The sequence below is a fragment of the Anastrepha obliqua genome, chromosome 5 (assembly GCF_027943255.1).
Source record: "Anastrepha obliqua isolate idAnaObli1 chromosome 5, idAnaObli1_1.0, whole genome shotgun sequence".
Taxonomy (NCBI): Eukaryota; Metazoa; Arthropoda; class Insecta; order Diptera; family Tephritidae; genus Anastrepha; species Anastrepha obliqua.
The window spans coordinates 48,712,663-48,856,841 of record NC_072896.1 but is presented as its reverse complement, the minus strand read 5'-3'; the positions used below and the strand labels follow the sequence as shown (position 1 = coordinate 48,856,841).

The 144,179-nt window shown below is 38.3% G+C and overlaps 1 protein-coding gene across 1 annotated transcript; it reads left to right on the top strand.

Moving 5' to 3' along the window:
- The first annotated feature begins 32,149 nt into the window (after nt 1-32,149).
- On the top strand, nt 32,150-138,699 carry LOC129248732 (hemicentin-1). Its single transcript, XM_054888349.1, has 10 exons — nt 32,150-32,198; nt 35,665-35,886; nt 43,097-43,215; nt 50,047-50,232; nt 57,818-58,013; nt 62,788-62,919; nt 106,477-106,596; nt 106,788-106,961; nt 121,898-122,200; nt 138,422-138,699. Exons 1-10 carry the CDS (start codon nt 32,150-32,152, stop codon nt 138,697-138,699), a joined length of 1,779 nt encoding a protein of 592 aa, XP_054744324.1.
- The last annotated feature ends 5,480 nt before the right edge of the window (nt 138,700-144,179 follow it).

Here is a 144,179-nt window from a genome sequence, read left to right as displayed (position 1 = left end):
TAGTTAAATGGAGGCGCAAGAGAAGAAAATAACGAAACCAGCATATAAAGATAATAGTTTTCAAAGCGTTGGCGGCAGGGATAAATATTAAAAAAAAAATAACAAAAATAGGTGTTTTATATTCTCGACCAGTGAACAAAGTTAATAGGTAGCATCACGAAAAAAACCCATCTTCCCCAAAAAATTACTATGGAACAGCGTCAAGCCAAGCTTCAAGTTTCTTTACGCACACATACATATATTGTATAATTTATTTATTCGTAATAAGAACTATCCTAATGTATATAACAACAACTTTGATAACGACTTTTGCTGCCACATTTTGAGACGAAAATCATTGAAGGCCAATTGAGGTTGCATTGTTGGTTGGCTCCATGCGTTGTATGCTCACTTTTATCCACACACATAGGCATAACATATAAATATGTATGTGCATGTAAAACCTACCAGCGCATATTTGTTGTTCCAATTTCGTCCGTTTAACTTTTAGCCCCACAAAGGTATTTACATATATGCCAGCACCAATTTTGGTTAGTTATGTAAGTCTCAGTTCATGATTTGTACAGCCATGTCCGTTATTATTTTTCGGCGCTGTAGTTTCCGTCTCTTGCAAGTATTTTGCAGAAGCGTATAAATTCCGTATGTATGCACTTTGTATGTATGTAGCCATTCTAAGGAGGGCAGTTTATTCCGTTTTCACTTTGTACTTCCTGCTGCACTTATTCTTATTCACTTAATTGCTTCACAACTCATTTCCGTTTTGCCTATGCATGCAATTATTTTGCGGAAAACATTAATTGTATTGTCATAAACTGCAAAATGAACTCTCATTATTTAGTACTATTATTATAAGTAAGTAACAAAAAATGTATGTATGTACGTATATGTGTATCGCTATATTTGTACTACAATTTATTTAAGCAGACTATTTTTTTATTCTTGCACTTTACCATAGTAGACCTCGAATACATACGAGGTGTGTTCAAAAAGTATCGCGAATTTTGTGTTTTTTCAAAAGTTATTAATTTATTCATTAATATATATTTTGTCCCCTTCAAAGTAATCCCCATGAGATATTATGCACTTGTGCCAACGTTTTTTCCAATCATCGAAGCACTTCAACAAATCATTTTTTTATTTGTGCAGCTCCTTCTTTGAAGCCGTCTTTATCTCGTCTTCATGGGCCTCTTCAGTTTCGGAAACAAGAAAAAGTCACAGGAGGCCAGATCTTAGGAATACGGTGGCTGTGGCATCCCTAGTGTGTTGTTTTTGGCCAAAAAGTCGCGCACAAGCAACGATGTGTGAGCAGGGGCGTTTTCGTGATGAAAGAGCCAATTTTTGTTCTTCCACAAATCCGGGCGTTTCTGGCTATGCGCAAAGTGCGCATAACTTGCACGTAATATTCCTTATTTACCGTTTTACCCTGTGGCAAGAACTGGTGATGCACAATGCCCCTGCAATCGAAGAAAACGGTAAGCAAAACTTTTACATTCGACCGAACTTGGCGCGCTTTGGGTCGTCGCGGAAAGAGTCCAACATCTCATTAGCAATGTTCATGCGATGCTGCTTTTGGTCGAAATTGAGCAGTTTTGGTACGAATTTTGCGGCGACCCGTCTCATGCCCAAATCAATGATCAATTTTTTCGTCTGTTGTTGAAGTGCTCGGGCGTCCGGTACGCTTTTCGTCGTTCACATCTTCTCAGCCTTCTAAGAACATTTTGTACCACCGATAAACGTTGCTTTGGTCCAAAGTAGCTTCTCCGTATGACACAATCAACATTCGGAATGCATCCGTGCACTTAATTTCGTTTTTCACACAAAATTTAAAACAGGTTCTTTGATCCATCTTTTTGAATAAGTAAAAATCGAAGACGAGCCGAAACACGTGCAAGCAAAGCAGCTGTCAACAATTAACTGAACACTCAAAATGGCCGAACTCGTCGGCATGAGTAAGAGACATGAGTACCAACATATCGCCACAAAAAAATCGAAATTCGAATGTACGTAACCTGCGAAATTCACAATTCCCGACACTTTGAGAACACACCTCGTACATGCATATATTGCATTTATTGGCTCAGGCAAGTCATTTGCAGTTTGAATTGCGATGCTGGTCATCTTCATTAGTGGATGATGGGGCTAACTTATGATTTATTTATAGGAATCGCAGACAGAAGGTAGGTTTAGGTACGGCTGACCAAACCCTTAGAGGTGCCCGATCACCTACCTATAGAATTAAGGTATGTTTGCGATATCTCCGTAATACTGCAAGCAAGAAAAATATGGGTGGAAAATATGGTGTTAGTCGAGCTACGGTATCCCCGACAATGAATGCAGTAGTTAACTGCATAATTGTGCATGCAAATGATTTCATTAAGCTTACACCTACCAATAGTAGCATTGCAGAAGCAATTATTATGGTGCAAGGCGCAAATTATTCACTCTCTCTCAGAAGATTCATAATTTATCAAGGCGAATATATTAAATATGGTATCAGTAAATCAGCTGATTTGTGCTTTTTCTTTCGCCGTGACCATGTATAGTCCGGGAGCCAGGGGTCAGTTTGACCTCATCATTTTATGCCGACTGATATTAATACTGAATGCAGACGCCATCCAATGGATGACGAAACCAACCGTAAGCTGGTACAGTAGCGGTGGGTACGTGTTTGGGATGCGGCGAAACGTATCGAAAAAAAATCCTACCAACTCATTTTATACCGTGTGTTGTTGACATTTAGTAGAATAAAAAAAAATAGTCAGCTCCGCCGTAGAGGGGGGAAAATACGTCAGCTGAACAGGCGAACTTGTAAAATAAATTAAAAAGTAGAACTACTTATGCCGATGGTCAGCTGCGTTTGTAGCGGTGGGAAGACCGTCAGCCGAAGCAAGAATGTATTGTATCATTGCGTTCAGCTGACGTATTTTCCCCCCTCTACGGCGCAGCTGACTATTTTTTTTTATTCAGCCGGTATATAAACCCACCGCGGGTGCGCCAGCTGACGTTCACTTTCGTTATTCATGAAAGCTAAATCACAAATATAGTCAAGAATTTAACGGTATAAAAACGCAGTCCAAAATCGACCCCTGGCTCCCGGACTAGTAGCTGGCAGAACAGAATAAAACAAAGCGAATTCATTCTTTCTTTTCAACTTTGCCAATACTTTATTGTGACAATCAAAAGCCTCTTAGTTTTCAATAGTTCTGTGATGTTGAGTATATTCATTGAAAACGTATGTCTGAATCTGAATGTTCAAGGCACTTATGACATCAAATGAATTTCCACAAGTGCTGCCGTTAGTTTGTTAATTTTGCTCGGGCCTAACACATAGATGGTACTAGTTTTATTGCATCCGCCTTTTTTTTAGTGAGTACTAAGATTAAAAAAAACAGCTGTTAAAATTTCATGATATTCTATTCATTAGTTCAAGAGCTATTGTGCTAAGGGTAGCGCCTCCCTTTATTTCAAAATAATGGATAAAAAAGAAGTTCGTGTTTTCTGCTCTTCACTGCTTCTTGATGGGAAAAAACACCGTTCAAATGAAGCAATGGCTTGAAAAGTGTAGTAGGGACTCCGGTCGATCAGAAACAACAGTAAAACGATGGTTTTCTGAGTTCAAGCGTGGTTGTAGAGACACCGATGATGCACAACGCAGTGGACGTCCAAATGTGGCGGTAACACCAGAAAACATCAAAAAAATCCTAAAAATTATTTTTAATGAGCAAAAAGTGAAGCTTCGTGAATTAACTGACATCATAAAGATATCAATAGTACGTTTTGGCTTTACATTGCATGAGCATTTGACTATGGAAAGATCTATTCAAAGTGGGTGCCGCGTTTGCTCATTGCTTTGTTTCATCAAGACAACGCACCGTGCGTGCAATATCAGAAATGCATGAATTGATCTTCGAGTTGCTCCCACATCCACCGTATTCACCAGATTTGGCACCCAGCGACTCTAGCTATTGGTAGACCTAAAAAATTTGCTCGCCGGTAAGAAATTTCGCTCGAATGAAGAGGTTATCGCTGAAACTGAGGCCTATTTTGCGGCAAAAAATAGTTCGTTCGACAAAAGTGATATTGAATCGTTAGAGCGGCGCTGGAATGATTGCGTTGTTCTTGATGGAAATTACGTTGATGAATAAGCTAATATTGAAAAAAAGTGTTTTCTTTGTTAGGCCAGGGACTTTTCAGCCCATTGCCCATTCAGATGTCATTGAGTCACATTCAACCTTAAGTGGTAGCACTGGAAAAGAGATCCCAAAATTTTTATTTTTTTTTTTTGGATTCACTTCATGAGTATCAGTAAGATCGTGTTCCAACAGGAAAACGTTTGTTGCTCGGTGCTTGCGATGCTCATGCTCTATCAAAGCTTTTTGTGTTCTTGTTCTACTCAACAAAAGCTAACTAATTGCAAGCAATGAAGTTGCCGTGCGTGGATCGGTCGGAAAAGATTACAATATCAAATTACTTGGCAGAATACAAAGATCAGCCTGTGTAATAACGGTTCATGCAATCAGATCATGTCCTAGGGAGGCTGTTGATGCACTGACAAACGTCAACATCTTTCCATCTAAGGAAGAATATAATAAGGGATTATCACTAAACAACTCCGACACTACAGTCCATACAGATGGCTCTGTAATGGATTGTAGATTTCTCATAGACTTAAAATTGAAAAATCTGTGCATCTCCCTAATACCAGCAGTATCTTCCATGCGGACGTACCGGGTATTGGAGAAGCTTGTAGGCTACTAATCGCAGATTTCTCAATCCAGGCTCTGGATTCGGCTACAATAACCTTTAAACTGGTGAAACAAAGTAGGAATAGCCTTACCAACTTGAGTGAATACCATAAGTCACTTTACTCTGGGGCCGGGACATCGGAACATTGAAGAAAACGCAAAAGGACGAAGTGACAAGGGGGGGATCTGCCATGAATGACGTTATTCAAAAATTTTGTATTAACACTACTTGGGTGCAATAAAGAATATATTATATATAATTGGTGGGTACACCCTTTTTGGGTGTTTGGCCGAGCTCCTCCTCGTATTTGTGGTGTGCGCCTTGATGTTGTTCCACAAATGGAGGGGCCTACAGTTTTAAGCCGACTCCGAACGGAGGAGCTTTTTCATGGCAGAAATACACTCAGAGGTTTGCCATTGCCTGCCAAGGGGCGACCGCTATTAGAAAAATGTTTTTCTTAATTTTGGTGTTTTCACCGAGATTCGAACCGACGTTCTCTGTGTGAATTCCAAATGGTAGTCGCGCACCAACCCATTCGGCTACGGCTGCAATAAAGAATACATTTCCTCAAAATATCTCCAAATCGCGAAATGTAAATGAAGAAACAAGACGATATGCAAAATTAGCAGATGGTTATGATCCACCTACTACTTAAAACAAACGTCAACTTTTATAATCATGAAACGACGGGGCGCCTGGAGAATAACGACAGTCATAACCTAACAACACATACTGTCACAGTTGTAAACAACTGGAGAAAAATGAAACGATTTTCAATTTCCACTGTGAATGCCCTGCACAATGGAAGGGGACAATGTCAACCATGGGCAAACCGCTGTTCGAGAGTCTCGAACAACTGTCTGGCCTAGATGTGAACAACCTAATAAGGTTTTTAAGCCCCACAGATTGCATAAAGTCATACTGTAAATAACTGTTAAACAAGTTGGTAACTGGGATGTGGCAGCAAAACCGTGCGAAAGCGCTATTTGGATTCTGGATAAATCACCACTTCAGCAAACCAATCAACTCTGGTGTGGCCACCTAACTTTTGCAACGGTAACTATATTCACTTTTGAATCAGCTATTACAATTTGGGAACCACATAGAAGACGGCTGAGGATGTTAAAAAACATTGCATTAAATAACGTTGCTGCCTATTTGTTATTACAGAACCTTCTTATCCACAGCACATCAACTGCATACAAAAATATGAAAATATTAAAATTTGCAAAATCACTTCGCAATCGCTAAAAAGAAAATTAGCAGTAAATGATGTTTCATGCAGAATCCCCTTTGAATGAATAATAAATAAATATACTTTTTATTTTTTTCTGAATCGAAACCGAACAACTGCAAAATATAATCCTTCACACTAAATCATTTAAAGCCAGTCAATTTCAATTTCGTGATTTAAGAAATATTGAATTTAATAATTTTAATAGCCTCTACTGGTTATTTAAACGGCAGTAAATTAATTTTCTATATTATATTAACATTCACAGCGCCTCAAATTTATTTACGCTTATTAATAGCCGTCGATTTGCTGACACTTGTTTGTTTGTTTGTTTTGTCGCTTAATGATGCCAGTTAACAGATTCAAAGAGCGTTCGCGTGCGCCCAATGATGAAGGCGAGCCGTATCGGCAACAGCAGCAACGGTTGCAAAACATTGTGGCCTACAATAAATCGTGTAGCGACTACATACAGACATACCTACGCACAAACATACATAACGCTCTTGGTTGGCGAAGTGTGTGTGTGTATTGGACTGAGTTGCTTGGCAAAGTATGTAAAAGTTTATTTTTTAATTCTTGTTGTTTTAACATTTTTCCCCAAATTCCTGCCTGTTGGCAAATTTTTTACACATTTCCCAGGCGTTTTTTTTTGTTTGTTGGCGTACTTTTTGTAGTAAAGCTCCTTTGTTAAAATGATTCGGTAATTTGTATGTACAGCAGTGCAAATGTGGTACTATATGGGCGAGTGGTTATAAGTACTAGGAGCATAAAAAGTTTTCGCTTTTAATGTTTTTTTTTTTTATTTTTGTTTGTTCTCTAGTGAAAAGTTATAAAAACATGCGCAAAGTTTTCACATAAAATTTACAGTTTACATTCATAAGCATAATAAATACCTTTTGTATGTAGTTTCGCATGATTGCACACACACGCGTACATATATTTGTGTGTATATGAGCATAAATATACGGCAGCTATTAAGCCTCAGGTTCATCAAAAAGAAATAAGTTAAATTTCGCAAAATTTCTCTGCAAACAAACGGTAATAGTGGTCACTCAGCGTAGGTTTTATGTTCGAATTAAAATCGTAAATAATGATGAATTTATGTACCTGCGTGTGTACTCATTGCGAACATGAAATATTAAATGATAGAAAAAGTTGTTTCCCCCATATTCGACCACACCTCTTTGAACGTTGCGAAACGTTCGAATGACTTTTCAGTCAAAAAAAAAACTTCTTATAAAAACCATCTGCCATTTGCAGCTGGCGTAAAATGGTAGATCCCTCCATTTGTGGAACAACACAAGACACGTAACACAAATTGGAGGCGAAGAGCAGGGCAATTAAATCTGAAATGTGAAAAAAGCAGGTTGCGGAAGCCTCTTGTAAATAGAAATACTTAATATAAGGTAGCGCAAAATCAATCATCCCATCAAAAAATTGTTTGTAATTTATACAAATTTTTTATTTGTTTTTCATTAACGATTCGTATTTATTTTTAGTATATAGATATAAGAGGATAGTAATAAGCAATTTTCATTCGATAATTTAACTTGTTTTAAGAAAAATGTTACTATATAATCGCTACTCGCTCTCCATGAAATCTGCTACTGTTGTGCGTTTTAAACGTCTTAGAGAAGAATTCAGCCGAAGTGACATAATTTTTTAGTCGTTGTTTGTAAGCTATGCCAAATTGCTGCGTTACTTTAGCCACATCCTGGCATGCCAAGATCACGATGAAGGTCGCAATTTCTTATATAGCATGGCGCGTTTACTATGATCCGCATGATTTTGTCTTGCAGACGGCTAGCGCATCCGTAAGTCCAAACCGGTCTTAGTCTTTGTTTGTAAATAAGTAATTTGTTGCAGATCGGTGAGTTGGAGTGTCAATGAGATAATTTATAAGTAGCTTATTTAGTTTCAAGTTAAGCTCTTCTAGTTTTTCATAAGCTTTCCAGCGCAGTTTGGTATCAAGCGTTTTAAATAGCAAGCAGCGTTTTTTAGAGAAAATACTATATCGTACGTGCTGACGTGCTTTTGTTTAGCTTTATTCTTTATTTCTTAGTCCATGTAGCAATAAGATTAACAGCTTTTTGTGTCTTACGTTTTCCATAGTGGTTTCAGTGCAAGTATGCCAGTGTCATCCGCAAATGTTAGTTACTTGCTGATTTGCCGATGAAAGGCTCGTCAGCAGCTTCTATACTTGAATGCTGATGCTTCTGTGGAGCCTCCGCTTTAATGATCGACCAATCGGTAATCAACACTGAGCGGTTGTGAGCCTGGAGGTAAGGAATCAGCTGATTGGCTTCAAACTCCGTGTTTGGTATCCAGATGCGAGCCCTCGGCCTGCGTGATATCTCGCTGGCTGGAATGAGCTTGAACTTCAAGCCCTCCCAGCTGCTCTGAATTTTGCCAATCGTGTTTATCAGGAAATGCAATGAGTACTGGTCATCGCATTTGATTACATGGTAGCCGCGAACCACGGTAGAACCACACGGAAGATGCGAGACAACCGCGCCTCGATCTCCGACCGTTTTTTGAGCACAGGATTGCCGTGGTTGGAAGTTTCGACTACCAAAGCCATTTGAAGATGGTCCCGTGCCACCTCACAGAATTGCTTGATAGGTTCGGACACAACCGCACCCTGATCTGAGATATTGTGTTTCTTTGTTGCCCTCTTGTTTTCGTCTTGTCAGGTATTCGTCCCGCACCTTTTGGCACCTTGCCTTGTCAGCCTCATCTTTGGGTTGAGTTTTACCTTCGGTATCGTTCTTTCGAATCCTGCCTCGATGGTGTTTTATTTACGGGCTTTTTCCCCAAGGATGTTGTCGGTTCATTTATAGTTGTTAGCGTGCTGTGGCCCACAGCTTTACCCTCAACTCATCCTCCGAGGCAAACCCGATCCCCAGTTTCTCGTGGATGACCGATTGCTTGTTCTGTCGCTTAGTATGTTTTTACCGTTGGTCTGTCCTATTCTGTAAATGCATTAGTCTGTCTTCCCGTCACTTAGTCCGTCTGTTTTACGCCGCTATCCGAGTTTCAATTGGTTCTTACGGTCACCTGCCCCGCCCAGGAAGCTCCGCATGTCACCATGTGCGACCTGTCGACCATGGCAGCGCCCCATTCTATGGCAAAGCCACCATTACAACCTGAGGCGATCTGATATCAGGAGGGCTCCGTTAGATGGAATTCTTATTTAGTCCCCCCGCTGCCAAGCACACCCAATAGGCACCAGTCGCATCACACATTGGATTGAGAAGTTTTTTTAACAAAGTTTACGTCTTCGGCTTGTGTGTTTCTCGGGAGATCTACTCTCCTATCTTCCATATCTGGGAGGTATTCCTCTATTTACCACCTGCGGACGCACCCTCTAGGGATGACAGGCTCCCCCTAGGGTAAAAAAGGGGTGACTGCTATTAGAAAAGACAGTGCCTATCATTTGGTGTTTCATGCACGGAGACTTGAACTTGCGCACTTCCGAATAGTAGTCAGGCACCAACCCATTCGACTACGGCGGTCTTAACTCGTTGCGAAAATTGGACGTTTGCTACAATATTGTAATCAGCTCTCCTTTTTACAATTTCCCAAAAATTTTCTATGGGGTTGAGATTTGGGGATTGTGGGGGTAAATCTATTATGTCTACTTTATTCTTCTGAAACCATGATTTTAGGTTCTTTGGCATGCTTCGTCCATTGCCTTGTTGGGATAACCATTGTATTACAAATTAAGTCTTTCACTAAAATTTGCTGTATAAAATTCTGTTGAAACCCTGTTACATGATTCGTCATCTGGTTGATGTTTCTTCGTTCTCAGCGACATCGACAGCTACAGCGGCGATATTCTCGGTCGAACGACCACTCCTATGGCGGTCACGCGCTGCAAGGATTCATATGGTTCTAGTCCGTTCGTGTCGAGTAGCTAAGGGCGGGAATATTTGCCCAGTTGGCGCAACACGATTAGGAAATCGACATCGATATTCACGCTGCGCCAACACCAACGGCCGATTATTGATAAAATAATCGGCACAACTATTTCACGCTCTTGCGGATTATAGCGCTTCATTCCCAGTCTGTTTGTATACACCAGAGTCATATGTGACTTCCAGCACAGTGATTAATTCTGCGCCACCATGTACTCACTGTATGGTATAATATTAATATCTACATATATCAATCGAAAGAGGATATATTCATTTTTTAAAAGAAATTGTCTTTACTCTTCAACTTTGTTCTTTAGCGACAAAAAACTGTTGAAAAACTCTTTAAAAAGAATAGTTGAACTGTCCTCCTATGAAATGAAGCATTCCCAATGGATATTATAGAAACCCAACAGGCCGAGGCTGATGTGAAAAAATCAGGGGTCGAATGGTCTAATATTTAAATATGCTTGTTTGACTGTAATTGCACGGATTACATTACGTTTATAGCCAATATTTACTATTTCATTCACACCGATCCGAAAAGTCACTATTTTAGCAACATACAGACATAATGGGAAGCGATTGGCAAATTACATATAAGTATATAAATGCACATGCATACATACAAAAATATTTATTGTATGGGACCACTGCAACGTTAAATCAGCCACACAGCTTAAATATACAACAGATTAGTACCACATTTATGCTATTTATTTTAGGGAATACAGTAAACAGTATTAAAAACACACATCCTTATGAACATATGAATATCCAGGAGGAAGGAAAAGGGGGGTTGTAAGAGGCAATGTATGAACCATAATATGTAATGTAGTTAAAAACAAAAAAACTGTGGTTGGTGTTATAGGTAGCATCTTCACGTCCGAGGGATGTCTCATCATTTCACGGCCTAACGATGACTCTGCTACTCTTTACTATTAACTTGACTAATAGTTAGTACAAATAGTAATCGCATTGTTATTTATTTATTTACATTCTGTCCAAAAAGTACCGGGAATTATTCAATGAAATACAAGATAATTATTTAATCATCAAAATTTATTTTGTCGCGTTCAAAATAGGCTCCATTCGAAATAATACACATATGCCAACGATTAGTCCAGTCATCAAAGCACCTTTTTAACCCGTTTAAAGAGACCGTCTTCCGTTCCTTCAGCGAATTCTCCTTACTGGCCTCTATCGACTCAAAGTGGCGCCCGCGGAGTGGCAATTTAAGTTTTTGGGAAAAAGAAAAAGTCACAGGGGCTAAATCCGGTAAATACGGTGGTTGCTCGATGATATTTGTCGAGTTTTTGATCAAAAAAGTGTTCACAATATGAGCCTTGTGAAATGGTGCGTTAACATGGTGGAAGATCCATGAGTTTTCTTTCCACAAATTCTCATATTCTCTCTCAAACGTCGCATAACTTCCAAGTAATATTCTTTATTTATCGTAGAACCATTTGGAATAAATTCCGAGTGCACAACACCACGATATTCAAAGGAAACGAGTAGAATGACTTTCACTTTTGACCGACTTTGACGTGGTTTTTTGTTTTTTGGGTTTCGGCCCATGTGAATAGCGCCATTCAACCGCATCAGCCGCCTGTTGACTGGTTTGCATGTCGATGAATTTTTTGAAAGAAATTAAACTCTCTTGGAACGAGTCGAGAAGCCACGCGGCTCTTGCCCAATCGATGGTGTAAAATATTGCGAATTGATTTGTAAGACACGCTAAGGCCACGAGGTATCTCATTCAAACTTAAATGATGGTTTTCCAGCACCATTCCCTTACCTTCGTTGAAGACGTTATTGGGCGACCAGCTGCAAAAGCCTTAAACCACTCGTACAACCTGCTGTCCAATACGCTTAGGTACTCTGTCTTGCCTTCGCTTACCTTAATACCCACTCGCCGGGAATCTTTTTCAAAACAGTAACTAATTTTGCACTAATGTCAACAATGTCGATATCATCAGCGTAAAAAGTATGACACATTTATAGAAAATAGTGCCAAAAATGTAGTTATTAGCGCCGAATAATTTTCTCCATCATTTACTTGAAGAATTCGAATGATAAGGAATGGCTCTTTGCCAATTCTCACTGCGCTGGGGGTGTTTGTAAGGGTCATCCTGCAAAGCCGAATGTACTTTGCGGGAATTCCAAATTCAAGCATGACGACATATACACACACATATACAAATATTAAATGCATGAGCTAAGATAAAATACTAGTGATGTGGCGCAGAGAAAAACACTCGCAATTATTTAACTTTAAATATTGAACGTGGCGGGTACCAAACCCAGCGCACATCCAAATATCTCACATTAGCGAGGAAGTGAAAGGCCTCTTCTGCGTTAAAAAGATTAGGTCAAGAAATACTTGGCCGCACTTAGCGTGTCCAACTAGCGCCAAGACAGATATGAGAGACGCTGGCTTTGTTAAACTCGTCCAAAATGTTTAAGCCATGCCAATCAATAAGAAAATCTCTTAATTCCGTAAAATCAAAAAAGCATTGAAGACTAAGTTTAGTGCAGCAAATCAAACAGGAAAAAACAGAAGGCACTGTGCGACGTTGTGTTATGATGATGCAAAATCCACGAGTTATTTTCCCACAAATACTTTCTTTTTTGGTCAATTCCTTGACGTAAATGTCTCATAACGCCCAACTAAAAGTCCTTATTAACTGTCAGAGCTTCTGGGACAAATTCGGCGTCTACAATACCGTTGTAATCAATAAAATCATGCTCATGGTATCACTGAAAACGACGTACATAGTTTTTAGGTTGGCTCTTTTGGAGCTCTCCACTCACTCGCCTGATTGCTCTCATATTGTAACTTCTGCTCAAATATGAACAAGATGTTATCAATAAAACGGTCCGCGGATGACATATGGCAAAAATAAATTTTTTGTTTTTTGGTAAGACTGTTATAAGCTTACATGGCAATTTCAGCGTGATATATCACATAGTTTGTTTTCTGTGCTACTGTAACCAAGTCAAGCTCGAGTGTGTTCTTCGAATTCTCTTTTATGACTTCAATTGTCTCAAAATATTTTCCACGGAGCAGCAACTTGCAAGAACCATGACTTGTTGTCCCACAATTCCTTCTTTTTAAGGCGAATGTTCTCGCGCAAACGCTTTAAAACGTCTAAATAATATTCAGCGTTAATCGATTTTGCGATTTGTGCGATTTTCAAGCACAATTTCTTTTACTTTTCCGATGTTTTCGTCGTTTACTGATGTTGCTGGACGACGTTCATGAGGTAAGTTTTCAACCGATATACGGCCCTCTTTGAACGATTTGTATCACTGGAAAACACGTGCACGCAATAGAGTAGAGTCCCCATACGTTGTCTGCAACATTTTTAAGGCGTCTGAAGCCAAAATTTTGTTGGAATAACAAAATTTCAAACAAATTCTTTGTTCAACTTGAATTTCCATCGTTAAATTCGAAGAACACCCTCGAGCTTGACTTGTTTACAGTAGCACAGAAAACAAACTATGTGACATATCACGCTGAAATTTGCCATGTAAGCTTATAACAGTCCTACCAAAAAACAAAAAAATTATTTTTGCCATATGTCATCCGCGGACCGTTTTATTGATACCGTCTCGTTCATATTTGCGCAGAAGGTACTTATAAGCCCACGTCACGTCTCCAGTATTAATGCGTTCGATGGGCATTGGTTAGGATTCAGCTTTGTCTTTGGCGATATCGCCGCTATCCTTCTTTTGCATGAAATTCAGGTCCCTTGTGACCAACTTTGTTTCGTTGGTGGAAATTCAAAATTCATTATTAAAACTGTAGAAAATACACTGCAGAGGTAAATTTACTCAAGACGGCGTAACTCTTACAAATATCAAGTATTGCGATACAAGTTTGGTTGAAATGTTAATCATAAACGTCGCAACCCAACCAAAAATAAATCAAATCAATTGACTCGGAGCGTTACCTGGCTGTTTTTCCGGCCACTTTTTGGCGGCTCAAAAATAACCACCTTTTCGAAAGATTTAACATTTTTGCAAATGATGTCGTTCGTCAACCACATTTGACACTTTTGAACTAGACAGTTCCGGCACACAAACATATTCGTACAAGTTTTGGAGCGCGTAGTGGTCAAAATACGGATTTCCATCACTCAAAATCATTTTTTTTTATTTAGTAGAAACATTATTTAAAAACAAAATTGAATGATTAATTTTACGCCACCTAGTATATTAATGTATATCTATTCAAATAGTGCAGAGCTTGGTTTGATTTCGGCTAAAATTTACCTAATTTTGGGCAAACATTTCAACAAGCTTTAAAAAATATTCCGTCTAGCTGTAGCGTTTCTTGGGAATGACGAAGAGCGACTTTAGCAGTAGTTCAAGATTTTGCATGAAGTTTTTAATGCCAACGCAGTTTAATGCATGGCCATTGCCACTTCACACACAGAGGAAAATCTGTGAATGCATTACATTTGAATCGGCTGCTTCAAGAACCGATTCATCGCACATTTTGCACGTGGAAAACAGTTCACACATTCAAACATACTCCCACCGACTCATACCGGCAAGTTTACGAGCATTCATGCATATGCAACAAACGTGTTCCACAACTTTTACAGTACATTCATGCAAGTACGATTTCCGCCGTGCAAACTTGTCAAACGACAAATCAATTTATTGCCATCTTCACAAAGCACAGCGTACAGCACCGCACAGCAATGCGCTGCAAAGGTGGTAACAATGGCAATGGCACAGTCGTGCAACTGAATGCGTGCCCCAGCGTCTACACGTCACACACATACAAACCTATAAATACATGCATACAAATGCATTCGTGCCTACATTTATCGAGCCCTTGGTTAGCATTTAGAAAGCTTATCTCGTCGCTCAATGGGCAAGTTTTGTGTCACACTGATAATATTCAGCCTCACGAGCAAACGGCATACACTCGAGCGCTCGCAAATAATGCAGCAGCAACTTTTAACGAATGTTATCGACGTACCCACGTACCTACACCTACGTACGTACGTACTACCTGCCGCATTTTGTCTACAACGGAAATGATAGTACGACATACCCATAAAATCACCTCAATTGGCTGCCAATGTCTATACGATTGGCAGTGTCAGTTTATAGCTTTTGCTTTTCAACAGCAAATTGAACTACTCAATATACCAAATACCCTGCTAGGAGATCACTGATTGCGTGTTGTATTGCCATTGCAGTAGGTTGGGATGTTCGTTAGTCAACCACCCAAAACTTGTCCACAGCGGAAAGTTCAAAACGTTTCCTATTACATAGTACGATTGGCAGATAACTGATGCGGCTGGCATGAATGCAAAGGGTAACCATACAGAGACTTTATTCTCATAGATTACTTGTAAGTACAAAACCAGTTATAGATACAGACAGATATACATACATGTATTTATCTTCATATTTTCCACAGCTGCTTTTTTAATTGCCTAACTTTGCCTTTCGGTTGTCTTTCGGCATTTCGTGCAAATCGCTTTCTCCATTTTCGACTTTAGCTTTAACCTCTTTAGGCTCTTTGTATACTTTCGTGCACTCTTCTCTTTCTTTTCTAGAAGGTCGTTCGTTAAACCCTAGAACGCATAACTGGGTACCCGAGCAGAACTAGTAACTTTGAACTAGTATAGCTAACAGACCACTTCTATATATTAGTAAATTGAAAAATAAGATATTTTGGGTTGATTGAGTAACAATTAATGAAATTATGTAGAGTGCTATTGCAGCTATAAAATTGGTTCGGCCCAATACCCAGCCGAGTGCTGTATAATGAAATTGGCGCTTACACCCTTCATTTGGAGTTTGTCCGAGCTCCTCTTCCAATTTGTGGTGCACGTCTTGATGTTTTCCCACAAATGAAGGTACAATTTTGCGCCGCCTCTGAACGACAGATGATTTTTTATGGGAAATTTTTCATAGCAGAAATACACTCGGAGGTTTGCCATTGCCTGCCGAGTAGCGACCGCTATTACCAAAATTTGTTTCAATTATTTGGTGTTTCATGCCCGTACACCCCGAACCTCGGCACTTCCAAATGATAGCCACACACCAAGCCATTCGGCTACGGTGACCGCCGTTCTTACTTACATTAAGAAATATGAATATGAAATTTAAATTAAAATTTTACAAAAAAATGTATTGTTGTCACCTACTAATTATTTTATCACTCCCTAGAAAATACTGCAAATAAGGGTTGGAGTATTGACGGTACATTGACTCACCTCACATCACGAAGCCAAAATGGGATTCGTCCAGAGCGATGCGTGTAACACATGCGACGAAGCGATTGCTAGGGTCACTTTGGAACACCTACTTTGCCCTGCTCTTTGTATTACTCGATAAATGTGCCTAGGATCTACATATTTTTCATCCTTAAAGGATATTGCTGACAAAAGGCTGAACGGCTTGTTAAAACTCTTCGCCTCCAAATATTGGTAACACAATGGACCCTAGAGGCCTATGTGAGATCTTTTTACAGATTTGCCAGCACTACCTAACCTAATCTTATTACCGAGTGTTCCAGACCCATTGTCTTTTACAGATGTTCCAAGCTTTTCGTGTTTTACGTCTTCGTTTTGTTTCCTGTATGTGGCATAAATAGCAAGAGCCAGGTACTGGCTATATCGGGCTTACCGCAGCAGATATTGATGGACCTTGTTGCAAATTATCAATTTTTGTTAAATTTATGTGCGAAGCCAAGGGAACTAGCTTTCTTGCATGTGCCTCCAGAATATGTCTTTTATTTTTTTAAACGTTTCATCACAGGATAGTAATGCTAATTTTCACTGTTGAAGAAGTTTCTAATAAGCCAAACGACAAAATCGATGCTAAAACTTCTAAAGACGCAAATGTTGTTCCAAGGATTCAGCGTGGCGAGTGTCTTGTAAAGTCGTTACATCCCTTCATTTTTGCGAAAAAGGGGTTAAGTCCGGGGCAAAAGTGTACCAGCAGGATGTCTTAGAAGGCGTTGAGAAGAATCCGCACCCGGCAGTGGCCAAAAACAATATTCCTGCGATCATAGTTGCAGAAGATTGGCCGTCTTGAAGTCCAAATCTGAATCCATTATACTGCATTATGGTCTGTACTTATATATCTGGCATCAGTCCACCTTGCTCAGTCGGTATGCGTGCAGCCCCAGTGTATGCATCACCAAACCGTCTGAAACGCAGCATTGCACAAAAGCTGATGTGTTCTGCTAGGTTTGGCCGTTCAAAGTAAAATTGTGAGTGTAACTTCAACTACCACGTCATAAAGGATTCGGCAGCAGAAGGGTGCCCCCGCTCACTTCTCACGTGTTCTTACGCTCTTACAATCACTTTTTTGTTCAACGAAGTAACAGGCAATGGTTGCGTTTATATTTCCTTATTTCTCAAACACTTGTCGTAAACAAACCGCTGTCACATTCTCTATTACATCAGCAAAGTATCTGATTCTTGCGAAATCGCTGAAAACCGATTAACAGTCTGAATTCTCTCCACAACTCTTCGGCATCAAATATTTCAGCATGGAACTTAGTTCACTGACTACCACTAAAACAGTAATGATTTTAACCCATAATAATTGCAGTTATGCTTCTAAACCATTAAAAATTAATAAGTGGACATTTTTTGGTTAGCCGTTCTAGGGTCAAACAGAACTTTGATGGATAGAGTATAAGTAGATTATAAATTTAACTACAAGAACCTAGGTGAGGATATTACGTATTTTCGCATCCATCATGAAGAGTTTAAAACCCAGGAAAACAAGTGCGGATTTATTTTTTTTAATTAGTTTCTCTAAATGTCCATTATGTCGGACACGCTTTTGGAATTTGACCTCTGTACTCCGTATCACTTGCTGGAGTGATGATATCGGGATGCCCTTAGCTTCGCGAACGATATTTTCTTTTAGTGCTGAGATGGTCGCTGGATTACGGATATCGCAAACCGACAGAAAAAAGTTCATAGGGGTAAAATTGCGCGACCTGGTCAATGGCCTATCAGTTTGTTAATGAAGAAATCACGCAGTAGCGCCATTGTCTCTTTGGCTGTGCGCGAAGGATGTTCTCCCATTATTGACAGTAAATAGTGGTTCAGCCACGCCGATAAAAGATACCGTCCACAGAAATTGCTTGCCTTCGGCGATTTTCAAAAAAATAGTTAACGGAAGTCCCTGGGTAGCCAGCGCATGAAGTAAGGCTGATTACCATGCAAAGTTGTAGCGGCGAGAACAATATTTTCATTTGTTCTCGATATTCGGGTGGGCCCTGGCCGTGGGCTGCTTGCCACCGAACTTGTTGCTCGGAACCTTCGCACCCATGAACGAATTAAATCTTCACTTAGGGTATCGAATATTATAACGTGAACAAAATCTACGACGAGCAGTTTAAAAATTATTGGCATTGAAATGTGCTTGGTTTGCGAACACACCTGCGATATCGTTACTAAATAAACCCCATAAAAAACAAAGCTTACGCGATCCCTTTACGCCTCTTACGCTCAGCGAATAGGGAAAAAACTTTAAATTAAAACCTAATTCTGCCGCTGGACATCCTGTATGATATACCGAAGATTCTCGCAGCTGCAAATATTGTCTTTCTGTAACAATTTCTATAACATTTCCTCTAATAACATGCGCTGGGTATAAAAAGATAGGTTTCGCCCGAAGCGAGGCACACTTTTTTGTTGTATTATCAATTTGATGTTTTTTCTCAGCTTTTTGTTTGTGAAAATCCAACTAGTGAATGCGCTCATATATAGATACATTTGTTTGTATGTTTGTATGTACGCACATACCGAAAACTCGGTTAAAGTTATGTGTGAAAACCACTTATGAGAATCAAAAGCATGTCAATCAAAAAATTTTTCCACGAACCGAAAATGGCGAAAATTCATTCGACAGCTGCAACGAGCGACACCGATGCACAATAGGAATCACAGCTACTATGCGGCAGCAATAAGAAGCAACATTTGCCAGCGTAGCTGTGATAACGTTTTTCCGCCTGCCAAACAGGCCAACCACCCCCTACCCCCTCCACTCAATAACATCGCATATTCTTTGTTGCTGCTGTTGCATTTTTCCTTTGCCACTGCAGCGAAATCGAATCATATCCGCAACACTTGAACTACTGTCGTTTTCATTTATTTCTGTGCTTGCTGTTTCACTCCTCTCCTTACCGCTGTTATCCTTATTTTTCAACTTCCTCTCTGCACTCTCTGCGTGGTAGCTACATATTTCGTTTTCAGAGATTTTTAATATTGCTTTGACGTGTATGTATGTATGTATGTATGTATGAGTGTACGTATGCGCTTTTATCTTGTGTATGCAGTCGTTCAATCGAAGAATTGTGCGTCCCATGCCTCCCCGTTCACTTGGCCAAACTTACAATTTTCATTTTTCTTTGTTTCACATTCGGCTGCATACGCGCGTATCTCTCGCGGCTGCCGCGTTTTGCGCAGATACAGAGCAGATTGCTTTTCAACCAACAAGCCAACCAAATCGTCCGACCGATTGACTGAGTGAGCATTTGTCTGTTTGTTCGGTTTTCTGATTGCCATTGGAAGCTGCATGCGGCACCGATGCTGCCACCGATGCTGCCACCGACTGCTGCCACTGCCGTGCCAATTGCTGTATTTTGCGCCCCGATTAATATACGGATGTGTATATGCTGGTAATGCGAGTCCCGGAAATCCGCTAAAATGCCGAGATTAGTTTGTACTAACCTCGGCATCATGCAATATTTGAAATATCGGATTGAAAGAAAGAAAATCTTGCTTATCGCAAAATTTGGCTCGAACTTTTGAGAGTCATTCGAAAATTTCGTGCAAAAATTAAAGCTACTTAATTGTTTTGTGGTAAACTTTTTTATTTTTCGACATAGTCTCTTTTTAGGCTTACACACTTCGTCTAAGTTACTTAATCCCTTCCGAATAATAGGATTTATCCAAGTCTGAAAAATAGCCATTCGTTTCTGTAACCACCTGCTCGTTTCAATAAAATATTTTTCCCGCTACATATTTCTTCGCATTGGGGAACAAATAAAAGTCCGTCGGATTCGAGAAAAGGGATAGCCCCTTGAAACGAGTTGACACCATATTTCCGTTAATTTTACGACCAAAACTGCTAGAGCGTGAGCTGGTACGTTGTCGTAGAAAAGGAAAAACACTCGACTTCCTCGATTCAAACGAATGTCAAACAGAAAGTAATACGCCGATATGGCTGAAACTTGGTGTGTGTTCTTTCCCAGGGGTGCTACCAACTAAACATAACCGCGATACGCACCAGTAGTGCCGTCTCTCTGGATTCACTTGGATTTCTATCGACAACTATTCTACTGATTTCGAAGGTTTTCGTAGTGTATGGCCATCTCCATTTGCGCTCACGAATTTTCAGATGAATGGATTGTTGGTTACTGCGACTGAAGAATTCTTGGTTTGAAACTTAGGTATCTAGCCACGATATACGGAGTATGCCTCTAAGTCACCGATTCACGATTATTTCCAGTTTTCTGGTGCTTTCTGCTTACATGTGCCATGTTTTGCTACCATAATGAAAATACGAGTTTGGTGTCCTTCGAAATATGCATAGCGCACCAGGCAAAAGTGTCCTTTGCTTTCCTTATTCTGCTCCCCACATCTTTGTTGGCGCCGCTATCTTGCGTGAATTGGCTACCTAGATATAATAAGTCATTTACCCTTTCAAGTGGTTGCTGAGACATGGTGAAGCCTGTGTGCTGCTAAGTATTTACTCTCATAGATTTCATTTTTGAAATCTTAATTTGTAATTTGCTCCAGTCAATGGCAGTTATTTTTAGGTCTCGACTTCGTCTGTTCATTTTCTTTTTCTTTGTATCTTAAGGAGCACCGGCGTTTGTTGAGTTTTACTTCACAAGTCCGCGTGTGATGTAACGTTCGGCCAGAATATTTTGAAGATTATCCCTAGGCAACGTTTTATGAACACTTGCAGTGCATTATTGTCAGCCGCTGAGGCATCCTCGGTTTTGCGGCTATATAGCATTCACAGTTGTATTGAAGACTTTCAATTTCGTGCGTTTCGAAATATGTGAAGCATTCCAAACTGGCTGAAGTTTACCAAATGTCGTTGATGCTTTGTTGATGTTATTTTTGATGTCTTCACTTGAATGGCCTGAGGCTGACATAAGCTGCCCAAATAGATAGAATTGACGCTTTTTTATTAATGCGCACTAGCGTGGCAGTTATTTGACCTGTTTTTTTATATACAATATTTTTTTGCGGGCTACCCTCCAGTTTGGTTCCATTCTATATAAAAATTACCTCTGTGAAATTTGGTGCCAATCGGATAGGGGAAAGGTGTGCCCCCGAGCCTTTCAATATGCAAAATTTACCCCAAAATGACAAAAAAATTTAATTTCATTAAAAGTGTGTTTTTTATTTTACATGAGTATATATACAGCGTAAATAAGTATTAAAAGAATTTAATTGGTAAAGTATATTAAATTATACATATATAAATTGAAGAAGAAAATTATTATCCATACAGTATTTAGCATATATAGTTCCATATGACGCTTACTTCATTGCAATTTAGTTAAATAACAACATATAAAAAAAACTAAAAAAAAGAAATAACTCATTGAAGAAAATAAAATAAAAATGAATTAAAAATCTTTCTTTTTAGATATAGTTTGTTTATTGCAGTCTGGGAAGTTCTGTCGATAGTCACTTACAACTTGGAGCACGTACTGCATTTGTCGTTCGTTTTTTGTATATAACTTATTAAAATCCTCTACGAGTACTAGTTTAACACCTCTCTCCGCAGTATCATTTGTTACTTTAAGTTTATTAACTAATTTTAAAGCTTGGACGAAATCTTTATGTTTGTGCCACCTTTTAATACTTTTTTCACATTCAGCATCAGTTTCACGATTCAACGCCTTTATCATTTTAATTTTTGATTCTGCCGTCACATTTGGGTCAAAGAAGGCCAAGGCGATGGATTCAGGTGATAAATACCACAAATGATTTTTGATTTTTTGTAAAACCACACGAGAGATGTCTTCGTCAACTGTCCGGTATTTATAAATTTTGGAAAGAACACTGAAATCCAAAAATGGTGCTTTGGCTGCAGAAGGTGCACAAAACCACGCTTCGATATATATACTGATAAGGAAAATGCAAATATCACAAATTGCATCAAGAACTCGGGAAACATCGACCGGATCCAAATGTTTTCTGATCTTCTTATTCACGATTCCGGTTTTAAAACTATTTACATTTATTTTAGGCCAAGCAGTTTAGAACTTTTTTAAGATTGGTATGGTTGGGCCGGTAGTTTTACCCATCTTCCCCTCGAAAACGGCTGGTACAGACAAATGTTTTGAGCATTGCAGAATTTCCTCTGAAGCACGCGCTTCTAAATCTTCTCCGCTGCTTGAACTCGACGTCATCAGTATATCAGATTGAGCTAGAAATAATATTAACAATATAAGTACGATTTAATTCGATATAATAAATATTCATGTTAAATAGGTAGCTAGAGAAGATGAAGATAAATACTTACTCAATTGAAGAACTTCATTATTGCTGTCGTAATTTTCGCTCAGAAACTCGAGTCTTTTTCGCACTTAGCTGGTAATCAATTCCATACATAAACCCCGGGCGTCCTTTCATCCGCTGATTGTTTAAGAACTGCTTATCTTCTTCAATGGATATGATATTCAATGCATTGGCGTGTGCAATATCGAAGAGATCCTCGAGTTTTTCAACGAAATCTTTGTCTTTTTTCTTATGATCCATCGACGTTCTTGCAGCATGAAGTTGAAAAGTTGCCGCCACTGCTGATAGAGACCTTCTAACTTTGGTATACAGTTCTTTAGTTCTTGCGTCGGAATTCGGGCTTTCTCACAATATATCATCACTTCCCGCACAGCTAGTGAAGCACTGCCTCGTATTGTTAACTTACACACCCGTAAATTGAAAAAAAAAAAACTTGTAACGTTTGTTTTACAGATAGAAGTTTGTTTCCAAAAATTTCATTTGAATAATACCCGAGCAGATAAACTTTTCTCGTAATAGAGGTCGCGACATTGTACTACCGAATGCCTTCACGTCAACTGTTGTACGCAACTAATGACCTTTTTTAAAAACTTTAATACAAAACTTTTTTAGCCATAAAAATTTGAATTACCGTTGTTATTTCAGAAACGAAATGCTCGCCTACTTTATTTGATACTAGTACTAGTTTTTGATATTGATATTATCCAAGACACGATGTGTACGTTAGTCAAAACGCGAACCCAATTTTTTATGCGCGGAAATCTGTTTGAAGAAATCTATTTTCATTTCGAATTTCAAAATGTGATCAGTTTTGTTTTTGTAATTCAGAAATTGAAGAAAAATGGAAAATTTTTGACAGAGTTGTCAAAAAGCAAGGGTCGAACGACTTGGTAGATTCTGCATTGAATATATTTTTTTAAGAGTAATAATTTGAATTATCACTGTAATATGATAAACTAAGTGCTCGGCTACTTTACTTACTACTAGTACTTATACTACGAATTTTCGGGTTTTTTGAAACTTTGAAGGCCCGGGGGCACACTTTCCACTTACCAGATTTACTTCAAATTTTTTTTCCACCATTTTTATACACAAAGGAACCAATCTGGGGGGTAGCATCAATAAAAAAATAATCTTGCAAAATAACTGCCACCCTAATGCGCACAGATTTCGTTTTTGGGATATTAAGCTTTAAGTCGGCTTTCGCTTCCATTTCTTACAGCTTATATGTCATATCCGATTCAGTATGGTCAGCAGGCAGATAGTCAAGGTTCACGTAGTCAAGGTCCGTTAGTTGGCCCTACAAACGTCGGGTGATTCCGCCCCCAGCCTTAACTTATGCCTGTCAGTACCCTAAACCTGTCACCCAGACGTTGTTCATGCATTAATCGTATTAAGCGCTTTAAAAAAGTCGATAAATATCAGGAATAATGGTGCTCTGAATTCAAGTGGCTACCCGATAATAACGTCGAGAGAATTTTTGTGATCGATGCATAAACGATTTGATCTGAAGTCTGCCTGCTCTTGTCTTAACTCAGTCTGCAACACCTAAGAAAGTCTTCTATTTATGATCTGAGCAATAATTTTATTTACCACACTGAGCCAGGTTATACCCTTCCAATTTTTGCACTCATGAAGGCCTCTTTGGCAACGGGATGAATTATGTCCGCGCTGGCTTCGGGATCTGCTTTTAAAAGTTCTGGCAAGATATTATTTTTTATTAAGTTGAATATTTTACCCGGCACGCTTCTGTTTTCAAGTGAGTCTCTGATGCTTTGACGATTAAGACGATCAAAGTTGAAGAAAAAAATAGATGCAACGGGTCTTGCAGTTTATTCATTTGTTCTATTATTACTATTAAGAGTTGCTATATGATCTACCAACGCCTGTTTAAAATTATACTTATAGAGTAACTTAAGTGTTACGCACAAAAACATAATACCTCGCCAGTTTCCGCATAGAGTTGGATCGTCTTTTTATGTACCATTTCTTTTTTAGTACCTTAACTAAAATACCTGGGAGCATTCTGATGGAAACGATTCACAGTCCCAAAACTTCTTGAATAGGCCATAAAATAGCTTTGCTGTCTGCATTGTTTTCAGTTTTGAGCATTTCCTGACAAAAGACCATCGACCCCTGTCGGATTTTAGGCTCGATATAGCAGCCTTTCTTAACTTCGCAAAATTCCTTCAACCGAAAAACTATAATTTATGCGATGCGCAGATAAAAGAAGCTGACATTTTATGTATTGATAGAATTACGGGTCATTATCTTGAAATGGCAGATTACAACCTTTTGACAGTTCTGCCGACAAGTGTTGACTTTAGTTATGCGGTCTGTCTAATGGAAGCGTGACCGGTTTAATTTGAACTTGGATTTCCGTTACAAAAAAATTTAAATGCTGCTAAATATTGGTATCCCTTTCGCAGTTCGCGTTATGGAACTTGTTAGTTTTGTGAGGAATTTAGAAAGCGTACATTGTTTTTAGAAAATGAATTCCGCGCATGAAAAACGATTTGAAGCAGCTTTCCTATGTATTCATCCTAAAGGTTCAAAAATGTGACGTACTTGTGCAGCAAAATATTTGAAGAAGTCAAAGTCGTTCATAAATAAATGGGTGCAACGATATACCGAAGTTAAAAATCGTTAACGACCGCGTCGGACGAGGTCCAAAACATATAACTCTTCAAAGCAAGATCAGAGGATCATTGATGTGTTTATTACAAAGCCGAACTTATCGTTGGGTGAAGCTGAAGCAGTTTTATTTAAAAGTTGTGTTAATGTACCCAAAAGCTCCATTCGAGGATGTTTTCACTTTGGAAAAAGACTTGCAAAGGCTAAGGCAAATTCAAAATGGAATTGGACAAGCGTAATATTCACGGGTGAATCTTCTTTTTAGACGAACAGTTGCATGCGTCGTTCCTGGTCTTCTACTGATAAACGACAACTTTAACGAACTGCTATAAATCCAGTTAAGGTTCATGTTTGGAGCTGCTTCTCCGAAAAATGGCTTGGCCGTTTATTTATGTTTATCACCAAGTTGAATGCAGTTTTGATTAAGAAAATTGAAGAATTATTACAAAAAGCATTATTACCATCAGCTGCGAAGATTTTTGGAAGAACTAGCCAACCTAAAATTTTACAAGAACGCAACAATTCCAAATATCGAAGCGGAAGCTGTGTAGAGTGGAAACTGCAAAAAGGTATTGAAATGTTGGATAGGCATTTACAGTCGCCTGATGCTAACCCTATTGAAAACATTGCTACACTATTTTTGAGCAATAGCCGAAACTGAAATGAAAACAAATATGGACGGTCAAATAGTTATCAAGGCAAATTCGGCTGATTTGGAGCCTGACAACGTGCGCGGAGATTAACACGAAGTATGATTCAAAGATGTGCAGCCATTATACCTATGATAGCTAATGGTGGTGACTATGCATTTTATTGCTGTTTCTGCAACCAATCTCAAGAGACCTACATACTGGGTATTGTAAATATTACAAGCCCATACAATGCACTTAGACTGGAATTGGTCAAATAGATTCCAAGTTATGGCGATCCCGCTCCCATTAGACAGACTCTATACGAGTTCTTATGTTTGCTTTATAGAATAAACATCTTTAAAGATTTTGGTTTTTGTATTTTTTTTTTTCATATTAATTATTATTTACAATAGTTATTATTAATAGGACTATGAATAAGTTCGTGCGGTTTTACAACAGATGGCGTAACTTGATTATTATTCCATCGATCCACATTTCCAAACATTCATTGGAGAGCTACTGTCGTAAGGCACAAACGTCAGTATAAGTTTTTTATTTGAAGCGTAAACAACAATATTTTTACCACACTTGAAAATGTCGAATTTCGTGCCAAATAATGTGTTTTTGCGGGGAATTTTTTAATATGAAGAAAAAAGCAGCCGAAAGTCATCGTATCTTGGTGGAAGTTTATGGTGAGCATGCTCTAGCTGAGCGAACGTGCCAGAAGTGGTTTGCACGCTTTAAAAGTGGTGATTTTGGCTTGGAAGACGAAGAACGCGAGGGTGCGCCGCCAAAGTTCATGGATACCGAATTGGAGGAATTGCTCGATCAAGATCCGGCTCAAACGCAAGAAGAGGTTGCAAAAACTTTGGGAGTTGATCAATCAACCATTTCCAAACGTTTAAAAGCCATGGGAATGATCCGAAAGGTAGGCCATTGGGTGCCGTATGAATTGAAGCCAAGAGACGTTGAACGCCGTTTTATGGCATGCGAACAACTGCTTCAACGGCACAGAAGAAAGGGTTTTTTGCATCGAAATGTGACTGGCGATGAAAAGTGGGTCCATTACGACAATCCAAAACGTCGGGCAACATATGGATACCCTGGCCATGCTTCAACATCGACGTCGGCGCAGAATATTCATGGCCTGAAGGTTATGCTGTGTATCTGGTGGGACCAGCTGGGTGTTGTGTATTATGAGCTACTGAAACCGAATGAAACGATTACGGGGGATGTCTACCGACGACAATTGATGCGTTTGAGCCGAGCACTGCGAGAAAAACGGCCGCAATACGCCGATAGACACGACAAAGTTATTTTGCAACATGACAATGCTCGGCCACATGTTGCACAAGTGGTCAAAACATACTTAGAAACGCTCAAATGGGATGTCCTACCCCACCCGCCGTATAGTCCAGACCTTGCGCCATCCGATTACTATCTCTTCCGATCGATGCAACATGGCCTGGCTGACCAGCACTTCCGTAATTACGATGAAGTCAAAAAATGGATCGATTCGTGGATTGCGGCAAAACCGACCGAATTTTTCACAAAGGGAATCCGTGAATTGCCAGAAAGATGGGAAAAAGTAGTAGTAAGCGATGGACAATACTTTGAATATTAAATTTGTAACCATTTTACGTCAATAAAGTTTCAAATTTCGAAAAAAAACCGCACGAACTTATTCATAGTCCTATTATTATTATAAATTAGTAGTATTTGCATCCCTATTTGCGACGTACGCGTTTTTTAAATAACAAAGAAATGTATTACTTTAATTGAGTTTATTTCTTGTAATAATTAAATGCTTTCAGTTTGTCACATTTTATATACTAATATCATAAAAGTTATGTGACAAAATGAGACCCGTACGAATACCGGAATAGTGATAATACTTTTAAAATATCCCGTAATACCGGGGATATAAATTTGCATTTATATTGGCATCCCTAGTATACACATATTGTGCATACACCTATACAAATATACACAATGAATGTTTGTGAAAGTATTCGATAGCCATGAAACTTTACTTTGGTAAGTTGTTATGCACACCAGCAAAGGTTTCGGAAACAGGTTGGACTCTATATGTGGCGCTCAATCGATTTGAATCATATGCATATATATGTATGTATGTACATATGTATATGCATTAATTTTCATAGATTACCTGCTACCTCTTGCTGCTTTCAGATGAAGAGCATATTTAGGGATATAACTGTATTCACTTGTTTTTAACTTCAAAAGACTTGGAGTTGGTTTATTTTTCAGATTGAACATCTGTGACTATTAACCCAATGTAATATTAAGCCATTTCACATAATCGAAAATGTTTTTGAAACATCGATCACTTACAACATTGAAGCATCGATCCTGTTCCACGTAAAGAGCGAGAAGTTTTGCTTCACTGTTACCTTTAGAAAAAATTCAGATGAAGCACGCACTTTGCTCGAGGAGGTCTATGACGAACATGCAACAACGAAAGATTCTTCGGATGATTAGTTTAAAATGCAGTGATTTCGACTAGATGATAAAAAACGCACTCGCTATAACACGAACTAAATAAAACCAGCCTTGATTGCAGATACCGAATTTGTTCGACTTATCACTTCCGGATGATAGTCACGCGCCAAGCCATTGGGTACGGCGGCTGCATATAATCGTGCCCATAGTTATGAAAGTGGTCTAAGTCAAAATTTCAAAAGTATGATAATCTTCCATTACACTCCACTACTACACCAGGGTTTACTACCACACATCCCTCCAGTTTATCATGAACATTTTAAGAATCTTAAAAACTAGAAAAAATGAAAAAAATGGAATACCTTTTAAAAATAATTAATAAATATTCATGAATTATTTCATTAAAATTATTGATTCAAATATTACTCTTAGTTTTTTATTGAAGTAAGTGCTTTATAGGACATTCAATTAATTTTTGAAATGGTTTAAGTCAATTAGAGCTTTAAAAACAACACTTTCGTATGAAATTCGTACAAAATTTCATATTGATAAGAAATTTCTTTTAGTCGAGACTAAAATTATTATAAATTAAAATGTCGCATAATATAAAAATATTTTTTAACTCGTTCAAACGCAATTCATTAAATATCTCAATAACAGATATATAATATATGCCTTAGACAACTTTCATAATTATGGGGCACAATTATGTTGTTATACATTCACTTGTCAATGCTACCAATTACAGAAGGCCGTCCAGCCAAACTAATGATGAAAAACCAAACGAACAGAACTGATCATAAATTGGGCCAGATGGCTATCAGGATCATATCTTTGTTGTTGAATTTGCATGCAAAATTATCACCTTGATTCCATTGACCATTAAAGCACAGCTATTATTTGGCTTTGCGGCTCTTCGAGTTCCTGCGACTGCTCGGTATTACCAGAACGCAGAACTGCATTTGTCACTGGATAAAAGCGGTGACCGAACTCGTGAGCGGCTTGAGTCAAACGGTTTTATCTATTTTTCTAATTTAACTTTTCTTTTTAGAAGCGTTGTGGAAGTGCACCTAGTATATACAAGTATAAAAGGATACTAATAAGCAAATTGCATTTGATAATTTAACTTGTTTTATGAAACATTTTACTATATAATCGCTGTTCACTCTTCATAAAGTCGGTCACCGTTGTGCGGTTCAATCGTCTTCGAGAAGAATTCAGCCGAAGTAAGCTGGATGCTGCATTGTTGACATCATTTTTTAGTTCCTGTTTGTGAGCTATGACAATTTCTTCGTTACTTCAGCCACAACTTGGCATGCCAAAGATCACGATGAAGATCGCTATTTCTTATATAGCGAGATCAGTTTTCTATGATCCGCAAGTTGTTTTGCAGACGTTGAAGAGGGGAGATGCACTTTTTGCTAGCTCATCCATAAGTCCAAACCGGTCTTAATGTTTGTATCTATATAAATAAGTAATTTGTTGCAGATCGATAAATTTGACCGCCTACTAATGAGATAATATAGCATATTTAACTTCAAGTCCTCTCGTTTTTTCTCACATGAGCTTTACGGCGCAGTTTTGCACTAAGTGTTTTGCACAGATATTTGGCTTCGTTGACTATGGGGTTACTGACGCATCGATGAAGATTAACTTGTAAGTAGCGTTTTTTAGGGAAAATACTTTATGTCCATACTTGCATTTGCTTAGCTTTATTCTCCATTTCTTAGCTCCTTTAGCAATAAGATTAACAGCTTTTTCTGGTTTATTAGTTACGTTTTCGATAGTGTTTTCCACTGCAAGTATGCCAGTGTCATCCGCAAATGTTGCAGTTACTTGATGATTTGTCGATGAAAGGCTCGTCAGCGGCTTCCACTTCAACAGCCGTCGCATCCTGTGAACTATGTGTATGATGGGATTAAAAATATCTTTAAATGTTTTTTGGCTACAATACATGATCTGGGATTACCTTGAAATCGCTTATAATAAAGATTGTAGTTTCTTCCCGAGAACCCCTTCACCTCGTTGCTCCGCACCCAGGGTTCCTGGATTAAGGCTATGTCAAGGGTTCTTCTCCCCTAGGAGAACGGTTATGTTGTCCGTTGCAGTCTGTGAATGCTGTAAATTAATTTGGACAACCTTTAAAACTATTTTTATTGGTTTGCTTTCCCAGGCTCGGCGTCATTTAACTGCATGCCAGTTAGCAGTTCACTGGTGCGTCGACTTCATCCTGCTTCTCCTACGGATTTGCAGAAAAGAATATCTTCAGTTGGGCCTTTTGTGTACTGAACCGAAGTTTATTTTCCACTTTTTGCAGTGGGCAAGGCTCTCGTCTGTGATTTAAAAAAGGAAAGACACGCTGTGCTTCTGCGGAGCCCCCGCTTTAATGATCGACCAATCGGTTATCGACACTGAGCGGTTGTGAGCATGGAGGTAAGGAATCAGCTGATTGGTTTCAAACTCCATGTTTGGTATCCAAATGCGAGCCCTCGGCCTTCGTGGTATCTCGCTGGGTCTCAGCTGCTCTGAATTTTGCCCATCGCATTTATCAGGATATGCAATGAGTACTGGTCATCGTATTTGATTGCACAGTAGCCGCGAACCACTTCCACCGAGTCGAAATCTGGTGATTGACCCTCCGGGTCCGCCATGACATGGTCGACGATTATGCGACACAGCCGTGCCTCAATCTCCGACCATTTGTCGAGCACAGGTTTGCCGCGGTTGGAAGTTCGTCTACTAGTGCCATTTGAAGATGGTCCCGTGCCACCTCACTGAATTGCTTGATAGGTTCGGAGACTATTGCACCCTGATCTGAGATCTTGTGCTTCTTTGTTACCCTCTTGTTTTCGCCTTGTGAACGGTTTCGTTTTTTGGATTCTGTCTTTCGGGTGGTTTGGAAGTATTCGTCCACCACCTTTTGACACCTTGCCTGGTCAGCCTCATCTTTGGGTTGAGCTTTACCTTTGGTCTGGTTCTTACGAATCCTGCCTCGATGGTCCTTTATTTACGCGCTTTTGCCCCATGGCTTTAGCGGATGTTTTAGTTTCATTTATGGTTGTTGGCGTGCTTTGGCCGACAGCTTTACCCTAAACTGTTTCCTAGCTAGAGGCCAAGAACTCATCCTCCGAGGCAGACCCGATCCCCAGTTTCCTCGTGGATGACCGATTGCTTGTTCTGTCGCTTAGTATGTGTGCCCGTTTGTCTGTCCTATTCTGTAAATTCATTAGTCTGTCTTCCCGTCACTTAGTCCGTCTGTTTTACGCCGCTATCCGAGTTTCCATTGGTTCTTACGGTCACCTGCCCCGCCCAGAAAGCTCCGCATGTCACCATGTGCGACCTGTCGACCATGGCAGCGCCCCATTCTATGGCAAAGCCACTGCTACAACCTGGGGCGATCTGATATCAGGAGGGCTCCGTTAGATGGAATCCTTATTTAGTCTCCCCGCTGCCAAACACACCCAATAGGCATCGGTCGCATCAGACCTTGGATTGAGGAAGTTTTTTTAACAAAGTTTACGTCTTCGGTTTGTGTGGTTCGCGGGAGATCTACTATCCTACCTTCTATATCTGAAGGTGTTCCCCTATCCACCAGCTGGGGACGCGCCTTCTAGGGATGACAGGCTCCCTCGAGGGTAAAACAAGGGGTGATTGCTATCAGAAAAAACCGTGTCTATCATTTGGTGCTTTATGCACGGAAACTCGAACGTGAGCACTTCCGAATAGTAGTCACGCACAAACCCATTTGACTCGTTGCGAAAATTGGACGTTTGCTACATTATTGCGATCAGTTCTCCTTTTTACATCAGATAATATAATATACGTACTTGAGAGCTCGTCTAGAGACATTGTACGACACATCATTAATATACTAATAATATACTATTGTTTATTGCAGTACTTAATAATATTAATTGATAATAAATAAACAAATATAAAAAAAAAAAAAAAAAAGTTACGTTTTCGATAGTGTTTTCCACTGCAAGTATGGCAGTGTCATCCACAAATGTTTCAGTTACTTGGCGATTTGCCGATGGTAAGTCGTTGGTATATACAACAGATATAGCAGAGGGCCCAAAATGCTTCCCAGTGAAACACCTGTGTTTATATTTTTTAGAGCCGAATATTCATTTTCGTGTTTACGTGAAAACACCTATGAGAGAGCACAATGAGATATGACGAGAGCACCTCGCAGTATTGTGTAGGGAGCATTGGCTTGAGTTTCTGGAGGAGCTGTTTGCGCCATACTTTGCCGAAAGCTTGCGGAACAGCAGAGAGCGCACTTTTTTTCTCCATAGCGCTTTGATGAAGGTTTCATTGATGTTTTCGGAAACCGAATTTGTGAATAAGAATCAGATGTTTATTTTCAATGAATGACTGTAGGCGTTTTAAAAGTATTTTTTCAAAAAAATTCGTTGGTCAAATAGACAATTCAACTTTTCCGCAGATTACGAAGCACATCAGCCGTGATTAAATTAAAACTGGGAGACGTTATAAGCTCAATTTTGTTTATTTTCTCACCAAATTTATTGGCGTAACAGGAATTTTTATTGCTTGTGTACTTTTTTAAGTTCAATTTCGTTTTCATCTCTGGAGATCTGGTTTGTTGCCAGCGTTTCTGTAGTTTCTGTTTTTTTGCTCCCTAAGTTTCTGATAAAGAGGTCATACTTTTTCTCATTAGAGTCTGTTTTGGTGTGGATGGAGTGTTCCATGCTGCCAACTGTAGTTGATGCGTAAAATGAAGCACTGCGTCATCAAGCTGCTCGCCATCAGTGATATAACTGTATTTACTGCTCGAGCTGAACTTGAAAATATTTCTAGTCATTGATTAGCTTTGTCGCCCTCTGGTTTTGTGCTGCAATTCGAAATGTAAAAGCCTCGAGGCCGTCGAAAATAGTGGAAATATCAGGCAATTAAAATGCCAGACAATCACCTAGCCAAAGTGGTAGGAAAACCTACAGCAATGAAACCCACAGAAAGACCGCTAAAGAGATCGAACGAATGATGTGATATTAATCCTTTTGCATCATCGGAAGGAATAATCCGCGAACCAAAAACTCTCTTTTATCAGCAAGAACGGAATAATCTGCAAATTTTTTTTTTTTTTAAGTTTGGTAGGTAGGTGAAATGGTTGAAGTACCAGTCTGGCACTAAAGCCCCGTTTTGATACCATTATGAGACCTACAACAGGCAGATATCTACAGCCAGCCAGAGCTGTTGATATAATGGAGTAGATTGATGGAATTTAGTATTATAATATATATTGTACTGGAGCCAAAGGGTTTTCGAAATAGCACATGAAGGAATGGAGCTCCATCTTTTCTGCGCTTTCCTAAGAAATAATTTGTGCAGTTCCTCTTTAACAACTATCAGGTGGATGCCGATGACCGGGTAGGAGATCTCTGAGACCAATTCAGTTCCCTTCCTGGCGCGCTCATCAGCACTTTCAATTCCCTCTATGTTCTTTTGTCTTGGAACCCAGATTAGAGAAATGTTGCCTGCACACCTAAGAGATTTGATCCCCTCCTTACTGGAGTTTACTAGTTTCGTTCTCCACCATGACTATCGGAAAACTGTTAATATTTTCCTTGCTGCCGTGTTCCCTAATCATTTTACATGTATGCAGGATCGCAAAGGCTTCTGCTTGAAAAACACTAACAGTGTTCGGCAGTTTAAAGGAGATAGATAAACTGGCAGATTTAGAGAAAACCCTTGCTCCGACTCCCGATTCCATCTTGGAACCGTCAGTGAAGACAGAGCAAGCTTCGGTGCAGATTGTCCCCTCGATCCAATCCTGCCTATCCTGATGCCAATGCATGCAGCCCTTTGCACCCTCCCCAGTTTAGTAATAGTATTTCCCTTCCGAAGAGCTTCCCACCAAACCAGGCATCCATGCGTTAAAATAGGCAAAACCTCTGTGCTGTGTGCTAAAATTTGAGGAAAATAAATAATTTTGGCAATCTGGTAACATCCTTTTTCATTAAAACAAACAGCAAAAGTCTTGCCGATGCAAGGTATTATGGGCGCAAAGTCTTTTGAGTACATCGCACATATCGAGCGGCGATTCAAAAATATTTTTCTTATCGTTATTGCATTTTTGTTTAAAGCATCCAAGTAAATGTTGTGTAAGACAGGTTATTATCCGAAATAACGCATTAACAAAAAAAAATTAGCTTGAAAAACTTTGTGAATATTTAAAAGTAAAATCATCGTGCTAAAACTTTTTTGACTGGTATTTTCATGATACGAAATGGTCACTCTAAGATGTTCTGCTTTAATTAAGCTGAACACTGTACCACTGCGCCTATCTTTATATGCACAATTTTGAGCTCAAAACGGTTCTCATAAGACAATAAAAAAAATCAGTATTAATTTGCTCTTTCCGCAATTCCGCCTTTATTAGATAAAAATGTTTAAAGAAAAAAAATTCATAAGGAAAACAATGTTTAAAAGACTAAAAATGAAAAGCACAGAGTTTAGGTGCCTCACCGCTAGGGAAATGACATTCAAAAGGAAATTACGCACGTAAATAAAATTATAAATACATACATAAGAAAATTATAAAAATATACTTTAATATTTGAAAGAAAAACTCAGAACGATTTACAAAAAATAACGGCACTGAGGAAGTTTTTAGTAAGCGCCTCAATCTGTTCCTGTTGCTTTCGCCATGAAGCGGCTGCCCCAGCTGCAATTCAATTGAAACATTTGAGAAGCGGCAACAAAAGAGAAGAAGTGGGGATGGATACTTAACACAAATAAAACTTATTTTCCCCTCCAAGTAGCAACCGAAAAATAAATTAGAGTGTAGTGCTAATAGTAGATTAAAAAAAAAAGAAAATAAGTAAATATAAAAAATAAAAAATAAGAAATAAAAATATAAAAACTATAAAAAAGAATTTAAAGTAAATGTTTTGTTTGCATTTTCTCTCAAATTTCTTTGCAGAACTTGTTTCGGTTTTTATGGCAGAAGTTTGGATTGCTGCAGTTAATGTGCACCAGTACTACGGAGTAAAAGTACAGCAATTCACCGTACACAGAGAGCTATAAAAATATCAGTGAGTGAGCCGAGTTGCAAAAGAAGCTGCAAAACAACTACAACAATATAAAAAGTAATCACAATAAAAGCAAAAACAAGCAGTGCACGCAAGAGTATAATATTATAAGTAGGAAATGCAAATAAAGTAGCCATAAGCATTTACAACAGCAAGAACAACAAACGTGTCATTGTAAAACAGTAAAAAAAAAAAACAGAAAAAAAGGAAAAACAGAAATCGTACGCTTGGACACCTGCGTCTCAAAGCTTCAGGTGTGACCTGCAGCAAATGTGTAACTGCAAAACAACTGCACATACGTCATCAACAACTACAACTGCAGTGAGTTAGGAGGCGAATAGGCGATATTGGCTACTTCCATTATTCCCACCTTTGCTTTCCTGCGCCCCGGCTTGAATATATGCATATGTATTCTAACACATCTAGAGTACGCGCACCTTTTTTCAGCGACGTGCGCCTTCCCCTCGACGACTATCAATTCTGCGCTCATTGCACTCACGGCTGCTAAGCACATTGGCTTCACCGTCGCCACCACCGTCGCCGTCGTCGTCACTATGGGTCAGTTTAAATGTTGCTGCGTAGGCACTTTGTGGAGTAGCGTTTTTTTGCTACTCGTCACAATCGGCTACCGGAGTGGAAGCGGAAGTGGCACGCTCGTGTTTGCACAAGGTAGGAGTCAAAAGCACATACACATACACATGAGCGCGTTAACATGCTGGCACTATTGCAGCCACGTTTGGCCTTTTATGTGCTTACGCGTGCAAAATAGTGAAAGCATTTATATGCATACAAACATACATAGATATATATATGTACAGTGGGGTGCACAAATGAGTACATGTTAGTACTCCGTACACTTCCAAGTGCATAACAGTAACAACAATAAAGCAATTCGCAAAATTTTTTTTCAATTTAATTTGTTATTAAATTCTTAGTAAAATAAATAATAACACAAAACAAAAAGGAACAAATTCTAGGAAATAAGCGAATAAAACAAAAACCACTTCTATGTACTCAATTTTGCACTTTTCACCAATTGTACGGATAGAGTATGTTTTTAGTATTTTGTCCATAAACCTTTATTACGTATGACATTTTTCATACGGTTTGGCATACTTCTTACTAAATTTTGTGTAATTTCAGCCGGAATAATTTGCCATTCGTGCTGTACACGCCGCCACAATTCGTCTGTATTGGCTGGGGCTCTTTGATATTGTCCTAACCGTCTTTTCACGATTGACCACAAGTTCTCAATCGGATTGAGGTCAGGACTTTGAGCGGGCCACTGCATTACCTCGAACTTTTGCCCAGCTAGCCATTCTTTCACAATTTTGGACGTATGTTTGGGGTCGCCATCCTGTTGAAATATTATTTCTTCTTCAGGATAAGCGGCTATGTCAACAAAATGGGGAAGATGAGTCTTTAAAATATGCAAATATTCCTCCTTCCTCATTATTCCGTCAATTTTTTGCAATGGCCCAACTTGCCACCACGTGAAACAGCCCCACACCATGACGTTTCCGCCACCGTGTTTCACCGTTTCTTTAATATGGTGTCTTTGTATGGTTTCTCCGGGACGGCGCCAGCAATACTGCTTACCATCGGACTGAAACCGATTAAATTTTGATTCATCTGACCAGATTACCCGCTTCCAGTCATCTTCAGTCCAATTTTGGTGTTCCCTGGCGAACTTCAACCGCGCCTTAACATTTCGTTCCGACAGTGCAGGTTTTGGTTTTTTTACCGCTGAGATATAGCCGATGTTATGAAGGGCTCTTGCTGCAGTCCATCGGCTAACGGGTTTGTTTATAGCTATAGCCGCGTCCTTTGGGGTTAAACATTTGTCCTTTTTCAATTGTGACATCATGACACGTGCATCTGAATCCGTTAAAAGTTTTCGGCGACCTCTAACTTGTGCTTTAGTGACCACCCCTCTCCTTTTCTGGACTCTTATAACCACTGATTGGCTTATGTTCAGCTGCTTGGCTATTATTCGCGTCGCGGAACCAGCATTTGTCATGGATATAACACTGTCCTCAATTTGTCGCGATAATTTCTTCATGACTTTAATTACGTATTAAATTATTTCACTAACTTCCTCTATTTTATTCAATTTAAATGTGCCGCGTTCACAGTTTGCTTTAAACTAAGTAATCTTAAAATTTTCGAGAAAAAAACCAACGGTAAATAAATTTTTTCGCTGATATTATTGAGAGAAAACTGAGATTTTGCAGGTGCAAAATTGAGTACATAGAAGTTGTTTTTGTTTTATTCGCTCATTTCCTAGAATTTGTTCCTTTTTGTTTTGTGATATTATTTATTTTACTAAGAATTGAATAAAAAATTAAACTGAAAAAAAATTTTGCGAATTGCTTTATTGTTGTTACTGTTATGCACTTGGAAGTGTACGGAGTACAAACATGTACTCATTTGTGCACCCCACTGTATATCTACATTTACATACATTTGTACGCACACATTCATACACAGGCACACAAAATCCGCGCATAGAAATTTTAATTTGAAAATTGTGCGCAAATATTTGAGTTCAAAGCCTCGTTTTTTCTATTTCTTAACTCTTTCCCTGATAATATTATTGCTATGCATAACATTTTGCGTTAGTTTATTAATTTTTAGTAGTCAGCCTTAAAAAACAGCATTCATTTTTTCAATCATAGTTGTACAGGTATACGTAATTTACGAATATTTCCGAACCTATTTTTTTATTGTGCAAAAACGCATTTTGAATACGTGGCTTGGGACATACCCGAGTGAGTTCGTGTGGGACTACCATTCAATATTTGCCCAGTAAGGACATGGAAAAGATAGAATTGATAAGATGAAGATGAAGATTTTTTCTAGGAACACTTACCTTCTCGACAGGTAATTGTTAGCCTCAGATTGTGGAGTAGAAAATGAAAAGAATGAACAAATTAACATTCAAAATTCACTTCCTACTATTCCGTTCGTAATTACATACTCGCATATACATACTAGGTTGTTCAATAAGTTATGCTTTTCGATAAGAAAAACACAATTTTATTGCTTCAAACTTTTACACTTTATTAGTCAGTATAGTCTCCCTGAACATCAAGACATTTGTTCCAATGAGATTTCAATTTATGAATTGCATGCCTAAAGTGAAAATCTGAACAGGCTGCAAAATACGCTTCCACAGGTGTTATGACCTCATCATTTGATGAAAAATGCTTTTCACGCATGCAATTCTAGATCTGGAAACAAGTGGAAGTTGCCTGGGGCTAAATCTGGTGAATACGGCGAATCCTCCAAAGACTTTTTCCTTTTGTAATCAGGTATTTTCTTCACGAATTGTTTTCTTCAAAGACATTAAATGCATTGATGTGAACCACCATAGGGAGGACTACTTGCAGGCGACTTCTATACAAATTGACGACTTTAGTGGACATTTAACCCTTTCTGCCATATACTGCCCTCCTAAACATAAAAACTCTAAGACACTATATTTTGACTTTCTTAAAACTCTTGAAGGCCGTTTTATTGCGCGCGGAGATTTCAAAACAAAGAATACTTTTTTATGGGGATCCAGAATAATTAACACAAAAGGAATAAACCTTTACGATGCAATAATAGAAAATAAAAGTAACTTTTTAAGCTCTGGAGAACCAACTGATATGCGGAAGCGACCTGATTTAAATGACTTTTATATTACGAAAGATATTAAAAGTGAGCAACGGGAAATAATTCCAACCTTTGACCTCTCATCTGACCATTGTCCAATATTATTAAGCTATGAAACCAGTCCTATCCTAAACTACAAAACACATAAATTGATCAATAATTATACGATCTGGAATTTTTTTTTGTGCAATTATAGTGCAAAGCTTTAACATTAGCGAAAAAGAAATAGACTCCGCAATTGCATACTACAATGGCAGTATAGTGTATGCAACAACAACCTCCACACCCATAATCAAAATGAGTAACAACAAATACAAAATATCCCATAAAATCTTGGAAAAAATCAAAGAAAAACGAAAACTAAGGCAATAATGGCAATCTGAACGTTCATCAGATATTAAAAAAGATTGAATATAACAACAAAAGAAATGAAAGAAAAATTTTAAAAATATATCCCATTACTGGGAGATATCAGAGCTAGAAACCATACACTATGGAAGGCCTGAAAAAAAATCGACAAGGTAGTTATGCACCAACCCCCTCTAAGGACAAGACAAATTCTTGGGCGCGAACTCCAAAAGAATCATTAAGGGGTAACACCACTCTACACGCGTAAAATAAACACGATTTTTAAAGAATTTTTTTGTATAGAAAGGGAAAACAATCACTCTGATTTGGGAAGTTATTACTTATATACTAAAATACAAAACTACAAAGTTTGATCGAAAAATTTTACAAAATGGCGGCATTGGAGACATTTTTGTAATGTGGTTTCTCTTGAAGGAGCTCCGCGGCACGCAGCACAGAGGGTGCAAATTTTAACCTGGAACAAGGAAATTTTTTTTTTCTTAATCTAGATAAGAATAGCTAGAGAAACACGTAGGGGATTTAAAAAATATTTATTTTTGTGGAATTAGCAAGGATTTGAAGGAAAAAACTCTATTTTGGACTAAAAAACGGCACTTAAATAATTATAACAATCGTTTAAATTAATCTATCGAAAATCCCCTACGCTCTTCTCTTAAGAAGGTTATTATACAGACGTAGTGAAAAACCTGATTAAAAATATTTAAAATTGTTTGAGTTATGCTGCGTGCCAATTTCAGAAAACGTGTTTTGAGAAAAACGCGTTTAAAGTTTGGAAATTTGGAGAAATCGTTAGGTATCAGTCACTAACGCTTGGTTAAAAGCTTAAAATATTTATGAAATAAACTTCGGTAACGTATAAAACTTTTTGTTCTGTATTTTAAAAGGTTCAAATAATAGTTTAAGCTTATAAAAAAAAAATTATTTTTTGAAATTTCTACAGTGGTGTTACCCCTTAAAAAAAAAACAAACATTGTACTATTGAACTCTATATTTTGTTCAGTTAGATGTAAGTTTGTAATTGAATTATGTATATATTTTCATTACCATTTTTAGTTTTAGTAATCAGTCTGGAATTATATTTTCTTGACTTTTTGAAATAAATAAATAAAAAATACAGAAATTGAGCACATTCAGCACACTCCACGATGTATTTTATGCAGGATTTCCAAGGATGATAGATTACCGGCCAGCTATGGTCAAAAACAAAATTGTGAGAGTAACTTCGGTTGCCATGACACAAGATTCTCGGATTCCCTCGAATTCAATGCCCTTACCTACGTTTTTCAACCATAAAATACTTACATATATACAAATTTACAGGCATAAACCAACACACAGTTTTCAATAAAATTACATGTATGTAAAATGTATTCCGATATGTACACAAGACGCATTAAAAAAAGAAGCCGAAAAGGATGTAAAAAGCTCTCTCTATTAAGCAAAAACGAACTGTTTTCGTCAATTATTTTTGGCGCGTTTCTTCTGGCAGCCCGCCATGAGCGCGCTCTCTCAATTTTTTCTTAAACAAACAGCTATGATTACGCCTGTTGCGTCAACCAATCAGCTGATTCTCTCTAATTCCCTGAGAGCCGGTTAATGACCTGATCTCTGACATATTTTCACTTATGTACGAGTGCAATACTCGTAGTTCTATTTTTGCCACCGATGTCAAGCACTCACTTAGATTAATGAAAATTATGGGCAAGTAAGTAAAAGACTGATGAGAATTTAGTCAAAGATTCATATACAGTCAGCCAAACAGAGGCAAATTTATTTCAAAAATGCGCTACAATGTCATAATTGTCGATTTTTTCGCGAACTGATTTTAAAGACATTTCCCTCATTAGCAATCGACTGTTTGGATTTTTATTTGTCAAGTGGACTCCACAGTCATCCTCAGACCCTTAACTGCAATTTGACCCACTTAGAATTGTTTGACGATTACGTGTACTCAAGTATGAATAGTTTGAAGTAGTTTCAGAGTGTCTCAAAAATCTTGAAGTAATTCATACTCTTTCTCAAATACCCTAAAAGCCAATCCTGCAATAAAATCAGATATTGAAGAAGTGAAATCAATGTACAGCGTGTCGATGGGTCGTCACCACCTTACTCATCACTCACGTCAGGTGGGCTTACAACCGGCTGCCAAAAGGGCAACGGGACTGTCTGCGGCGCTGATATTGACCCGAGCCCATCTGTTGCGCAGCTCACATGTATGTATGTATATATTTATAATTGGCACATATGTACACCCTTTTTGGGTGTTTGACCGAGCTCCTCCTCCTATTTGTGGTGTGCCTCTTGATGTTGTCCCACAAATGGAGAGACCTACAGTTTCATGCCGACTCCGAACGGCAGATATTTTTATGAGGAGCTTTTTCACTCGGAGGTTTGCCATTGCCTGCCGAGGGGCGACCGCAATTAGAAACAACTTTTTCTTAATTTTGGTGTTTCACCGAGATTCGAACCTACGTTCGCTCTGTGAGTTGCGAATGGTAGTCACGCACCAATCCATCCAGCTACGGCGGCCGCAGTTCACATAGTTAATATTATTATTAGGCTACTGCACAATACGAGCAAAGTAGATCTATTGTCCAAAGGATGCTGAGGTACCCTAAATTTTAAGGCTTTTTAAACATTTTAGCGGGTGGTACTGCCGCTATCAAGGTTCTGTAGCCTGTTTCTGCCCAGAGCAGGGCATTCCCAAAGAATGCGTTCTGAACTTTTAGTGTCCATTTCACAGAATTGGCAGATGATTGTCTCAGAAAGGCCAATTATTTTTCAAGTGGCTGTAAAGTTAAAAGTCTCAAATTTACTCTGCTAAGTGAAAGTAGATTCCCAGAAATTCCTCTGTCCGGCGTTAGGAATTAGGAGGGAGTTTCGCCAGTGTTCAAAAACTTCTTCACATGGTTAAGCAAACATAAAATCTTCAGCATGAAATTAAAATGAATAATTAATAATTGCAGCTATAAAATACTTTTAAATAAAACCAATACTTCAAATTAAAATGTTTTACATTATTTTTAAATTACATGAAATACTATTCAAGTATTGAACAGTCAACGAGGCCTTCGTGCAAACTAAATATGTTATTGAAATCGTTTTCTAACACGAAGGCTGTATTGATGTTTTTCATATATCACCAACACAGTCTCCGTTTTTTCGTAAATAAGCCGCTTTCAAGGCCCTTGTTACGTCAGCCAATCAGCTGATTCGTTCAAATGCGCTGGGAGCCGATTAACGGTCCGATCTTGGTCACACCTCTAAAATTCTTTACACATCGGTTCACCAGAACAGCGAAATGAAAGGTTCGATAGCAAAACTTGCTGAAAATAAAAATCCATTAAACTTCAAGATTGCCATATGGGGTTTAATTTTCTTTTGTTATTTAGCCTAATGTGTCCGAATGCCTACAAGTAAGAATACAAAGTAATTCGCAAAAAATCTGCATTTGTTATATTACAATGGTATGTATTTAGTTTAAGCGCCATAGAAACAGAGGAAAAAATAGCATACAAATGCATAAAAATACACACACACACTTATATACATAATAATAGTACTTTAGAATTTCAGAGGTTCATACAGCTTAAGTGAGCAATCGCAAAGTGCACTAGATGGCTTGCAGTCTTGTTGTTGGAATTTATAGTCCAGTGTTGTCAGCAAATTTATTTGTGCCACACATGTGAGTTGCTCACTTAACCGCCCATTCTCACTTGACGCCACGGTGCACAAACACACCCACCATACACGAATGTCCGCAATATACAATCTTCCATATTATACTCACGTTCGCAATCCATTCAACCGAACAACTAACCAAACGGGCTGTCATCACTTCCATTTGCAGGCCATAATCAACCAGATGAGCCGGAGCCCGAGTTCTTGGCGCAATTGACCAACTTTACAGTGCCGCAAGGGCGCGACGTCTCATTCACGTGCGTCGTCAACAACTTGGGCCAGTACCGGGTAAGTACGAACATTTATGCACCTTCTAAGCTCCATAAGGACATCCATTTAAGGAACTTATACATACATACATACATACACTCGTATAAATGCTTGTCTTTATATACGAATATGTGCGGTTATATCCGGTTAAATTCAAAAGTACAGGGGACATGCGGCATTTGTACGAATGTGAGTGTTGCGTTGCATGCATAACGGTGCCAGCGTTGCAATAAATTATTTTGCACTCTCTGGCGAAGAGCACGTTCTTCGTGCCGAGGGTGGCAATATTTATGTGTGTATATGAGTGAATGAGTGAAGGCACGAATGGCTGACCTTAACACGGCCTTTACGATGGCTAAAAAGGAATTGGAAGTATATGTAGGTGCGTACCATGGTGCAGATGTTCATACACACACGCATGTGCATACGTACATTAGTGTGAGAATGTGTGCACTTTTGTCACGCCTGAATGAAAATAAATGAATTACTACCTTTTAATGAAGTTTTATAGAATTTTTTTAGAAAAATAGGGCACATAATTCAAAATAATAATGAAATGCACTGGATACGGAAATTGATTAAGTTATTTAATAAATAAATAATGCCCAAAACCATAAAAAATAACCAGGTTCTTACGACGACTTATCACAAAGGCAGCCAAGAAGTATTGGGTATGGTAATAAGTTTCCGTCCTTTCTTAGCCAAAGTTAAGAATTATTTAAACAATTAAATAATAAATGACATTTTGTGTGTTATGCGCCATCGGAAGCTACCACTTCATTCCATCTTTCAGACAGCGTACGAATTCGTCTTACGAAAAATTCGAGTTCTTTTTACTTGACCCATTCATTAGCCATTTTTCGATACTCTCGTAAGAAGTGAACCGCTCTCCAATAAGGGCTGACTACATTGATCGTAACAGAAGGTACAAATGTCTGGGGGGTGGGGCAGGACTTCCGCACTCAGTACCTCTAAATATTTCTGGACTGATTAAGCAACGTGTGGCCTGGCGTTGTCATGCAGCAAAATTAGTTTGTGAAGTCTACCGTCCCATTCCGGCCGCTTTTCTTTGAGAGTTCGATTCAAACGCATTAGCTGCAGTCAGTAACGATCGCCAGTGATGGTTTCAGATGGTTTAAGGAGTTCATATTGAAGTGAAAAATAGAACGACCCTTTATACTCTTAAATGCAACCCTGCTCATACAATGTATCTATAACTTTGATGAATAAACATGTCTGCCCCTTCCGGTTTTGAATTTCTACCAAATGTATTGTGTTTTATTGACTGCGTACAATTTTCTAGTTTTTCAACAGTTCATAATAGATTACACCCTTCTGATCACACCAGACGCACAACATAACCTTTGAAGCATGGATATTTTTTTTCGCTGTCTATGGACCTGGCTCACCTGGCAGGCTCCAACATTTTCCACACTTGGGGTTATCATAATGAATCCATTTTTCATTGCCAGTGACGATGCGATGCAGAAAACCTTTTTTTTCTGCCGTTCAAGAAGCATCTCTCACGCCACTAAACGTCTCTGAATATACCTCTCCTTCAATTGATGTAGCACTCAGTTACCTGCTTTCTAGATCATTCCCATCGCGTGCAAACATTTACCGACGGCTGATCTGGGTATGTCAATAAGCAAAATTGTCGCATTTGGAGTCAGCATAATCCACAAGCCATTGCTGAGACGCCGTTACATCCTCAAAAAGTCACTGTTTGCTGTGCTCTATGGGCAGAGGGAATCATTGGTCCATATTTCTTTAAAAATGAAGCCGGCCATAATGTTACAGTCAATGGAGAGCGCTATAGAGCCATGATTAATGACTTTTTCGTGCCTGAATTGGACGATGTTGATGTGGACGACCTTTGGTTCCAACAAGAAGGCGCTACATGCCATACAGTCAACGCAACAATCGATTTATTGAAGGAAACTTTTGGTGAGCGCATTATCTCGCGCCATGGACCTGTGGCGTGGCCCCCAAGATCGTGCGATATAACACCGCTGGACTATTTCTTGTGGGGCTATGTGAAGTCGGTTGTTGGGCCTCTCGGCTGGAATTTATTCGAGCCAGCCGCGGCGGCCACTTGCCCGAAATCATTTTTAAAACATAATGGCAAACCCTTATCTTTATAATAAAGCTAAATTCTTGGCCATAACATTAAATTATATACGTTTTATTTCAACTTGAAAACCTAACCTCTAAAAAAAACACCCTTTACATGATTTGAAGATAATAATGAAACACGGCTTCCAGCAAATGATGATCTTTCGGGACGAACGTAGACATTTTTGGCGTCAGATAAAAAAGGATATTTACGCTTCAAACGAATATCAAAAATAGTATCAGCCTGTTTTACGAGTGCGGAAATTTATTCCCATACCCAATAATATCGGTCATTTCTTAATTTTGTATTATTTTCACACATTCCTAACTTTGATTTGAATATCAGTAATTTTCTAAACTAAATGTATGGCCAACCTATTACTTCGCGTGCCGAACCCTGTACATAAAGTCAAAATGTATTACCCTTTTGTTCCCACGACAGTCGGTTCTATGTAACTGGACTGGCCAAGGACTGTCACTTCAGTAGCACTCCCCTATATGTATGGCGAATGTTTGTGCTGCTGCAACAACAACAACAACCATTTTGTCACTCACTTTTCCGTATTTTATAAAAGTGTGCAAGGGTAAGCCTTCGTATAAAAAAGCCTCCTATATTTGAATTTTCCTAAAGCTCTGGGAGAAATGTAGACTTTTACCATCAAAATAAGTATTCAAACTCCATTTAATTTATAGTTACAGCTTGGCATTCTAAGTAAGCGGATCATAACTCATATTGTATTTGTTGATTTAAATTGCAAAAAACAAAAACAAAAAAAACTTTAATAAATTTTCATTAGAAGCTTGAATATTGAATCATTTTGCTCATATCTCTAATTGCAAGCAAAAAGCTTTCAAATTTGGTTTCTGTGGTCGATGCAATTATTATTCCCTTTCATCAACAACTCTTAGCCGATTATTTAACTTCAGGAAATAAAATATTGCTTACTTGCAGTTGACTTTTGTACTAATGTTAATTTGAATGCTTATATCTGCTTTCTTAAATGTGCTGCAGCTTACTTGTGCATCTGCACCCAAACAATTTAACAAACCAACTGTATTTTATTGCTGCAGTTGTTTATTCTGCTAGAAGATTTGTGCAATATTTACAAAGTGATCTATAAAACACTTTCTGACAGCTACGTAATACCGTAAATAAACCAATAAATTTAATCATTTAATGCACCAGAGCACTCACCGAAGCCTATAAATATGTGCAATTATGCATACTAATGCACTTGCCTACTTGAATACATACATGAAAACACATACATATGGGCGTGTGACCTATCCCTGCAGAGAAAAGCCAAACTAGTATGAAAACATAATATTCAGATGCCGGTATTTAATAGAGGAAAGCAAAGTAGTTCGTCATTGAGTGGACCTTTTTGGGTGATTGATCCAGTTTCTCCCGGCTGTGGCGACTGAATATTGCTCCACAAATGGAGGGGTTACGCTAGCGGGGTACGCCGCTAGTGAACGGTAAATGATTTCTTTTTCACTAGCAGCTTTTTCTTGGCAGAATCAAACTCGGAGGTTTGCTATTGACTGCCGCAAGATGACCGCTATTAGAAAAAACTTGTTCAATCATTCGGTGTTTCCCGCCCAAGCACTTTCGAATGGTAGTCGCATACCAGACGGCCGCTGAACAGAAATAATACGAGTAGTAAAATTATCAATTTCCCTGCAAAATTTTATTTTTTTATTCAACAAAGTTTTAGACTCGTCTATGAACGCGCCAATGGGCCGTGATGATAAGAAGATTATGTATAAGGAGATAAGCGCTATCTCCGCCACGACATAAAAATCGTGCTTGATGACTTCAATGCCTGGGTAGGCAAGGAGGGAATTTTTCGTCCCACAGTCGGGAGATTTAACCAGCACTACGAAACATCCGGTAACGGACAGAAATATTTGTAGTCTGTAGCACCAGATTCCAGCATAAAAACATATACATATACATATAAACATACTTGACCCTCTCCTGATCGAAAAACGCGAAACCAGATCGATCATGTTGTGATAGATGGAAGACAAGCTTATAGCGTTTTAGATGTACGTACGATCCAAGGACCTTGTTGCAGCCAAACTGTGCCCACTCCTCTGTGCAGCAAAAAACGTACATCTACCTACGCAAAAAATGTTCGACATCGGAAAGCTGTAATCGCAACAAATAGCAAGAAGATTCGCCACTCTACTCTCACTCCTGCTCTCAGAAAGTACTGCACAACAATCTGGCATGCACGAACAATGGAGTAACATTTCTCGTTCTCTACGTACCATCGCCGAAGAAAAAATTGGATTTCGGCGACCCCGAAAAACAAGTGCGACTTCGAAGAATGTTATGCTACCGCACAAAAAAAGAATGCCGCCTATAGAGCCACACTGCAATCGGGCGAAACGCGAGCCATGTGGGACCACTACGGAAGCTAAATACAGAAGAGAGACGCATGATACGTATGAAGAAACGAGAGGCCAAAATACCTAAGTGCTTGAGATACTGGTCAATAGGAACAACGCCCGAAATTCTACCGGAAAGTTTGGCGGCTTATAGAAGGCTTCAATGCACCCAAAGCATATTTAAATTATGGAGAGTATAAATTCTTAGCGAGAGTATTATATGAAAGGCTGAAGCGCACCATCAACCAACTGAATGGACCTTATCAGTGTGGCTTTAGTCCTGGAAAATATTCGATCTGATGTTCACAAAACGCCTAGTCATGAAAAAGACCCAGGAAAGAAGAATCGAGACACACCATTTTTTTGTAGATTTCAAAGCTGCGTTCGACAGATCGAAAAGTTGTTGCCTATATTCCGCGATTTCTGAATTTAGTAATATAATATATTTCCGTAAAACTAATACGGCTATGCCAGATGATGTTGCTCAATACCAGCAGCACCGTAAGAATTGAGAAGGACCTCTCCGAGCCGTTTGATACCAAACGAGGTTTCAGACAGGGTGACTCGCTGTCGTGTGACTTCTTTAACCTGATGTTGGAGAGGATCGTACGAGCCGTACTTAATCGCTCAGGCACAATTTTTTATACGAGAGCACAATAACAACCGCGCTATTAGTTCTGCCCTTTTCAAACTGGATAAAGAAGCAAAGCGAATGTGTGTGATGGGAAAGGAGGATAAAACGAAGTACCTCCTGTCTTCAAACAAACAGTCGGCGCACTTGCGTATCGCTACTCACGTCACTGTTCAGTTATGATTTGGAAGTTGTAAAAGACTTCGTTTATTTAGGAACCAGCATTAACACCGATAATAATGTCAGCCTTGAAATGCAACATAGAATCTCTCTTGCCAACAAATGCTACTTTGGACTAAGTAGACAACTAAATAGTAAAGTTCTCTCTCGACGAACAAAACTAACATTATATAAGACTCTCATCACGTCCGTCCTAACGTATGGCACAGAAGCGTGGACGATAGCAGTATCCGATGAAGCGACGCTTGGAGTGTTTGAGAGAAAGATTCTGCGTAAGATTTTCGAACTTTGGCGAATATCGCAGGCGATGGAACAATGAGTTGTATGAGATTTACGACGACATAGACATAGCGTAGCGACTATATCGGCTCATGTCGTTCGCATGGTTACAAACGCTCCGGCTCTGAAAGTATTCGATGCGGTACCAGCTGGTGGGAGCAGAGGAAGAGTAAGGCCTCCTCTGCATTGGAAAGATTAAGTGGAGAAGGACTTGACTTCACTTGGTGTTTCAACTGGTGCCGGTTAGCACGAGAAAGGAGTGCCTGGCGCGCTTTATTAAACTCGACCAAAATCGCGTAAGCGGTTATAGCGCCAATTGCGAAGAAGAAGTTGGATTTCATCCGAACCAACACAAGACTTGTGTATGCTCAATAAATAGTCACAAACATACCCAGAAATAGATTATACGCATGCGGACATCTCATCTCAACATCTCTCTTCTCCTTTCTAAATCAGACTTAGAGTGAACTATAGAAATTCGGTTTCAAAGGTGCAACTCTCGCCTAAAGACTAATTCCAGAATCGAAACTTTGTAATCAACAGAAATCAGATTAGGCTGAAAAGCGATAGCACGAGCTGCATAGATTGAAAGTGGAAGAAAAATTTTTCGGGAATATTTTACCAGAAAAGTAGGGAAAATTTTGGTAAGAAACTTCTGTGCACAGGGACTTAAAGTGCAATTCCAACTTCTACTAAATTTTGATACCTTTGGAACGAAAAGGGAATAGTAAGAATCCTATTGCACTAGAGGCAATCGATATCCCAATATCCTAATATCCTTTGATGAAAGACGAATAGGAATTGCTTAGTTCCCGAAAAGAACATCGCGCAGTTGATGTGTTTCTCTAAACTATGCAAATATGCACAGCGAATCACGTGAGTTATAAGCAAACTAGGATCCATCACTTCGAAGGTGAGCACAAAAGATTTAGTGTGGAAGTAAGCATTTTACAAAACAACACCAAATATTTCTGCAAGGATAGGTTGTGTGTTTACGGTCGCCCTTATGTGACCATTTGTTTTAGTTTATGTATTCTACAGCCCTCAAACACTCCCACATACACGCAACTACCACTGCATGATTGTTCGTGTAAGCACCTATCCACTTAAAGTATTCTGCTACTTATTTGTGTTTATACTTCCATTTTATACAAATATGTATGTATGTGTAAGTTAATCATTTTGTATATGCTTGCATGTACGTGTTAATAAATATGTATTTTCTATTCTGCCATATATTTTTTCAGGTTGCATGGATTAAATCCGACTCCAAAGCAATACTCGGCATTCACACCCATATGGTGTCACTTAATCCCAGATTATCAGTGACACACAATGGTCACAACACCTGGAAACTTCACATATCCCACGTACAGCTCAACGACTCGGGCAGTTACATGTGCCAAGTGAACACAGATCCCATGAAGAGTCTGGTAAGTTAACACAACTAACCCAATTGACCAAGTGAACAAAGTAGTCGGACATGTGATGAGGGCAATAGCATGAAACAGACGAGCCTTGGCGCTCCGTGGTTGAAGCTAAGCCAGAGGTTGAGACATGAGCTCTAAGTTGAGGTTGAGTAACTTAAGCTGCTGAACCAAATACGGCACTGAACTTATGCTCGGATTCGTATCATGCACCATCCTACCAACTACAATACCAATGTGCATACCTACCTACGTACACATACACATAAAGCCATTCAAATACCCTTAAGGCATGCATATGCATACATGCGCAGATGTGTGCATAATTGAGGTGTGACCAGTAATTTAAAGTGAAATTTTCCTTTGCTCTTTCCACTGGATTTTTACATTTTGTTACACTAGCCAATGTTGCTTAAGCTTAGCTGCCAACTCCAAGTTCAGTTATGTGCTCGTTTATACGAGGTGTGCTCAATAAGTAAGATGACTGCTTTCACGAAGACTGTTTATTTATTCGTCCACATCTCTTTTGTCCCCTTCAAAGTAATTTTCCACTGACGAAGCCTTTATGGCAGGACTTGGGGCCTTTAGACTCAAAAATTATTCATTGGATGTGTACCGTAATGATTAGACCGATCATCACTTATGCCTGCCTTGTTTAATGGCCGAAAGCCAAGTAACCACTGAGCAACTACTTGGTAGTTGGTACTTGGTAGACGGAGCTTTTCGCCATAATGGAAACAGTGGAAATCGTATCCAACAGAGGGTTCGAAAAAGTAAAAATTGAAATACTTTTGGACAGTCAATCAGTCCTCAAAGCCTTCAATACTGGGTTAGGAAATAAGTTAGTAGCATTTTCACCGAAGACTTTTATTTCAACAAAAAACAACAATTGTATCAATAAGCTAATCAATTATATGTATATTCGCCGTTGCGGTTTACAACCTCTCCCCACCTCTTGACAAATTTGTTGATGTTGTTCTGCCAAAAATCGCCTAGCCTAGTGTCAGAGAAGTTGTTGAAGTAGTTTTTAAGGACCTCTTTGTTATGGAAGTAACGCCCTTTATATGGTTTGACAGGGAGCGGAAAAGATAGTAATCGGTCGGTGTAAGGTCCGGGAATACGGTGGATGCAGAAAGAATTCCCATTAGACCCATTAGATTTCTGCAACATGGGGCCTGGCGCTGTCATGAAGGAGTACCGTTTGATCTTGCCATTCAAGTTTTTTTCAGTCGAACATCCTTATTCACGTGGTGTAGCTGGGCAATGTAGAGCTCCTTGTTGGCCGTGGCATTCTTTTCGAGCAATTCGCAATGCACCATGCCCTTCCAGTCCCACCAAACACATGTCATGATCTTTTTTGGATGAAGATCCGGCTCGACTCTCGGTTTGGCATATCTCCTGGAGCCACCCACTCCTTTCTTTGCTTCATATTGATGTATAGGCACCATTTCTCATCTCCCGTGACGATTCGGTACAAAAAGTGCTGTTTATGACCGCGTGTTGCTCGATGGCGGGCGAGATGTTGAGAAGCAATTTGAAGGCGACTTTCTTTGTTGTTCTCATTGAACTCGTGAGGCACCCAGGCTCATAATTTTTCGGTAAATCCTATGGAATGAAGATGATTGAAAATCGTTTTATTATCGTTCATTTTTCCGTCCAATTCACGATTGGTTTGGCGATTGTTCTTCTTCAAACTTGATATGAGACGTTCTTCACCGGGACGTGTCATCGACGTCAAAGTCGACATTTTTGAACTTTGCAAACTATTTCCGTGCTGTAGACTCGTCTATGACAACTTCTCCATACGCGTCGCAAATGCCCCGGACTCCTTCGGCAGCTTTTTGACCTCAAAAAGAGCAGGTGTCGAACATGTTGATTTTTGTCTCCTGAGTATTCCATTTCTAAGCCTCCAAACTAAAAAAACAATCGAATAACTCAAAAATGCAATTAACATTGTTTTAAAGAGCAGAAAGAGGTCTATCGAATGAATACTTAACCTTTTCCAAACAGTAAACAAATCATTGTAAAATAAAATAAAATATAAAAACGCTATGAACATACTCCCCAACCCAAGAGATTTACATATATTTACTTCAAAAGTCTTTATAGAGTGCAACAATGCACTCAACAAACTTTCGATTCGTAATCAGACCTCTGTGACTTGGTTACTAGATTACTCTGTGAAACACTTACCGGCCACTTTTCCTGCAATAAATATTTAAGTACTATAATATATAATATGACTATCTAGGACTTAATGTATATTCTGCTGCGATGAAGAGGAGTCCATGGAACACTCAATCACCAATTGTGGAGCATTACGTTACAGGAGTCGGGAATCCTGGGCTCGTACCAACTAGAGGATTATGGCTTACAAATGCTCCCTCCTAAGAACTGGTTCAAGACCTCGCAGTACAAACTAATTAAAATTTAGCAAGAAGTGCACAATAGATCAATCTGGTCGCAGTGCATAAAGGTCTTAGCCTAACCCGTACAATCATTAACATTACCATTAACATGCTATGGTACTCGTATTAAGTGGGCAGAAGCTAAATGCAGGCTACAGAGTTAGAAAAATATTCAAAGGATTACCTGTTAGGAAGTGACATAAGTACTCCCTGAAACCAAAAGCATTATTCGACATTATTTACCTTGGAAGAGGTTCTAGTGTAGGGAAAATTCTGGTAGGATAGCTGCTCGGTTTACTGGCGTATGCAGGGCACTAAAGTAAGTGAAAGAGCGGGCACAAAAGGTCTTCTTACTAAAATTATTATTAAATGGGGATCAGCTTAGAGGTATCGAATTTTAAATTGAAGTAACAAAACGAAAATTCAAATTGATTGGATAACCTTTATTACTTTTGTACAGAACTATTCATGACATTTATTTTTTAAAGATAGTCCCCTTCAAATGTTGGCTGCAACTGCACCGTAAATCGACCATCCGTAAACACCAATTTCGAATAACTTGCTGGAGGACTTTGGTCGGTATCACGAGAATAACTTAAGTAATGTTGGCTTCCAATAGCTAAATTGAAGCTGGTTTATCCGCATTTAAGCTTTACATACTCCCACAAATAAGAGTCCAAAGTGTGATATCTAAAGGTGGACAATCTACTGTTCCGAGACGAAGGATAAATTGCTCACCGAAACAACGACGCAGTAAATCCATTGTTTCACGTGCGGTATTGCAAGTACCGCCATCTTGTTGAAACCAAATTATGTGGAGATCACGCGCTTCAATTTTCAGTATCAATAAGTCGTTTATCATTGGCGATAGCGTTCGCCATTCACTGGTACATTACCACCAGCCTCGTCTTTGAAGAAATATGGGCCGATGACTCCTCCAGCCCATAAGCCGCACCAAACTGTTGTTTTCAATGGTTCCAAGGGCTGCTCGTGAATGGCTTCGGTGTGCACTTCAGCCCAAAAATATAGCAATTTTGGTTATTGACCTAGCCATTAAGCCAAAAACGGGCCTCATCGCTGAACACCATAAGTTGGCCTGAACATTTTCACAGAGCGTCAATTTTCGTAATAGAATTGTACGATTTGTAAACGTTATTGTGGCGTAAGTCTCTCCATGGTGAAATGCCAATGAATACTGAAAAAAAGGTATTTAGCTTAACAGTAGTCACGCGTTTTTGGTAATCCCTTGAGTTGTTTCAGCGATTCACCTTTTATCTACTACATCGTTGCAAATCTCCATATTTTTATAGGTTTCTTCAGTTTTGAGGACAGCAAAAAGTCGCAGGATGCCAAATGTCTCTAGTTTTAATCCTTATTACAAATCAAAACATTCCAAATGCTTGCATGGTATGAGCCAACCGATATGCCAACATAATCGGCAACTTCTCTAATAGCGACTCGACGATATTCCCAAATTTTTTTCACTGCTTCAACTTTTTTATCTGTTGTTGACGTGTTGGGGTGTCCAGAGCTAGGCTCATCGTTGGCATTTTCACGGCCTTCTTGGAAAGCTCGTGCCACTTGTAAACATTTTTTTTCTCAGAGTAGACTCCCGTATAGTATTGTCAGCATTTAAAGCCATTGTCGGCACTTAATTCTATTTTTTACAAAAAACTTTGATACATTTTCTCCGATAGCAGAAACTCGCCGAGCACACCAAAACACATCTACCCTTTCGATCAAAAGCAAACTAGATATGCCGTCTATGTTCAGGCCATGCGTACCAATACAAGAAAAGCAAAAAATTAAAAAGCGAGTTTGCATTGCCTGCGAATTTGCATTGAAAAGTCGGCTTACTTTTTGAACACCCCTCGTATGCGATTATTTTGTTCATAGTTGCTGACAAACAATAATATTTTCTTGCAAAACTTTCACACCAAAATGTGCTTCTAGCCTCATTCCTCTCCCTTTTAATATTTTTTGTTGTTTATTTTTGTGTTACAATAATCGTGAGAATATTCGCATAACACCCCAATATGCGCTACTAAATAGCAAATATCTACTAAAGAGAATGAAAGGCGTCCGAATGGAGCTATCCCTTAAGCCTTGTGGGGAGGAAGGGTTGTCACAGCACATCAACAAAAACAAATGCTTCTTACAAGTATGGCATCAAAAGGTGTCGCAGTCGGCAAGTACTTGGCTAATCCATAAATATACATTAAAGCGATATGCTTATAATAATCCTTAAGGATCACAACTCACCCTCCTGTGCACGCGAACGGATATTTTATCAGTCGATCTCAAGTTGCGCCTTGTAGCCACACGCAAATGTAAATATGTATATGCGTACCCAGCTGTTGTTGTATGTCAAGTATAATGCAGCTTCCGGTCAACCCAATCGAACATTTGCACCATTATGGTCCTAATATTTGCCACAGCTGCCGTACATAAGCCGTTTTAGCTGAAATAATAATACAGTTGGTGATAATATTTTACACACATTTGAGCCTGGGTGTATATGAACCGCAAATAACTGGTGATATGTGGCAAATCTATATGTAATATAAGTATGTATGTGCAAATATGTGTAGATATGTACTGTTAGATGCACATATATATATATGCGTCTGGTTGTGAGTCATAAGTGCTCAGGCAATGCAGTAATAAACAAACAAAGACTGGGCGGAGGAAGGCTGAAAGATTATCATTATTCATTCGATTCATCGTGAACTTGTTTGGTAAAATTCTATACAACATTATCCAAAGCCTCTACGTAAATTTCTGTCTTCATCTTGCGTGAAATAAAACAAGTTGGGGTTTTGCTATGGTAGCTAAAACGAATTATGAGAGAACCGCCGTGGAAGACTCCCAAAAGTTATGACTATTGGGGAATTCGAGTCTATATAGCTGCTTAGTGGCGCGGTGTAGCCAGTCTATTTTAATATTTTAAATTAGAATCTTCACTCAAAACTTGCTGCATTCTTCTTTTCGTAAGTTCACATTTAATGTTTTGTCGTCGATATTAAGGTTTGGACCGGTTCTTTAATTTTGCCGGTAGATCTCGGGCATGATTATTTGTGATTTTTTGGTAAAATAGCTTTTTACGTAAGTTGAGTCTAGTAACCATGCCGACAAGCATACCTTGGCTCTTCCCCTTGGTACGACCGCCTTGAATCGATCCAATACGTGCGAGACAAGCTGACAATGACTTTCTACATAGCCTAAGTCGTTGAACGCACGATTCGGTAATGAACGAAGCATGTGAACCATTATTCAGAAGCGCCCGAGCGTGTTGCCGCCAACCAGCATGGTCTTGCAAATAAACTTCAGCCATAGTCAAGAGTATAACGCGTTCAGAACCAGCGTAGTGCGAGGCAACGTTGATAGTTTGATCGGGTGCAGGTGCAGACTATTGTTTGCTGAGTCTAACATGGAATAGGGTATGATGATGAGGTTGGCATTAGCGATAACGTGCCCATTACTCAGACAGTGCAAGCACGCACCTTGAGCCCTGATTGCGGCAAGCTTAGCCTTTTAGTTAAGTTGGCCAAACTTTGAGCAACTCCGCTGTTAGTTCATGCTCCTCTGGTGGATCAGCATGTATTTTTCTTAGAAGCCTGGCAGCACTCCTGCGATCCTGGTAGCCTCGGTCTACCACCCTCAGCGTCGGCCATTTATCGGTACTGGAGCTAGCCGTAGCTATATCACCGGCCGGGCCAAACTTTGCGGGCTGGATAACAGAAACCTACAAGACAGCGCACTTTTACTTGTGCTGGGGCCTGTGGTAATGGCTGCCTTCCACCGGGCTTTCGCTTTGTCGGTTGCAGGCTGTAATGTTCGGTCAAGATTACCGATACGATAAGTTTTTGGAAAGTTCGGTGTGACCGTAGCTCGAAAGGCGGAAATTGTCGTTCCGTGCCGTCTATGAGGAGGGCTGGTCTCCCTTAATTTTTTTTTTTTTTTTGTTTGGGAAGTTAATTTTTGTTCCCACGAGTGTCGGAGAAATGATGTCCGCTTGTGCATAGCTCCGAGCTACACAGTTAATGTAAGCTCTGTTTATGACTTGACTATTTTTGAAAGAGGGACCGAAGCCTGACAGATCCTTGATCCAGCCCTTTACCCCCGACCATGTTAAAAATATTTGGGTAATGCAAAGTATCCATAGTACCCCTAACTTAGCTAACTACCTCCTCAACCTAGGACAACTGTGGTACCTATTACCAGTCGGTTCAGGGGAGGAAGTTTTGCTAACCCCATCCACTATTTCTTGCATGAGCTTATACGTTGTGGTTAAGAAGTCCCAGATTTCGCTGTAATTGCTGTCGCTCTTCAAATAGTTACGAAGATATTGTAGCTTCTGTCCATCCGACAGAAATGCATTGGCATTGACGAGCGACAAAAATACGTCAAGGAATGTGATCTATTCGGTGGAATGTACCATTACTCACCTTGAATGCGGGATTGCTCTTCTATCTCAGCGTTTTCGTCACCACCCGACAATTGAACGTCTTGTTGAGCTGCACAAAAGCGGTGCCAGTTCCACCAATAATTCCATGTACTTGGGAATAACTTCTACGTCCGCTCAAAGTTCGTCGGCTTTGCCCGTTTTTAAATAGTGTTTTATGGCGAATACGGAATCGCGGACTTTAAGCGACGACACTTTGGACTGTACGGAATTAAAATATCGCGGTATTCGGCTCGAAGGACCAAAATGTACACGTTTAAGAGTGTTTGCAGGTTTGCTATGCGGGATTCGTATGAATAAAAAGTACGAATAATTTGCTCGAATTTATTTAGTAGAGATAAAAGGCGACAGAGAGTTTGTCTGCCGTCAAAAAATGCTGCCAACCAAGGCATTTAGCTACATTTATTTAAGGGCTAATTGCAAAGATATCGAGTTAGGCGCGAACAGATAGAGTTAGTAGATACCTCGATGAATTTTTGTACCCAGATATGTAACATTATCATATCTTATTATAGAAAACATTACAAAACTTTCGCTGCAAAAATATTGCTTTTATCTTTACTTCTCTCTACTACTTTATAATACATGCATATGTACATATCTTTAAAATGCACGATCTCTTGTATGAATTGGTATATAGTTTATTTATGTTTTACTTTGTTCCATATTTGTTCACTTTGCACAAATCTTTGCACTTTCATCCATCTCTTACCTGAAGTCTGGCTATTTGGATGTTGTAGTGCCGCCTGACATTTTGAATCATCCCGAGCAAAACCTTGAAGAGGGTATCAGCAACGAGGGCGGCACAATACTACTGATTTGTAGTGCCACAGGAGTCCCTGAGCCGACAGTACAATGGAGACGCGAGGGCGCTAAAGACATAGTCCTACGAACGGAGACAAGAGAGAAGCAAGGTAAAGTTATATAAACAAATTTTTTCCTAATAACGTTTTCTTAAATCTTACGAGTAATACAGGTATGCAAGTAGTTAGTAATGCGAATAGCACACAGCCATAGTTTAACCAAAAACTGAGGCCTTAGTCAGAAATATACTTAAAATCTTTGACGGTCAGAAAAATTCTTAATATCATACCATAGTCCTGAGTTAGGGCACACATCAATTCGAGTAAAACTGAATAGAAAAAGTGTATTTTATTTTTTCCCATATCATAGCCAGTTTAGTGCATGGTGGAGAGAATTCGGAAATCGTGGTCAACATCAGACCGTTAACCGATTCGCAGCGATTTTGAAGGAATCAGCTGATTTTCCGACGTAACAGAGAACTTTGTATGCGCGGCAATTGTCTTTAAAATGTGCATTGTTTTTAAATGAATGTGTAACGGTTAGGTACAATTTTATTTATGAGTTCCTTTTCAAGAGAAACTATTTTGTTAAGAGAACGACTTTTTCGCTATATTTCAGGTTATGTAACAAGATAAAGTACTCTTTTTTTTTAAATGTCGTTATGGTTTCTTCATTATTTTCTGGTACTTTGTTGCTTAATTTTACTATAAATAAACCTCTTGATGCCCTATGTCCCACTAAGGATTGAGGACCGAAAGAAACGATGACACCTCTATGGTTTTAATTCGCATTCAGTAAATTCAAACGCTTTTTAAAACGTGTAAAAAGTTTTGAGTTAAGAAGAGCTGAAGAAGAACCTTTTCGGAGTAACCTTTTCTAACATTCGTTTGTTTGATAATACAGATTTTTTTTTTAGCTTACAGTTTCGGTAGCTTTAAATTAAAAAAAAAAAAAGAAACAAACACCAAACTTAAAAATTTTCGCATTTTTGGTATGAAAAATCACTAAATTTATTGCGAAGAGCAAATTGTTGACAATACTGCATAACTCAGCTAATGCGGCATCACACACTCTCTGGGCGCAATTTTGTTTCTACCATTCTTGGATCTGTACAATAGTGATAGCCAAGCAAGACTGGGAGAATAAGAGACTGCACCTTCCGAATTCGCTGTGACGTCAGGCGTCATCCGCATAAATACGCAGAAAAACTATGTTTGGAATTATTTTTTATAATTCGTGTTTTCACAATTTAACTCGCAGTACTCCTTTTCATTTGTTTGTTTAGTTTAAATCTCACAAATTACAATATTGCCAAGTCATTCACTGAATTTTCACAAATGTGTAGTTTCTCCTCCTTTTGTTTGTTTTGCTCCTTTTTTTTATTATTATTAAAGCACCTGACGTTATACTTATCAAAATCGCGGGAAATAAAGTACCATAATAGTTTTGGGAAAACGCCACCTTCTGTATTTAATTCGATTTTAGCCAAATCAGTATACCAGCTGATTTGGTTTCTTTTTTCGCCCCGTACATTCAAGCGTAGATTCAAAGAATTTTACTACTAGACGTTATTCTATTCTGTCCAATGTGACGTTGACCGAAAAATTCTCCATCGTATAATTATTTCTATTTGCGAAAACTTTATTGGGAATACTACATATCAATCATCATGGGAAAACTGTGCCAATAACATTTGATTCATTCGAACTGAGCTTTTAAATTTTTAATAAATTGGATAAATTGGACTAAAATATTGCGAGTTCCTATATTTCGCCAATAAAAATATAGTATATAAATTAAGTTTTAGCACTTGATCTCACGGTAGTTAATTTTAAAGCCTAAATTTATATTAAATACTTTTGTATTTCGTCGAAACTGATGGTCACGTCCACTACTTGGTATTCTAACTCTGCAGCTATTTTTTTGATTCCATTGATGACATTATTCCGCAAAGTAGATAATTGTTCTGTCTATAATTTAAATATACCCTAGTAATTAATAACAAAGTTGGCTTTTTGTTCTTCATGGAATCCGCATACAACTTGAAATCTTTTGTAAGCCGCCATGATTCCTAGTAAAGTTTTCGAAACTTTTTTCTGCATGCCAGCACGTCAAGCAAGCGGTTTCTCATTCTTTTTTTTCGAATAATGAGTTTCTCTTTCTCTCTCAACTCACAGCAGATATTCCTCACGAGTCGCGTTTGTGCTCAATTATGGCGTGGCGCAGTAGGCAACATAAAATTAAAGAAAAATTAAATAAAATACTTCTACAACAGCGTGACATCTAGTCGTTTCAGTTATTTTTCCGGATTCACCGATATGGTCCTTCTCCTTCGGCAGCAGTGACTCATCGCACGATTCCTTTTGTTATGCAGTACATTTGAGCGCACGTTGGCTGAGTCATGGAAAAAAGATTTTTTGAGGTGTAGCCAATATCAGACCGTCAACTGGCTCTCAGAGGATTTGATAGAATCAGCTGATAGGCTAACGAAACCGGGGGTGTGTTTACAAAAACAATGATATTGTGCTGGTGATATACGAAAAAAAATCAACACAGTCTTCGCTTATGTTGCTTCTTTGCCGGCTGATTGGACGAACATGTGAATACGTGTGAAGCGAGCGTTCGAAAATCGACTACAGAAAGCACTGTGACGTGGCAGATGAAGTTATACGCACAATTTTGTTTTTCACCATGACTGATGAGAACATAGACAATGATATAGGCATACCTTGCAAACATGTAATAAGCAGCTTTGAAGAAATTTTAAGACCATCAAAGGAAAGTTGACGTAATGAAACGCAGAATGGCCCGACAGCTGTTGCCGACTCTGTCGGCAGTCCTACAGTCTTAACACACTGATTTCAGTCATAATGACGCACTGGCCAATCGGCAGGCACGCACAGAGGATGGGTTTGCAAACATATGACTTCTGCTGAAGTTGTTTAGATGAGGAAGAGACGATACTGCACCTTTTGTGCCATTTTCCTGCTCTATCCAGACGTAAATTAACCATTTTAGGTAGACAATTCATTAATAAATTGGCAGATTTAGTTCTGTTGAAATGAGGGATCTTCAACAATTTTTGAAAAATACACACTGGTTTTAGGAGAGACAAGGACAATCTCCCCACGTGGCATCCGAATGGGCTATGAGCCTGAGTGTGTCCCACAGTGGGCATTGCTCAAGAATGATAAGTTATAAGACTTGGCCACCCGAAGCAAAATTGTCAGCGTACGCTCTTACGCTCTTTAAATCGATCATTGTTCAGATCGCAACGAAGTAACATGAGCTGTAGCTACGTTGATTTTTTCTTATATCACCAACACAATCTCAGTTTTTTCATAAGCAAACCACTGTCAAATCACCTGTTCCGTAAGCAAATCAACTGATCCTTCAAAGTCGCTGTGAGTCGGCTAGCGGTCTAATGTTAGTCACATCTTCTGAATTCACTCCATCGTCGCGATTGGCGCTTTTCGACGACGAGCTTTTCTTATGATTTTAGCAGCGAAATGTATTTTTTTAATTGTATATAGAGCCGGCTTGCTAGAAGAGACCTTAAAAGGCTGAAACGGCGTATCAGTGGTACTATTAGAGTAGTGGATCAAAGTCGCCCTGGCCAACGACACATCTTTTCTCACCTGACTACCCAAATCGATATTTTTGCCGGTATGCACCTTTGTAAATCAAGTCTTCAATGAAATATCCGTCTAGCCAAGAGCAAAAGCAAAAACAAGTCCAGTCCACTTCTTTCGGCCTCTTAAAGAATCAAGTCACATTTTATTCAAATGATCTGTAAGGTAGCTGAATATGTTTTTCAAAATCAACACAAAAGTTTATAGAGTACACATAGGGCGATTAAATGGTAAGTAAAGCGATACTCATTTATATGTTGGAACCCTAATTGAGCGTTGGAGAACAACTTAAGGGGACAAAGGAGGCAAACAATCCACTCAGCCACTTCAACCTTCCATAAGTACACTTACACTTCTTTGTAAAGGTTGGGTGCAAATGTGTTGGCGCAAGCGATTAGGTGTTGAGGACACTCATCGTACACTGTAATGGTTTGTTGCTGCTGTAGTGTGTGTGTATGTGTGGCTGATCAAATGTGTGTATCTTGTACATAAACGCAAGTGTCTGGCGTGCCACATAATGACTGTTTAGCAAAGTCGCTGTCCCCGCTCTAATGGTTACTTTTATTTTTTTTTTTTTTACTTTATCTCTTCTTTTCTACTTATTTTTTTCCCGGGAAATGTATGAAGTTCAAGGGGATAAAAAAGGATTGAGGAATGACACTCAAACACACACAAATGCATAAACTTTATTTTCTACCCGTATTTGTGTTTGTCTGATTGTTTGTGGTAAGGACACAAATAAAAAGTAGGGAAGCTACGTTACATTAGCATTCGTACGTAAGTCAAACTGAAAAGTTCCATACAAACACATACATACATGCATGCTTACCCATCTAAATACATAGACTGTACAAAGGAATGTGATATACAAAACCGAAAAGTTAATTAATTAGGTCGCCACACTCAGTTTGTTTGGCTTTCAATAGGAGACTTTGTGAAATTTCTTTCCTTGTTTATTCAATTCTTTTGCAAATTCGCTTCCTAGTGAGTGTGTGTAAAAAAACCACATTTGAACCACATTTGAAAATGTCTCCGAAATGCATACCGAATTTTTTATTTGGTTTCTTTCGCCCTTCTATAAATAAATACATATATTGATATTTACACATGTGTGTATGTATGCATGTGTGTATGTAGTTATATATCCTTACATACATATGTAACTTACATACATATGTAAGTACTTTCCTGACTCATTCACTCTTTCAGAAGTTTCCTACATTTACTATTTACAACTTTTGTTTGATTTCAGTGGTCAAATCAGTGGAGGGCGAGAAGCTGGTATTGACGAATGTACATCGCACTGACATGGGCGGATATTTGTGTATTGCCTCGAATGGTATACCGCCGTCCGTGAGCAAGCGCTTCGACGTGCATATCAATTGTAAGTACCACAACAATAACAATAACAATCGCAATTACATTTGAATTCATTGGAAGAATGCAGTCACAGCGAACCCAAATAAGGAATATTTGAGAAAATTTGATATCGAGTTTTGTGTTCTTAGAATTCTTAATATTGAAAATGCTGGTGACATTCTACACAGAATTTAGTTTATATTGTGGCTTATTACAAAAAAAACCTTTTTGGCAAAATTACATTTCTGCTTTACATTAAAAAAAAAAACTATAAATACACTTAAAGGGGGCAGTTCCGCCAGACAACCAGTTTTTCAATAATTTTTTGCGAAAACCTGAGAGTATCTTTTTATCCTAAAATAAATTAAATATTAATACTCATGCTTAAATTAATGTACAAATATTAAAAAAAAAAATGGCGGCGGTACAGCTGCTCAAACGTGGATCCTTTAATTTGCGCCGTGGAATGTACAGGCTCTTGTAATCAATTGAAATCAACTAGACAAAAAGTTTTCATTTTAACAAAAAAAAAATGAAAATTTTCAAATAAAACAGAAAAAAATTACACTTTTTTATAAACCAATTGATCGAAACAATATTTTTAATGATAATTAATAGAAAATTTGAGGTATATGCAAAGGACAATATGTTAAAGAGTATCTCTATAAAATTTTAAGTTGGTATCTTAATTACTTTTTGAGTTATATTCGACAGCGTGTAAAACAATGTATTTCGATAAAAACGCGATTAAAGTTTTCGTTTTTATTCATCTTCGATGCTTAACACTTCATGATTTTATATGGACTTTTTAGACTTTCTATTAAGGGGTTACATACGTCCAGCAGCGCCAAAAATGCGCTAAACGAAAAACTGTTTTTAGAAGTCATAGCAATAGAAATAAATATAAAAAAACTTTACACTTGTTTATTGGTACTTAAGCTTTATCAACAAATTTATTTTAATTTTTCTTTACAAAAATTAGTATCTAAAAAATCACGGGACCCAAAGCACAATGAAAACAGTTACTCCACGGTCTGCATCATTTCTCCTTGAAATGTTGATGGATCTGTAAAATGTAAAAAAATGCTTGTAATAATAATTATAGTTGTCGAGCCGAATTTTTAGAATTTCGAAAACTTTTGCAATTTACGGCATTAAAAAAAAACAGTATGCGTGTTACGTCATAAACGTCACACTTTAATTATGTTTATAAATTTTTTAAATAAAAATATCGAAATCCGGCTAGACAGACTATAGAGAAAACACTTTCAAATGTTTAAAAAAAAAGCCGCATCAAAAAATATTAAAACACCAAGTGAAACCAAGTCTTTCTCCACTTGATATTCGCAACGCAGAGAAGGGCTTCCTCTTCCTCTGCTACCACCAGCTGGTACCGCATCAAATACTTTCAGAGCCGGAGCATTTGTATCCATTCGGACAATATGAGATACTATACTCACGAAATATCGAAAATATAAGCTTAAAACAATGAAAAGATATTCTTTAGATTGTAAATTAATTTGTAAAGCAAAAAAAAAAAATTAGTAAATTTAAAAGTGCTGGAGCAGAAAAGTTTTATATTCTGGTTTTTTCTTACGGAACTATATATAAAAACTAGTTGTGAAGTAACCGTTGAAAGGCGGAAAAATTATTATCCGTTGAGAAAGACGAGTATATACAAGTAGACTCCATGAAAATATTTGTTCTTTTGTCAAATAGTACTTACCTTTTACTCAGACCCATCAGTTTGTCCTATTTTATCCTTAAAAATCATGAACGATAGCATATCTTAGAGAAATAAGATTACAACTACACGAACTACAACATCCTAAAATACCTATCTCAAAGAGAAGCATGGAATACAAACACTACTCACTCGTCGCCCTTAAAAACGTTGACACAAGCTCCATAAATATGGCTCCTAATATGTTAGGCTCGGACAAAGGTCTCAACGACTGAATAAACAACATGCTTGAAACTAGAATAATCATCGGCAAGGTGGGCAGTAGCACTCTGTGAACAGAGGAACTGCACAGGGGAGCCCAGTTTTTAAGGACCTCTTTGTTATCGAAGGAAACGCCTTCCCCATGGTTCGACAAGGAGCGTAAATAATGGTAATCGGTCGATGCAAGTTCCGGAGAATGCGGCGGGTGCTAAAGGACCTTCGAGCTCTTGGAGTGCGGCTTTGACGGCTTGTGAAACATAGAGCATGGGAAGGAAGGAATATCGTTTGACCCATTGTTGACCGTGGCATTCTTTTCGCGCATTCTTCAGTGCTACATGCCCTCTCAGTCCACCAGACACATATAATGATCTTCTTTGGATGAAGAGCCGGATTGACTCTCGGTTTGGCATAACTCCTGGAGCCACCCACTCCTTTCTTCGATTCATATTATATACTCATAAATAAAGAAGCTGCGGTGGTAACTAAAATAATTCGGACGTCTGCACATTTTTCCATATCACAATCTACGAACAAAATCTTTTCAAAATCGGTACCCTACTGGTCAACCGAACTATCTCAGCTGAGAAAAGAGAAACAACTTTACTGGTCTGAATATAAACGTTTTAGAACAAACATCAATTTGATTCGCTATAAGAAAGCAAAAGCAATTTTTCGCAAAAAGTGCAAACAAGCTAAAAGAGACTGTCTGAAAAAATTCTCGGAGTCCATTAATCATAAAACTAATCCGAAGAAAGCCTGGCTCGATATTAAAAGACTATCTGGCTCTTACACCCAAACTCCGGCAATCTCTCTTAGCAACTCAAATGGTCCCATAACTGACCCAAAAGAAATAGCCAACCACTTTGCTTCATTTTGGTCCGATAGTTCTCATGACTCTAATTTTCACGAATCATTTGTAACTACCAAAAACCAGTACTTAAGTAGCAACGACAACACCGGTTGCACCTTTTCCCAATACCTAGACTCCAAGATAGAACATATAGAATTAGAATCCACCCTCTCTTCTCTGTCGGGCAAGACCCCTGGAGCCGATCGTATATCATATCCCATGTTACATCATCTTCCTCTCTGTCTGAAGATCAGACTTTTAAGACTCTATAATAATATCTTAAACCAGGGAATTTACCCCCAAGCGTGGAAAAATGCAATAATTATCCCCATCCCTAAACCAAATGCTACTCCAACAGAGGTCAGTGGGTTCAGACCGATATCGCTACTTAGCTGTCTGGGAAAACTCTTTGAAAAGATTATATCAATGCGTATCTCCTGGCATGCCACAAAATTTAACTTAATAAGTCCACGACAAGTAGGCTTTAAGGCTGGGCAGGGCACAATCGATGCTCTTCTCTTTTTTGAAAACAACGCATCTACTACTCTTTCCAACAGAAATCACCTGTCAGCCCTTAGTATCGACTTCGAAAGAGCCTTCGACCGCGTTGGAGTTCACGTTGTGCTTCGTCAGTTTCAAAATTGGAATCTAGGCGTTAAGTTACTTAACCTGATTAAAGATTTTCTCACCAACCGCAAACTTGTTGCAAACGTTAACAACGCCTACTCTAATTACCATCCTTTGTATAATGGTATAGCTCAAGGGTCTCCACTGTCTGTTATCCTGTTCATGGCAGCCTTCAATGAAGTCAGTACTGTAATTAACAAGTACAAAAATGTTTCTCACATTTGCTACGCAGATGATTTATTATTGTTTTCTAAAGTTAATGACTTAAATGCTGTAAAGAAAGACTTCTTAGATATACTCTCAGACATAGCTCGTTGGGGCGAAGTCTCAGGTGCTGAAATCTCCATTAAGAAATGTAAAAATTTCCATATTTGTCGCAAACATAAATGTAATTATTTTAATTTAGTTCATAACGATATACCAATTGTCAGTACAACTAGTCTTAAGTTTTTGGGTATAATTTTTGACAAAAAGCTAACATTTAAAGAACATTGTTTAGACTTACGAAAGCAACTGGCTGTCAGACTAAGTATAGTTAAATAATATATTTATCATCAAAACATTGTTTAATTAACCAATCTACTCTTATAAATGTAACCAAAGCTCTTTTACTGTCCAAAATTGATTTTGGTCTCCCGATATATGGCAATTGTGCGAGAAGCAACATTAAGCTTCTGTATTCCCCATATCATACGGCCGTTAGCAGGAGCATACGCGCGTTTCCAAAATCTCCAATAAAATTCGTATTAGTTGAAGCTGGATTACCGGCAATAGAAGAAAGATTTGATGTATGCCTCATGAAACTCATTCCAAAGTTATTTCTGTGCAACAACAACACTTTATATGAAACAGTGTTAACCGAACTTCAGCGGAAAAAAACGCCAAAACGGAAATCAACAATTGGACTTATCACCGACTTGGCTAAAGATCTTGGCATACACTCACCAGTAATCTCAGAAAAAGAAGACTTCTCGCCCTGGCACATAAACAAATCTTTTTTCATCTTGGAACTAGAAAAATTCAATAAAAGTGGCACTAGCCCAATAACCTATCAACGCTTATTTTCAGAGCTCACTAACCCTCTACTTGGCGAATGGAACATGATATTTTCTGATGGATCAAAAACTAAGACAAGTACATCCTTCGCAGTCGTGGATTCTTCGGGGAACACTGTCTCAGCAGGCATCCTTCCCCATTTTGCCTCTGTTTACACAGCTGAAGCCACAGCAATCCTGAATGGGCTAATTTCTGTTGAAAACTCAAATCGTAAAACAATTATATGCACGGACAGCAGATCAACAATAGCGTCAATACTGAATATAAGAAATAAAACGTATGTTATTTCCCAAATTCGCAACAAACTGATCGGCAATAACAACAACATAAAATTAATGTGGGTACCAGGCCACGCAGGCATTAAAGGGAACGAAATAGCGGACGAACGAGCTAAATTGGCCACCATGGAACCGCTCAAAACATTTAACAAGTTTTCAAAAAAAGACTTCAATAAATATGTAGTCAATCACCTGTATCAAAAGCAATTGGTTACATGGGGATCTACACAGCACCAATACACTACATTTAATCCAAACAGGCTAAAACCCGAGTATCCATCTTACTGCCGTTGCAATGATGTCAAAATGTTTGTTCGGCTACGGCTTGGGCACACGATTGCAAGCCACTCCTATATATTCAACAGAACTAACCGGCCAAACTGCCAGCACTGCCCTACATCACCACTAACATCAGTTCATCTTCTCGACAACTGCACACAATTTTCCACAGTAAGGAGCAATATTTTTGGGGACCAAATCCCATCATCACTATTAAAAAATATATGCTACGAAAATATTAAAAAAATGTCAGATTACTTAGCACAGACCGATTTAAAGAAACTTATTTAACTAATTTACCATGACTTTACCTAGCTTGCCTGTAATTAATTCATAATTCTTTTTATAACAAATCAGAGAGCCGAAGGTCCTGGCAGCCAGTGCTCCTATTCTCGTGTTAGAATAATTATATTATATTATTATACCACGTTTGTAAATAAATAAATAAATAAATATATACTCATACAGGCACCAATTCTCATTTCCCGTGACGATTCGGTACAAAAAGCGCTATTTATGACCGCGTTTTGCTCGATGGCGGGCAAGATGTTGAGAAGCAATTTGAAGGCGACTTTCTTTGTTGTTCTCTTTGAGCTTGTGAGGCAGTTAGGCGCGCAATTTTTCGGTAAATCCCATTAAATTAAGGTGATTGAGAATCGTTTTATGATCGTTCATTTTTTCCCTCCAATTCACGACTGGTTTGGCGATCGTCCTTCTTCAAAAGTGATATGTAGTAATTTTTGAACTTTGCAAACCATTTCCGTGCTGTAGACTCGTCTATGACACCATTTCCATAACGTCGCAAATGTCTCGGACTGCTTGAGCAGCTTTTTGACTTCGATGAAAAGCAAAGAAGAGCAGGTGTTTAAAATGTTGATTTTTTCCCCTAGGTACTCCATTTCTAAGCCTCAAAACTAATAAAAAATTAAATAACTTAAGAATATAAATAACACAGTTTTGTAGAGTAGAAAGCAGCCTAAAATCGTTGTAAATTAAAAGAAAATATAAAAACGCTATGAACTTATTCTCCAACCCAATAGCTTCAGGCACTTTTTCAGCTGTAATCAGTGAGATCATGGAAGCAGCCACTGAACCACAGACTGTGGTTTAAGTGTAAACCTGAGTATAACACAACTGATGCTATTTACTAAGAAAACCAAGATATCAAACTTTAATGTACCAAAAATGAACGGCGTTATTGGTAGATTTGACATAGAAATCTGCACTGATTATTCTAAGATGAATTGTGGTGTGGGAGCTGGCCTTTATTCGGAGCCGCTCAAATTATCCGAATCAATTCGACTTCCTGACTATGCCACCGTGTTCCGGACAGTACTATCACAATCTGGCAGAACTATAGCAATCAGAGAAGCGTGAACATCACTAAAATACTACAAAGAAATTGGTGCAAGAGTAGCTATCTTTTCAGACAGTCAAGCAGCTTTCAAGACCTTAGATCCCAATTCCATTTCATCGAATCTATGTAGTTTCATAGTTTAGAAAGGAGCTAGAATTGCTTGGCCGTTGACTTCAAATTACTCTGATAGGAATATAGAAGGTAATCAGATAGCGGAAGAGCTAGCAAGAAAAGGTTCGGCACATGATATAGTAAAGGCGGTAACAATTGCTACCCCATTCAACCCAATAAAAAAAGCCATTGGCTCACACTACTATGATTTAGCCGAAAGAATGTGGAAGCACCACAAAAACGAATTACTTCTGGGATGCTCTTTCCCAAACATTTCACAATCATTGCGACCCGTACAGATCAGGTAAGGGACCATGCAGCCAGATTTAACCTTCTTTTCAATCCCATCTACAGAAGCCGTCAGGTGGACCCGGTGAAAGAAAGTATTTTTCAATATTTATACGAATGTCCAGGTCTATCTAAGACTTCGCTCTTTCGGTAAGCTTTTCCTACAGTAAACTAATGAAATCTCAGACATGGAGATACTTGGATCTGACGCAAACAAACAATAAAACAAGATATCACACGAGATCAGTGGTGGTGAAATGGCGCTAGTCCCTAATTAGGATTATTTCAGCAGAAATACTCCACTTCAACAATAAAAACAACTTTGTTATTGTTTTTTGCAAATTAATCACTCGTACTTGAATTCTGCTTTTTCACCCACTTGCACAAAAGTGACGTTATCTCGAAATTTCATAAAATCATCACAGTTGTTTGCGTTATTATATCTAAATACATGTTTGATAGCTTAAAATAGTTTGAGTTATTTTATAATATTTAATTTAACCACAAAATTTATTCGAAACTGATAATAATTATCTAGAAACTCTAAAGCAAAAATAAATATGGAATACATAAAGTCAACGTAAAAAAAAACAAAAACACGTATGCGCCATACAATGACAAGTATATGACAACAATACTTATTTATTCACTTTTTAATTTAAATTTTTCCTTCATAAAAATATAGTTCATACTACAACAAAAACCATTTTTATGAATAGTCTGTCAGCACAGTAAGAGTAAATCCCACTATTGCTCAATTGCATTCCTGCAATACGTGTCGATCGCTGATTGGTCGATAAAAAAGCGAAGAAAACGGGGAGATGTTTAGCAAAGCGGGAACCGTGTGCGCAAGGAAAGGGGCACACAATGAACAGAGGGCAGGGCGATAGGCACAAATTTCTTAATTCTTTGAATAAAGTTAAATTTAATAAATAAATTTATTACGGATTTCAAAAAAAATTTCATTTTAACAACGTAAAGTATTTGGCCCAATACGTGAAGAAGATGGCAAGTGCATAATCAGGCACATTAAGGAGCTGCTAAGTCGCTGCAAGGGCGAAGATATTGTAAGACTTATCAAGTCGCAACACATCAGATGCGCTGGTCGCATCATCCGCAAGGACGGCAGTAGGCCACAAAGCTTCAAAGCTACAATCGTTTATGCCGAAGACTTCGTGGTGGACCAAAAACAACTTGGCTGCATAACGTCACCGAGGATCTGAACAAACTGGGCGATTACTGGAAGATTACTTAGGCAGCTAACGCCCACCCCGGGCTGCAAAGCTAAAGGGTGTTTTTTTAGAGGTTAGGTTTTCAAGTTGGCACTACTTTTTTCGTAGATGGTCTTTTTGACAGCTGTCACTTGATTTATGCTCAGTTTAGTTTGCCATTTCATAATGAATAGACTTACACCTGAACAACGTTTGCAAATTGTGCAAATTTGGGCCCAAAACGAGATGGCCACCGATCCCGATTTTCACAAGACAAATTTTGTTCAGCGATGAAGCTCACTTTTGGTTGAATGGGTATGTCAATAAGCAAAATTGTCGCATTTGGAGTGAACATAATCCACAAGCCATTGCTGAGACGCCGTTACATCCTCAAAAAGTCACTCTTTGGTGTGCTCTATGGGCAGAGGGAATCGTTGGTCCATATTTCTTTAAAAATGAAGCCGGTCATAATGTTACAGTCAATGGAGAGCGCTATAGAGCCATGATTAATGACTTTTTCGTGCCTGAATTGGGCGATGTTGATGTGGACGACCTTTGGTTCCAACAAGACGGCGTTACATGCCATACAGCCAACGCAACAATCGATTTATTGAAGGAAACTTTTGGTGAGCGCATTATCTGGCGCCGTGGACCTGTGGCGTGGCCTCCAAAATCGTGCGATATAACACCGCTGGACTATTTCTTGTGGGGCTATGTGAAGTCGCTTGTCTACGCAGATAAGCCCGAGACGATTGACGTCTTGGAAGAGAATATTCGGCGCGTTATTGCTGACATACGGCCCCAATTGCTACAAAAAGTGGTCGAAAATTGGGCCTCTCGGCTGGAATTTATTCGAGCCAGCCGCGGTGGCCACTTGCCCGAAATCATTTTTAAAACATAATGGCAAACACTTATCTTTATAATAGCGCTAAATTCTTGGCCATAACATTAAATTATATACGTTTTATTTCATCTTGAAAACGTAACCTCTAAAAAAACACCCTTTAATAGACGACATTTTCACAAAATTTCAAATGTTTTACTCAGAGTTTCCCAGGAAAACCAAACTGGATTTTGAAATTTTTTGCCACGGTCTCGTGCTCCATTTACTCCATTTAACGTCTACTCCAATTTTCTTTTTTGTATGGAAGAAAACACCGAACACCGTTAGCACAAACAGTTTTCAAAAATCTTTGCGATTTTTGAACCACTTGAAACTTGCCCTTCATTTTATTCAAATTTGAGGAGCTATAAAATTGCATACCCGAAATTGTTCCGAAAATCCTGAGTAAAACCTGTGACATTTTGATGCAAATTTGCCGAATTTTTAAAAATTTCATATGAAGGTCGAAATTTTGCATTATATGGTTTTTGTTATAAGAAAGGTTATAAAATAACTTTTATTGTATAAAAATCTTACTTACGCATAAATACTATTGTTTTTAATAAATAAAAAAATTAATAAATAAATGATTTCCTACGTTATCATAATTTTTAATTCAATAATTACACTGCAAGAAATTTGGACACCACTTTGATTGAAATTTAACAGGTCAGACTAATGGATATTTTTCTGTTAAAAATTAATCTATATAAATAAAGATGGTATAGCCAATGCCTTTGTTACTTTGGAATCACTTTGGCTTAAGAAACAATTTTTTAAATGTTCGAATATCTCTCTTAAATTTTTTTTAATCATCAAAATGGGCGAAGTAGAGAACAAAGTGAGTTCACATTCGTTTAGTGTTCAAATAAGTTTTAAGTGTTCTTTTCTTTTTTGTTATAATATGTACCATATTTTGCTAATAAAATAATTGAAATTACAAAATAAATAAAAAAGGAGTCAAAACTTATCGATATGGCATGTACACTTTCTTTTGACGTTGACATTATGTACATATATATTATATGTCCATATTTTTATGTAGGCATATTTTAGATGTTCCAAAAAATAAACAAAAAAAATGTTTTTTTTTATGCTGCCCCATACATTTACTCTATGGCCAAAACATTAAACGCCTACACCCACACATTTTTTATGTCACAAATGCTTTGAAAATTACCATTGGATTCTCATCGGAAAAATACACTTTTTTGTACATTTAATTTTTTTTTTCAGTTTAGTATAAAATATTTACATATCAGTATCATTTAATCCTCTGTTTTAAATCCCCTTCACAAATGTCCAAAAAATGATAGCCTGCGCTTGATTTAAAAAAAAATAAAATTATTTATGCTACTTTAATAGAGACAAATGGGAAATCAGTGATTATTTTTGAATCATTGGTGATAATATTTAATAAAAATAATAGATACCAATAAAACCAATAGAACCAATTTAAGGTGACACAAACAATTTTTTGTTTTTGCTTGGACCACCCTAGTAGCTATATATATTTCACATATATCTGCATATATTTTTATCCGCATCTGAATTATATTTTATAAATAACCACCGTTTACGCTATTTTTGGCCCAAGCAAATGTGAGCTGATCTGAATAAAACTTTTTTTTTAGTGCCGGTTAAGAATCTGCAGTTCGTACTTCGGCCAACAGGTCAAGTTTTCTCTATAAATGAGTTACCAATAAATTCGATATTCCGCCAAGAAGCATTACCATATAAAGCAAAATACAAAATATTACGTGCATTTGAACTACTGGTATTTGAAATTGAAATTTGAAATTTGAAAAGGTCAAGCCAAGGAGATTTGGTGGCTCATAAAACACTCAGGCCAAAGAGCCCATTGTATTTAAAGTTCTGAAAAGGGGGTAGATAGCCAAGAAGAGAAGGAAAAAAGTATCAGAGAAAGAGATAGGAAAGAATAGAGACAGAGATAGAGGTAGAGATAGTTAGTCCTGTGAGAATTTTCCAGATTCTTCGGCAAATCTGTAAATATCCTCCAGTTTTAGAGAACGAATATTACTCATTCTCACGACATCGGAACCGAAAACACGTAGCCGTGCTTTAGCAAAGGCATGACACCCACAGAGAAAGTGCTCAGTGCTATCCGCCTCCTCCGAGCACGACAGGCACATTGGGTCCTCTATGATTCCAATGGTGGTGCCTTGTAGTGATACCGACCATCAACCAGACGTCTTTCCTTCCAACTTTCCTGCTGGTATTTACTTTATTATTTTATTATGCTACCTGAAACAGCTGTTGTGTCCCAACCATTTGGCAGATTCCTCGGTTGCACAATGGACTATGATTGCCTGACTGAAATTATATACCTTCAAATTTAAGTTCGCATTTGCATCCCTTTTACATTTCTTCTACAAGGAGTTTCTCAACCATTCTCGGATGCTCCCGTGAGGGTATTTATGTAAGAACAGATTTGAGTAAAACAGCCCTTAACGATGGTCGCTTAGCGAACAATAGGCTTCCTGGAGTATCAGTTGTTTTTCTGCATAGCTTTTGGTGCAGAATTCATTGTACTCGAAGGCATTAAGTCTTCTTTGAGACAGCGTAGATACCATTTGATCCCTATGCAGCCAGTCCACTAACATTTCTGGCCTCTTGAAGCTGAGGGTTTGTACGAAAGTATGTCCAGTACTCGTTCTTGGCACTCTTGGAGCCTAGTTGCCTTGCATTTTCCTCCCATAAATCAGGTACAGCCCTGCCCTTCATAGACGCACACAAGCCCGACTACCGGCGTCAAGATTTAGGTACCAAGGAAGGGACTTACTTTGCCTGTACTACATAAAGATTAGCTAAATGGCAGCTTTGCCTCATACGCCTGAAGCGAATTAAAGGGGAATTCTATGGAAACCATTTGACGACACTTAATCCGCCCCTGGCTTTTATGTTACAAATTACAGCCCAATGTGCACCAAATTGTAAATTTTGACCGCGTGTTTCTTTCACCTACATTTCTCAAGCAGGCCGGACGCATAACTCAAAACAAATCTTGACTAACATACTTTAAATTGATTGATTTCAACTTTTCATTCACAATTACATTCTGTTTCAGTTTTTGGTACTTATAGTATCATACAAGGTGGCGCAAAATTATTCATATAATTTTGTGTTTGAATAACTTTTTTACTAAATAAAAAAAAATCATTTTGAGTGATGAAAAACTTTATTTTGACCTCCACGCGCTCCATCACTTGTCTGTTTGTATGCTTAAGCTGATTCCTTCACAAGTCTCAAATCAAGCTTCTTCAGTAAATTAAAAATTGCAAGTGCAATTGGTCCGGTCGCGCAGCCTTAAAAAAAAAGACTTTGTCAAAGAAAAGTTGTATAAGTACGGAAATCAATTCCTCCAATATTAGGTTAGGTTAGGGTGCTTACTTAGGTATAAGTCAACGCCCTTCGGATGACATCAGTGCTAACGTTATCAAAGGCACCTTTTCTCTCCAAGAATGCAGCCTTGGCATATTGTTTGTTTCCTAGACCACTATTGTTGAATTAGATTTGCCTTTAGGGTACGAATTTTGTGCAGTTGATATACCAGACCTCTTCAATGAGAGTATTTGCTGTATATCCAAAAGCCTTTCAAAAGTTCTTAAAAAGTAAATGAAAGACTGATTTGTCTTAAATCATGTCCCCATGTACCTACTTTTGATATGAAGCCGACCTTATCTAGCCAACAACTATGTGCAATATGGCCTAAATTTAGACACGCTTTAAGGGGTTATATACCTTGTGTTTTTCAAAAAAATCAAAATAAATTTTATTTCTTTATCGTAAAGTACAATCCCTTGAGAACATTTTCCAAAAATTTCATAGAGATCTGAGCAATAGATCGAAAGTTACAGCGTTTTAAATTGTGCGTCGTCACGTCTTGAGCGTACGGCCTCATGCGGCGCTTGAAACTTTAAACGCGATTATCTCAAAAACGTGTTTTTCCAAAAATGCTTTTGCGGTGGACGCGATTGCAAAAAAAGTATTCAACCGATTTTTATAATTTTTTTTAAATTGTTCGTAATTGATGTCGCCTCTTAGTGAACGATCAACTTTTTATGTATAAATTTTTATTTTGCAGATATGAATTTTTTAATGCCAATTTTAGGACTGTAGAAGTGGAGTTTTTTAAAAACATGTTCCTATTTTCACAAAAATCAAAATATTTAATATATTGATCGTTCACTAAGAAGATATAACCCTATACTAATGAAATCTTTTCGATTTTTTGATTTCAGTTGACTTGGTGGACTTGAATCGCGTCCACCGCAAGCCTCTTCCAAAAAAAGGGTCTTGGGGGAAAACGCCATAACTCCGCCATTTTTAAATATTTTTACACAAACAAAGCCTTTTTTTTCTTTAAACATTGTAATATCCAATAATAAAAACTTTTATACAATAAAATTATTGCTACATATCTTTAAAAAAAACCCAACTTTCGCTAATTTCACCGGACCACAAGGTATATAACCCCTTAAAAACTTCCACTAGCCATGGAAAGCTACAGTCCATTGTTTTCTTTAACATCTTTGCAATGATCTCATCAAAGCCCGAAGATTTGAAAGGTGCAAAAGATTTGATTACCCATGCAACTTTCTACTTCGTAAGAGATGCGAGATGCTGAAGATCATATTGGCTCCGGCTAATACTTCCATTCTACTTTCGTGAGTGTTGCATCCCGGAAAGTGGGTGCTTAGGAGAAGTTGTAAAGATTCTTCTGTTGTAGCACTCCAAGTATCATCTCGTTTTTTGACCCAAGATGACAATGCATTATCCTTGGAAAGTATACGGCTAAGCCTAACAGAGTCCACGGTAGATTCAATAAACAAGCAAAACTTTGTCCAGCTTTCTTTCTTCATGTCCCTAATTGCCTTCTTGTTCTGTCTCCGACTTTTCCTGTACAATTCTCAATTGCCTGTCGAGTAGTGGGGGTTAAAGTTCGATCTGGATTCTTCTCTTAATTTTAAGAGATCATTGCTCCAACAAGAAAGATGAGTTTTTTAGTATATTTTACCGAACGCGACATTTTGTAGGCCCTACTAAATGTCTTCTCTAATGTTAATAGGGTTACTACTCTAAAGTATTCCGTGAGGAGGATTTGGTTGATCGAAATTCTTCCTATCCTATTATTTATTACATTTTTGAACCATTTCCAATTTCTTAATGGATTTCGTTACGATATGCCTTAAGATCCAGATCGTAGCTGTGGTTCGAAAAAGAGTTTTTGTTGGAGACCTTCAAATTATCTATTCTTACTGAACTGTTTTTAGACAGTAAAGTAACATGACATACTACGTTCCAAAAAAGGTGAAGGTGGGAGTATTACGACTGTTCATACCTAAAGGTTAGTATTAATAATGAAATCGTAAAAGGGCTCACCTCGCTCGTTCGTCTCTGAGCTATCCCATAAAGCGTGCTTCGCGTTGGCGTCGCATCCAAGCTCAGACACATATTTTTATAAAATCAAACGCGAGGTTCGTTTGAAAAGTCCGTGCAAAAATAAGAACTACTTCATTTTTAACATAGTCTCCTTTAGGGCTTATACACTTCGTCCAACGCTGTTCTAGATTGTTAATCCCTTCTGAATAATAGATTTTTTCGCCATTTCTTCAAATTGGGTAACAAATGGTAGTCCCAGTGATCTTAGGGAGCCAAGTCTAGAGACAGGAATATTACTCGACTTGTTTTATTCAAACGAATGCCAAGCAAAAAAATATACCGATCTAGCTGTAAGTTTGTGTGTGTTCTTCCAAGAAATATTACTAACTAAACATTAGTGTGCCATCTCTCAGACATTGTACGGACTTTCAAACGTCTCTCTTTCTCGTATTTAACTTTATAAAAATATTTTATAAAAACCAATCCCATGTGAGCACGATTCTGATCTCGCTCTTAATTTATATTACAAAATGCCGTAACTTAACAATCTAAAATGAACTGCCCTCTAAAATTTTCTGAACTGGAAACATTACTTATATTTGATTTCCATATTGGTTTAAAGTTGAATTAAGTTTAGACTAACTGCGTTTTAAATCCGAAACATTTTAAGTTTTGACTTATTGCTCACACATCTATCCATATAACAGGTTGACGGAAAATTTATTGAAATCAAGGAAGAAAAGTCTGGCCATAAATTTCCGCTTTTATTGAGGAAACTGTAATTCTCAGCTGAGGGTAAAATCGTTTCCGAAGGCTTGCCATTTGAGAAATTGCGTTCATTTCAGTTCATTCTCGCGTATGTACAAAATCTAACCCAAATGTTTGTTGGGTTCGTCCTATTTTTAGCAAAGCATACAACTACATGCAAGCTCATTTGTCTATTTGCATTTAAAAATGAGTTTCGTTTTCAATTAAATTTGCCACTTGAAGGCCACGGAATCCTTTACTATTGACTGTCACACAAAATAAATGTTAAGCAAATACACAAAAAAATTATTTGGAATTTAGTAAAATGTAAAAGAAAAAGCTTAGGCTTACATAACCAATACTAGTGGTATCCATGACCTATATAAATAAGCAAATTCTATAATACATACATACAGTGATGGCCATATTTAAAGAGGTTGTTGTTGTACCTTAGATTTAATTCTATGATATAATGGATGGTGCAAACATACATACATACATATATATATATTTGCTCAGAACGATAAAAATAATTAGGAAGAAACTACATGCAAACATGCTTCTGTATATAATATAAACTATAAATATAATATAACTGTAAGTATGTAGGTCTGTATCTTTCCACAAATTAGATCAAATGCTTTCATATCCTTCAAACATTTTCTGTAAATTTGTGGGTAGACGAATTTGAGTGCCAAGGGGTTAGCGTACCTGATGTTATAAATTCTATTATGGGTACCAATTCGATTGTAGTGTCTAATGACGAAATATCGTTAAAGTTTGTAAAAAAATGTGCTTCTCTTTATTATAAATCCTCTTACTCACATAGAGTTACCTTTTACACCTTTTATACCAGGTGTACCTCAAGGTAGTATTTTAGGACCTTCGTTATTTGTTTTGTTTATTAATGATATTTGTTCGTGTTTTCCCTTTGCTAATTTTCGGCCGCCGTAGCAGAATGGGTTGGTACGTGACTACCATTCGGAATTCACAGAGAGAACGTCGGTTTGAATCTCGGTGAAACACCAAAATTAAGAATAAGTTTTTTCTAATGGTGGTCCCCCTCGGCAGATAATGGCAAATCTCCGAGTGTTTTCTGCCATGAAAAAACTTCTCATAAAAATATCTTGTGGAACAGCATCAAGACGCACGTCACAAATAGAAGGAGGAGCTTGGCCACATACCCAAAAAGGGTGTATGTGCCAATTATACATATATATAATTTTCTTCTCTATGCTGATGATCTAAAAATGTATGCTGAAATAGTGATTCCGTCCTACAGTCCAAGTTGAATAATTTATTTTCCTGGTGCCTTATGAATCGTCTATTTCTTAATATTGAAAAATGTCATAAAATCACATTTTCTTAGTTTCAAAACCCCCTAATACCACTTATCATATCAATTATACATATCTTGTTTCGCCCGATGTGATAAAAAAATTAGGGGTTTTCTTTGATACAAAGCTTAATTTTATCACGCACTTAAATTATGCCGTTTCCAATACACTTGCTATGCTCGCTTTTGTTAGACGCGCACATCGCACTTCACTGACCCATATACTCTTTCTTCGGTCCAAATTAGATTATCCTGTTTTTATTTGGAGACCTTTCATGCAGTCCATAAAAACCGAGTGGAGAGGGTTCAGAAAATTTGTGTGCCTTTCGCACTACATTCACTCAATTTCTCAGACCCGAAGTCATCATACGAATCCCGCTGTCGTTTGATTAGTCTCTTTCCATTAAGTAACAGAGGTACTTTTCAGACAAAGTCATTTATCTTTGACCTCAATAATTTTAAAATTGACAGTTTAATGCTCCTTACAGAAATTTTGGCCGTTGCAAGATTTTTCGCGTTGGTTTTAGTAGGGCATTATATAGTGCCAATGCACCACTCGTAAGAACATTGTCTGACCTTAATTATCTCTCCATCCTTTTGGATTTAGACCTTTCTAGGGCCAAACAAGTATTATATTTAAAATGCAATTAAAAAATTACTTTCTATTTACTTTCTATGTGAGAAATCAAAATAATACCTAGTATATTTTTGTTATTTTAGTTTCATAATGTTGATAATCTAATTTTACTACTATTTTTAAAATTTAATATTGTAAATATGTGTTTTAGTTCTGAATTTATGTCTTAAATGTCTGTTCTGAATTTTGTTAGACATTAATGAATAAATAAATAAATATTATATTTTATGCCCAGTATTGAAAACACAGTAAAATAATAATGAAAATTGCTTTATTGTTTTTCAAAATATACTCCTTGGAAATCAACACACTTCTGCATTTGCTTGAACCAATTTTCAAACCACTTTTGCCACTCAAAACTACAATAGATACCCCCAAAATGTGCTGTTTAAAGGCTTCAACAGCTTCTTCAGGCATTGAAAAACGTTGCATTTTATTTGTGATATTTTGGATCAAAAAGAAATTATAAGTTGCCAAATCAGGGCTGTAAGGCGGATGACCCATTAATTCTCTGAGTCGATACGTGAGAGTTCGCATTGTCTTGGTGAAAGATGATTCGTTCTCGACCCTTTGTTTTGATTAATTCTCCAAAAACTTCACTAGTGATACAGTTGCAACATGACCAGATTTTCCCAACAAATATTTTGCGAGAACCATTTGAATTGAGGTACTTCTTCCGTGAACAACTTTTGTTGGATTAAGCACGTCTTGAAACAACCATATTGTAGATTGTTGTTTTGTTACCTGCTGATATGCGTAGATCCCAAATACGTCATCTGCTACGATGTCATAGATGTGTTTTGAATCACGGCAGCTGAATTTCTTCAACATTTCTTAACAGTAGTCGTCCTTTTTCGGCCAGTTGTCAAATTGTGGGGTACGTGAACAAATCTTCAATCTCATTATCAATTAACGCATAAAATCGATTGTTTCCGGCACAACAACCATTTTCGGCGGGTTTCACGAAATTCATCCCACAAGAATCAACGGCCACGTCAGAACTCGTTATACCAACATTTCCGAGGGGCTAAGCGTGGTGCTTCAATGCTAAAAGTCACATCGAAAATCGTTATAAATCATCGCACGAGAATTTTCATGAGTTAACTCCATCTTTTAGGCGGAATGAATTTTTGAACTCACTAAAAAAAGAACCAAATAAACTCTTAAGTGAACATTATTATGTTCAAAAATACCCAACTTTTAAATAAAAATATCGAATTACAGCTCATCATTCGTAGTGTTGCGAAGGAGCAAATATTAAAGGTAACACTGGTAAATCATATAACTTCAAGTAAATAGTTTCCAGCGGCTTCAAAAAAACGAAATTACCTTGCCTGTTTCAAAAAAATCTCTTGCCTCTGTTTCTTCGGATTACAGACCAATCAGGAATGTACCAGTGTTTTCGAAAGTATCTGAGTCTTTAATGACCAGGTGTTAATGATGATTTAACTCTTTTCAGCCTTTTAGACTTTTCAAAAGCTTTTGACAGAAGTTCCACAAAACTTCTAGATAGCTAAAGGTGGAGTTCAGCAAGTCAAGGAAAAAAGAATTTAATTAATAAAGAAACAATAGCTTGCGTACCTCAGGGTTGAGTTCTTTGCTCTTGGTTATTGAGTATGTTTGTCGATTTTGGTGTACAAATATGGTGTATGTTAATGTTCAGACGTATGCGGTTGATTTTTATTATACTATAAATAATAAGTTAAACTGCTCTGACCACGTAAATATCTAAATTAGTTGGTAATTTGTAAATTACTTGCCTTTCGATTAACTTTACCCCACTCGACATCTTTTGAATTAGTCTACAGCAAACTTGATTCAATTTCGGCCGGAAAGATTAATGTAGCATTTAATAATATTGCGATGTGGCGTGTGGCACTGCTGGGGATGTTCACATGTCGCAAAGGAAAAACAAAAAGCTGGGCTGCAATATTTTGAATATTTTGAACGCTCACAAGAAACTATGTCTTCATGTTTAAATTTCTAAAGTGGAAGGCCCCAAAATAATTATATGACAAGTTTCCACCCACCAAGTTACTGAAACTTAAAAGCCTAATTATTCCTGAGTATCGGGTGTTTTTTTATTGTAAGAGCTTGAGAACTTAAAATATTTATACAAAACAGAAATATTCTTGGAGTTAATTTTTTTTATTATAATCTGGTAGACAACTGCATGGCATTTGCTTTTTCAATACGGCACCCGGTCATGGTCCATTTAGATTAGACCAATAAATCTGTCCGTAAGGCATCAATAGTGGCTTGAATATTGCAATAAATCGATTGTTAAGCACCCTGTATGCCTGGAACCAAATGACGTCGATGCTTAACTGATTAATTTTTGGAAACAAAAATTCAGTCAGCATGGGTCGATGTCATTCGCCATTCAGTGTAACGGCAGCTCCTTCCTAATATAGAAACTAATAAGGACCAACGATAACGGCAGTGTCCTATGAACTTCGCCAACAGATTTATCGTTCGTTGATCAATTCTTTGGAGCCGAGTTTCCATCATTGGTTCTACATTGTTTCTGAGGTCTTCGAATATTATTGGGTTGTTGGCCAATACAACCCCATGTAATGAAATTCAACGGCTTTAAATCGAATGATTTCTCACAAATAATTTCTCAAAATCACACCCAAATAAAATCAGCATAAGCAAAGTCAAGGCGAACGAAAGATATGCACAGCAGTTTCAACGCATAAGGAGCTCTGAAGTTGGAACTATTTGGATGCACAAAACCAAAAGTGACATACAAGTCAGATATGATAAAGTAGAAGTTATTATTAGACGAAAAAGCAAATAAAATTAAACACCGAGTTCTTTAATTTCATTGAATTTCTGAGGAATATTACCGAAGATGATATAGGTCGTGCATAATAGCTTAGCACTTTTGGAGAATTTTAGATGATATCACTTATTCGTTTTAAGATGCAGGATAAAGCTACGACACCAGTAACAGAATTTAGTAACATCATCCTAAGCCGTGGGACATCATCGGAATTGTTTGCAGTCGATAAAACTTAAGGCAATAATCTTGAAGGCGAGAGACGACAAATTATAATTCATAAAAAGAATAAATAGTTGAAGTTTTAAGCTACTGCCTTGGAGCACCATCGAATAGTCTATGAAGGTACTACAACAAAACCTCTATCGAGAGCGCGCAGCACCTGTTAATTAAGTAGGAATTCAGTGATTTGAGAAATACAAAGTAAAATGTAAGAGAAGCTATTTGCGTGGTAAAATAATGTGAGATGCCTTGTCGCCGGCTTTGATGAAATCATAGTCAACTTGCAGTCCATCTGAAAATGCATCAGTGCAGTATTCACCAAAAGCGGCTGGGTCGGAGAGCATAGACCTCTCTGAATTCCAGGTTTGGTAAAATGAAGCTTTTCACTCAAAAGTAGATTTTTCCTTTTACTATCATAAAAAAAAGTTTGGAGATTGAAGAGAGCATAGAAATATGCTATAATTAGTGACGTCATTTGTTTTTGTCACTTTTCCAGATAGCTGCTAGATTGCTGCTAGTTTTCAATAATCAATGAGAAGTCCTGTAATTAAAAATTTCCTAGTGATAAAATAGCATTAATACCCTTACTGATATCTTCCGGTGAGACAAGCAATGGAGGGCGCAAAGGTAAAAATAAAGATTTCCATCACTGAAAATAATTTTTTTTGTTAAAAAACTCTTTCAAAACTAAAATTGGGTCAGTAACTGGCGCCCCTTGTATAAGATGTAATTAAACAGTTATATAAAAAAATACTATAATGCATGCATCAAAAGTAAAGAGTTTTGAAATTCCTAATTTCATATACCGATTTTTACAAATTGAAACTTAATCGTAATAATTGGGTGCAAAAAAATAGAAACAGGGTTAAGTATACGCCTTGTCAGATCAATCCACCATTTTTCGATCATATAATTTACTCGTCAGTTATATTTTATTTACAAAGGCATCCAGTTTGTAAAACCACAAAATACCGAAAAATCACAGCATTTCATACTCATCGAGCAGCAGTAAATTATTCCCACATTTCCCATTTGTATCATTTATTTTTCGTTAAATTTGCTGCTTTGTTTCAAATTCACACCAAATTTAGAGCAGTCAACTTTTCTTTTTTCACATCAAAAGCACATAAACTTACAAACAAACATACAGACGTTTTGCTCCCCATATATTACATGACCTTAGCTTCCAAGGATATCAAACCAACAACATAACAATCAAAAACATCAAAACTTTTTAAAAGCGAAACGAAAACGCAAAACAAAACCCACATTCAAATGTAAGCCTTTCATTTTTACGTACTAAATAATTTTTAAAGATTCCTAGATTTATTTGTCGATGGAGGTCATTACACTTCGGGTGGTGTAGAAAATAACAAAATGGATAGAGATGCCTACTGAATATTCAGCAACGCAAAATACGCTGGGGCGAACACACAACTGGTTGATGTGGTCGATGTGTACATTTGTATGCTTTTATATGTATAAGTAGATGTGATATAAGCACTTACTTATGTATGGGTGCAAGCACAACCATAGACAAAACCGCAAAGTTGTTTTGTTAATTTTATGAATGCTGGAGTTTAAGCTGACTTTAAGCTTAGTAACAATTTCAAAAGAGTTCTATTTCATTTTGTTGTTGTCTCTAGGCATACACCTGGCAGGCATACTGTGCAAAGTTAAATTGTGCCATTCATGTACATATTTATTTTAAATGCTAAGTTACATTCATATATTACACGGGCATTTATGTGTTTATATACTTAAAAAATCAATCAAACAAAATATTAAATTTTTGTTACCAGAGGGTAATCAATGTAAAGGTATCCGGATTTTCAATTGAAATAAAACAACGAAAATTCAAATCGATTGGGCAATCTTTATTATTTTCGAGCATTCATTAGATTTATTTTATAAAAATAATCCCTTTGAAATGTTGGGCGCATCGTGAGTAACTGTAGTAATTTTGGCTTTCAACGCCTCAATCGAAGCTGGTTTATCCACAAAGCATTTAGACTTTACCTACTTCCGCAAATAAAAGTCCAAAGGTGTAATATCACAGGATCTTGGTGGCCAATCCACTGGTCCTGGATGAGAGATAAATTGCTCAACGAAACGACGACGCAGTAAATCCATTGTTTCACGTGCTATATAGTAAGTAGCGCCATGTGGTTGAAACCAAATTATATAGAGATCACGGGCTTCGACTTCCGGCATCAAAAAATCGTTTATTATGGGAGGGGGGGGCGTTCGTCATTCGCTATTATATTGCCGCCAGCCTCGCTTTTGAAGAAATATGTGTCGATGATTCCTCTAGCGCACAGGCTGTTCCAAACGGTTGTTTTCACTGGATGTAATAGCTGTTCTTGAATGGCTTCGGGGTTTTCTTTAGTCTAAATACGGAAATTTTTTTATTGACTTAACCATTAAGCCGAAAATGGGCGTCATCGCTGAACATCATAAGTTGGCATGAGCGCGCGATTACCACTTTTCCCCAAACGTCGATTATCGTAATACATTTGTACGATTTGTAAACGTTGTTGAGGCGTAAGTCTTTCCATGATGAAATGTCAATGAATACTGAAAAAAAATTATGTATTTAGTTTGACAGTACTCACGCGTGATCTGTCAAAACACCCCTATTGGAAAAAGTACCTCCAAACTGATCACCCTTTATATACCGTAACTTATATAAATTTCAAAACTTTTTTTTCATTACACACTAACAAAATTAACAGTACAGCCAACAACTCTTCCCTTCAGCTTGCTCCTGCTAGCATTTCACATCAGTATACAGTATCAGTATACAGATGGCTTTAAAATGGATTGCGAAATTGAAAAATCTGCGCGTCTTTCTAATTTCTGTAGTGTCTTCCAGGCAGAAGTACTGGGAATTGGGGAACCTTGTAGCTTACTAATCTCAGATTTCTTTCACTGGATTCGGCTACAATCACCTCTAAATTCATGAAACAAAGCAGGAATAACCTTCTGACCTTGAGTGAGAACCTTAATCTGGGTTGCAGGACATCGGAACATTGAAGAAAACGAAAAAGCGAGCGAACTAACAAGAATTTTTGCAGATCGGTATGCACCGTATTCACACTACTGGGTGCAACCAAGAATAGCGAAATGCAGGTGGAGAAATTAGACAACACGCAAAGTTAACAGAACCTTATGGCCCACATACAAATGTCAATACTGGCAGTTATGAAACGAAGGGATGCCTTCAGACTTACTTCAGTGATAACTGACTTCTGGTCTATCGGGGAACAAGCAGCCAAAATGGGCATCCCTCAGAACACACACTGCCACAATTGTAAGCGGCCATACGCAATTTTCCCTTTCGTCTGTGAATGCCCTGCCCTTTGGAAGGCGAGAATATCAACCCCTGGCAAACCACTAATCGAGAGCCTCGAACAACTGTCTGGCTTAGATGTCAAAAACCTAATAAGATTCTTAAACCGCACAGATTGTAGTTACATAGTCATGCTGTAAATAACCGTTAAACAAGTTGGTAACGAGGATGTGGCAACAAAATGACGCGGAGGCGAGATTTGGATTCTGGATCACAACTTTAATCAGCCAACCACCCAAGTGTATCTATCGTCAGCTATCTCTTTGTCACCTATTCTAGGCAGGATAGGTGAAAATCAGTTAGAGTTTAGACCCCACATTTTGACGAAAAATCATCCACGAGCTCAGATGTCACTTACTCTGAAGTTCATACTTTGATTATGGAATTTCAATGCAACTTTCTTTTCCAATTTATACATGCATAGTTTTGTTGCGTAAGCGTTTAAATACATCTATGGCGATGTTGAACTTTTTAATTTAAATCCTTTTTATATAGGAGATGGAGTAGGTTTATTGTTTTGTTCATTATCCATTCATTCAAGTATTGAGTATTTGTTCCATTTTACAAATGGTCACTAAACAATACAATCCGTCCCACTCCCCGCTCTGGCACTGACTAAGCTGCAGTCACTAAGAACAAACAATGGCATATACATATTTATGTTTGTTTGTGGCGTTGTTAGGTTAATGTGGCGAGCTCGGCTTAGTCAACAACAAGCAGAGCCTACGCGCTGCTAATGTATGCATCACACACATAAACACATTTTTACTCGTACATAATATAGTCATATATACAAGTATTTGCAGAACATATAAGTACAAGTATATGAACGTGATAGAAGTATTCATGTTTAGTCTGAATTAACAAGCTGGCCACACATTGTTTTTGTTGTTTTTTGTCTTCACATTGTTGGCTAACAATGTTGTTTGCACTTTAGTCGGTCGGAAGCATCAGTTGCATTCTATGCCATTGTGACATTCGTGCGGACTTATGTCGCCCAGTGGTAATAAATAGCGTACAATAAATACGTATTTATGTATTATGCATCCACTTAAACTAATTTTATATAAATATATGCACACACATACATATTCTTACATATGATGATATGATACACGTGCATATGTATGAATGCGTAGGCATATATAAATGAGCTTCCTAGCGTCGGCTGTTTATTTTCAATCAACTATAACGAACCACTCGCTGGGTAGCTACTGCCTGCCGCAGAAGGGTACCCCTACGCTCGTATCTGTACAATACAAGATTGACTGTTTTCTTCGATTACCAAGGCGTAGCGCACCATGAGTACCTCCCATCGGAAATGTCGGCAAACAATTCTTGCATTTTGCATGATGATAACGCGCCATCGCACCGAGCCCAAATTGCGCTGGATTATTTGACCAAACACCGAGTAAATACCATCGTACAAGCACAGTATTGACCTGATATGGCCCCATGCGACTTCTTTTTGTTTCCCAAGTTGAAGTTACCACTTCGTGGAAGGAGATTTTAGTCGATAGAGGAGATCAATGAGAAGGTATGGCTTTCAGCTCCTTCGTCGGCCTACCAGGGGTGCTTGGAGGACTGGACTAAATGTTGGCACCTTTGTGTGTTCAATGGCGCAGTGGGCAAGTTAGTGCGTCTCGAATTTGATGACAATGGAGAAGTCACCGTTGCATGGCTTGAATTTCCGGATTGCTCTTCTATAGGTCAAAAAATCAGAAACAAAGTTCCTGGTCATGATGCAGCGCATAATATCAGTAAAACAGCGGTACCAATCGGACGACGCACATCAACAATCCCGCTTAACAACAACAAAACGATTAGCGCTACGCGATCACATTTACCATTAGTTTGTGCCTGTGCGACGACCATTCACAACTCTCAGGGAAGCAGGCATTCTGAAGTTGTTTACGAATCATTAGTTTACGTTGCTTTATCACGAGTCACTTGTATTAAAGGCTTGTGGATTATAACGAACGGAAATGATTTTAGATTCTACCATGGTCAACGAGCATCAGTCAGTATGTCTCATTTACAAGATGAATTCGTTAAATAGGCTGGAAACTGTGGATAAACAAATAATCGATTTCATAACTCAGAGAAGAGGGCTATCTGTATATACTAAGAAGAGGCGAAGACAAAATTCCATTGATTCTCGGGGGAGATTTCAACGAAAATTTCGGATCCAATGATTCTTTACCGTTGATTCAATTTCTTCGAGAAACATTCGGTTTGCATATAAACAATAACCCTAAAGAATCAACAACAAAATCCGGAACTACACTAGATGCATTTTTCACGCGTTATCTAGAAAATATTGAATCACGTACATATATTTCATATTTCAGCTACCACAAACCAATTATATCAGTATTACCAATTGAACCACCAACAGATGATAGCATAATGTATATATAGTTAATAAAATCGAATTTTGGTTACACAAATTGTATACTGTTGTATTTCTTTTGAAATTATCCATGTCTCCTTCTCTTCCTCTCTCGCTCTTTCTCTCTCTATCTCTCTCTCTCTCTTATTCACACTCATTCACACACAGAAGTTTCACTTCTACCACGTGTACGATGCTGCACATGATTTTTTTTTGTGTGTTTGGCCGAGCTCCTCCTCTTACTTATGACGAGCGTCTTGATTTTGTTTCACAAATAGAGGGACCTATAGTTTAAGGCTGTGAAACATCAAAATGAAGAAAAAGCTTTTTCTACTAGCGGTCGCCCCTCTGCAGCTTCTAATAAAAAAAAATGAAGATAGCAGCCTCTAAATAAGCTTGGGCCAAAACCGAACTTTAAATACGCCATGCCCGACTTAACTTCAAACAAGATGTGTGTTATATCTTCAACTGCTTGGAGTTATGCAGATTTTTGCCTGTTTCCACAAATTTTGTTCAAATTTTATTTATTTCTGTATCATTCTTCTTCTTAATTGGCGCTATAACCGCTTACGCGATTTTGGCCGAGTTTAACAAAGCGCGCCAGTCGTTTCTTTCTCGTGCTAACCGGCGCCAATTGGACACACCAAGTGAAGCCAAGTCCTTCTCCACCTGATCTTTCCAACGCAGAGGAGGCCTTCCTCTTCCTCTACTACCACCAGCTGGTACCGCATCGAATACTTTCAAAGCCGGAGCGTTTGTATCCATTCGGACGACATGACCCAGCCAACACAGCCGCTGGATCTTTATTCGCTGCGCTATGTCTATGTCGTCGTAAAGCTCATACAGCTCATCGTTCCATCGTCTGCGATATTCGCCGTTGCCAACGTGCAAAAGTCCAAAAATCTTACGCAGAATCTTTCTCTCGAACGCTTCATCGGATGTTGTCATCGTCCAAGCTTCTGCGCCATACGTCAGGACGGGCATGATGAGAGTCTTGTAGAGTGTTAGTTTTGTTCGTCGAGAAAGGACTTTACTGCTCAGTTGCCTACTTAGTCCGAAGTAGCACTTGTTGGCAAGAGAGATTCTACGTTGGATTTCAAGGCTGACATTGTTATCGGTGTTAATGCTGGTTCCTAAATAAACGAAGTCTTTTACAACCTCGAAATTATAACTGTCTACAGTGACGTGGGTGCCGATACGCGAGTGCGCCGACTGTTTGTTTGAAGACAGGAGGTACTTCGTTTTGTCCTCGTTCACCACCAAACCCATTCGCTTTGCCTCTTTATCCAGTTTGGAGAAGGCAGAACTAACAGCGCGGTTGTTAAGGCCGATGATGTCCATATCATCGGCATACGCCAACAATTGTACGCTCTTATAAAAAATTGTGCCTGAGCGATTAAGTTCTGCGGCTCGTACGATGCTCTCCAACATCAGGTTAAAGAAGTCACACGACAGCGAGTCACCCTGTCTGAAGCCTCGTTTGGTATCAAACGGCTCGGAGAGGTCCTTCCCAATTCTGACGGCGCTGCTGGTGTTGAGCAACGTCATCTTACATAGCCGTATTAGTTTTGCGGGGATACCAAATTCAGACATCGCGGCATACAGGTAACTCCTTTCCGTACTGTCGAATGCAGCTTTGAAGTCGACGAAAAGGTGGTGTGTGTCGATTCTCTTTTCATGGGTCTCTTCCAAGATTTGGCGTATTGAGAATATTTGGTCGATGGTAGACTTTCCAGGTCTGAAGCCACACTGATAAGGTCCAATCAGTTGGTTGACGGTGGGCTTCAGCCTTTCACACAATACGCTCGCTAGAACCTTATAGGCGATATTTAGAAGACTTATCCCGCGGTAATTGGCACAAATTGCAGGATCGCCCTTCTTATGGATTGGGCAGAGCACACTTAAATTCCAATCGGCAGGCATGCTTTCATCCGACCATATTTTGCATAGGAGCTGATGCATGCACCTTACCAGCTCCTCGCCGCCATGTTTGAATAGCTCAGCCGGCAGTCCGTCGGCGCCCGCGGCTTTGTTGTTCTTTAGCCGTGATATTGCTATTCTCACCTCGTCATGGTCGGGTAACGGAACGACAATTCCGTCGTCATCGATTGGGGTGTCGGGATCTTTACATTCTCTGTGACATGCGCAGCTATCACTGTTTAGCAGGTTCGAGAAGTGTTCCCTCCATAATTTAAGATTGCTCTGTACGTCAGTCACCAGATCGCCGTCTTTGTTCTTACAGGAAAACGCCCCGGTCTTAAAACCTTCTGTAAGCCGCCGAACTTTCTGGTAGAATTTTCGGGCGTTGTTCCTGTTGGCCAGCATCTCAAGCTCTTCGCACTCACGTATTTCGGCCTCTCGTTTCTTCTGTCGGATAATACGTCTCTCTTCCTTTTTCAGCTCTCTGTAGCGATCCCACATGGCTCGCGTTGCGCCCGATCGCAGCGTGGCTCTATAGGCGGCATCTTTTCTTTCTGCGGCAGCATGACATTCCTCGTCGTACCAATTGTTTTTGCGGGCTCGCCGGAATCCGATTTCTTCTTCGGCGGCGGTACGTAGGGAACGAGAAATGTTGCTACATTGCTCGCGTATGCCGATTTGTTGGGAAGTGCTCTCTGAGAGCAGGAGTGAGAGTCGAGTGGCGAATCTTCTGGCTGTCTGTTGTGATTGCAGCTTTTCGATGTCGAACATTCTTTGCGTAGGTAGATGTACGTTTTTTGCTGCACAGAGGCGTGTGCGCAGTTTGGCTGCAACAAGGTAATGCTCCGAGTCAATGTTGGGTCCTCGGATCGTACGTACATCTAATACACTAGAAGCGTGTCTTCCATCTATCACAACATGATCGATCTGGTTTCGCGTTTTTCGATCAGGAGACAGCCAGGTAGCTTGGTGTATCTTTTTATGCTGGAATCTGGTGCTGCAGACTACCATGTTTCGGGCCCCGGCGAAGTCGATCAGCCTTTGTCCGTTACCGGATGTTTCGTTGTGCAGGCTGAATTTTCCGGCTGTGGGACCAAAAATTCCTTCCTTGCCCACCCTGGCGTTGAAGTCGCCAATCACGATTTTTATGTCGTGGCGGGGGCAGTGCTCATACGAACGCTCCAAGCGCTCATAGAAGGAATCTTTGGTCGCATCGTCCTTCTCTTCCGTCGGGGTGTGGGCGCAAATTAGCGATATGTTAAAAAAACGTGCCTTGATGCGGATTATTGCGAGACGCTCGTCCACCGGAGTGAACGACAGTACTTGGCGACGAAGTCTCTCTCCCACAACAAATCCGACACCGAATTTGCGCTCCTTTACATGGCAGCTGTAGTAGACGTCGCAAGGTCCTATGGTTTTCTTGCCTTGCCCCGTCCATCGCATCTCTTGGATGGCAGTGATGTCAGCCTTTGCTCTTACGAGGACATCAACCAGCCGGGCAGAGGCACCTTCCCCATTAAGGGACCGGACATTCCAGGTGCATGCCCTCAAATCGTATTCCTTATTTCGTTTGCAGGGGTCGTCATCGGTGTTGGAAGTTCTCATCCGAGGCTTTGTTGCTGTTTTCATTGGGGGGATTTTTAAGTGGCGGGTCCCAGACCCAGCGCACAACCAGCTATGCTGGGATGCTTCGCCTTCTCACGTTAGCTCACTCCCGAACGGGTGTTCGAAAGCTAACCAGAGGATACGTGGGCTAATCCCGGACGTTGTGAGCTGCTTGAACCATATGTAGAAGAATCGTCCTGGCCACTCCCAAGTGAATGGCGATCAGTAACTTTCCCCACTTGCGTGGACTTCTACACATGGAACCATCCTCTGTATCATTGCTTTTATTAAATTTTAGAAAAAATACGCATTTTTAGTATTGAAATGAGTAAATACTTATGGTAACTGTAAAACCCACTTTCTATGGAGGGTTGTTAATCGACAAGGGCCATTTCAAATGACGGCTTAAAAGATTACAGCTTTCCATAATTTTATAAACGGCGAATTTCTTTCTCTAATTTTATAGCGCATAACAATTTAGAACAACGTTTTTCTCCTAATTACTGAAAGTTAGTTTTTTTTTCATTTATGAAAATGGTCGTTATATGAGAGGCGGGCGTGTTCACTGTCCACTTTTACTTATTTTCAATGGCAACCTACCTCCAGTCAAGCATAACGAACTTTTGTAAAAACTTCATATAGATGGGTAAACACGCAACCATAATTAAATGGATTCATCTCACCATTTATATCATTTCTATATAAGCACTTATACCTATACCTTTACACTCGTAATGCTGTATCTGTACTAAACTTTCTTTAGTGACGAATATTAGTTGCTTTCTCTGTGTTTTGTATATTTTCTAAGCCACCAATAGATATTTTTGTCTTTACAAGAATCGCTTCCGTTTCCCATGTCTTGTTTTACTTTTCTCGCTTACGCAGTGTAAGAAACTTCTAGTAAACCGACTCAGCAGATTGTCGAGAACACGGAGTTACCATACTAAAACGGTTATGAGGATCCAAAAGAGTTGAATGCATCGACTTGCATGTGTTGGTAAAAAAAAAAAAAATTACTCCCATTTTAATTCGATTGTCGGTCAGACACAGAAATAGATAGACATTGAAACCAAAATTTTTTCTGGTTTGCAGTGGCTTGCACTAGTGACAATGGAACTGAACGAAATGGTCATCAAAAAGTTTTTAGCAATGAAATTAAGCAACATATCACTGTTGGTGAGGACATTGTAGGAAGCATTTTGTTTGTCACACAAACAAACAAATACGTACATCCTCGTATGTAAGAATATCTGCTTGCAAAGGACATGAGTTTATGCAGTGAGGCAGCAAAAGATGTCACCAAACACATTGTTCTTAGATTCGCAAATCCGTTATGCGCCGCAATGTATTTACTCTACATATATATGTATTAGCATATGTATATATGTGTATATGTATAAATGCATGTGTGGTACCTAAAAACCATGCAAGGGAAATTGAGTAGTTTTAACTTCGTTCTAGTGGCCATGACTGGTATTTTAGGATATTGCATTTTGACAACCCCACTCCATTTCAGTAATTTAATAGAACGAGGTTGGTGTTTCCTGAGCTATATACTTTGAACTAAATGTGGACTTGGCTTCACTTTGCTAGGAGCATACATAAATGGAAGGCTTAAACCCGCAAGCGTGAAGTATAAAAGATAAGACTAAATAAAGTAAGAGCAAATATTTGTTCCTCTTCCAATGAACTTTTAGGAGATGAGAGAGAGATGAAATTTCTTTCGAATCTGAGCAAAAGTTTATATACGGCGAATAGACACAGATCGCAGTTCACTTTCTTTTATGAAGATCGAAAAATAGTGGGGAGTACAATGTACCTCCTCATATTACCCTTGATCTATATATAGTATTAACCCCTTGCGATTCTTATTTATTTTGTACCTTCACTTCACTTTTTTTATGTATTTTTAATAATACACGTATCACACTGTACAACAGTGAAAGCTATGCAGGCAAAGTTTAATAGGTATGTTAGCGAAACTACAAATGTTATATGCTAATACTGCAAACTCAGCATTTTATTTCATTTTCTCATCATTTTAATTTTCTAAACGGCTTTACAGTTTTATAGGGCTAAAGTTTCGAAAAAAACTTTTTTTCATTTTGGTGTTTCACAGATTTTCGAACCAATGTAATCCGAGTTCCGAATGGTAATCATGCACAAACCCATTCGGCTAAGGCGGCCGATTTACTTGAAATACTTATACGAGTACTCGCTCTATTATATTAATAGGCATTTCAGAAGAAAGTGTACACCGCATACCTATGCAGTTCAGATCAGTTTTGACTATTTATTTATTCATTTTGTAATTTCAATTATTCTTTTGTAAAGATATAGTTCATACTACAACAAGAACCGAACAAAGAAAAGTTTCGAGATCTGAATAAAATTTGTAAGAACTCTGCAAGTTTTGATCAAGATTCCCAGCATTTCACTTAGAATTTTTAGAAAAATTTCGGGTATGCAGTTTTACAGCTCATTAAATTTCACTCAGATTTATCAAAAAAATTCAGGTATGTAATTTTATAGCTTACAAAATTTTGGTATACCAAAGTGCAAGTTTCAAGTAGATCCAAAATCACACTGATGTTTAGAATTTTTTTTTAGATCGCGACCTTGTGCATTTTCTCTATTTATTGCGTACTCCACATTTTTTATATAGAAGGAAACAGCTAACGCCATTAGCAGAAAAATTGTCAAAAATCAAAGCAATTTTTGAATCACTTAAAGTTTGAACTTGCAAAATTCAATGAGCTATAAAACTGACCGTTTACAAATAATAGGACTATGGTTAAGTTCGTGCGGTTTTTTTTCGAAATTTGAAACTTTATTGACGTAAAATGGTTACAAATTTAATATTCAAAGTATTGTCCATCGCTTGCTACTACTTTTTCCCATCTTTCTGGCAATTCACGGATTCCCTTTGGGAAAAATTCGGTCGGTTTTGCCGCAATCCACGAATCGATCCATTTTTTGACTTCATCGTAATTACGGAAGTGCTGGTCAGCCAGGCCATGTTGCATCGATCGGAAGAGATAGTAATCGGATGGCGCAAGGTCTGGACTATACGGCGGGTGGGGTAGGACATCCCATTTGAGCGTTTCTAAGTATGTTTTGACCACTTGTGCAACATGTGGCCGAGCATTGTCATGTTGCAAAATAACTTTGTCGTGTCTATCGGCGTATTGCGGCCGTTTTTCTCGCAGTGCTCGGCTCAAACGCATCAATTGTCGTCGGTAGACATCCCCCGTAATCGTTTCATTCGGTTTCAGTAGCTCATAATACACAACACCCAGCTGGTCCCACCAGATACACAGCATAACCTTCAGGCCATGAATATTCTGCGCCGACGTCGATGTTGAAGCATGCCCAGGGTATCCATACGTTGCCCGACGTTTTGGATTGTCGTAATGGACCCACTTTTCATCGCCAGTCACAATTCGATGCAAAAAACCCTTTCTTTTGTGCCGTTGAAGCAGTTGTTCGCATGCCATAAAACGGCGTTCAACGTCTCTTGGCTTCAATTCATACGGCACCCAATGGCCTACCTTTCGGATCATTCCCATGGCTTTTAAACGTTTGGAAATGGTTGATTGATCAACTCCCAAAGTTTTTGCAACCTCTTCTTGCGTTTGAGCCGGATCTTGATCGAGCAATTCCTCCAATTCGGTATCCATGAACTTTGGCGGCGCACCCTCGCGTTCTTCGTCTTCCAAGCCAAAATCACCACTTTTAAAGCGTGCAAACCACTTCTGGCACGTTCGCTCAGCTAGAGCATGCTCACCATAAACTTCCACCAAGATACGATGACTTTCGGCTGCTTTTTTCTTCATATTAAAATAATGAAGAAGAATTCCCCGCAAAAACACATTATTTGGCACGAAATTCGACATTTTCAAGTGTGGTAAAAATATTGTTGTTTACGCTTCAAATAAAAAACTTATACTGACGTTTGTGCCTTACGACAGTAGCTCTCCAATGAATGTTTGGAAATGTGGATCGATGGAATAATAATCAAGTTACGCCATCTGTTGTAAAACCGCAAGGAACTTATTCATAGTCCATTATTAAAAGAAAATTTTACTTTTCGCCAGCTTAAATGCAGTACAATAATATCTACTGAAATGTCCTTTAAATTTTCTAATAAATCAGTTAATTTTAGTTTTCTATTTTGTGTGCTCAAGACGGGATTAACACTGAAATAACAAATTAAATTATGAATTAATATAAATCGCTTTCATTTATTTGTTTTAATTATTTCTCTATTTTTCGATCTCAATGAGAAGTCATTTGTCAGAACCCTTGGCAGTGCTTAGTTTAAAAAAATGTTAAAAATAGTTGAACTAAGCCATTGAGATGGAATAGGGTATCATTAAAAACTGATTTTTGAACAAGATCAAGGCCATTTTTCAGCCTGTTAGTAGAGCAGGTGGTAATATGACTTTCATTTCTGAGTTCAATGGACTTCATACGCGAGTAAGGTCCAATTCTTATATAGAATTTTAAAAACAAAGTATTAATATTAAAAAATATGACTCTCAAGGCACGTCGATTTCTGCTTTCAAACAATTTATATACAATGCATAGGAATAATATCTGGTAGAAAAAAAAATTGTATCTAAAAAGAAAAAAACAAACATAATATCAAATTTGCCATACCGTAACGTGAATCATTTCAACAAATTACAATGCAATTAGCTCCTGCACCCTCTTTGGGTGTTTGGCTGAGCTCCTCCTTCTACGAGTATTTGTCGTCTGCGTCTTGATTTTGTTCCACAAATGGGAGGCCTACAGTTATAAACCTACTCAGAATGGCAAATATTTTGTTTATGAGGAGCTTTTTTATGGCAAAAATGAAGTCGGAGGTTTGCCATTGCTGCCGAGGGGCGACCCCTATTACTTCCGAATGGTAACCACGCACCAGCCTATTCGGCTACGGCGGCCGCAGTACAAAAGCAAATTTGTAATTTATAGGAGAAACTTGTTCACTCATTCAAGATTATATGGTATGTTTCCTAAAAATTTGGAAAAGGGTATACATTGCGTATACTTTATTTGATAGGAGAAAAGCAAAATCCAATATTTGGACTCACACGTAGTTGTAGTTAATGTAATCTGGGTTTGTTACTTTTCGATGTGATCTTTACAGTAGCGACATTATTGGTATATTTTTCTTCGAAAATGAAGGCGCCAATAATATTATGGCTCAATGGATAGCACTAGAGTGACACGCTAGCTAAGTTTTTTGGTATTATAAAGGATGTTTAAATTTCAAGGGCCGATGATGAATGTGAACCACACCTAAGCATCAACGACACCGTTGGACTTCTTTCTTTGAGGTTATTTGAAAGAAAAGGTGTACGTCGATAAGCCAGCAACAATTCAAGAGTTAATGGATGAGATAATTCGGCGCATTAACGGCATATAGCATCAATTATGCCTCAGCGTCATCGAAAATTTGGACAATCGGATGGACGTGTGCCGCCGAGGCCGCGGCGGCGATTTGGCCAATATTTTGTTCCATAGGTAATTGAGCCATACCAATATATTCATAATAAAGAATAATGAAAATAATTTCCTAAAAAAATTATATTTTATTGAAAATCAACACCGGCTCTTGAAACTTAACCACCCTTTATATTCAAGAACTAGATGTGGGATACTTTAAGTTCCACCAAGATGCTGCTAAATGACACACAAGTAAACCAACAATCGATATTTTGCTCAAATTAGCAAAATTGATGAAAATGTTATTTTGTCAGAGATTTTTGAATAATAGAAATGCAGTCGGAGGTTTACGATTTCCTGTTGACGGGTGATCGTTATTAGGAAACATTTTTTCTATAATTTGATATTTTTTGTGCACAATAGAAATGTCATACACCACTCAATTGACTACAGCCTCCAATTTACAATTTATTAATTACAAAAAGGTCGCATTTTCTCTTATTTCAAAACGCAAAGTTTCAATATGGTGTGACTTATTGTATATTTTCATAAATATGGCACAAGAAATTTCACACTTATGGGAGGGACCAACCCTTTGCCCAATATATAAGTATAGCTCTATGAAATCGGTATATACCTATGATCGCGCGGGCCAAAGCAACGGCGACTGCAACTTGTAGCAGATCTAAATCTTATCCGTGCTCCAGGAATCTGGGTACGCAACGTTCCTTTTACCGATAAGTGTTTTTCCCATCCCACGAGGGAACTGCGGTTCTCTTGGCTATCCGTGTACTGATCCTGAAAAAGTGTCATCACGGATCAGATGCACAAACTTGCCAGTTCATGACATTCTTCTGGAACTTTTAGCAAATCTGCAGCACTTCGAATATTATCGCAGGTTTATATATATTAGGAACCGCCTGATAAATTTTATCATTAGTACGGAGCTTATAACACTGCGTACCTTCTTATTGTAATTTGCTATAAGATTACATAATATTTTGTTTATCTTTCTCGTACTGGTAAGAATCCAGTCATTAGAAGACTAGTTGGATTCAGCCGAAATAGCCTTAATTGCATTCCGGGTATGTAGATACGAGTATCTTTCTCACTCCTCTCAGACTTTCCTTGCAGAGTGTTGGAGTGTTTACATACATACGCACTGGCATCCCTTTACCATGCAATGCTAATGTACACAAATCTTTGCATAGTGGCATATGTACATGAAAACGCTATGTACGAGTATATGCACGTATATATATAATATATGCATATAGGTATGTAGCTATGCACATGTAAATACATGCATACATACATATTTATGCATGCGATTGCTTGAGTCAGATTGCGTCTGTCCAGTTTGGAAAGTCTGATCGTGTTGTCATTGCAAAAACGGAAACATGGCTAGATATCACAATATGTCACATTTATTTATGTACATAAACACACACACACATAAAGTCATTCCATATATGTATATGTACATTCATGCATACATATGTATATTTAGATAACGGTGTAAGCGTAAAGTCTTGTTGCTGACAGTAAAATATTCAAATTTTTAATAAATTAGTTTTCCATTTATTCAACAATTAAAATGTTTATCATCTGGATTTTTTTGTAAAGGTATCTCTGTTTTAAACAGAAAATAATGACTTCCTATTCAAGTTGCTGGTTTATGCAAATGTGCATTCAGTATGGGGCATGCAATTAATATTTTGACTTTGTAATAAAAGTGTAATAATAATTAATGGATTAACATCCGCCCAAAGATTTATTTTAAATGAAAATATTTAAAATTTAAAGTTTACTTTCGAATATTGTGGCTTACTTAGTTACTTTCATTTACAGAATACGATTCAATCTTATGGACACGAGGCTAAGAAACTTACGCGCAAAATTATAAAAATTTAGCCATATTTCGTATACGAGGTGTGTTCGAAAAATAAGGCGAATTTTCAAATTTCGAGGACTACTACGACCTTCGATAATTATTTTTTTCATGTTGGAACACTTGTCTCGATGTATAGTTTGTTTATGGGAGGCATAAATAAGACAAGTGTTTTGCGTGTTCGGCGACTTTCTGCTATCGAAAAAAATGGTTCAAAGAAGTTGCGTCAAATTTTGTATAAAAAATGGAATTAAGTACTCAAAAAACACTTGAAATGTTGACAGTGGCATATGGTGAGGGTACCCTGAGTCAAATGTTTATCAGTGGTACAAGCTCTTCACAGATGGTCGAGAAGATGCTCGCTCTGGACGCACCAGCACATCAACAAACGAAGAAAATGTAGAAAAAGTGAAGAAAATTGACGAATCACAATTAAAGAAGTAGCTGAGGGTGTCAGCATATCGGTTGGTTTAGGCCATGCAATCTTTTCGTAAATTTCAGGCATGGAGCGTGTGGCAGCGAAACTTCCTCCAAAATTGGTCCAAATTTGACCATAAACAACGTCGTATGAGTAGCGCTCATGAATTGTTGAATGTCGTCAACGATGAATCCAGATTTACTTGAAAAGGGTCACAACTGGTGGCGAATCATGGGTAAACTCGATGGTTATGACATCGAAACATCGTCCCAATGAAAGAGTCCAGGAGAGCCAAGACAAAAAAAAGCACGCCAGGTTCGATCAAATGTCAAGGTTTTGCTCACTGTTTTCTTCGATAACTATTTTGTAGCGCATCAAGTTCGTACCACAAAGTCGTACGATAAATAAGGAGTATTACCTTGAAATTATGTGCCGTTTACGTGAAGTAATACGAAAAAAAAAAACACCCGGAATAGTGGGGAAAAAAAATTTATGGAATTTGCATCATCTTTGCTTGTAAAATATTATTTGTCCAAAAACAGCACCGTTATCATGACTCAGCCACCGTATTCACAAGATTTAGCCACCTGCGACTTTTTTGTGTTCCCAAGATTGAAGAGGCCCATGAAAGGGCGGCATTTTGCGACGATTGAGGAGATAAAAACTGAATCGCTGCGAGAGCTCAAGGATCAGAACGGCTTCGAGGATTTGCAAAACCGCTGGCACAAGTGTATTTTATCTGAAGGAGATAAAATAGAAATTGATGAATAAATAAATATTTTTTTTATGTCTGTTTAATGTGCACTAAGTGAATTTTGGGCCTTTTTAAATACTCGTAATAACAGTTTGTATGTTCCTTTTGCTAAATTTGCTGATACTAACTAGAAGCTTTCGATATGAAGTTTTGATGTTGTGCTTGGTGTGTATATTTTAAGAAGAGGTTGATATCCTTTATATCCTCCTTTTCCTACTTGCAGCTTAATTGCTTCTAGACTGAATTGATTTCCGCTGATAAAGCAAAGGCGTACGGTGACAGAATGCCAGATTCGCGTGTAGTGGAGTCGGTATTTATAGCGTAGGTTGAGACTTGCTTCGCTTGCGAACCATCAGAGTCGATGAATTTATGGTTTCTGAGATTGTTTTTCAATTTAAGGAGTTTTTATTTATATTCTGATTTAGGTGTTTCGAATTTAATACTGCTGCTGAGAGCAATGTTTACAGAGTTATGGGGAAGGATCCATAGTAGTTCTAGACTATTCTATTTTTATGGATGAAATATGTGGATGGATATTTAAATGGTATCTACTTCCATGTATAATTGTTAAGAGCCGTATTTTGAATAAAAATAGTGAAAGCTGAAAGAATATAAACTTGTATATGTTTTATTTTAAAACAACATCCAGGCGCGTTTTTTGAAAGACCCTTCATATGCTTTCAAAATGATGTGAAACAATGAGCAGATGAGCAAACTTCGCTCACTACCCATGACGAAATTCTGCAGTTTGCCGATAAAACTTCCCTTGTCACGTCTAGCGAATACGTAAAATACTGAAATTGGTTTAATTAATATTTATAACACAAAAGTATGTAGCGGACTATGTTGTTATTTATATCTTAATTAAATTCAAATATTATCATAGATTTACAAACCCAAATATAAAATAGACATAATCACACAAACATGCATATGCACGTATGTATGTACGTATGTACAAGGTGAAGTCAAAAATAAACAAAAGTCTGAGCTAAAATAGAAACGACAGGAGCTTTGTTCTGAAAACTTCGAGTTTATTTATTCAAAATAGTCCCCTCTGGCCTCGATACACTGTTTTGCGCGATCTAAAAGCTTTTCGAAAGTGTGTTTCTGGTCATTGACCGGAATGCCTTTCAGGATGTCGATGCAAGCCTTTTGGATGGCCTCTACGGACGCATGGACAAATTCAATTTTCCGAATAGGTAGAAGTCACAGGGAGCCATATCAGGTGAATACGGTTAGTGATTGATGGCTAAATGCGATTTCTAGTGAAAAACTCAGTCACAAGAGTGGATCAATGAGATGGTGAATTATCATGCAACAAGCGCCAGCTTCCTCCTTCGCGGTATTCAAAACGCCAAGATAGAAAATTGCATTGACAATTTGGTTTCTTGGCTCGAACTCCTTATGAACAATAAAGAATCGTAAAAACAAATCGTAGAATCAAGTCGATGGATTTTTAACATCTCCAAACGCGATTTTTTGGGTGGTGGCTCGTCCGGGGCCTTCCATTCGGCACTTTGACGCTTAGTTCCGGGTTCATGTTGGAAACACCATGTTTTCTTCACCAGTTACAATGTTGTAAAGAAAGTTCTCGTCTTTTCTCACCTCTTTAATGCGGACTTTCGATTGTTGAATTCTGATTAATTTTTGCTGCTCAGTTAACCTGTGCGGAGTGACCTTTCGTTTGCCCAAATGGTCAGTTAAAATGCGAGATATGGAGATATGCAACTTCGATACCATGAAATTGAATGACGATTTCGATTCATTTTTGATAAATTGGCAAACAATTTCGATGTAGTTTTTGGTGATTATTGACTTTGAACGGTCTGTATTTTAATTGCCATTTATGTCCTCACAACCATCTCTGAAATGTTTAAACCACTAGTGAACTCTGGCACGAGATATACAATTATCGCTATAAACTTTTTTCATGAATTCAAATGTTTCGATAAACATTTTACCGATTTTAAAGCAACTTCTGATACTAGCTTTTTATTCGAAACTCATTTTTGTATCGATGACACAAACATACTGACACTTTAGACGCAATAACGAATATCACAAAGTTTTCGCTGGGAGTGAGCTAAGGATGTAACTTCCAACGCACTAACTCATTAGTCAGTTTTGTTTATTTTGGACTTCACCTTGTATGTACGAAAATTCACTAAACATTTTTTATCCGCTTTCATTTAATTCCTGAAATCACTCTCCTCCATACCCTTGAAATCAGTTTGTTTGTATTTCTATTATGCATTAAGTGAACCAAATCCTAGCAAGATGTAAACATAATATAGACCATTCATCCCAACACCCCGCTTGAGTCTACTAAATTAATCGGGCCGCATTAAAAATGTTCAACGAAATTACAATAGTAAAAGTGAAACTGTAACAGGATAGCAGCGCGCATTGCATTCGAGAGCACAATACGTACACCAATTACTCATACATATACACATGCATACACAGCAGTCCCTATGTATGTACATATTTATGTACATTTGATGATTTTGTAAAAGACCAGCAGCGAGGCTAAGCACTTTAATCCGCCTTATTTATTGCATTGAATTATCCTATACAACAAGCAAGCAGCCGTAAACTGGCAGAACAGCAGCTGCATGGGATAGGATAAGTCAGATGTGCCGCTGTTGAAGAGATAGATGCCACAAAAGCAAACTCCTAATAAAAATGGGTAAACAACAGCAAAGCAAATACCAAAATCAACGTAAGCCACACTCAGTGATAGGAGGAAATGGAAAGCTATTTAGATTCTCAATAATAACAAAAAAGAACTCATTCATATTGAGTTCATAAAATAGGAAAAGCTCCATGCATACTTGTATATGGGTGTGTACATGTATGTTTGTATGAGTGTATGTATGTATGTCAGTTGAGTTGGCGTTGGAACAGCACTTGAGTGGGAGGCGAAAAATCCATCCCTCGAAGCACGTATGTATGTATGTGGTCACTGGGGTCTTTTTCGTAACGGTATGCCGAAATGGTCATGTTGACATTAGAGAACGAGACATTTAATCACAATGTCGTCTGAAGTGTGTTTATGACTCTGGATTACCCTTCGACAATCGAAATAAATAAGCGAACAAAAAAGTTGATGTCATTACGCTTTCGCGTAAATAAAAACCCTTTTCCAAAAATATATTATGGGCATCAAACGTCATAAACTGACTTCAATTCACGTCATGTGGACAACGCACCCGGCGGTTTGTTTACGAAAAAAGTGAAATTATGCTAGTGATATACGAACAAAATCTACACCGCCTCTGCGCAAAATACTTCGTTGCCATCTGAACAATAACTGATTCGATGGTAACGTGGCAGCCAAAGTTACTCCCACAATTTTGCTTCGGATGGCGAAACGTGGTAATCTATCACCCTTGACATATAACACATAGGACTAAGGTATCACTTATTCCTGATTTATTGGCTGAACTCACCACCGTAATCATATTCTATCTACGGTATTTACCGGACTCCGCCTCAAAAACTGAGACGGCTCATGAACGGGTAGGGATTTTTCACGTTTGAGAAGCTAAAGATTGCGTCGCTACTAACGCTCAAGGCCAAGACTATAAAAAGAGGTGCATGTGAGAAGTGATTCGAGGAATGGAGAAGCGCTAAATGGGCGTACTTCGAAGAAGGCAAAGTAGATTTTGATTAAATATTTCCGAATTCGGAAGTCCACGCCAATAAGCCGGAATGGAGCGACCCTTCCATAATCAGTATAACCTTTTCCTATCGAATCATTGAAAATTGAGCCTCTCCGATGCGTGTTATCGAGTGAAGCTGCGGCAGATATTTGCACAATGTCATTCCCATGCAAAATTGCTGTCTTATTTCCATCCAACGCGTGAGTGAAATGGTTGAAGTACCAGTCTGGCACTCATCAAGTGACATTAAAATGCCATTTTGATATCATTTTGAGTCCTCGACGGGGAAGGCTGATAAGACTTAGGATGGAGCACTGGCCCAGGAGCACCCAGTTACTTTAATCTTCTAGCTACCAAACCCGGACATTTACAAGGAAAGTTCTTAACAGTGGCCTTCTCCGAAAGGTCCCAACAACTTTGCAATGGCGATTAAAGTGTAACCTAGCTTTTCTGCGTGACTTCCGATCGTCCAATAAACTGGTAAACACAGTTAAGAGTTTGGAAATTGAGTGGCTTGGAGTCCCTAGAACTTTCTGGGTCCTACGTCTGTTGTACCGGTGACAAAAGGTTTTCGAAATAGCATATGAAGAGCACATGGAGCTCCATCTAGCCTGCGCTTCTCTGAGAAATAATTTGTGCAATTCGGCTTAACAGCAGTCAGGATGATCCCGGTGGCCGAGTAGGAGACCTCTGAGACCAATTCAGTCAGTCATTTCTTTCTATTCTCCTATGTTGACCATGACGTCGTCAGTCTTGATCACTGCTTGGCTATGCAGGATAAGTGGGGAATCAAATATCGCTAGCGGAGCAAAACAGAGAAACATCTGCTTGGAGATGCGGATAATTTTTCTATCGACAAGCTAAGGTAACGAATGGTCAGATGTTCTATGCTCCAACAAGGAATATATTGTATGTATATCTCTTACATTATAGCAGGCGAAGCATACCCACCGAATAAAATCCTACTGGGTAGGTCCAGAAGATATAAAGGGAAAGAAAGATCAAAACTCTGATGATTAGATGGCGTAGATCAATACTGGATACTGGAATTAGAGACAGATATCACAGCAAGCCAAGACCGGAACCGGGTTGTTGAGTTAACAACGATGGAGATGATGGTATTACACATGGAAATAAAAAAGGAGCTCGTTACTATCTCATATAAAGGTTGTTTTATTCCATTTCGGGCCGCGCTTCTGGCAAACCCACTCAAAACTGCGTATGCGACTTTAACAGATTTTGCTTTAAGATACTTTCAAATCAGAAGTGCTCACTCAAATCTTAATATTATTATTCCGATTAGTTCTGATAGAAAATTCGCAACTTTTTTTACACAGCAATGAAAATATTCTGTGCAGGCTTCCGAGGAAAGATGCTTACAAGTATAATTAAAACTACCACAAAAAATTGCGGCTAGCTAACGCAGATCACAATTTACTGAGAACCAGAGCACAAGGGAATAGAGGGAAATAAGAGAGTTGACGAGCTTGCTAAGGCAAGCACTCGCTTGCCTTGGATGAGCACGTCAAACATATATACCTCACTCTCAGTTTTAAAGACGGGGATGCCTTGACCCCTCACAGGGAGGGATGTAAAATATTGGATGGAATACTGTCGGGACACTCCATATCACGCAGCTAAAATGGGATTGGTCCAGAACGACGAGTGTAACTTATGCGACAATGAAAGTAGTACTCGTTACAACTACCTGGTACCGGTATACTTTTTATCTCTGAAGGGTATTGTTGACAAAAGTTTAAACTGTGTTTAACACGACTCCAACAACACTGGTAACACAACTGTGCCCAACTGAGCGGCGATCAGAGACTTTCCCCACTTGCATGGCGCTTCTACATATTGAACCATCCTCCAATATATTCTCAATATAGAAATATACTAAACGCAGACCGAAAAGCAAGCTTTATACAAGTCTTTGTTATTCAGTATTATATTATTGAGGAGTTTGACTGTATAAATGTTTACGCTGCTAAGAACTCCACTTGCTTTTGTTTTTTCTTTTGTTTACTTCAGATAATCAACATAAACTTATAGCAACAAAAGCAAAACCTTACCAGCTTTTATTAACTGTATCAACTGACCTTTGATTTCTTCACAGTTCCTCCGTCAATTAAGGCTGTCAATCAGTTGCTAGGCGCCCCCGTTGAACGTGAAGTCACACTCGAATGCATTGTGGAAGTGTATCCGAAACCGCTCAATGGCTGGTATCGCAATGAAGGTAATGTATCTCCGCTTAAACGCTATTAGCCACTTCTCGTCTCTTGCTCGTCTGTAATAAAAGGCAGTAACAGTAGTACTAAAGTCAACGTAATTGACGTAATTGCCTGTCATTTCTCATGCAACTCTATGTCTTTTCCTTTTTTGTGTTTGCCTTTTTTACCGCCTTCATGGATACCAATGTCCGGATAGGTAACTTGAAGCTGCACAGTAGCAACAAGTACAACATATCGGAGGCCATGATTAACTTGTACACGTGGCATCTCAACCTGACAATACGTCATCTGACAAAGGCCGACTTTGGCGCCTATAGTTGTTCCAGTGTCAATGCGTTGGGCAAAAGCGAAGCACGGATACGGCTGCAAGGTATGTATGTAATTACTGAGTATGTTTATATGTATGGTATATGTATGTATATGGGTGTATATATGCCAGAAGGGAGCTGTGAGGATTTTCTGTTAATGTTGGATGGCATGGGTTGAATTGAAAGTTGAGATGGATTGGGTCGTAATACATTGCAATTGCTTTGGCGGCACTTTTTTCCCATACTTGTCTGTCCAATGTGCATATGCATGCACATGTGTGTGTGTATGGCAGTAATGAAAGAGATCGTATAAACGTCAATACAGACAAGCCACTACGAGTATCTATTATGCTTTCTTTTGCCATTATATTAACGCGATAAATCAATAGGGATTTTGTGAATGGCGAACGGTGACGCGGGTAAGTGCACTAACGGAGGGAGTTGAGGCGATTTCTAGCAGGAACCGGCAGCCAGCCAGCCAGCCCGGCAGTATATGGTAGTTTATGTTATTGTTGTTCTACTATTCATAGATAAACCACTCGGAGCGGTAGATAGGATAGATGTATGCAACTCAGTAGACCAATCCATTCATCGCTTTCGCCATTGTTCCAAGCGGCAGTACAGGATCGAGATTCACCTATCGGTTGGGATGTGTGAACGTATGTGTGGTATGCGGCAATCACAAGTAAATGCACACATACACACATACCAACAGTAATGCATGCGCTACATCCACAATGAAGTATGGCACAATTTGGTGAAAAGTTTCTTCTTCGACAGCCGCTCGGCAATAGATCCACATCCATATCCGCTGTCAGCCGATAGCCTCATCTTCCGCCATAAAACAATGAAATCGCTCCACGTGCATACATGTGTACATGCATACATACATATATTCAAATGGTATATTAGTTTAATGTGTCTAATGCCGAAGGGATTTTCATTTCACTCGTCGATTGTCGATTGCCAACGTACAAACAAACAAGCAAACAAATCGCAAAGCCAATCACACACATACACTAACACACTTATCGAAAAGCGGTGCAATGGACATACACACCTACATACTTACCATCCCATGTGTGTGTGTGTGTGTATGTATGTACTGATATTCAAACACATTTAAACAATGCTTTAAAATACTGCTTTAAAATACTCCTTCACCCGAAAATCGGTCTCACCGACGCCGTTGTCTCTTTGGGTGTAATAAAATTTCATTTAAACGAATGAATGTGCGTCGATTCGATTTTATTGCCATTTTCCCATTCGCTATGCGGGTGACAGAACTGTAAATTGAATTCAAAGCTATGTTTGAATGCGGCAAGCTCCTTTGCCTTTTACTTTTTACCAAGCGGTCTGACGCTATTGTTCTGTCTTCGGTGCGACGATCATTGAATGTTTGTGTAGCTGTGTAGGTATGCATCTATGTGAATGTGCAAAAGAAAAATTGTTTTTTTAGAACTATGATTTAAATGCGTAATGCAACGAGAAATTGCTAGTCCTGTAAAAGCTTGTGACTGCATTTGTTGAATTTATTGCATTATGACAGACAAAATGCGCCATTTCGAGCAACACCTGCGTGTGAGCATATTTTCAATGTCAACTGTGTGTTTAAGAGAATTTCATGCAGTGCCTCTCAATGTAATATAAATATAATATAATATATGTGCACCGATTCGTGAAGGGCCTTATTTATGAAATACCACTTTTAACTGCTCACAGACATTTAAATGAGAGCTGGCATTTAATGATGTACTAGGACTCAACTCCTGGAGAAGATAGCTTCCCTCTTATATTAATACAAACAAGACTGCATTGTTAGCCCATCCGTTCACAATTATCTTTAATAAATCACTGGCTTCTGGTAAGTTTTCTTCTTCTTCTTAATTTTCACATTAACCACTTACGCGATTTTGCTCGAGTTTAACAAAGCACGTCAGTCTTTTCTTACTCTTGCTAACCGACGCCAGTTGGAAACACCAACTGAAGGCAAGTTCTTCTCCACCTGATCTTTCCAACGCAGAGTAGGCCTTCCTCTTCCTCTACTACCACCAGCTGGTACCGCATCGAATACTTTCAGAGCCGCAGCGTTTGTATTCATTCGGACGACATGACCCAGCCAACGTAGCCGCTGGATCTGTATTCGCTGCGCTATGTCTTTGTCGTCGTGAAGCTCATACAGCTCATCGTTCCGTCGCCTGCAATATTCGCCGTTGCCAAAGTGCAAAGGGCCAAAACTCTTGCGTAGAATCTTTCTCTTAAACACTCCAAGCGTCGCTCCATCGGATGTTGTCATCGTTCAAGCTTCTGCGCCGTAGAGCCTTGTAGAGTGTTAGTTTTGTTCGTCGAGAGAGAACTTTAATACTTAGTCCAAAGTAGCACTTGTTGGCAAGAAAGATTTACAACCTCGAAATTATAACTGTCAAGAGTGACGTGGGTGCCGATACGCGAGTGCGCCAACTGTTTGTTTGAGGACAGGAGGTACTTCGTTTTGTCCTCGTTCACGACCAGACCCATTCGCTTTGCCTCTTTATCCAGTTTGTAGAAGGCAGAACTCACTGTGTGGTTGTGCCTGAGCGACTAAGTTCTGCGGCTCGTACGATCCTCTCCAACATCAGGTTAAAGAAGTCACACGACAGCGAGTCCCCTTGTCTGAAATCTTGTTTGGTACCAAATGGTTCGGAGAAGTCCTTCCTAATTCTGACGGCGCTGCTGGTGTTGAGCAACATCATCTTGCATAGCCGTATTAGTTTTGTGGGGATACCAAATTCAGAGATCGCGGAATATAGGTAACTCCTTTTCGTACTGTCGAAAGCAGCTTTGAAGTCGAAGACAAGATAACATGTGTCAACATTCCTTTGATAGGTTTTTTTCCAAGATTTGGCGTATTGTGAATATCAGATCGATTGTGGACTTTCCAGGTCTAAAGCCACACTGATAAGGTCCAATCGGTTGGTTGACCACCATCAACCTTTCACACAATACGCTCGCTAAAACCTTATAGGCGATATTTAGAAGACTAATCCCACGATAATTGGCACAGATTGCAGGATCACCCTTCTTATGGGCAGAGCACACTTAAATTCCCATCGACAGGCATGCTTTAATTCGACCATATTTTGCATAGAAGCTGATGCATTCACTTTACCAGCTCCTCGCCGCCATGTTTGAATAGCTCAGCCGGCAGTCCGTCGGTGCCCGCGGCTTTGTTGTTCTTTAGCCGCGTTATCGCTATTCTCACCTCGTCATGGTCGGGGAGTGGAACGACAGTTCCGTCGTCAACGATTGGGTTATCGAGATCTTCACATTCTCTATGACATGCGCAGCGGCGACGGATGCATAAATTTATCCCACGGTCTGCAAAATCTCTAGTACACCTTAACTTTGACAAACTGGTTCATTATTTGATTCTCTTTCAAATTTCAGATCTCATATCGCCTTATCAGCATGGTTTTGTTAAGGGTAGGTTTACTGCTGCGAATTTAGATTTATTCGCAAAACTGTTTGAAACAGGCCAACAATGCGATGTAATATTCACAGACTTTTCAAAAGCGTTCGATAGATTCAACCATATTATCCTCAAATGAAGAGATGATTACAGAAACGAATGGCTATCCGACTTAGCTTCAGACTTGGACAAATCCTATTATTCGGATGGGATAAACAAACTTGAACAGCGTTGGACGAATATATAAAATATTTGGGTTTTCAGACTGAGAGATTGATTTTACATGGGACAAAGGTCTGATTGTGGAGTAAAAATATCATAAATTATTTGCTCAATTGCGTTAACGAGCTCAGTGCGCAAAATATCAATACTTTAGGCAGAATAATGCGCCCTCCAACTGGTGCCAAAGATCATTCAAGTGCATATCTTCAATTTCGGACCTCACAAGGCCGGTGTTGTATCGGAAACGGTATTCCCAACTTTTTCGAAAAACGGGTTAGTCAGTAGTGGTTTTTTTACTCGATCAAACAGAAAAAAAATCGCCGAGAGCCATAACAGGTGAGTTCGGTGGCTGTTATTTGATATTTTATTGTTATTTGTTTTAGCTGACGCTGTGCGCGGCACGTTATCCACAATTCTTCAATTCCTAGCGAACTTCTCCACGTAAACGTCTCATAACGCGCAAATATGTAGTAGTACTGAAAACGACGTGGTTTTTTTTGGTTTTGGTTCATTCGAAGCTCTCCACTCACTCGCCTGGTGTCTGAATTGTGTGTCGTACTCATAAATTCACTTATCGCCTCAAGTATGATGCATTTGATGAATGTTTGGCCCGATTCAGCCTTGATGTCTTGGCGATATCTACGCGATCTCTTTTTTACATTAAATTAGGTCTTTTGGGACCAATAACTAACTTTGCAGTAACAAGACGCAAACCAAAATCACTAACTACAATGTCCTGAATTGATTCATCAGAAATATTCAAATCATCTGACAATTCTCTGATGGTTTATTTGCGGTTATTGTTCAACTTTCCTCTCATTTTATTTATATTTTTATCAGTTCTCTATGTCGACGGCCTGAGACTACGTTCGACATCCTCGATTTACTCACGATCTCTTCTGTAGCATTCTTGCCACTCGTAAACGGCTATCAGCTGATTTCCAGAGAGTATCACATCATAAAAATTTTGTTGAAAAAATTAAATGGAAGAATGCAAATCAGATATTAACCAGAAAGTGAGAAAAGGGAAGTTGTTGAACATCTTTTCTGTGTACTCTTTATGCAAAAATTTTGTCTGAGGGACCCCTTGGTATAATTTTATGGCAAATCATTTTCTAGAACACTTCAACACTCTAGTGACCTTTAAATGCCATTTTGTTCGGACTTTCTAAAAAAGGGACTGAAACGACCTTTTCGTGGGAGAGCTATTGGGTTAAAATACTTTTGTATTCCCGCTAAAATACTATATGCACCTTAACAACATATTTCGCTCCAATATATATTTTAACTCTTTTTCAATCATTCCAAAATACTTAGCAAAATATTGCAAAGATATTTGTCCACAAAATGCAAAATTATTTGAAATTATATTAATATAATTATAATACTATATGGGATAAAGGCTTTTCATCCGGAATTAGAATCAGTCCGCCCTCAAACAATGGACCCTGAATTGTTGCACATTGCAATTAAACACTTACTCTGTGAGCAAATGTGACTTTTTTGAAAACTTTCATCAAAATGAGTGATTGATCAAATGCGAGCGGTTAGTCAAATGGTTAATTTTAGTCTATCAACCGACGAAAGTGTTACTGTTTGCCTTTTGAATACCTCAGGTTTACATGGTTTTTATTTTTGATACTGCTTTCCGATGTATCCTTGTGTGCTGAACACAATTCTGGATTAACAAGTGCCCATCACGTCATGGTAATCAGCGACTTCAAATATCTCAGAGTGTTCAATTGGATGAACTCTACTTTTCGATTTTAAGTCCACTAATTGGAATTTTCAGCGCCTAAAAATCCTGGACTCAAAAATTCTTGGCTTTCTAAATGTTATATGTTATACGATTTCCTCTCCTTCGCTTGAAGATCATACAATCGATCAAATTCTGTACCGTTTCTTTAGCATTCTTGCACCGAATGTCAATGTAATTTAAATTTCATTCGACCACCTGGTCTACTCCATTTTGGTCTATAATAAAATTTGGCTCGTAACCTAATTTGCTTGCGACGAGTCCCCGGTAAATGTCAAATCCATATGTTGACTTGGGCAACTGATTTGCCAGATAATCCTATAGAAAATTCTATAAATCTAAACATGTATCAGGCCAGTTCGTGGGTTTTTTAAAGGTCGTTTTAAAAAAGGTGCTTAAAGTATTTATTAATCAATAATATATTTTCCTCCATTACTTACAATGTCTTCCCAACGTTTAGGCAAATTTTTAATTCCCTGCTCAAAAAATTGTTTGTCCTTGGAGCCAAAATACGCTTCGATATCGCTTTTTATAACTTCTTTTGAGGAGTAGTTCTTGTTACTCATATGGGATTGAAATCCACGGAAAAGGTTTTTAAACAACTTTTTTACATTATTATCTGCGCAAGTGTTGAAATTTCATTTTGTTCCGAATTTAATACCTAAATTTCAAAATTAAGCCAAAATTTAAGTTAGCTTACGTAAAAATTCATACATACATACATGCACACATCTTAAAGTGTGCGGCAACAACTTCTTAACAGCTCAACCGGAAATTTTCACATTTGTCAGTTGCTCAAATCGTTCGCCGTCAATTCACCGCCAACGTGCACACACAAACATTTACTCACACACATAGAAATAATCTCCTTATTCGATGTAATAATAGAATGTTAGTGAAGGAAGAAATTTCCTGAGCTCGCGGTGTTTTGGCTAAAGCACTGCAACTGTGGCCACCTGCGATCTGGGAGAAATTGGAAAGCTGTGGTGAGATTGCTTTTTAACCTGCCACAAATGCGCCTGAAAATAACATTTCCACGAAATGACTGAAGCCAAAAACCACATGACTAACAGAAATGCAATAAAACTATCGCATCCACTGAGGCATGCTAGGAAGTAGGTAAGAAGGAAGGAAGGAAATGAAGAAGGCTATAGAAGTCAGACTGATGGATACACGGGACAATAAGTCCATCTCAAAATAATTGTGCAAACTCAATATTGCAAATTCTTCTACATATTGAATTACTTTTGAAGTTGGCCATAAAATATTGAAAGTTTTCTTAAGCAGTTATTAAAATTAAAGTAATGAAATACATTTTTTAAAGGAATTCTTACTTTTGAATTTCAAGACATACATTGCGTTTTTTTAGTATTGAGCCAAGTGGCATCTGAAGGTAAACACACAAAAACCTCTCCTTGTATCGGTGACATGAAATCGAATAAACTCAACTTAGGTTTGGTTACTTTCGACTAGAAGGTGTTTGAGTGCCTCGACCAGGTCAGGCGCAGGACTTGGGCACTACGCTCAGCCTGAATTCGCAGCCTAGCACGACTTTTATAAGGAAAGTCATATGAGATATGTAGCTTAGTAGATGACTTGTTGGGCGGACGTGGGATCTCAACTCACTGGTAATAAGTAGTTTTCAGTATGATCATCCGTCCGACTATTATGTATGCATCCGCAATTTGCATAAACATAAACATTACATAAAACCCCCAATATTATACGTCTAACTAAACTGTCTGCCTCTAATTCACAAGATCAATGAGAATCCGTTCAGCTAACTAAAGCGTTGAGGACGCTCTTCAGATGAAATCATATTTTCATCTTTCTTTAAGGAAATGCCCTTACCACCAAGTCTCAGACATGCATTCAGAAGAAGACCGCGGAATTGGGGAAGTGCAGAGGCTCGTGCTTTAATACTAGGGAAATTAGATAGATGAATTTTCAGTTGGCTAAGTGGCTATCAAGGCTTACTCCAATGTAATGTTTACATCCCAACTTCTAACCGGGGACACCCGTCAGCTTCAAGAAAGGAGGATCTGTGAACAACTTTATGGGGTACGAAAAGTTCTGTGGCCTCAACTACTGAACTTCGAGGTTTGCATTTGCTGACGGGAAAAAGCGAATTGTAGATTCATCTTGCTGGAAGATGAACAATAAGTAGGAAATCAATAAGTAATTAAGTAGAGCTGATATTAGGTTGTTTACTGGATACCCATCCATTGTCTACAGAGACAAATACATAACTTTTTCTTGAAGATATTAAGGAGTATAAGCATGTGAATGGCCGATCGTGATAAGACGTTGAAAATTCGGGCAACAAGCACATTTTATCATTTATGTACTATGGAAGCTGAGAGTATCTGGCACATCCAAGGAGAAAAGTTTTGTTAAGCCCGAAAAAAAGTTTGCAAATCGTTAAAATGTATTCCCGAAACTCACAACCTCAGCTCTTCACCCATTTTAAGTTGAGGTTATGTGTTTGCCTGAGTACGACGGGTTAAAATAGACTATATTAAATCGGTTTATGTTAGTTCTGTGTTCATCTAAAATGAGCTCACAATGTGCGTTCTGAAGAAGCTATTGCCACTTTTAATATACTAAATGAAGTAAGTGCAGCTGAGAATACAGATATCAACAATTCGGTCTCAGATCGCCCAGTACATAAAAGTTGTTGAATAAAGATCTGTGCCTACAGCCAGACCAACCGGCTCTAAACCAATTTTTGCTTCGGATGACCAAATCATTCTGGGCGTCGTTTGTCATATTTTCGGTAAGTGGACTGAAAATCAAATCGAGTTGAAATGCATTCTTACCGAAAAATCAATATTAGCGACAAAGCTACTATGAATAATCAAAATTACCATATCTGGAGTGAAAATAATCTCACGAAACTGACGAGACTTCCTTATGTCTCAAATCATTGGGGCTTACACGTACAAATCATACTTTTTGAGTCGTATGTTTTCAAAATTTATTTAGACATAATTAGTGGCAATGGTAAATGCTAAATGGCAAATGATTCGAGATTTCCTAGGTTTCCACCTCCATATCAATCGTCATAGTGCTAACTGGTTCCAGGAAGATGACACTGCAATAGACCATCCACTGTGTGAAACCAACTTCTGGTAGCCAAAGCATATCCGAATCCGAAGAAGGTACTTGCACGGATTCAGGGTAATCAATATTTTTGCGATAGTTTTTGCTATAAGTCAACATCCATTGATGACAGTGGTATAAAATTACTCTGACAAGAATTTCGTTTCAAAATCTAGTAACTAAATTATATTATAGCTGAATTCCAACTATTAGAAATACTTGCAGTTCTTACTATTGCTGCTCTATACTCTCAAAACTTTTTCGTACTTCCAAAACAGACTACCTCGTGCGGTTCTAGGGTCGAGCGGGATGTAGCCAATCGCTGAATATGGTACAAGGGGGCTTAGAATTAATAACCCTATCCGCTGCAATATACAAACAGGCAAAGCCAAAATAAAGATTTCCATTACTCAAAATCATTTTGGTTTTTATTTTATAAAAAAGTAGCTCAAACAAAATTCAACAATTAATTTTACGCCAACTTGTATAGTATAGTATACGAGGTATGTTCAAGAAGTCTGACGAATTTTGTGTTTTTTTTTCAGAAATTATTTATTTATTCATTAATATCTATTTTGTCCCCTTCAAAGTAATCCCCATGATATATTATGCACTTGTGCCAAGGTTTTTTCCAATCTTCGAAGCACTTCAAAAAATCATTTATTTCATCTTGTTCAGCGATGCCATCTTTATCTCGTCAATCGATGCGTAGCGTCATCCTTTCATGAGCCTCCTTAGTTTCGGGAATAAGAAAACGTCACAGAGGGCCAGATCTGGGGGCACGGTGGCTGTGGCATCATTAGTGTGTTGTTTTTGGCCAACAAGTCGCGCACAAGCAACGATGTGTGAGCAGGGGCGTTATCGTGATGCAAGGGCAATTTTTGTTCTTTCACAAATCCGGGCGTTTCTAGCGGATTGCTTCGCGCAAATTGCGCATAACTTGCAGATAATAGTCCTTATTGACCGTTTAACCGGGTGGCAAGAACTCATGATGCACAACGCCCCTGCAATCGAAGAAAACGGTAAGCAAAACTTTTACATTCGACCAAACTTGGCGCGCTTTTTTCGGTCTTGGTTCATGCGACACCACGATTTGTCACCAATAATGTCCCTCTGGAGCAAATTTGGGTCGTCGCGGACAGAGTCCAACATCTCATTAGCAATGTTCATGCGATGCTGCTTTTAGTCGAAGTTGAGCAGTTTTAGTACGAATTTTGGAGCGACCCGTCTCATTCCTAAATCATTGCAAAAATCGAATGGCACGAGCCAATCGATATATCTAGGTCCTCAGCGGTGACTCGACGATTGGCCAATACCATTTTCTTCACTTCATCAATTTTTTCGTCTGTTGTTGAAGTGCTGGGGCGTCCGGCACGCTTTTCACATCGCTCGTTCACATCTTCTCGGCCTTCTTTGTACCACCGATAAACGTTGCTTTGGTCCAAACTAGCTTCTCCGTATGACACAGTCAACATTCGGAATGCATCCGTGAACTTAATTTCGTTTTTCATACAAAATTTTATACAGGTTCTTTGATCCATATTTTTGAATAGGTAAATATCGAAAACGAGCCGAAACACGTGCAAGCTGTCAACAATTAACTGAATACTCAAAATGGCCGAACTCTTCGGCATGAGTAAGAGGCATGAGTACCAACATATCGCCACACAAAAAAACGAAATTCGAATATACGTAACCTGCGAAAATTCAAAATTCGCGATACTTTTTGAACACACCTCGTATGCTTGTGCTTATGAGGGATTAGATTTATTTATAATTATTTGGGGGAAAAAATTCATTATTTTCTCGGTAGTTAGCTGTAGTGATCGATATCTCGTAAAGTATCGATAAAATAATTTAAAGTTTATGCTCGTTGTCACGATGACATTTCATACTAAAAAAGATCTTTTGCTGGAACTGTGTATGCTTATGGTGACGATACTGTAACAGCTAAATACGTGGATTTTTGGTTTCGTCGATTCCGTTCAGGCATTTCTATTGTTATAAATGCACCTCACATAGGCAGGCCCGTCGCACAGTGCGGCCGATTACCAAAAAGCTGGCCAAAAGTCGAAAAAAAAGTTTCTAGATAGAGTTTTTTTGTCTTTGAGTTGGCTACAGTAATGCCTTGAATAGTGAAAACCGTTCATAGCAACGTCCTGTACCCTAAGTATCCTCTGTATTTTCAGTCGCAACGAGGCCTTCGTTTGAGCACCGTATTACTGTCGATGAATAGTGAAAGTTGTACACATTTGAAAGATTTCGTAATGGAGTAAATTGAACAAAACCAAATGGAATCATCTTCGGAAGGATAGTAAAATACGATAAATCTTTAGTACATATCAATACCTCGACACAAAATTTTTAGCTGCAGCAATACGTAGATACATTTTTTGCAATTTTTTTTATAAAATTTGAGTTTTCAAACTGTATAGTAATACAACGCCGTTATATGCTGCTTTGAAACCTATTAAAGGTTATTCAAAAAAGTAATGGTTACTGAATAAAACAAGATTCAGCTGCTACCACTTGCTACCTTGCGACCCCGAAAACAAATAAATTTACATGCATCTTGATTATGTTCTTGAATATAGGCTATTTCACGTGAGGGGGTGGCCAATAGGGGTGGAAGGGGGTGGATTTTCAAAATTTTAAGATCAAATTCGTAATCAGCGACCCCGACAACCCCCGAGTAAGAAATTTTGAATCAATTACTTAATTTTTTGAGTTTTGGCCAGCTTTTCGGGAATCGGCCGCACTGTGCGTCGTCGAAAATGTCGATAAAATCACAGAAATAATAGAAATGGATGGAGATCCACCTCCTCTATAAATCCATAAGCTCATCCCGATTCAATCCTTTGTTTTCAGTGGCAGGTACTAAAAAGCGTATCGTACCGCCTATGTGACACACGGATCACACACATTTACCTAGTTGGCCACTTTTGCAATGAAGGAACGCTAACTGTTCCACACAAAAACTATTATTGCACTTTTCTAAAATGTATGGGATGTTTTTTTAGCTGCATGATTACTATCGATATCGATACTAACTATGGTTTGGCAGCTGAGAATGGCAAACTGTGTTGACGTTTTTGTTCTTTAAACTTTGCCAAGTAATCACGAATAGAAATTAAATTTATTTAAAAAAAGGCATAAAAATATGTTAGCGAGGTTCATAGAGCACTGGCCGAAGAAGAACATTTTTATCGAATAATTGAGTTTAGTGATGAAGCTCATTTCGGTTTAAATGGCTATGTCAACAAACAGAATTGCCGTATAAGGAGCGAAGACAAGCGATCGAGCCCGATACTACCCAACTCTAGCCTTTAGGGAGCACTGACCAAAAAGAGTAATAAAAACATTATTACTTTCCTTAGATTCATTATATTTCGAAGTATTTGTTAAGCGATAAGAAATACCGCAGTGGATGGTCATATGTATCTATAGTCCTATACTCTCACTGCAATTGTAATAATAATACTTTTAATATAAAATAACAACAAACAAAAAAAATGTTCATACTATAAGTTCTGCAGAATGTGCAGGAGAAATGCTACTGTACTACTAACATCTGAAAATAAGAAGTAGTAGTAAATAGTAAATATAATATATATTTTTGAAAGTCTATGCTTAATTTATAAATTTTCTCTAAACATAGTAAATTATTTCAGTTTTATCAGTGTAACTCACTGCATCTGGTGGTGTGATATAAATTCTTTTAGTTTAGAAGCTAATTTTTGGACCCTTTGAAAAAATATTTTATATTTCATTATAAAATTCGGTAGCATAATTTTTAGTAATTAATTAACGTTATAGGCATAGGTTAGGCCAGAGTTTAAAGCATTAGCGAAGAGTTTGGCATTCATGAAATGTTGACCTGAATTACTAAAGCACATTAGCGCTCGCCTGCGATATTCGCCGTTGCCAACGTGCAAAGGTCCCAAACTCTTGCGCAGAATCTTTCTCCACTCTCCACACTCCAAGCGTCGCTCCCTCCACCTATTTGTGGTGTGCGTCTTGATGTTGTTCCACAAATGCAGGGACCTACAGTTTCAAGCCGACTCCGAACGGCAGATATTTTTATGAGGAGCTTTTTCATGGCAGAAATACACTGCAGGGGGTTTGCCATTGCCTGCCGAGGGGCGACCGCTATTAGAAAAATCTTTTTCTTAATTTTGATGTTTTCACCGAGATTCGAGCCGACGTTCTCTCTGTGAATTCCGAATGGTAGTCGCGCACCAACCCATTCGGCTACGGCGGCCGCCATGATACAATACAATAATTATGAACCCTACGATTTTGTAAACTGGAGCGAAAGGCAGCCAAAACTTAGTACACATGTTTGTCCCCACCTCATTTACTTATACAAGTTGACAAAAAAATATCGGGAATTGTTAATTTAAAAAGCGCGCGTTACACAAAAATCTGATTTTTTTTCCTGAATGATGGTACAATTACATCAGTCAACCGCAGGTGTGCTCTACGATTTTCACTATGGATAAAAATATCGAACAAAGATGTTGTCTTAAATTTTGTGTGTTTGAACAGGATTTCGTATGCCGAATCGTTGACACATTTGCAGAGAGCCTATGGCGATTCTGCTTCATCAAAACCCCAGGTCTACGAGAGGTATAAGGCTTTTGCAGAGGGCCGAGAAGTCGTGGAAGATTTCCCCGATCTGGTTGCCCATCAACGTATTCAACGAATGAAAACGTGGACAATGACAAGGAAATGGTGCTGGAAAACCATTATTTAAGTTTGAGAGAGGTAGCTCGTGACCTTAGCGTGTCTCACGAATCAACTCGTCACATTTTACACCATCAATTGGTGTTAAGACGCGGGGCTGCTGACTCGTTCCAAGGGAGTTGAATTTCCTTCAAACAGTTCATCGGCAGAACGTGGCTGAAGATATGCTTAAGCGAGTGCATTCGGACCCAACGTTTATCCAGCGCATCATAACAAGTGATGAGATGTGGGTATATGAGGTTGACAAGTAAAACAGTCAACAGGCGACTGAATGGCGCTTTCCACATGAGCCAAAACCCAAAAAACAAAAAACCACGTCAAAGTCGGTCAAAAGTAAAAGTCATGCTACTCGTTTTCTTTGATTATCATGGTGTTGTCCACTCGGAATTTGTTTGAAATGAGTCCATGGTAAATAAAGACTATTATTAGGAAGTTATGCGACGTTTGAGAAAGAATGTGCGTAAAAACAGCCCAATTTTTGGGAAGAAAACTCATGGATCTTGCACCATGATAACGCACCGTCTCACAAGGCTTATATTATGAACACTGTTTGACCAAAAACTTGACAAATATCATCGAACAACCACCGGATTTACCGGACTTAGCCCCCTGTGACTTTCTCCTTTTCCCAAAACTTAAATTGCCACTCCGTAGTCGCCGCTTTGAGTCGATAGAGGCTATTGAGGAGAATTCGCTGAAGGAGCTGAAGAAGATCTCTTCAAACGCGTTTAAAAGGTGATTTGATGATTGGACTAATCGATGACTGAATACTCATATGTATTGCTTCGATCGGAGCCTATTTTCCAGGCGACAAAATAAATTTAGATGATTAAACAATTATTTTGAGTTTTATTGAACAATTCCCGGTACTTTTTTGACAGAATGTATATCTGACAAAGAAAACTGTTGAGGTCGCATAAAAGCACGCCAACCTTTTTATTTTCTAAGACGAAATTTCGCCCGTCCGGCTCTATCTAAGCCTTACAAACAGCCCAGATGAAATTTTTGCGAAATGTGCACGGATTAAAAAAAATTGGTCCGGAATCAGTACTTTTTTTACTAGATTTTAGCAGAGTTTTCTAATTTTATTACATTCGTTGGGTTCTTTAAAAAAACGCATTAAGCCTATTGAGTTTTTACTGAATTTATAATATTTGCATATCCATGCCGGGGATACCGTCTCTTCTTCTTCCAGTTGTCAATCCCTCGTGGGACATAGGGCATCACCGGGATACCGTGATCATAAGTAATTAAAATATTCCGATATCGCATGCTCAAGAGTTGCTCTAAATATTGGAATCGGATGAAAAACGGCATAACGCCACACAACTAACTACATGCCAAGTAGAGGCACATTACGATCATATGCAATTCCATTTCGATCACGTTCCTATTCCATCTTTCTCCAATTTGTTTATATGTAAATTTCCAAAAGGTGCAGCTGACTAGTCGAACACTGCATACTAACGCACTCTTTTCAAGAAAAATATGTCTGATCGTAACTTACCTGGCAAATTCAACTCGCAAGTAGTTTTCTTCTAGATTCCCAATTCTTTCTTCTTTTTCTTCAAAATATGAATCAGTTTTGATTGTACTTATAAATACAAAAAGTTACTTTCAGTCTAGTCGAACATTAGCGAGGTGTTAAGAAGAAGTAAAAAAATTACCGGAATTACTAAAGTAGAAAAAAAAATAATAATTATAATTTATACTATTTGTTGCAGAACTGCGATTGCCGCCCAAGCCGACAACGACGCCAACACCGTACGTGCATACCACACCGAAACCCCGCCGCAAACCGCCAACCAACCATCAGAACAAAGGACTCAACGAAGTGGTGCGCGCGAAGGAGACACATCAAACCACAAATCAAATGCAGGAAAATGACATATACGTCGGTCTGGGCGGCACAGGTGGTGCCGTTTTTGGCGGCGGTAGTGCCGTTAGCGGCAATGGGGCGTTGGGCGATGCTGCAGGCGTTGCCCTGAGCAACAGCAACATCAACGGCTTGACAAACGGAGCGGAAGGTAAGTAAAAAAAATTATAATTTGTTGTAAAACGGGAATACCTCAGGGTGGAGGCTGCTGGTATTGGTGCTGATGGTAAGTGGCCGAGTAAACAAGAAAGCAGCAGAGAGGCAAGCGACAAGTCAAGCATCACACAGCTAAAATGCACACAAAGTTAAATGTACGTTTATATATACATACTTATTTAATGTATGGTATATACATATATGTGCATGTGTGTGTGTAGTAAGTCATATTTTAACAGCTACATACAACATGCACAGGTATTTGAACTCAGCGAATTGCAGTGAATCCTTACATTCCATACCTGCTCGAAGTCTCAAAGATGCCTGCAAATCTTCTTAGTTATGTACTGTATTTTATGCAACCGAATGACGTTGTATGCTACACTCGACGACGTCATTGACGTAATTTGGTGGCTGAATGCTTCGTTGCACCGTCGCTCAGCCACATTGCTTTGGGGGCTGACTTTCTAACCGACTGCACGCTGCATTCATACGGTCCATTCGGCATTTTGACACACCACAATACAAGAGCAACATTAACCTCACCAACAAAAGTCGTTCGTTTGGGTGTGAAAAACAACCCGAGCAACATCATTGGCATCTAACATCTAACATCCCCACGGTCTTGCTACCAAGTGGCATTTGTACGGCAACACAGTAAAAGCGTTGCGAGCGTAGCATCTTTACTTCTTATGCACTTCAGCGCCCACATGAAGTTAATTTTCCAGCAGTCAGTTTCAATTCTCAATGTGTTCGAGTGCAAAGCTCAAAAACCGGTTAGCCATGTGACTATTTCAGGGAATAAGTTCAACGAACAGTAACATGGGTAAAGCAATATTTCCAAATGTTACCAAGGACTATGTGGGCATACTCGTACTTTTAGTTGCAGCTTGCCTTTGCGCAACTTGTCAGTATGTTGTGTGAGAGCCGGTAATTCCTTAATTTATCTGGGGAAATACAACTTTGTAAATCGGTGTGTCGAATATTGGTCAGAGGAGGAAACATACATATAAGTAAATATATAAATAAGAAATATGTGCTTGTATGTGTATGTATCGAATTTATGAAGTACTTCTACAATCACTACCATCATTATTTTTGGCACACCTGCCACATTTGTTGTTTATAAAGCAGCCGGCATACAAATGCAAAAAAGAGGTGGTTCGAGGAAGATTTCGAAATTGGTGAAGGCATTGCCAATATTCCTCACTGGTGCACTCCCTTCCTTTCCCAACTAAACCGCTTTTCTTCTTGTAAATAAAGTAGTCAAAAATTAGTTCGGTGAAAAAATGGAATGTGTTAAGAATTTTAATCATTTATTTTAATATTTTTTTCTTTGATACCAACCTCCAATTTCATTCCAAATATTAAAAAGTGGCGCTTCGAAAAAAATTATTTTAGCGGACATCGCAACTTGCAACAGAATCATCTGAAACATGATAATCAAAATGTATGTGTTAAGAGTGGTATTTTGCAACGTGTTTTTGGGACGATTTTCGATTTTTGAATTTTTCGTCGCATTTGGAAGCCAAAAAACCGATATTCTCTAAAAAATCAAAGGAACAAAAAAATCAGAGACAAGACAAGAGACGCCAGGAACCAACGTATGAAAGTACAATTTGATGATATCGAACGATTGGAGAAGTTGCATGATAGTTGTCACTTGGAAAAACACACTGCAATTAATGCATTATATGACTCTCTCAAGCCCATGAATATTCTTCTTTGGAATGGGAAACACTTACTACAGGATCTGGCACTCGAAGTGTAAATAACTTCAGACCGCTCGCGCAGCGGATGCACGGGCATCAGCTGTCTGTTAGTTGGCTAAATGACAGTCCAGAGTATTGCATTTTGGCGAGAGTAAACGAGAGTAAAATGTAATGGATTTCAAACCTAATAGTGCGGTTACATTATATTTGGCTGGAAAATCACAACCAGCGATTTTTCGTGAGGTCGAGCGCCTTAACGTAACCAACAATGATACTGGTAGCATGGCGGAACGTCATGGAGGTGATCATCATAAGACTGCAACGTCACGAGAAATGGTTCAAAAAGTGAAGAAGTGACTTAAGCAGAATATCCGACGAAGTGCCAATCAAATAGCGAAAGAACTGAAAATATCTGACTATAGCATCCACCGTGGAGTGATAAATGATCACAAAGTCAGGCCTTACACGATCCGAAAGGCGTATACTCATACCAAAGCAGCAACAAGTCAGACTTGAAAGCGAAAGAGTTGATTCGCTTTGCCGAAAGCAGTCAACTCCCCAACATTTTGTTTTCTGACGAGAAAAAATTTAAAATAAGTAATTCTTAAACTCTCAAAACGATTGGGCTTATTTGACAAACCGCTCATACGAGAATTTGAGTCATCGATTGGCCACCAGGAGGCCGTACCCGCCAAAGGTTTGGACCACTATAACCGCAGATGGGCACTCTCCAATCGTTTTCATCGAGTCTGACGTCAAGTTAAATGCGAAATATTATCGGAAAAGCATTCTGGACGTTGCTTTGCAGTCGTGGGCAGACAAATATTTCGGTGATAACATAGATCATGGACATTTTAACAGCACTCGGTACCGGCTCACAAAGCTCGAGTGAACCAAGAATGGCTAAAAAACAACGTTCCGAACTTCATAACGTCCACACAATGGCTCTCAAATTCAACAGACGCGAATTAGGTGGATTATTCTCTTTAGGCCATATTGGAGAGCAAAGTTCAAACTAAAGGATTAATCAATCTCGAGGTGTTGAAACATAGCCATTGTCCGCGAGTGGGCCAAAAGGTCAGGCAAGAAAAACGTGGCAAGGAAGTAGACATCCTGAAGACAAAAGAACATTAAACTTGCTTACCCAAGAGCTCAAAGGTATTCTCAAAAAAGAACAGAACACATAACTTCAGAACTACCTCAGATCATGAAAAAGCTCACACATTTGCTCGCCACTTATCCGGAGTTTTTACACCCCATGAAGAAGCTCCGCTCAGAAAGTCAAAGACGCCCTGCAACTCATTCACCAAATAGACACGCCCATAAAAATATATTTTCGTAGAAAGCAGTAAAAGCGGCAAAAAAAATCTTAAAGCAAGGAAAGCTCCCGGATATTATCCCATCACAGGGGAAGTACTTAAACAACTACCAGATGAAGGAATCTCTTTTCTCACATATATAAACAATGGTTTCATATAAACTGGCTTTGTTCTCCCCCAATGGAAAGTCGCACAAATAAAAATTATCCCAAAACCCGGAAAAATTCCCGAGAAAGTGGAATCTTTTCGCGCCATCAGCTTATTGCCTACTGCCTCTAATTTTATGGAATCCCTTTTTCTCAAAAAAATGATGTGCATAATTCAAATCCGAAAACTAATACCAAATCACCAATTCGGCTTCAGAAAAACACACGGTACCATCGAACAGGCACGCAGACTCGTAAATAGTTAGAATTTACAAAGCTTTTGAGCAGAAGAAGTATTGCACGGCCGCTTTTCTTGATATATCCCAAGCCTTTGACCGCGTTTGGCATAACGTTTTGCTATGCAAAATCAAAGACGATCTACCCATAAATTGTTACACTTTTACTCCTACTCCAAAGACCGACATTTCTTTGTTAAGAAAAACGAAAAACACTCTGAGCTCTGTGAAAGTTTAGCTGGTGTACGTCTGGGCAATATAATAGGTCTAATCCTATACTTGCTCTACACCCACAATTTACCAGTGAGTGAGGATACAAACAATTGAGTAGTAAAATCCTCTCTCGACGAACAAAACTAACACTCTACAAGACTCTCATCATGCCCGTCCTAACGTATGGCGCAGAAGCGTGGACGATGACAACATCCGATGAAACGACGCTTGGAGTGTTTGAGAGAAAGATTCTACGCAAGAGTTTTGCACCTTTGCACGTTGGCAACGGCGAATATTGCAGACGATGGAACGATGAGCTGTATGAGCTTTACGACGACATAGACATAGCGCAGCGAATAAAGATCCAGCGGCTACGTTGGCTGGGTCACGTCGTTCGAATGGATACAAACGCTCCGGCTCTGAAAGTATTCGATGCGGTACGAGCTGGTGGTAGTCGAGGAAGAGGAAGGCCTCCTCTGCGTTAGAAAGATCAGGTGGAGAAGGACTTGGCTTGTGCATTTGGTGTGTACAATTGGCGCCGGTTAGCACGAGAAAGAAACGACTGGCGTGCTTTGTTAAACTCGGCCAAAATCGCGAAAGCGGTTATCGCGCCAATTAAGCAGAGAGAAGAAGAGGAAACAAACAAAATAGACCGCTGCAAAACAATGTTGACACTATTGGGTATAAATCTTAAAAGCCAGACACTAAAAATTTACATGAAAATTATTTATAATACAATATTTAAAGAATGTGAGACCGCAGGTGGAACAACACAATTTGGTTTTAAAAAATCTCTATGAACAATAGAAGTTATATTTAGCCTTCAAATATTTCGCCCTCAGACCAACAACAATAATGGCAAATAATTTGCACGATCTCCTAAAAATTATTAACAAAATGGAAATCACCGCAAAGGCTAAATATTAGTATCGATAAAGCGAAATTTATTATTGTAAGTAAAAGCGGCGTAGACTACTCAAATGCGAGGCTAAGCATTGGAAATAAAACAATAGAACGAGAACGTCGAATATCTAGGAGTATGGCTAAACTACCAATGGGACTATGAGAAAATAGTAGAACGGAAATTCATAGAACGGCCTTGATGCAGCTTAGTAAACTTTATTTACACATCGGGACATGCCAATTAAGCTAAGAACACGGATGATGAACCTATTAGCAGGCCATCGACATCGAAAACTGATGAAAATATAAATAAAGTGAAAGAAAAGTTAATCAATAACTGCAAATTAACCATGAGGTTAAACGTGAGGTTGCTAATGAGTCCCTTCATAACAGTGTAGTTGATGATTAGGTTTTCGCTGTGTTCCTGCAAAACTGGCACAAAGGACCTGAACGCATATAAAAAAGGGCAGGATTTCCAAGGCTGAGTCCGACCCAACATTCACCAAACGCATCATTACTAAAAAAGAGACGTTGGTTTTTGAGTACGGCACGCAATCCAGACATTACGCGAGTGAGTGCAGTGCTTCGCATAAGCCAAGAAAATAAAGTGTTGCTCACGATTTTACAGATTACACCGCAAATATTTGCCAGAAGGTCAAACAGTTCGGCGTTATGGGATGTTTTTGTGAAGCAGTTCACCTGGAATTGAAGAAAGTGTTTGGGAGAAAACAACTCGTGGATTTTGCACCATGATAACGCAACGTCGCAGAGTGCAATCATTATCCGGAAATTGTTGACCAAAAACGCAACAAATACCATCGAACAGCCAACGAATTCACTTGATATGGCTTCCTGCGATTTTTTTTTTCTTTTTGATCGAATCAAAAAACTACTGCAGCATTTAAACAGCCGAATGGAAGTAATGAAAAAATTTGGGACGGCTCTGATGCACATGCCGAACATAGAGTTCTAGAAATATTTCGCGAGCTGGATCAAATGCTAGCAGAAGTGCGTTGCAGTTGACGGGGAGTACTTTCACTTTTAATGAATAAATAAAAGGGAAATTTCTGAATATATTCCGGGAACTTTTTGGTCATCACAAATGTGAAAGAGGAGTAAACATATTCGTTTGGTATAGCGCAAAGAAAGGCACGTACGCTCAGACTAATTATATAGCTTATCAGGTTTAGCCATCAGCTATGGTAGAAAACAAAATTCTGCGCGTACCTTCTGCTGCCATGCCACCTGGTACTTGTCAGCAAAATTCTTCTCACTCATTTCACACATTTTCCCACACTCGTTCAATCCACAAACATGAGCGTAGACTATATTGGTTTTTTCTTATATCACTTAAAAATATTTTCCCCATGGTACAAATCTCCTTCCAGTTTCTTTCTCTCCTACAAAGCTGTTTAGAAGCGTGCAGCTTTTCTCCTTGCAATGGTAAAGTTTTTAAACCTTTTCTTCAGATAATTTTTCTTGAATGAAACTCCAAAAAAATTCTCTTCTTCTTAATTGGCGCGATAACCGCTTACGCGATTTTGGCCGAGCTTAACAAAGCGCCAATTGGACACATCAAGTCTGGTGCTGCAGACTACCATGTTTCGGGCGAAGTAGATCAGCCTCTGTCCGTTACCGGATGTTTCGTTGTGCAGGCTGAATTTTCCGACTGTGGGGCCAAAAATTCCCTCCTTGCCCATCCTGGCGTTGAAGTCGCCAAGCACGAGTTTTATGTCGTGGCGGGGGCAACGCTCATGGGAACGTTCCAAGCGCTCATAGAAGGAATCTTTGGTCGCATCGTCCTTCTCTTCCGTCGGGGCGTGGGGGTTTTAAGTGGCGGGTCCCAAACCCAGCGCACAACCAGCTATCCTGGAATGCTTCGCCTTCTCACATCAGCTCACTCCCGAACGGGTGTTCGGAAGCTACCTAGAGGATACGTGGGCTAATCCCGGACGTTGTGAGCTGCTTGAACCATATGTAGAAGAATCGTCCTGGCCACTCCCAAGTGAATGGCGAGCAGTAACTTTCCCCACTTGCGTGGACTTCTACACATGGAACCATCCTCCAAAAAAGTTATCGCAAGTAAAATCTGAAAATCAAGAAACTTAAATGCCAGGTAAGAATAATTGGAGATGTAAGTCAAAAAGCTCAAAAGCGGTCTCCGTAACCGAGTGCGTTGGTGCGAGACTACCATTCGGAAGTGCTAAGTTCGTATCTCCGTGCAAGAAAACTTCAAAATGAAAGAAAAAGTTCTTTCTAATAACGGTCCCCCCTGCAAGTTAATTTCTGCCATGAAAAATATCCTTATAAAAAATATCTGCCGTTTGTGAAAACATCAAGAGGAACTCCGCAAATAGGATGAGGAGTTCGGCCGAACAACGCATGAAAGCACCAATTATTTATTTTATATTTTAGTTTTCACCGACAAGGCACAAAGTGTGTAAAAGGACTCAAACAAATAGGAAATTTAGCACAACTCGCTTAAACACACAATGGCGCTTTCCCCTGCTATTTTGTTTTATTTATTGGTTATTTGCTTCGCTTAAAATTATTTCAACTTATCGGCTTTTGAGAAAATTTTAATTAGAACGCAAACATTTTAGGTGCTAAAAACTGCAATAAAACGAAAATTGTTCTCGGTGTAAATTAAAAGAAGATAGGTGCTGGATGCGTTCCGTTAAAATTGATTACTTAAAGTCACTGTGCGTAAAAGTAATTAACGAAAACGCATAAAAAACGATACAATTTGTAAGTGCATAGGTTTAGTTACATTTCCCCTTAGAATGTATCACTTAATTATAACTTCCTCGACTTGTGTACTTGGCTGCTGTTCAAGCGAAATAACCAGACTCTGAGAGATTTAGTGTAGCTCATCGCTTTAATTAATTACATTGTAATCCCCATATTGGTAATGCGAATTTGTCAAAAGAATATAAAATGAAAATAAAATAGCAAACACAAGGCAAAATTTTACTGAAAGAAATTTCAGTTTTTCTATCGCGAAATCAAATCGAAAAAGTTGCAAACAACAAAAAAACCAAAATGTGTCCAGCTGCTTCTCCGAGTGCACAATAAAAATTGCAACATTGTCCATACAGCTGCAGTTGTAAAACAAAAAATGCATTCAACGAACAAGCCGGACTTGTACTGCCAGTCGTACATATGTACACTTATATATTTATATATGCGGAAGTATAAGTAGATAGTCGCGGAATTGACTGCTGCAACGGCGGCACATTCTGCTTTGCGAATAGTAAATAAAAAGCGTACAATGCGGAAAAACAGCGATTTTAACTAAGTTCGCAAAAAGAAACCAAAACAAAGGCAATACTGCGAGTAAGAGCAATAAACACAAAAAACTTTACTACATAAACGTTTTTAGAGAAATTTACACTAAAACTTCCTATCGCAACACAAACTGATATAATTTGTTTAATTTCTGTGCTGTCTTCACATGGCAATTTTTTTTTTGTTGTTACTATTAATAGGACTATGAATAAGTTCGTGCGGTTTTACAACAGATAGCGTAACTTGATTATTATTCCATCCATCCACATTTCCAAACATTCATTGGAGAGCTACTGTCGTAAGGCGCAAACGTCAGTATAAGTTTTTTATTTGAAGCGTAAACAACAATATTTTTACCACACTTGAAAATGTCGAATTTCGTGCCAAATAATGTGTTTTTGCGGGGAATTCTTCTTCATTATTTTAATATGAAGAAAAAAGCAGCCGAAAGTCATCGTATCTTGGTGGAAGTTTATGGTGAGCATGCTCTAGCTGAGCGAACGTGCCAGAAGTGGTTTGCACGCTTTAAAAGTGGTGATTTTGGCTTGGAAGACGAAGAACGCGAGGGTGCGCCGCCAAAGTTCATGGATACCGAATTGGAGGAATTGCTCGATCAAGATCCGGCTCAAACGCAAGAAGAGGTTGCAAAAACTTTGGGAGTTGATCAATCAACCATTTCCAAACGTTTAAAAGCCATGGGAATGATCCGAAAGGTAGGCCATTGGGTGCCGTATGAATTGAAGCCAAGAGACGTTGAACGCCGTTTTATGGCATGCGAACAACTGCTTCAACGGCACAAAAGAAAGGGTTTTTTGCATCGAATTGTGACTGGCGATGAAAAGTGGGTCCATTACGACAATCCAAAACGTCGGGCAACGTATGGATACCCTGGCCATGCTTCAACATCGACGTCGGCGCAGAATATTCATGGCCTGAAGGTTATGCTGTGTATCTGGTGGGACCAGCTGGGTGTTGTGTATTATGAGCTACTGAAACCGAATGAAACGATTACGGGGGATGTCTACCGATGACAATTGATGCGTTTGAGCCGAGCACTGCGAGAAAAACGGCCGCAATACGCCGATAGACACGACAAAGTTATTTTGCAACATGACAATGCTCGGCCACATGTTGCACAAGTGGTCAAAACATACTTAGAAACGCTCAAAGGGATGTCCTACCCCACCCGCCGTATAGTCCAGACCTTGCGCCATCCGATTACTATCTCTTCCGATCGATGCAACATGGCCTGGCTGACCAGCACTTCCGTAATTACGATGAAATCAAGAAATGGATCGATTCGTGGATTGCGGCAAAACCGACCGAATTTTTCACAAAGGGAATCCGTGAATTGCCAGAAAGATGGGAAAAAGTAGTAGTAAGCGATGGACAATACTTTGAATATTAAATTTGTAACCATTTTACGTCAATAAAGTTTCAAATTTCGAAAAAAAACCGCACGAACTTATTCATAGTCCTTAAAACCTTGTACCGGAAAAGTCGCAATAGATACTCTAGGACGTTATTATCTAAGTACTTTGTGATTAACTTAACTTCTTTCGGGGTTTATCATTTTAAAGATTTTGTAAAAAACTATAGTATTTTCTTTTTTGTATGTACATCCATTTCTTTTTTTAATTTTTTGTTAAAAAATCCGATTTTTTTTTTTCTATTTTTATTAAAGGGTGTGCCAATTAATAAAAATCATCAATAAACTTTGTGCGAAAACCTTACAGCTTAAAAAGACAGCTCGAAAAAAATTGCCATTCGCGATTTTCACCAAGTATTTCCTATTTCAAATTATTACAACAACAAAAAACAACTATTCTGCAAATTATTTAAAACAAAAAGACATAACACTTAAACTGAATAAATAGTTCCCAGGCGGATTTATGTTCTAATTAGTGGAAGATAAAATTTTATAAAAAAAGAAAAAAACTTAAATTCATTACTAAAATAAAAAAACTTAACAATTAAAACTTTTTATTCATTATAATTAATTCTCGATATAACGAACTTTATTCCTTATTATTTTCCACCACGCTTGTTTTTAAATGCTGTCTCATTTCGCCATCCACGTCAGGTATTACTTGTTTCAGGACATCCGCATTAAATCTTCTCTGTGATCCTTTTCTTCTTATTGATTGGCGCGATAACCGCTTAAGCGATTTTGGCCGAGTTTAACAAAGCGCGCCAGTCGTTTCTTTCTTGCGTCAACCGGCGCCAGTTGGACACACCAAGTGAAGCCAAGTCCTTCTCCACCTGATCTTTCCAACGCAGTGGAGGCCGCCCTCTTCCTCTGCTACCACCAGCTGGTACCGCATCGAATGCTTTCAGAGCCGGAGCGTTTGTATCCATTCGGATGACATGACCCAGCCAACGTAGCCGCTGGATCTTTATTCGCTGCGCTATGTCTATGTCGTCGTAAAGCTCATACAGCTCATCGTTCCATCACCTGCGATACTTTCCTTTGCTAACGTGCATATGTCCAATACCTTTTGCAGAATATTTCTCTCAAACACTCCAAGGAAGTTTTAGTTTTGTTCGTCAAGAGAAGACTTTCCTACTCAATTGCCTACTTAGCCCAAAGTAGGACTTGTTGGCAAGAGAGATTCTATGTTGGATTTCAAGCCTGGAGGATGGTTCCGTGTGTAGAAGTCCACGCAAGTGGGAAAAGTCCTTGATTTCCATTCATTTGGGAGTGCCCAGGACGATTCTTCTGTAAATGTTCCAAGCATCTCACAACTTCCGGGCTTCGTCCAAGTATGCACTAGGTAGCTTCCGAAACCCCGTTTGGGAGCGAGCTAGTGTGAGAAGGCGTGGCATATCAAGATATCTGGTTTTGTGCTGGGTTTGGGATCCGATACGTGAAAATCCTGTCGCAATAAAAACAACAAGAAAGCCTCGGATGAGAATTGTGATCCTTTATTCGCTTTGTATTTAGGCTTCCTTAATTTTTCCGAGTCTAATAGTTGCAACTATGGTAGTCGACCTTAGAATCATATACTACAACAATAGATGTGTTGATTATGTTAATTATGTTTTCTGGATCTTCATCAAAATTACGCCCTTCTTATAATATGTTTTTGTTAAGTTTGCGGAACACACGCATTTATGCGAAAGTGGGCGTGGCACCGCTCATCATTTTTAACAAAATTGACTTCCATTGTATTTATTTTTTGGATTTATAATTTGTACCAAATATGTTTAGTTTTACTTTATACAAGATTTTTCCTTTTTTGAAAATTGCCATTATATGGCATTTTCAATGCCGACCTAGAGATATAGCAAGCCATTACACCTGTTTTTGGATATTTGACCCAGCTCTTCCTCCTATTTATAGTGTGCGTCTTGATGTTTTTCCAGAAATGGAGGAACTTAAAATATTGTGTCGCCTCCGAACGGCAGATGATTTTTTATGAGGAGCTTTTTCTTGGCAGAAATACACTCGAAGGTTTGTCATTGGCTACCGAAGGGCGACCACTGTTAGAAAAAACATTTTCTATTATTTGGAGTTGAATGCACGGAGATTCCAACCTACGCACATCCAAATTGTAGGACACTCCTACTCGTTCGGGGCTTATATTGTAATATTTATCAGAGAAATAAGGGAAACCACTCACAGCAAACAAATCGTCCTTAAGCTCGACAATGCAAGCTTTCACACATCTGCTCGGAGGAGAGAATTTTTATGCATTCAAAATATCGAATTGATGAATTGAAGCAATTCTTGGTACTCGAGATCACATTTTTCATTAAATATTCAAAACTGGGTCCGTGTTTCTTATATTAAAAACCCAGTACAACTTCTCTAAAGGTGACTTGCAATCCCTTCAGGAATTTAAGTATGTCGGCGTTATTCTTTATATTAAATTTTCATTCATCAGTGATATTAATTTTGTCGGCTACGCTATGCTTGATTTTGTGCTGTGTAATAGCATTGCATTTTCCGATCCGTACACCATAAAACTGCTTTATATCTCTTTTGTTCACCAGTTCCACATTGGGTTTCTCGCGCGCAATTCCTTCGTATCGTTCACTTTTAGCGCTGCTCAATTTGAAATCGCTCGACAAAAGGAGGTAAACAGTAATTACACTAACATAGCTCAGGAACGTTTCGCCAAGTTGTGATAATTTATTTATGCCTTACTTAATTTTAGTAATTTATTTATGGTAATATACATAGTTCAATCTACTAAAAAAAACCTACATAAGTCCAAGTTTTAAACTTTGTGCAAATTTGAAAACAAAAAAATTAAACTAATTTTCATCAAAGTTCCACACATCCTAGTAAGTAAAATTCCAATATGCAGACTAGGCTATAGAATTTTGGCCGCGTTGATTTTACCATTTTGTTTTCATTTTGTACCGACTGTGTTTGAGGTTTCCACCCATCTTAAAAAATGTAGAGCATTCGTTATGACTTAGGCTAGTTTCAAAATTATGGAGGCATGTTTTTCTTATTCCCGCAAGTCAAAAATAAATTATGAAGTCAACGTTTTTCGATATGCGGAAGAAGCAGTTGATGCACTCAAACCACATGTTTAGACTTCTTCTACTTTATTTGCTATTCGTATTTGAATGTAAGCAATTATACAATTTAAAAAAAATACATTATTAAGTTTTCTATAACAAATTTTGAACTATACCCAGCCAACGTAGCCGCTGGATCTTTATTCGCTGCGCTATGTCTATGTCGTCGTAAAGCTCATACAGCTCATCGTTCCATCACCTGCGATACTTTCCTTTGCTAACGTGCATATGTCCAATACCTTTTGCAGAATATTTCTCTCAAACACTCCAAGGAAGTTTTAGTTTTGTTCGTCAAGAGAAGACTTTCCTACTCAATTGCCTACTTAGCCCAAAGTAGGACTTGTTGGCAAGAGAGATTCTATGTTGGATTTCAAGCCTGGAGGATGGTTCCGTGTGTAGAAGTCCACGCAAGTGGGAAAAGTCCTTGATTTCCATTCATTTGGGAGTGCCCAGGATGATTCTTCTGTAAATGTTCCAAGCATCTCACAACTTCCGGGCTTCGTCCAAGTATGCACTAGGTAGCTTCCGAAACCCCGTTTGGGAGCGAGCTAGTGTGAGAAGGCGTGGCATATCAAGATATCTGGTTTTGTGCTGGGTTTGGGATCCGATACGTGAAAATCCTGTCGCAATAAAAACAACAAGAAAGCCTCGGATGAGAATTGTGATCCTTTATTCGCTTTGTATTTAGGCTTCCTTAATTTTTCCGAGTCTAATAGTTGCAACTATGGTAGTCGACCTTAGAATCATATACTACAACAATAGATGTGTTGATTATGTTAATTATGTTTTCTGGATCTTCATCAAAATTACGCCCTTCTTATAATATGTTTTTGTTAAGTTTGCGGAACACACGCATTTATGCGAAAGTGGGCGTGGCACCGCTCATCATTTTTAACAAAATTGACTTCCATTGTATTTATTTTTTGGATTTATAATTTGTACCAAATATGTTTAGTTTTACTTTATACAAGATTTTTCCTTTTTTGAAAATTGCCATTATATGGCATTTTCAATGCCGACCTAGAGATATAGCAAGCCATTACACCTGTTTTTGGATATTTGACCCAGCTCTTCCTCCTATTTATAGTGTGCGTCTTGATGTTTTTCCAGAAATGGAGGAACTTAAAATATTGTGTCGCCTCCGAACGGCAGATGATTTTTTATGAGGAGCTTTTTCTTGGCAGAAATACACTCGAAGGTTTGTCATTGGCTACCGAAGGGCGACCACTGTTAGAAAAAACATTTTCTATTATTTGGAGTTGAATGCACGGAGATTCCAACCTACGCACATCCAAATTGTAGGACACTCCTACTCGTTCGGGGCTTATATTGTAATATTTATCAGAGAAATAAGGGAAACCACTCACAGCAAACAAATCGTCCTTAAGCTCGACAATGCAAGCTTTCACACATCTGCTCGGAGGAGAGAATTTTTATGCATTCAAAATATCGAATTGATGAATTGAAGCAATTCTTGGTACTCGAGATCACATTTTTCATTAAATATTCAAAACTGGGTCCGTGTTTCTTATATTAAAAACCCAGTACAACTTCTCTAAAGGTGACTTGCAATCCCTTCAGGAATTTAAGTATGTCGGCGTTATTCTTTATATTAAATTTTCATTCATCAGTGATATTAATTTTGTCGGCTACGCTATGCTTGATTTTGTGCTGTGTAATAGCATTGCATTTTCCGATCCGTACACCATAAAACTGCTTTATATCTCTTTTGTTCACCAGTTCCACATTGGGTTTCTCGCGCGCAATTCCTTCGTATCGTTCACTTTTAGCGCTGCTCAATTTGAAATCGCTCGACAAAAGGAGGTAAACAGTAATTACACTAACATAGCTCAGGAACGTTTCGCCAAGTTGTGATAATTTATTTATGCCTTACTTAATTTTAGTAATTTATTTATGGTAATATACATAGTTCAATCTACTAAAAAAAACCTACATAAGTCCAAGTTTTAAACTTTGTGCAAATTTGAAAACAAAAAAATTAAACTAATTTTCATCAAAGTTCCACACATCCTAGTAAGTAAAATTCCAATATGCAGACTAGGCTATAGAATTTTGGCCGCGTTGATTTTACCATTTTGTTTTCATTTTGTACCGACTGTGTTTGAGGTTTCCACCCATCTTAAAAAATGTAGAGCATTCGTTATGACTTAGGCTAGTTTCAAAATTATGGAGGCATGTTTTTCTTATTCCCGCAAGTCAAAAATAAATTATGAAGTCAACGTTTTTCGATATGCGGAAGAAGCAGTTGATGCACTCAAACCACATGTTTAGACTTCTTCTACTTTATTTGCTATTCGTATTTGAATGTAAGCAATTATACAATTTAAAAAAAATACATTATTAAGTTTTCTATAACAAATTTTGAACTATATTGAAAAGCTACATCTAAGAGGTGACCCACAGGTTGTGCAGCGGTTCACTCCCTTATTATCCTCAACCAAGAAAGCTGCTTACGCCTGATATTTCTTTCTTCAATCTTGCCCTGCAATATGAATTGTAGCAGTTCATATTTTGGATTTCGAATTTCCTTATGGACAAAACTTAGAAAAATAATATAATGATCATAAATTGATCATAAATTTTGACCTTCATTTGTCTAATTCTAAAACTAAGAGACATCTCTACATACATACATTTGGTATGTACCTTCTGGGTTGAAGTGTCTCATAATACTGAGACATTTTTGACAATTGACTTTTAGGTTAATGCCTAGGATATAGTGAGATTAGGGATACTAAATGGACCTTTTTCATTCCATTTTTTGAATATTTCTTTAGAAGTCCAGTTTTGAGACTTTCATGGGAGTAAGTGAAGATAGATTTTACCCCTCAGCCTCCTTTTTTCAAACACCTCTTTAAGGTGGTATTTTAGTGTAGAATTATAAAAAAATGAAAGTTTTTGTTTTTGTATATTTTCAAAGTTTAGACATTAACAGGATATTTTTTTAATTCCTATTATTTCGTGAGTTATAGCCGTTTTGGTGATATGTCATCGGTTCCGTCTCAAACTACTTTTTTCGAGCTGGCGGTAAGGATAGCTCGAGTTCTAATTGACCGATCGGAGAATGTTCCTTATACGTTCCTTCATCGGATAACTATAGCTCGAAATTACAACTTTATATATTACTTTATACTAAATAAGTATTTTAAAAGAATTGGAATTGTTGAAAAAACAATCGCAAAATTTTTTTTCCAAACAGCAGCCACATTATGAAACATTTTTTTTTATTGTAAAAGGCTCATTCGATAGCGACATCTATAGTAATTAAGAATCCGTTTGATTTTTAGTTTTCAGATCACCAGGAGGGTTAGAATTATGCATGCCAGGACACACTCTTTTTTTAGGTCTCTACTAGGCATAATTTTGTAATATTAATTTGTGGGTTAGTTTTTAATGTAATAATTATTAATCGATAAATAAATGATAAAAAAGTATGTAGATAGTAAATTTTTTTTTTGTTTCCTTTGTACAGCGTTTCAGAAACGGGGCGAAATTCATGCCTCTGCACTAGAATACACACTAAATTCGATTCCTTGTTATTTAAAATGGCCTTGAAATGATGATGAGGGTTAAGTAATTTTATGATTCGTGGCTTTGAAATATTTTATTTTAATTTAGATTGAAAAGTAGATCGGCATGGAACTTTTTTCCACGAATAATTTTAACGACTACTGTGAGTATCTAAACAAGCATCTGGTTGTTGATGGGGAGCGCACATTTCCTCAACTATTTATTCTCTTGTATATTTGCGCTCAAACATGTACGTATATGTGCTCAGTGTCTTGCCCTTGCATTTATTGTCAGTATTTTTTTTAATATTTTTGGCTGTTTTGCTTTTCTTGCAGTTCACACACAACTACCAACCCGCAATGGTGGCGCTGTCGGCAGCGGCTACGAAAAATCGTACAAATCGTCATCGCCCGGTATCGTGCCCTCACCGCGTTCTCCCTGGGTTTTCGCCAACGGCGTAGCACCACAAATGCACTTCAGCGCACAACGACTACTGCTGGCTGCAAATACGTTTACACTATTTTACGTTGCATTATCCCTGTTCAAATTTATATCGAATGAGTTGTCCGTTGCCACAGTTGCCGCCACGACACTATGGCAAGCGAATGGCTGAAGCGATCGCAAGGAAAGGCGGCGATGACGGCAAAGAAGCACGGCAAATGCTGCTGCACATGCTCAAAGAGTATAGATTAGAGAATGGTTGATAATCGTGGAGTTCATCGTCGCGAAATAGTTATTTGCTCAAGGTGCAGTGTGGCATATCTAATACTCGTATACACTGGCAGTATGGATGTATGTAGGTATCAATACTTATATTATATTAGTTGTACTCATATGTATGCACGTGTATGTGGTTAAATAGGTATTTATATAGTAAATTGAATTTAACGAATGAGTGTATGTACAGAGGGGTGCGTGCGTGTTATTATTTTAGAGGGGTTTGCAAAAGCTCTGCACAAAAATACATACTATTAAATACTTGTTATTGCTATAAAGCGTTAGTTGAACTTGGCAAAACAAAAAATAAGCATTTCTACAGCATACGCCACACATTTATGAGCACATATATTCACACTCTCATACATACTAATAACTATTTACTGTGTTTATTTGCTATCAATATGGGGAAAATGCGAAAAGCGAGCGTTTATTCGGATGAAGACTTTCTAAGAGCCCAAAGATAGCCGTAGACATACAAACACACATATGCTTTTAAATGCATTTACTTGTATTCACGTGAATATATTTATATATAAATATATATACATATCTATACTTGTATTCATGTATTTGTTAGCGTGCCGATCACAGATATAAGCTAGCAATTAATTTGCTTGGATAAGCCACACAAAGAGGAGAACAATTTTTGATTGTGCCTTGCGAAGTGATACAGATTTTGTTAGAAAATTGTTCTGAACTTTTTTACATTTCTTATGTCACAGATAAAACTGACAAAAAGAACTGAATCTCGAACATATTTGATTGTTTTAAAGCCCCAAATATTGGCATTGCTGTAAATACTGTCTGATAAAGCGTGGCATTTAAAACTTGTCGGTGCTTGACACATACTCCATTTAATGTTTGGCGCATGAATATTTTTCAGTGAATTTTCTTTTCTTTCTTTTTCCATTTTAATTAGAAAAAGTAAACCTCGGCAGCATTAAATATGGAATCACATTTTATTCAAATAACTTCCATGGTTGTCAGCCTATTCTGTTACCCAAATTTTTTTATTATTTTCTCGACTTTCAGCACTTATTTCACCAATGGCAATTTCACCTGAATATATGAATATATCAACTCTTGAATAGTGTCTGAACGCTTAACTTAACGGGGCCTCTTGGAGAGTGTTATACTGGAGTCATATCGTAGTTTTTAGGCGGTCAATTATTTTCACAGACTCGGCTGATTATTCAATTTTGAAGCCAATGCGCAAAAGACCGAATGGAAGGTAGACTACGTGGTTCGTAGCGCCATCCTCTACTATACTACTCTCTCTAATTTGGAAAAACAAAAAAATGGTTAACAAAATCACTTAAAGATGCATCGGGTTATCCTAAGATTTTTCTTTCCCGAATGAGCTTCTTTAAAAAATAAAAAAGATTTAAATAAGGAAAACTATGAAAGCACTCCGAGCAGCTTTTTAAATAAAAAAACGGTCTCCAGTCAACTTCCAGTGTTCTGGTGTTTAAGTCAGCAAAATTCGAACATCTAAAATAGGAAGACCTCGAATTGTTGACGAAAACTAGATTGAAATTTAAAAATACCAGAGATTCTCAGCATCAAGGATGTATGATAATGCATAAAGACAGACGACACAAGAAATGATAGTTAGAGAATTAGATTTAAATGTAGTGGGAGTATTGCGCATATAGCGGAATGATTTACACTGAAATATCTGCTCGACGGGCTCCACGAATTTTGAATAAGACTCAGAAGCTCTCGTTCTAAGAAGATACGAAAACAAAGAATTGAGAAATTTTGGTATGATCACAACAGGTGATGAAGCTTGGTGTTATCTAAGTAAATATAACATGAGCCCGAAACTAAATAGCAACCAATAACTTAAAGACCAAAAGAGAAAATCCGTCAGAAGTCAGCACGGAAATTTATGATCTCAGTTTACTTTTCCAGAGCAGAAAATGTATATGATATTCCCCTAGATACGTATTCGGACGACAACTACCAATGGTATACAGAAAAATGCTCAACAAAAATGTAGGAATATTTGTTGTAAAATAGAAAAAAAGAAGAACTGCATCGCTACTTTTTAAAACAATTTCATGAGCTCATAATGCTCAAATGATAAGAAACTTCATTTCACTTACTAGCATCGAAGAAATTCGTCCGCCACCATATTCGCTTTGTGATTTCTGGTTATTTCCCAAATTTATGAAAAATGTTAGGCAAAAAGTCTTCAATAGCAATGCAGAAATTAATGTAGAACTTAAGAAACTACAAAAAAGTTATTGTGAAGACGATTTTCAACAGTGGAACTACGGACTAAAGAAATGTATTGAAATTAATGGTGAATATGTGGGGGGCCCCACAGGGGGGCCAGATCTGGGGAATATGGTGGCTGTGGCATCATTAGTGGCCAAAAAGTCACGCACAGGCAACGATGTGTGAGCAAAGGCATTATCGTGATGCAAGAGCCAATTTTTGTTCTTCCACAAATCCGGCGTTTCTAGCGGATTGCTTCGCGCAAATTGCGCATAACTTGCAGATAATAATCCTTATTGACCGTTTTACCCTATGGCAGGAACTCATGATGCACAACGCCCCTGCAATCGAAGAAAACGGTAAGCAAAACTTTTACATTCGATCGAACTTCACGCGCTTTTTCGGTCTTGGTTCGTGCGACAGCTTCCATTGAGATTGAACTTTCATGTGCAAATCATTGAAAAAAATCGAATGGCACGAGCCAATCGATATGTCTAGGTCCTCAGCAACTTCTCTAACGGTGATTCGACGATTGGCCAATACCATTTTCTTCACTTCATCAATTTTTTCGTCTGTTGTTGAAGTGCTCGGGCGTCCGGCACGCTTTTCACATCGCTCGTTCACATCTTCTTGGCCTTCTGAGAACATTTTGTACCACCGACAAACGTTGCTTTGGTCCAAACTAGCTTCTCCGTATGACACAGTCAACATTCGGTATGCATCCGTGCACTTAATTTCGTTTTTCACACAAAATTTGATACAGGTTCTTTGATCCATCTTTTTTCAATATGTAAAAATCGAAGACGAGCCGAAACACGTGCAAGCAAAGCAGCTGTCAACAAAAAAATCGAAATTCGAATATATGTACGTAACCTGCGAAAATTCAAAATTAGCGATATTTTTTGAACGAGCCTCCTATATCTTAAATCAAATTTTGTATATGATTTCATTCGCTCCAGTCGTCACTTAATACATGAGACCTTTTCTTTGAAAGTGGTATAAATGTATTTTATTATGGAAATATTTAAAGTTTTGCATTTAAATAATTCGAAAAATGGTGATATAAAGTTTTACATTAATTTTGTGTTTTTTTAACATTAAATTGATTTAAATTTATAATGTAAATTAATAAAATGTCCTAACAAAATAAGGATTCTATGGATATCTAGCCACATAAGCATCTCTGGAAATGTAAAAGCTGATGCAGCAGCCAAAAATACCTATTCCAACCCCTCCATCACTTTCGATACATTCTCCTCGAATGACATCCTTAAAACTATGATACCAACCTCCATTCTTCCCACTTGAGAAAGATTGAATGGTCTCAATTTAATCATCCATACACCCTTATAAATCCTGATTGTAAAAAATGCCTATTCCTAACTTCCCTCTCCAAACACCAGATCACAACTTTCATACGTCTGAGGCTCGGTCATACTAAGCTAGTACACGAACATCTTCTCCTCGGCTCTCCTTCCCGGGCCTGTCAGTTTTGTGGAGGGCATCTCTCAATCGAACACATCCTAGACCTCTGTCCAACACTAACCACCAAACAGACTGCTGCATTCGGAACTATGGTACCATCCACTCTATTAAATAATGATACTTTTAGCAATGTGATTAAAATATACAATTATATGAAATATATTAATATATCAGACCATATTTAAATTGTACAGTTAGAAATAATTCATTTTGTAATCGTCAATACAGAAGGCCCTAGTAGCCAGTATAATAAATTTATAATGTAATCATATTTTTAAAGCGATTAAACAAAATGAAAATTTATACTTTTAATGATTTTGAAAATGGTGTAAGGCCCCTCAGCAAAAAGTACAAATCTTAAAGTATTAGCTACGGGATCTCAATAAAAGAAATCAGTGAATTTTTTTAAATACTTCAACAATAAAAAAATCACAAAATAAAAAGGTTTTATTTCAGCATTTACCCTTAACGAAATTTATTTATACTCTGACTATTAATATATCTTAACCTTTTTCATTATGATCAAGTTTTCAAAAATATTCATGATGTGTTGGTGGGATATATTTGTGTTGGGTCTGAAATGATGATATAATGGTGTACTGTATTTTGAAGGTTCCCGTGAGGACAATAAATTTAATGATTTAAAATCGCTATTATTGATGTTTTTTTTGCCTTCTTAGAATCGCATCGTCTAAGGGTTTTGTAGAAACAAAATCAGTTTGTTTCATTTCATGCAAATAAACTGTTTATATTTTCGGCATTGTTTTATGAAAGTATAATAGTCTCTAGAGACATACCAGAAATTATTTTTTTCTTTTTCATTTTATAAATATATAGTCGATAATTTCTGCGTTGTTCTTGGGGGACTGTACAACTTAAAGCCAATTTCAAATTTCTATTTTGTCGAATGCACGATTCGCTGTGGGCTGTTCTATGTTTTTGCGCGGTTACATTTTTTAAATGCTTCAAGCAACAGGAATGAATTTCATGGGCTCCCTTGGATGACTTTATATTCCATAATAAACGTGGAAAAACCGAAATTCTAGGAAACCATAAAAAAGTTAATGTCATTTACAATGTTGCCACACATATAAAAATGCACTAAAGAAATTTTGTAGTACAATTTTGAACAAAATAGTGGTATGTCTTTCAGCATTGTGGCCTTACGCCATTTTCAAAGTAATTATCTTTGTAACTTCATGAACTACGAAAATTTGTGATGATAAAAACAATACTATCTTTGACAGATTTATCGTGAAAAGTTTATAAATAAAAAGTTCATAATAATTTGCATTCATTTTTGTCATTAACCAATTTTTTGTGAAATTAAACTTACGCCACTTTCAGAGAAAACGATTCAGATATAACACACGCATAACGCGAACTCCATACAATTAACAATCCCTCCCACTCATTGTTGGAGTACAAAGTCACGCAAGTTAGGTTAAGGCTAAAGATGTCATAGCTTGTAAGCACATAGTTCACAATATTTTTTGCTCGTTGTATGACAGTGGCTAGAAAACATTTCTGAATAGTGGATATAAAGTCTTATGCCCCTGGCCGCAAGGAAGATGCTCACCGCATAATATGACTGGCTCCATTCGCACCCCGCTCTAAGGTAGTTCACACTGCCCAGAAGCGAAGTAGCAAAAATATGCAACTATT

What these genes read in the sequence shown, in the direction of transcription:
- LOC129248732 (XM_054888349.1), top strand. Translation starts at nt 32,150, where the DNA reads ATGGCAGTGTCATCCACAAATGTTTCAGTTACTTGGCGATTTGCCGAT. An exon ending in GGAGACAAGAGAGAAGCAAG is followed by an intron (nt 58,014 to 62,787) that starts GTAAAGTTATAT and finishes GTTTGATTTCAG; the next exon opens with TGGTCAAATCAGTGGAGGGC. An exon ending in CTTCGACGTGCATATCAATT is followed by an intron (nt 62,920 to 106,476) that starts GTAAGTACCACA and finishes ATTTCTTCACAG; the next exon opens with TTCCTCCGTCAATTAAGGCT.